At 34.2% G+C, this 133,166-nt stretch overlaps 11 protein-coding genes across 19 annotated transcripts; 5 read left to right on the top strand and 6 right to left on the bottom strand.

The window, feature by feature from the left end:
- The first annotated feature begins 13,596 nt into the window (after positions 1-13,596).
- LOC105176095 (uncharacterized) lies at positions 13,597-21,098 on the top strand. 3 transcript variants are annotated; one of them, XM_088877021.1, is made up of 4 exons: positions 13,597-14,011; positions 15,691-15,762; positions 18,717-20,870; positions 20,959-21,098. In XM_088877021.1, the coding sequence occupies exons 1-3, from the start codon at positions 14,002-14,004 to the stop codon at positions 20,849-20,851; spliced, it is 2,217 nt and encodes a 738-aa protein (XP_088733147.1). In that variant the 5' UTR covers positions 13,597-14,001; the 3' UTR covers positions 20,852-20,870; positions 20,959-21,098. The 3 variants fall into 3 exon arrangements, with proteins under 3 accessions (XP_088733147.1, XP_011097099.1, XP_011097100.1); XM_011098797.3 differs by having other exon boundaries at positions 13,598-14,011; positions 18,717-21,098; XM_011098798.3 differs by having other exon boundaries at positions 13,599-14,011; positions 18,720-21,098.
- A 2,195-nt stretch (positions 21,099-23,293) lies between these two features.
- Positions 23,294-23,677, bottom strand: LOC148784552 (secreted RxLR effector protein 161-like). The gene has a single exon (XM_088876881.1). The coding sequence runs from the start codon at positions 23,675-23,677 to the stop codon at positions 23,294-23,296; it is 384 nt and encodes a 127-aa protein (XP_088733007.1).
- A 3,401-nt stretch (positions 23,678-27,078) lies between these two features.
- LOC105176094 (myb-related protein 308) lies at positions 27,079-28,591 on the bottom strand. Its single transcript, XM_011098796.3, has 3 exons — positions 28,289-28,591; positions 28,044-28,173; positions 27,079-27,678 (listed from the first exon to the last, which is right to left on the bottom strand). The coding sequence occupies exons 1-3, from the start codon at positions 28,419-28,421 to the stop codon at positions 27,117-27,119; spliced, it is 825 nt and encodes a 274-aa protein (XP_011097098.1). The 5' UTR covers positions 28,422-28,591; the 3' UTR covers positions 27,079-27,116.
- Positions 28,592-46,641: 18,050 nt separating this feature from the next.
- Positions 46,642-51,713, top strand: LOC105176115 (serine/threonine-protein kinase SAPK7). Its single transcript, XM_011098821.3, has 9 exons — positions 46,642-46,949; positions 47,027-47,101; positions 47,258-47,359; positions 48,134-48,187; positions 48,283-48,375; positions 49,187-49,279; positions 49,757-49,861; positions 50,792-50,890; positions 51,189-51,713. The coding sequence occupies exons 1-9, from the start codon at positions 46,830-46,832 to the stop codon at positions 51,510-51,512; spliced, it is 1,065 nt and encodes a 354-aa protein (XP_011097123.1). The 5' UTR covers positions 46,642-46,829; the 3' UTR covers positions 51,513-51,713.
- Positions 51,714-53,877: 2,164 nt separating this feature from the next.
- Positions 53,878-55,133, bottom strand: LOC105176093 (uncharacterized). Its single transcript, XM_011098794.3, has 2 exons — positions 54,953-55,133; positions 53,878-54,788 (listed from the first exon to the last, which is right to left on the bottom strand). The coding sequence occupies exon 2, from the start codon at positions 54,755-54,757 to the stop codon at positions 54,176-54,178; it is 582 nt and encodes a 193-aa protein (XP_011097096.1). The 5' UTR covers positions 54,758-54,788; positions 54,953-55,133; the 3' UTR covers positions 53,878-54,175.
- Positions 55,134-56,930: 1,797 nt separating this feature from the next.
- Positions 56,931-60,606, bottom strand: LOC105176114 (putative late blight resistance protein homolog R1A-3). Its single transcript, XM_020698697.2, has 2 exons — positions 58,291-60,606; positions 56,931-58,164 (listed from the first exon to the last, which is right to left on the bottom strand). Exons 1-2 carry the CDS (start codon positions 60,450-60,452, stop codon positions 57,120-57,122), a joined length of 3,207 nt encoding a protein of 1,068 aa, XP_020554356.1. The 5' UTR covers positions 60,453-60,606; the 3' UTR covers positions 56,931-57,119.
- Positions 60,607-61,928: 1,322 nt separating this feature from the next.
- REP (Rab escort protein) lies at positions 61,929-73,518 on the top strand. The gene is made up of 9 exons (XM_011098793.3): positions 61,929-63,023; positions 63,795-63,917; positions 67,344-67,443; positions 69,996-70,034; positions 70,226-70,451; positions 70,526-70,601; positions 70,845-71,040; positions 72,357-72,437; positions 72,642-73,518. The coding sequence occupies exons 1-9, from the start codon at positions 62,347-62,349 to the stop codon at positions 72,735-72,737; spliced, it is 1,614 nt and encodes a 537-aa protein (XP_011097095.1). The 5' UTR covers positions 61,929-62,346; the 3' UTR covers positions 72,738-73,518.
- Positions 73,519-75,419: 1,901 nt separating this feature from the next.
- Positions 75,420-85,473, top strand: LOC105176090 (uncharacterized). 5 transcript variants are annotated; one of them, XM_020698709.2, is made up of 19 exons: positions 75,434-75,604; positions 77,151-77,223; positions 77,866-77,909; positions 78,525-78,567; positions 78,728-78,818; positions 78,906-78,943; positions 79,030-79,182; positions 79,973-80,044; positions 80,980-81,024; positions 81,221-81,300; positions 81,459-81,523; positions 81,603-81,669; positions 81,740-81,853; positions 82,391-82,464; positions 83,528-83,625; positions 83,703-83,762; positions 83,874-83,942; positions 84,026-84,079; positions 85,034-85,473. In XM_020698709.2, the coding sequence occupies exons 1-19, from the start codon at positions 75,510-75,512 to the stop codon at positions 85,100-85,102; spliced, it is 1,404 nt and encodes a 467-aa protein (XP_020554368.1). In that variant the 5' UTR covers positions 75,434-75,509; the 3' UTR covers positions 85,103-85,473. The 5 variants fall into 5 exon arrangements, 4 of the variants coding, with proteins under 4 accessions (XP_020554367.1, XP_020554368.1, XP_020554366.1 ...); XM_011098792.3 differs by having other exon boundaries at positions 75,436-75,604; positions 78,906-78,952; XM_020698708.2 differs by having other exon boundaries at positions 75,433-75,604; positions 78,728-78,943.
- A 7,444-nt stretch (positions 85,474-92,917) lies between these two features.
- On the top strand, positions 92,918-108,042 carry LOC105176113 (Small GTP-binding protein). 3 transcript variants are annotated; one of them, XM_088877101.1, is made up of 23 exons: positions 92,919-93,052; positions 93,160-93,353; positions 93,783-93,889; positions 94,717-94,803; positions 95,262-95,318; positions 95,561-95,626; positions 97,684-97,746; positions 98,018-98,062; positions 98,242-98,342; positions 99,159-99,255; positions 100,072-100,143; positions 100,567-100,721; positions 100,802-100,859; positions 103,452-103,532; positions 103,615-103,701; positions 104,104-104,175; positions 104,267-104,401; positions 104,511-104,584; positions 105,215-105,302; positions 105,839-105,916; positions 107,229-107,304; positions 107,536-107,576; positions 107,829-108,042. In XM_088877101.1, the coding sequence occupies exons 3-23, from the start codon at positions 93,797-93,799 to the stop codon at positions 107,922-107,924; spliced, it is 1,722 nt and encodes a 573-aa protein (XP_088733227.1). In that variant the 5' UTR covers positions 92,919-93,052; positions 93,160-93,353; positions 93,783-93,796; the 3' UTR covers positions 107,925-108,042. The 3 variants fall into 3 exon arrangements, with proteins under 3 accessions (XP_088733225.1, XP_088733227.1, XP_088733226.1); XM_088877100.1 differs by having other exon boundaries at positions 92,920-93,052; positions 93,713-93,889; XM_088877099.1 differs by having other exon boundaries at positions 92,918-93,353; positions 93,713-93,889.
- Positions 108,043-110,103: 2,061 nt separating this feature from the next.
- On the bottom strand, positions 110,104-113,518 carry LOC105176089 (beta-1,3-galactosyltransferase 7). The gene is made up of 11 exons (XM_088877180.1): positions 113,260-113,518; positions 112,854-112,950; positions 112,699-112,757; positions 112,272-112,483; positions 112,119-112,182; positions 111,648-111,720; positions 111,434-111,554; positions 111,225-111,312; positions 111,008-111,133; positions 110,719-110,828; positions 110,104-110,629 (listed from the first exon to the last, which is right to left on the bottom strand). Exons 1-11 carry the CDS (start codon positions 113,349-113,351, stop codon positions 110,481-110,483), a joined length of 1,191 nt encoding a protein of 396 aa, XP_088733306.1. The 5' UTR covers positions 113,352-113,518; the 3' UTR covers positions 110,104-110,480.
- A 3,450-nt stretch (positions 113,519-116,968) lies between these two features.
- Positions 116,969-122,727, bottom strand: LOC105176088 (ammonium transporter 3 member 3). The gene is made up of 3 exons (XM_011098789.3): positions 121,914-122,727; positions 120,569-120,854; positions 116,969-117,596 (listed from the first exon to the last, which is right to left on the bottom strand). Exons 1-3 carry the CDS (start codon positions 122,571-122,573, stop codon positions 117,073-117,075), a joined length of 1,470 nt encoding a protein of 489 aa, XP_011097091.1. The 5' UTR covers positions 122,574-122,727; the 3' UTR covers positions 116,969-117,072.
- Positions 122,728-133,166: the final 10,439 nt, after the last annotated feature.

Below are 133,166 nucleotides of genomic sequence, written 5' to 3'. Positions count from 1 at the left end.
TTTTTTATACTTTGAAAAAGGGAAAAATGCATGCTACCTCTATGTAATATAGGTAACGTGCAAAATACTTCTATAAAACAATATTAAATTATTTTTTTGTATTTTTTAAATTAAAGCAATTTATCCTTTTAAAGTGATGTGTGTAGTGCAGTCGTCTCTCTTGCTGGTGTGCATGATTTTTTCGATTATGTATTATATATCTAATTTATAATATGTACAAATATTTATCAAAAAATAAATATATTATTTTATATATAATATTTTTAGTAATATATACATTTTTATTAAAAGAAAAACAAAAGAAACTCAAAATGTTGTAGTACCTCACATAAGCGATTGGTCAAACAAACCCGTTTTTATAAAAGACATGATATCATGACTAGAGTTAGGGGTGGAAGAGGTCTTCCCCTAACTAGTCGCCAAACCTCAATCTAAGTCCTTAGCATAAAATATTTTTTCTTTTCAAGGCCCTGTAGAAGAGACACTCCCCTTCAAGAATTTACACTAATCTCTGGCTATCTTCCTAACCCAAAAAAGGGTATAAAAGGACTCAATGGAAAGAGGTAAGAAAACCCTCGAGATAAGTAAAAGAATTCAGAGTAAATTGACTAACATAAAAGACCAAACTCTTTTATAGGATTGAGGGTAGGCCTTCCTAGGATGACATTATAGGCTAAAGAGGTGTCCACCACCAGGAATTTTAATGACACGTTCTTCGAGTGGCACCAATGCCTAAGATTAGAGCGAGTGAAACTATGCCCCTAGGATGGACCGCCTCCCTGCGAATTCGTGGAGGGAGGTATTCACTTTTTTTTTAGGGGTGTCTCCCAACTGCATTTAATTGTAGCTTTCCCCGAATAGTATGTCAGCAGAACTTCCAGAATCTATGAAGATACATCTCACTTCGTAGTTGGCCAATAACGCAGTGATAACTAGAGCGTCGTTGTGGGAGCTCTTAGGACCTAAACGTTCTGCCCTTCCAAACTAGATGAGGGGGACATCCTTGATGGGTATCGAGATCACCAAAATTAATTCCTACAACACTTGTGAAAGTGGGAGTAGGGTCGATTCCACAGAGACCGGCTTTAAGTTGATTTCTTTGAGAAAAAAAAATAAAAGAGGGGAGATTTGATGATAAAAAGAAATAATTAAAACTAAATAAACTGATTGAAACTACCTGGCGAAGATACGAGAGAGAGATTTTTCGGTTAAATTTAGGATCATACTTGATTCTTGTGAATTAATCATTGATTTAAGAATAACACATTTATAAATGAATAAATCAGTTATAGTGTTGGTACGACATAACACCTTACCTTTCCTTACCTTTTCGTCAGCCAAGGTACGACCGTTGACTAGATACCTAATTAATAGACAACCCTGGGAACGTCCACAAGATTTAATCTATTAACAGCATTAAGAATTAGAAAAGTCTGATTCTAATCAACAAACTCCTACGAGGATAATTCGTTTAAACTAGATCCACATTCCCCATAACACAACTAATTACTATGATATAATTAATCATGCTACATTGCTACTAAGCATTGAACTAAATAAACAATTATACGGATTTATAAAGTCCAATTATCTAAGCAAACCTTCTTGATAATGAATAACCGATCGAGTCATCCATAAATCAGGCGTTTGTAATAAAAGCACAGGAAATAGCATGAATATTCATTTAATAAGTGTAAAAGGAGCAGATTAGATCTCACAACATATTATGAATCAAGCAATCACCATACCTTAACCAAAAAATAAGGAATTTAGCCGGACATGTTAATGGAAGAACACATGAAAAGCAAAGTAAAAAAATATCATAAAAACTAGAGAAATAGAAGAGTTCAAAAGTTGTCTCCTAAAGTGAATTACATCACCTTTATATAATAGCTAGATACCTAATTCTACTAAGATTACAAGTAGATTCCTAATTGAACTAAAAGACTTATAGAAATAGAATTATAATCCTAGTTAAACTCCTCTTTCATCAAAGGTAGTCCAAGCAACTCCAAACTCTTGCCAAAAATTGAGTTTGAGTCTTTTCTGAATTTCCATTTTGGTACTTTTTTTCGTTTTCCATTTCATTTGTCCTAATGCTGCAAAATAATATTTAATTAAGAGCATTTGGTCACAAAATAGGCTAAAATATTACATGAAATAAGCACAAAATGCAATCCTGTCAATCCTCCTTTGCATGACATCCCAGATTTCTTTTATAGTCACGCCATGCGCTTTTTTAACCTGGGTCTTTCTAGCATGATGGGAGTCCCCTCTAACTAGCCCTCCAACAATCATTCGTATGACTTCCTTTCGGGAAGATCATTGGTTTCAGTCTTTTCTCCAAATGTATTCATGCGCTCTTCATTTGGTGAAGATTCTGGAGGGAAATCTTTACTTATTTTCCTTTATTAGCTTCTTGCTTAATGTATGGCCCTGTTCCTCGGGCCTTTTCCCAGCAAATATCCATTTTGGATAAGCCTCTCAATTTCATTCTCTAGGTGCTGACATTTTTCAATTGTATGGACATAATCATTGTGAAAATGGAAGAATTTGTCGGACTTGGGACGTTTGGGTTGTTCTCTCCACAATCAAGGACGAGTTAACAAGTTTTTCCTTTAACTGCCATGAGGGCCTGGGTGATAGGCACCATTAAAGGGGTGTAGACTGCATTGATCCTCTCGAAGGGCGCCTTCTTGTGCTTGAAATCAGTACGTTGTTTCTTGAAGGGGGCATCCTCCCGAGCTTCTTTCCTCTTCTCCGGGCGACTCTCCTCTTTGGAGGTTTAGGTGGCCCCCATGTTAATGTACTTGGCCGCTCAAGCTAGGAGGGCATCAAACGTCAAAACAAGACTTTTGGCCAGGGACTTGAAGAAATCCCCATCCAAAAGTCCTTACGAGAAGCCACTAGTCTTCACCTCTTGTGTGGCCGAAGGTACCTCTAAGGCTGCAGTGTTGAATCTTTGCACGTATTCCCTTATTGTTCTTTTGGCATATGGTGAAAAGGCTAAGCTCTGTCTTTCGAAGCTTCTGACTACTGGAAAATTGGTGCAAGAAGAGGGATCTGAACTCCTGGAAGTTTTCTGTTGTTCCGGTGGGCAATTCATTAAACCATTGTTGTGCGGCCTTAGCAAAAGTGGTGACGAAGACTCGACACTTGATTCCATCCGTGTACCTGTGCAAAAGGGTTGCGTTCTAAAAACATGAAAGGTGTTCTTGAGCGTTAGACGACCCATCGTACTCAGGAATAGTAGGGGTGCAACAATTTATAGGGAGTTGTCCGCCATCACTGCGTTTGTGAAAAGGAAACCCTGTTGTTCTTCTCTTGGGATTCCCGCTATCTGGTGTTGTACATCCTGGAGACCCTTTTGAAGGCACTCCAGCTGAGCCAACCATTGTTGGGGAATCTCTTGGGGAGCTGCTTGAGGGAGCCCTTGTATCCCCGTTGGAAGGTTGTTGGTTACAACAACATTCTCTTCTGGTGGGCTTCCCTATACTCCTCCTTGAAGGATGTCTGCTTCCACCACCGGAGCTGAGCGGGCAGGTACTAGTACCGGCATTTGCTCCCGAATGGCCGCTGCAACTACCTATCGAATTTGCACCCAGCAAAGCTGGGAAAGTTCTCCTGATGTGGTGTCTGAGGAGGTGTTTTGCCTTAGAGGGTCAACCAAAGGATCCATCACCCTGTGGGTAGCATCGGAGTGGACAAAGCTGGGGTGGACTCTCCTACCGGTGCTAGGGAGGTTCCCTCCACAACCTTCAAAGACTGACTGTTGCTAGGTGCCTCTACGACCTTCTGCTTGTTAGCGGGATTACTGGGGTTTTCCATAGTAACTCACGCCTTTAACTCAATTCTCCAAATACAGCGCCCATTGATACGTTCGATTTTAGCACGGGTCCCAAGTCTTTGGATCTTGATGCTGGATTTGGACTAATTGAGTAAAAGTACTTGAGAAAAAAGACCTGCAAAACAACACGTTAGCACTCTGATGCTTAAGTTAGTCCCCTGTTTAGGAGTGAATAAATGCAAAGATAAATTATAATGAAAAACTCAAGTAGGAATAAGAATTCCATAAGTGCCCCATCTGTCTCGCACCTCCTGTTTCCCGACGACACACTAATCTTCTATCAGGCATCCCCAGAATCCTCCCTGACAGTCCAAGAGGTTCTAGACACTTATTGGGGCGCCTCCGGCCAAGAGATAAATTTCTCGAAATCTTTGGTGGCTTTCAGCAGGAACACTAAGGAGGATACGTTCTAGGCCATTACAGTTGATTTAACCATCCAACGAGAAAATAAGATGGGAGTTATACTTAGGACTCCCATCCAGCATTTCTCGTTCTAAGCGAGACCTCTTTGCTACGACCCGCGATAGCACTCTGATGCTTAAGTTAGTCCCCTGTTTAGGAGTGAATAAATGCAAAGATAAATTATAATGAAAAACTCAAGTAGGAATAAGAATTCCATAAGTGCCCCATCTGTCTCGCACCTCCTGTTTCCCGACGACACACTAATCTTCTATCAGGCATCCCCAGAATCCTCCCTGACAGTCCAAGAGGTTCTAGACACTTATTGGGGCGCCTCCGGCCAAGAGATAAATTTCTCGAAATCTTTGGTGGCTTTCAGCAGGAACACTAAGGAGGATACGTTCTAGGCCATTACAGTTGATTTAACCATCCAACGAGAAAATAAGATGGGAGTTATACTTAGGACTCCCATCCAGCGTTTCTCGTTCTAAGCGAGACCTCTTTGCTACGACCCGCGATAGCATTTGGCCCAAGATCACATGTTGGAATGAGAACCTTCTCTCTCAAATTGGAAAGGAGGTACTTATTAAGGCTGTTATACAGGCGGTGCCAACTTATGCCATGGTATATTTCAAATTACCTATCTCTCTTCGTCAAAACGAACACTCCTAGTGGCGCAAACTTTGGCAGGTTAGGCTGCCAAATAAAATCAAAGTGTTCATTTGGCGTGGTTGTCTAAATGCTCTTCCGACAGGTAAGTCTCTCTCTACTCGCATTCACGGCTTAGTTGTTTGCTGCCCTTTCTGTCAAGACTGTGTTGAAGATGTTCTGCACACCCTCATTTTCTGCCGCTTTTGCTAGATAGGTGTGGGGATGTGCCCCTCTCCACATACCTTCTGCTCAGTTAGGCTTTATGGGTTTCTTGGAGTAGTTGGTGACAGTTTCTGCTGAGTTTGATGACACTAATTTTCAGTTGTTTCTAGGCTAAATGTTGGTCCACATAGTGGTGCAGAAATGGCATAGCAACACAAAGTCACTGCCTTGATCCTCCCCAGGTAGTATGCTTTATCTGCAAGTACTTGGCTTCCTTTTGATCCCCGAATTTGGATGAAGTGGTGAGGGGCATTCCTAGTGTGGCATCTAGATGGCTAGTTCCCGCTTCGAAATATGTTAAGATAAATTTTGATGGCGCCACATTTAGCAATGGTCAGGAACTTGGTGTTGAGGTGGTTGCTCGTGGGCTTTAGGGGAGTGCCTAGCTTGGCTATCGAAACGCTTTAATAGAATGGGGGATGGGAAATGGCTGAGGCATTGGTGGCACAAGAAGCTATGCTTTCGGCAATAAGGACCGATCTTCAGTTATCTTCGAAGGGGATTGTGCTACCTTGATCCACAAGATTTTGGCTCCGGATTGTGATCTCTCGGCTATTGGTCCTATAATTGCAGACATTGGATCCTTAACTGCAAGTTTTCGCTCTATTTCTTTTCAATTTGTGAAACGCTCTTGCAAATATTGTAGCTCATATCTTATCTCATTCAGCTTGTGGCTCTAGTGAGGATGTTTCTGTTGTCCCTCCTGCAGTTGCTTCTTGTGTAATTGCAGACCAGTTATCGTAATGAAAATTTTGTTTTCGTCCAAGAAAAAATCAAATCCTTATATACTCCCAGAACTACATATATATCTATTAGGATTAAATCATTTTTTGGTTCTCTAATTTAAGTTATTTGATATTTTCGTCCTTTTATTAGAATAGCATTTTAGTTTTTTTTTTTTTAATTTTTGCAATTTCAGGTCTTTTATTCATTGGATATACCTCCACTAACGAGAAGGGTGAACTCCGACAAAAAAGGACTGAAATTGTAAAAAATTAAAAGATACAAGACTAGAATGTTGTCCTAAAAAGTTAATTCACAAAAATACTGGCAGAAATAGACCAATAGGAACAAAAGTCCCGATTTTAAAATGTCACTTGAGATGCACATATATTTTTTCCTCAAAAAATGGCAAACTCCAACGAGAAAAGGACTAAAATCATGAAAATTAAAAAGATTCAAAACTAAAATATTATTTTAAAATGTTAAAGGATGAAAACACAAAATAACCTAAATTACCAAACAAAACATGCATTTAAGACATCTATTATCACTTGTGCCCTTCTTGGAAAATTTAATGTTAGATATAATTTTGTAAAATGAACCTTTTTTGTTCTTTGTCCTCGAAAACACCTACTAATTTAAATTAATAATGAGATACCAATAATTCAACTGTACACAATTTTTTTCTTTTTCAGCTTCCATCTAAATTTTGTGTGAGTTAAAACATACATTCAAATTAATGGGAGTATTTGATCCTCATCTAACCCTTGTTTTTTTAGAGTAAATTACAACGATAGTTTTGAAATTTAACATAATTATGTATATTCCCTTATTATAAATTGCAAAATTATTAATACCCACAATTAGCTCAATTCATTAGTCTCTATTAAATTTTCATCTATTTTTTTATAGTAAACTGATCAAAATGTCATTGTGGATTAAAAATTAAAATTTTATTTATTTTTTATAATTTTTTAAATTTTTTCATCCACCCCATCCAATTTTTATAATTTTTTTTGTTAAAAAAAAAGAGAGAGATACAATAAGGGCAAGTTGATAATTTCATACCTCCATTGAAAAAGTATTCATAATTATGCTAAATTTTACAAAAAATCATCGTAATTTATCCTTTTCTTTTATAAGCTACGTATGTGAACTTTGATATGGACCGGATCAAAAATAAACCTTACATAATAGAACAGCCAACTATCTGAAATAAAAAGCCACACGCAACCTAAAATCTCAACTTACATAGAAATCTTCAAATAACTGCCACAAAGTACATAAGTGAAAATATAACCTATGAGCGTATAATTAAGCATTCAAGGAGATTCCTATGTATCATCATTACTTCTGAACCAATCGAGCATGAATTATATATACAAAACTAGCAAACGCATCAACTAACAACTTGTACTGCAGAAGCAACGGGGGCGAAGCCCTCGACATTTCCCGCCAGAGAAACCCTCAGTCTTGCAAGTTGAAGCACAACTTTCATCTCTAAAACAAGGGCCCTTCAATTTGCTGCTATACGATATACAATTTTTGGCTTCCGTACGAGGGATGGTCGTCTCTATACGTATTCAATTACGAAATAACTATTATAAAGTTATAGTAAAGAAAAAGGTGAATTGTTTATGATCTTTTGATCGTGGGGAGAGAGAGAGAATTTCTCTCTCTATACATGTATTCTTTTGTGGGCAAAATGCTCCTAATTAAATGTTGTATTGCAGCATCAGCCTATAATGGATTGTGAAAATAAAAAAGGAAAAAAGAAACTAAAATCAACATATGGACAAATTAGAAAGAAGAGATAGGCGTGCCCGCGCCTAATCCTGCGAGAATATGACTGCAAAAGCAAGGTTCAAGACACAATTTTTAAAAAGATTTGAAGATAATTGGGACACCTTTGGCTGATTGGAAACCACTATCACCTTACTTGTTCTTATTTGTGGTTGAAGTATTTAGTTGGTTATTGTAGGAAGCTGAACAAAGGAATGATATATAGGGAATTGCAGTCAGTAGAACGACACCCTGGATCTCCCATCCGCTCTTCGCTGATGACATGATAGTTTTTGGGAAACCCAAAGAGGACGTCGTTCAGGTGTTGAGATGCATATTAAAACTATATGGACAAGCCTTGGGACAATGAATTAATCTTGACAAGTCAAGTATGGTCATCAACCCGAACGTGGAAGGAATCCAGCGGGACCGAATGGCAGATATCCTTGGTGTCAAGTTGGTAGTGAAACATGATAAGTATTTGGGACTACCCAGAGTGGTCGGAAAATTACATAAAGAATTGTTCCAATCGCTAAGTGATCGTACGTGGAGTCGCATTGATGGGTGGGACTCCAAACTTCTTTCAAAAGCTGGTAATGCATGCTCATTATATCAGTATTGCAGTCAATTCCCATGTATGTTACATCATGTTTTTCAGATATCGAAGACCTTCATGCACGAGCTCAGATTAATGATGGAAAATTTCTGGTGGCATTCTACGAGGACTTGACGGATTTATTGGATAGCATGGAAAGAATTATGTCAGTTGGAGGACATAGGGGACTCGATTTCAGACAGTTAGAGTCGTTTAATAGAGCATTATTGGCGAAACAAGGTTGGAGACTGCTCACTCGACCCCATAGACTAGTTGGGCAGGTTTTTCGAGTGAGGTACTACACTTACTCAACATTCATCGACATAACGACAGGGACACGACCGTCACTCACTTGTCAAGTCCATAAAGTTATCCAAAATCAGTCCTGAACGCCTGAGTCCTGTTCTTCTTAATAAACAAGGCCTTTATACCTTGTAAATTATTCTACCATTCCCTCAACTTAATTAATTTGCAAACAACTCCTTTTGTTACATGGGCTTGACTAGGGATTGGGCCCTAATCTTAGTGCATCGCTAATCCATCGATTAATTAATGGATCCAATCAATTAATTTCTTTTTAAAGATTTTATCTAATTAAATTAAATATGTATTAATTTAATTCAATTAAATATTTTCACAAATTAGGTTATGACTTCACCTAAGAGATTAAATTGGACTAATTCATCGTGGTACTATCCATTTTTAGAATTTTACTTCATCGATCGATCTATGGAGTATTGCATTTTAATTTCGTACATCAAAGGTTAACAACTTAAATCTTTTTTTGGATTCTAAATTGGCATGTTTTAATCTATGTATAAGTTTTTTAATAAATATTGAAGAGGATTGAATTAGTTTTTCAATTTTTTTAGTATGTCAATTTGAATATTTAATTTAATTTATTAATTTATTTATTAACTTCCCCCCACACACTCTTCTAACTTTTCATTTCGTATCTTTTGCTAGTTATTTCTTTTTTATATATATACATTTTTATTAATCTAATATTAATATTATTTTATATATAATTTATTAGATAATAAATATTTTATTATAAATAATATTACAAACTTGAAAACATATAAAATTTGCCACAAATTAGTACTATATATATTTTTTTGCAATTATTATGTTGTCTTTAGAAAATCATCCAACAACCGACAAACCAAAATAACAACTTTCAGAGTTAATTATTAATACTTCATCTACACTAAACTCACTAATTTTATTATTATTTTCAGAGATAACTACATTTACACCCCTTATTTATTGTCCTATTACACAAATCACCCTTATCTTTTTAAAAATCATAAAAACCATCCCGACAACCTTTAAAATTTCAAAATGGCCCTGTTGACCTAGTCAATGTTTAATATAATTTTTTAAAAACAGAAATGCCCTCAGATGTGTTTATATAATTACCACAAGGTAGAGGGGCATCAAAGTAATGTATAAGGGGATGAGCATTATGATTCCATAAATTTTTTATTATTTATATTAAGTTTTTAATTCAAATTTAAATTATTGTATTATCTTTTTTAATTACATTTCTATTTAAAATTACACCTTTTAATAATTAAATTATTCAATTAATATATTAATAAAATTAATTACTAAATTATGAGTTTAAATTAAAAAACTATTAGACTTTTATAATTATTTAAAATTATTAAAATTAAAAAATTATTTATATCATCTATTTTTATTTATAATTAAATTTTACTAAAATTAATAAAAAATAATTCACAATAATTTATAGAGTTCACATATATCATATTAGAATTAGTGAAATAAATTATTTATTTATTAAATTGTTAAATTATTAAATTATTAAATTATTTTTTTTAAAATTATCCCCTTTTCTCAATCCTACCACCATACCCACCCTAAACTCCCCTGTGCCTTCGCCCCCACAGCCCTATTGCAGCCTACGGCCTCTCTCCACTTGTGTCCATCCTTCGCCCTCCTCTGTCTCATCCGCCATCAAATTATATATGTATAAATCTATAAATATATATAATTAAATATGTCAATTATTACATGTTTATAATATAAATATATATTCATTTATGTATAATTTATTAATTTTAGTAAAATTTAGTTATAAACAGAAATAGAAAATAAATCTTTTAATTTTAAAAATTTTAAATAATTTATACATGATAATTTCTTAATTTGAATTTATAACCTAGTAACTATTTTTTTATTAATATATTAATTGAATAATTTAATATTTCAATTATTAAAGATGTAACTTCATATAGAGATTCAATAAAAATGGTTAGTAAAATAATTTAAGTTTAAATTAAAAGTTGGTATAAATAATAAAAAAATATAGGGGGTCATATTATTTATTTTTATAAATATTACTTTGCAACCCTTCCACCTTTTAATCATTACAAAAACACCCTTGAGGCATTTCTATTATTAAAAATTTAAATTTAAATTTAATTGGGTCAATAGGGGTATTTTTGGGTTTTAAAGGCTGGCAGGGGTGGTTTCTATAATTTTTTAAAAGATAATAATAATTTGTGTAAAAAACAATAGATGAGGAAGTGTATGTAATTATCCCGTATTTTTAATTCTAAAATCAGAGTTTTTCTCTTTCTTTCTTTACTTTTTTGTTTTTGTTTTTGTTTTTGTTTTTTAGGTGATTTGTACTGAGTCTGGAAAACATCTATACTATTTATCTAAACTATTTATTAAGGGCCTCAATTCCCTGATCCCCTACGACTCAAGTCCTATATAACCTGTTCGAGCCTCCTGGTCCGAAAGTAGGCAGGTCTTCATTACTTTCGGGATCACTCAAAATCTCGCGTCACATGTTTATTCTTTGGCTTGCTATTTTAGAAAAGTTGCCCACGATAGACAAACATTGGTTATCACACCTTGGGGGATGTATCCTATGTCGGCAGGACAACATGGAGACACACTCACACTTATTTTTTCGTTGCCAATATAGTTGTCGATGCTTAACAACTATTCAGCGTGTTGTATGTTTTCTTTGGCCTAACAGAGAGTGGCTCACCGATATCAAATGGGCCACTAGGAAATTGAGAGGAAAACACATCATTAATGTGGCCTACCGTACATTACTTGATGCCTGTGTTTACCACATTTGGAGGGAGCGAAACTTGAGACGATTCGAGAACATTGAGAGATCTCCGACTATAGTCGCTAGTGTCATTATTGAGGATGTCAAATTACGTATTCTTAGTATTAACTTGCCGAGTTCTGTTAGTAGCTAGTGCGCTTTATAGATTATGGTGTATCCCTTGGCCTGTCGAGAGAGAAGCTAGCACTTGAGCACTATTGTATTATATCTTTATCCACATCTATGAAATTTACCTTTTCCCGAAAAACTATTTATTATGAAGATAACTCTAGAGTAACCATCATGATGGTCCTTAAAATATATATTTTGTCCATAAATAACCATCATTTTTTAATTAATTAACTTATTTCTGTACACATTTAAAAGTTAATTTATTTTATTAATTTTGATTGATTATTTATTTTTCAATTAATAAATTTTAAAAATTATTATGCATTTAGTTTAAGTACGCTTCTATCACTAGTCTGAATTAAAGCCATACACAGGAAAGATGTAATGATAATTCAACCAGTTAATTGCTTACCTAATTTAGTTGGTGAAGTTGAGGTTCGTGATAAAAAAGTTATGGATTTGAACCTCAGAAATATTTGGGTATAAATCTATCTTAACAGTAATGATTGGTGAACTATAATAACAGTCGTTGATTAATTACACATATTTAATATTGATAATTGACATAACTTAATTATTGATTGTTGAAACTTATAATATTTATGACCTATTCACTTAAAAATAAATAAATAATAATACCATCCCATGCCAGTAATAAATTTGACATTATTAATTTGAAGAGCAATGGTATTGATGCGTTGTGACTCGATCGATGCCGTGTTGTGATGTATTGTCCACTCTAACTTCATATGAACCTCACAGTTTTATCTTGAAAAGACGTCTGGCTAGAGAGAGTAGGTCTTGAAGCTTATAAATCGCTCTCAAGCTCTTGACATGCAATCAATGTGTGATGCTTGCTTACATCATCAACGCCCAATCAAGGAGTTTGAAACGGATACAGACCTCATACATTCCCACATACAACGCCAAATTTTAACGAAAAAATAAATTGATGACAAATAATCTTAACACATTTTGAACACATTTCAAGTCCCAGCTTAAAAAATTCTTTGACATCAATTCAACAAAAGGTCCTCTTTACAATGTTTGAGGGCTATTTATACTACTTCAAGCATTTAATTGGGGGGAGGGGTGTAAAATCATTTCTACCCCTCCATTAATTATCTACATTTGGACAATATTCTTTTAATAAGATTAATTTAATAAAATATAGGAATTTAGAAACTTGTATTCTCTTTTTCATCATTTTTTTGTTCTTTTTTTTTTTTTTTTTAAGAAAAAAAGTGGACACAAAGAGTTGAGCGCGTGGAAGAAGCCACGTATGGGGGAACATGGGCAGCATCACTTTAAGTGGGACCAACTGCAGAGGTTGAGGTGCTATAACCGGCAGTTGGGTGCAGTTCCCCACATTATTTTTTATTCCAGCTATGCCCCCCATTCCCTGTCTTTTTTGCCCGTGAACTGTACATATGTAATTTCATATGTAAATTCTAATTCCACCCTTTATCCTTTAGCAATTTGCACTTGAGCCCACTCCAATTTTCCCTTTTTCATCCTATGAAAATAATATATTACTTTGTTCTCCTAAATTCTTTGGAGTGTTGGTGTCATTAACTGTTGTTTGTATATATGGAGAGATTTTTTTTTTTATATTAGTATAGATATAGATAAAATTTGAAAAGTTGAATAAATTAGTTAAAAATCATTTTTTCAATTTTATAAAAGATTGGTACGGTGGTGTCATTTATTAGTATGGAGAGCCTTTTTCTTATTATATAGTATAGTATAGATATATCTTTTTTTTTCCTCACAATTTCTTTATAAATCTAATATTAATTTATTATTTTACTTATATTTTACTTATATAATAAAAAATTATAAATATTTTATTTCAGAGATTATCAAAGAATTACACATGTATTATATATGCCATAAATTACTACTACTTACATAACTATATGGAAATTCAAGAACGAAAAGTTGAAGCATAATGCATTTTGTGAAACTCAAGAGAAATTCTTGTGAAGTGTAAAAAGTTGAAGGGGTGGAGCTATAATTATGTGAAGTACATAATGCATTTGGCATGATGCAAGAATTCTTAATTCTCGTTTGCCAAAATGTTCTGTGGTCGCATTAACATTAACATTAATAATGGTTAAGAGTGAGAGAACAGAAAGCAGACAAAGAAGAAGAAGCATGGAAACAAAAGCAAAACCACCACCACATACATTAAAATAATGCCATAGAAACTTGTGGGAGGCACCATCAACATCATCATTCAACCCCCCCTCAACTATTCAATTCATTTCGTTTTCGTCCCTTTCAGAATCACTTCATTGCACTCATTTCCATTACCAAAGCTTGTAGCTTTTTGACACACTGTCTCTCCTTCTCCCTCTCTCTCTCTCTCTTTGCAATCCACTCCATACATTCTTGTGCCTTGTATTTTGGTCCACATTATGTCTTGGCATTATGTGAGAGGAGTTGAGTTTCAAGGGTATTCCCAGCCAAGATTCATCAGAGATTTGGAAGCTGCACTTTGAAATTCTTGCTGGGGTTGTCTTGTCTGAGATCGCCATTGGAGCGGCTTTCAAGATGAGACTAGGTGACTTGTTCATGTGCATTCTCATATACACTCTCACGCAGAGAGATGTGCTTACATTTGCTTGTTTACTTTGTTGGGTATTTTTCTTTTTTATTTTCTATTTTCATTGTTGGTTTCAAGTTCTCCACATAAGAAGATAGATTTTTCAGAGTAGTCAAATGGGCTCTCATTGAAGAAAACAAAAAAGAAAAAGAAAAGAGTAAGAAAGAAGAAGAAAATAAGGAGCAATTGTAAGAGGAGGTGATTAATGTTAACATAAATTCTTCACTTGTTGTCAGTGTTGAGAATAAGTGTTTTACTTTCACCTTCTCACTGGTAGACTTAGTCTTGAATATCACCTTAAACTGGCATGGAGGCTGAGAAATATGAAGAAGGAATGGGGTTTTCTTGTCCGTGGTTTTGATTTCTAGTCACGTTCTGGTTATAGATGATTTGCTACTACATTGGGCTCGTAATAGGAGTAGGTCAATATCTGACATCACTTGAGTCAGACCTTAAAAAGGTTTTGTTAGACTTGGACTCTTGATGTATAAATTGCTATAGGCTATGTTCATTTATTTGGAACTAGTGAAGTAACTGTGTACATTTTCAGTTTGTTTTGTTTTCCCTCTTCCCCTGGCTCTTTTCAGACTAGGAGTGAATGAAGCAGGAGATCTAGATAGAATTTTGAGAATAATACAGCTACAGTAGGATACATGTGATGTCAGCCGTTCAGATGTAAATTGTATGAGGAAAATGTATTTCTATCTTCTGACACTTGGGCAAAATTAATTTGCTTGAACTACCTTGGGCCCTTTGATGTTTCTAAGTTAACGAAAAAAAAGAGAAAAACTTTGCAAAAGTTTGGTAGAAAGAATTGATTAAATGGAAGTGGGCTCAATTCTCATGCATTGCCTAAATGTATGAAGTTTATGATAGCATCCTTATCACTCCAGCATAAATTTTCTAAAAGTTCACCTGTCAAAATGTTACATCATTTGAGTTAGAATTATTTCCAGAGGGTAAGGGTACAGTTGCTGTAGATTCAAAGTAAGAAAGACATGGAACAAATCTATGGTGCGCCAGGAATCGACTGATTACACGTCAGGAACTATGTCTCAATGATGCAACATATTATTGTATGAATTCTAATGCATGTCATGAAACAAAACCTTTCACTCATTATTAGTCCAATGGTTGTAGCTGCACTCAGTCTTGGTTTTCGAACTGAGTCAAATTTGTTAAGGTATTAATCTCAGTGGCGCTCTGAGTTCTTTGAGTTAGAAAGTGGTTATTCTGGTATTTTAAGATGCATTCTTGCCTAATTTGCTCGTAAGCTTCACTTTCCGTGCATTGCTGACAAATAATTCAGCATCTCTTAAACATGAGAATTTGATATTTGATTATCAAGTGATGAACTTCTTAAACTCATCTATGACTATGAGCTATTAAATATATATGGCAGAAATCTTGGTCTTCTTTCAGATAATGAGTATTTCTGCTATTCTCGCTTTTCAAGGAGTTCATGCTGGTCATCCTAATATTTTCTCTTGGAGTTTGAACATGATGCTGCTCTTTCATTTTGTCATTGTCCCTTATTTATTAAGCCTGCTTTCATTTACCAGTCACTTTTGCTCTTGCATGGTATTGTGAGGAACCTCGAGGTCCGATTTGTGACAGTTACCACTTCATATGAACAGGTATTCAAAAAAATGAGTCTGACTCATCCCCTGGGCCAAGTTTCGATGGGAGTTTTAGGAAGCCTGAATCTGGTATGTTCTTTGGATATCTGATACTTCGGTTCTTTGTTTTTGCTCATAGAAAATGAGAACTGGTTGCCGTTATTGATATTGGTTTTAGTTCAAGAAATAATGTCTGGTGATCAAGGCTAGCTAAATTTACTGCTCAAAACATAGGAATGATGAGATGAAAACCAGTTCTTACATCCAATATGCTTTAAGTTAAAATCTCTTTGAGATCAGAATGATTATAACATAGCAACCAATTAACAACTTAAATTGTAGTAAAGAAATAATATTCTTGCTATTCAGTGCCACCTGAAGAATATCAGTACAATACTTGGGGCTTGTTTACTTTTGGGAATGAGATAATTGAATGATACGACTGAGTGAGATTAAAATGCGTGGTGGGATTATTTTAATAAGATGTGTTCTTGTTTACTTGAATGTATTAAAAATGGGATAAAAAAGTGTGATTATCTAATATATTATTGACTTCATCGAATCATTTCAAATTGTGAGATACCTAAATTGCCATCTACTCGTAGATTTTTTTATTTAGCCAACTTGGTGACCCACTGTTCCAAGCTTTCTTATCAGGCATAGTTAGGGGTGCGTCTGTAATTTCTAGACTGGCCAAACAGCACCCCAAGAGGTGGGATTGACAATCCCAGCAATAGTCCAAACAATGTCAGGGCCTATGCTTGCTCAATTATACTGGGCTGGATCTAAAAGAGTAAATATTGGACTAGCCTGGATCCAATTCAGGCTAGTCCATCAATGTAAACATGCAAAAGATTTCCTCTGCGGACCTCATATAACTTTGTCCTAAGTTGTCATTGTTTTATCTTGGATTAGCTTCATATTTGAATGGTCTGAAACACTGGAAACTAGATAAAGCTTTTATGTTTCTTGACGAGAAAAGAAAGAAATATGCGGTTAATTCTCCAAATCTGTCTGAATCCGTTAATATGATTACACTTTAAATGTACCATCCTCCTTGGAATATGGACTTGTGCAAGGAAAACAAGAAGGAAAAATGCATTGGTTGTTTGATATAAAAGGAACATATAAACAGATAGTTCGTACATAAAATTTATGGAGCTGCGTATTGAGTTTTACATTTATTTCGTTTTCCTTTTATCTTTGGTCGTTGCTGCACGCGATTCCTGCGAGCATATAAAGAACTGTGATATGAGATGAAGCGAAAAAAAAAAATTTATGAAAAGAAACAATCGTGGTATGAGGGGATGAGAAAGAAAGAAATCCGTTAGAAAAGAACGGGTAGTTAGGTAAGAAGTGAGGTGAGAGCAAAAAAAAAATAATTGTAATTGTGGGTTTATTAAAAATATGGAAGTTTGTTAGAAAATAAAACATGGAGAAGTAAGGTGAGAACCCATAAGTAAGGTGACATAGGAACGTGGAGTAGTGGGTTCAGAGAAAAAAAGAATTGTAATCGTGAGATTATTTTAAAACATTCAAATTACTATTTTTATCAAATTTTTCTTGAAGGAAAAAATGAATTAAAGAGTAAATTTAGGTATTTAAAAGTTGTCCGGTAAAAGGTTTTATTTTATAATATTATAGATACTTAGTTACATCTAAAAAGTATTCTGAAACTAGTACTTAGTGTTATGAATGTACATTGAAGGAAAATCGAATTTTCCCTAAATCTGCAGTTTGAATCCGCTATCCGATTTTGGTTTCATCTTGTATTATACATTATAGGTGCAAGCTGAGTATACATATGCTTGCCCCCCATCCTTTTGCTCAGTTTTGTGATTTTGGAGAGAGTGTATAAGATCAAACACCAAATCTGAAGGATGGATTGATAGTTTACTGGGAGTACATAATAAATGATAATCTTCCAAACAATCTGTGAAATATTTCACTCAGATAGAAATTGAAAGAAATCTCTATTCCTTTTCTTTAAAGAAACGAAACAAAATTATGTGTCGAGATTGACAACTTTTTTGCATATACTTTGGGTTAAATTTGGATACTCTCCCAACTTATATGGGGGATTGTACTATACCCTTCAAACTATCAAATTGTGTAGACAACACTCGACTGTTGTAAAGTATTCTCCTACGCCTCCAGTTCTCATTCTGGCAGAATTTTCCGCTAGAGATTCTGAAATGCATGAGATTATGTGTCTTGTAATCTTAAAATATATACTTTTAACCCCCTAAGTTATTAAAATCTTGTGTTTCATCATCCAACTTTATTTGATTGAAAAAGTAGAATATTTACCCAAAATATGATCCTGCGCTTTTGATATACCGGCAATTTAGTTAATTTGAGTTATCTTATAGTCATAAATTATTTTTTATAATTATTTTCTTCTACTAATAGTATGTTGGATGATGAAAATTTGTTTTGTGGTAACTCTGATTGTTATGATACATAAGTATGTATGTATATGCCTAGTGAATACTATGAGTTGCTTGGGGTTGGAATTTGATAAGATAAGACAGGTAATGCTGTTTTGACATATATATATGGGCAATAACAAAAAGGATTTGATGTCATCACCATCTCTCATTCATTCCTAGATTGAGCTACAATGTTATACATTTTCTACGTGTACCATAACAAAGATGGGAGGAACAATTACGAAAATTAAAGTTTTCGATTATCTTGCTTGCATAAATGTAGAATATTCATATAGTTCATAATTATAGATGACCGTACCTGGTCGAAATATTTATATATATTAGGCAAATTGAGGGCATAGGTGAAGAATTTACAAAAGTTGGAGTGGTCTGCACAAATTGATAGTTTGAAGGGTAATGGGCAACCCCTATGGATGCATTTAACCGTAAATTGATTTCGACTTTAAGATTGAGCTGGTCGCCCAACAAAACTTGGATCATATAACTTTGTAAATGCTGCTAATATTGAATAGATTGTCTCTACTTTACATCGTCTGATTCTTCCTCTCCTTAATATATCAAATAATGACAATGTGAAAAATTCCATCACAGCAGCAGCTTCTGTTTGTACAATCTCCAGCACTTCAAGCAAATTCATCCCAACTTCAAAAAGGGTGTATAAAGTCCTCAAGGAGTATTCAACGAAAATCACTGACCTTAATATATTTGCAGAGTATCTTGAGGATTGGATAGTGGAAAATTTATATGGTAAAACTAGTAATGGGGAGCAGCATTTTAGCTCCCCCTTCTTAATTGATGAATTGCGTACCCTTGATTTTGCATTGGAGGGGGTTCTATTTCAACAGCTTCTACGAATGCCGTCCCCACCTTATTCCTCCGACAATCTTAAAGAAGATGAGTTCCTAGCACTGGAGGATTTTCTGCATACTGCTGCAGAAGGACTATGGCATGCATTTTGGCATAAGAATAAGCCATTGCCATATTTTGTAGGTTGCCCTCGTTATCCTGGATCCAGGTTTTATACCGTTGAGAAAGCAATATCTAGGGGAAGGCTTGGTGGACTCTGTGGTGCTGCTTTGATGTCAAAAAATAAGGGCAATCTACATGCTCGTTGGGACGATGTGGTCAAGTTTGTATTATTCAAGCGAAATCTTGTCAAAGGAAAAGAATCTGGATTTTCCTCTTCGGTTGTTTGTGAAGCTCTCTTCTATGCTATTCATATACTGTTCTCTAGGAGTTTGAGTAAATACAATAGGGTTACCACTGATTATGTTTTTGTATCTGTTATCGACTCTAAATTTGGAGGTGTCGTTAAACTTGGTGGTGATCTTGGCAGACTCGAAGTTGATTTAAATAACCCGTATCAGTCCATGGCAGAATGGATCACGAGCCATGCAGAAGTCAGCATTTCCCCCATAGACCGAATATGGAACAAGCTTGGAAATGTAAACTGGGGGGACTTGGGAACCATGCAGATACTTCTGGCAATGTTTTACTCCATTGTGCAGTGGAATGGCCCACCGAGGAAGTCAATGGCCTCGCTTGCAGCAAACCATAGTCTTCGCCTCCAAAAACGCAGAACGGAGACTCGGCTGGTGGAGAATGAAAACTCTCTAGTTCCTTATGAACATGGTAGCAACTATGACGGAGAAATTGTTGAACTAGATTATGAAAATAATCACAGGAAAGGACCGCGCTTGAACTTTATTCAGGGTGAAATAGTATTACTTGAAGATCAGAACCAGGGCCTAAAAAGTTTTCAAATACAAGAGTTCCTTGATGATGGGAATGGTTCTTCGTATATTGCTGTTGCTGCGGAGTGTCATTCAGAATTGTTGACGTTATATGTTGGATCACACCCATCGCTTCTGGAGCCATCATGGGAAGACATGAACCTGTGGTACCAAGTGCAAAGACAAACTAAAGTATTGAACATACTAAAGGAGCAGGGCATTTCAAGTAAACATCTGCCAGAAATAATAGCATCTGGTAGAATTGTGCACTCTGGTCCTTGCGAAAAGCAAAGTCCAAAGGGGCGCTGTGATCATCCTTGTTGTGGAACACCAATACTGGTCACTTGTCCAGTGGGGGAACCACTTTCATCCATCATTGCCCATGACGGTCCATTTTCTGCTGAAGAGGCAACCCGTTGCTGCAGAGATTGCCTAGCAGCTTTGAGGAGTGCAAAGATGGCAAATATCCTTCACGGTGATATTCGGCCGGAGAATATAATGCGCATCAGCGACAAACAAGGGCCAACATCAAATAGTATTTTTGTTCTGGTCTCATGGGGCCATGCAGTTCTGGAGGACAGAGACAGCCCTGTGCTAAATTTACAGTTCTCATCGGCCTACGCACTTCAGCATGGAAAGCTCTGTCTGTCATCAGACGTTGAGAGCCTCATTTACCTTATCTATTTTCTTTGCGGTGGATCCATGCAACAGCAGGATTCAATCGAATCAGCACTCAAGTGGAGGCAGAGATGCTGGGCAAAGCGTGTCATCCAGCAACAGCTAGGCGAGGTTTCACCTCTCTTGAAGGCATTTGTCGATTATGTAGACAGCATATGTGGGACACCGTATGCTGTCGATTACGATATTTGGTTAAAGAGACTAAACAGGGCTGTCGAAGGGTTTGGCGAGCGACGGAAAACGATTGAAGAGGGACTAAGACTGAAGGACGTTATCGAGTCACCAGGAACTTCAGGAGGCGGAAATTCTTCCTGATGCTTCAAACCAGAGCGCGGTAATTCTTTCCGTTTTTCAGGATTGAACTAGCTGATACGATTGATACTTGCACTTCATTGATTCATCTCTTTGTTGTCTTTATTCAGATCAAATCAATTGCTTTGATCATGGTTTCTGACATTTCTATTTAGCTTGCTATATCAACTCATTCCAGGATGAGGCAACCTTCAAGAAATGGGAACTTGCTTGTGTATACGAATATTAACATTTGTGGCAGTTCTCACTAGATTCAGTAAGCTCTTTGTGCAACTAAAGTATGTGGTAGCACAGCCAGGAAACTGTTTCCGGTAATATAAAAGTACAGTATAAAAAAGAAATATAACAAGTTCTATTTTCACTTCTCCTATTCAATTATTATAGGTCCCTTTTGAACTGACACAAAATTTTTAGATGAAAGGTGATATTTGTTATTTTTTATGATAAAAATATAAATTAATTTTTATTAGTATTGTAAAAAATATTATTTTGAAAATGAAAGATAAACGGTAGCAAAGTATAATACTCGTATGGTTTTTTAAATATTTACAATTTTATATGAATAAATAACTTAAATTATTTGGTTAAAATACCTATATATTTAGGGTAAATATTATAACTGGTATCTTAAGTTTGCGTTTAAAATTACTTTAGTCTAAGTTTATATTTTTGATGTTCACATCTCTGAATATAAGCTGGTAAATTAGCAATTTAGGAATGATTTTCTCACTTAAGTCTCTTGAGATTATAAAATTGTTAAATTAGTCGTTTTTTTGGATAAATTACAACGACATCCCCTGAGGTTTGGTATAATTACGGATATCCTTTGATGTTCGAAAAATTATAAAAACTCCCCTGATCTTTGATGAAATGATGTCATTCTTGGATGGAGATATAAAATTCTCAACTTTGTCTTTACTGTATTTTTTAATTTTTTTAAAAAATTATAAATTTATAAAAAAAATCAAACGGGACCGATGAAATTTTTTTAAAAATTATGAAAAAATTATCAAATTAGTCCATAACAATTTTTTTAAAAAAAAAATAAATGAAATTATAATTTTAATTCATAAAAGTATTTTGGTAATTTCACTAAAAAAATAAATGAAAATATAACGGGTTGGGTTAATTGTTAGACGGTCGGTTAAATCAGGGAGGTATTATTAATTTTTTAAATAATAAAAGAGTATTTATAAGTACGACAAACTTTAAGGGATGTTGTTGTAATTTACCTTTTTTGTTTTAAAGGAAAAGTGTTGGTCTATTAAGGTGAAAAATCTGAAGAATGATACAGAATTTTCAGAAACCACCAAAACATGTAAAGATATTTTTGGTGTTAGCTCGTGTAGTTGAGTTTGCGGCGTGGAGGGTGTAATGAGAGGTCAGAAATGCACACGTCATGTTGCATGTTAACTGATTATTATAGCAAAATATATATATGATGTAATAAAATGAATATGTTTCGGTTAAAATAATTTTTCTCCTTTAAAAATGTCTAAGTCTGCCACTTAAATAGCTAAAAAGTTCGTAAATGATGATTTTTGAGAAGAATATTAGAAGCGACACTAGGACGAAAACACGCCCTTGGAGGTGACCACAACCTAGGCGTGTTCGGTTCTGTTTGTCCGTTGAAATTCTATATTGAAAAATAGAATAGTGTAACACTTGATTTGACTGTAGAATGTGATTGTCTGGAGAAGATGCCCATGTCCGCAAAATACAGCTGGTCGTGTTTTATATTTTTTTTTTTGAAGAAAAAAGAAATACAAAATGATCAAAATTACTTGTACTATTATAAAATTCTATTTTCAATGTCCAGAGGTCTCGAGAGACCTCTTGATGTACTTATACGTTATGCATTCAAAGTCTATTCTAAGTAGAGAAGTGGCTTTGAAGACCTTCAATCCTGGATTCGTGGGAGGTTTTTAGCATAGTATGAAGGTCTCTGGTTGGGTATAAGAATAATCCCTGTTGGAATTTAGAACTTTTTTTTTTTTTTTTTTGTTATACAAAGTTAAGCAATACATTACCTATTTATAGTACTAGAATTTTGAAGGACAGCAAGAAATTTAAGAGACACTTTGACCAACACAAATAAAGAAAAATACATTCAAACTTCACATTAAAGAATCTGATTTACTCAAACGATGCCTCCCCTAAATCAAATTTGCTTTGAACTCCCAATACAGCAACATCCTTGAGAACATAGGTCCACCAAGAGGCTTTGTAAAAATATCAGCAATCTGTTCATCGCTTTGAAAATGAAACCGCAAGCATATATGCTTGGTTCTTCCATGTAAAACTGGATCTTTTGAAATTGAAATCGCTGAACTATTGTCACAATAGACAATTGTAGGATTCTTTTGTTTGAAATTCAGCTGCTCTAAGATTCCTCTTAACCACAAGGTTTGACATCCAGCTAAAGAAGTTGTGATGTACTCCGGTTCAGTGGTGGAAAGTGCCACAATTGGCTGTTTCTTGGAGTACATAAACAGATGTACTCCTTGAATCATCAATACTTCCACCAAGGTCACTATCAGTATACCCAACAAGTTTTATCGGTTCATGAGTTTTGTCGAAAATACCATAATCCACTATTCCTTTGATATATCGCAATATCCTTTTTGCAGCTTCCCAATAATTTGAATATGGTTTCTCCATAAATCTGCTGAGCAAACTTACAGCAATATCGGGTCTTGTTGCTGTGAGGTACATCAAGTTCCCAACAAGACTTTGGAACATTGTTGTATCAACTGGCTTTCCTTCACCCTTCTTGCACAACTTCAAACTTACAACATATGGAGTTGCAACTGGATTTGCATTTTTCATTTTGAATTTTCTCAACAATCCAGCAACGTATTTTTCTTGAGAAATGAAAATTCCTCTATTTGATTGTTGAATATTTATACCAAGAAAGTGGTGCAACTATTCCAAATCAGTCATCTCAAATTCATCCATCATAGATTTCTTAAAAAGCTGTTAGCATCTTCATATTATTTCCTGCGAAAACGAGATCATCAACATATAAACTCACAAACATAATATCTCCTCTGGAACCATTTTTTATGTAAAGAGTGTGCTCATATGGACACCTGTCAAAGCCATTTTTCAGAAAATGACCATTGATTCAATCATACCACGCACGGGGTGATTGCTTTAGCCCGTATAATGCCTTTTTTAGCTTGTACACCTTTTTTTATGAACCCGAGAGGTTGCTCAGATAAATTTCATCTTGAAGAAAACCATTTAAGAATATCGATTTTACATTCATTTGGAATATTTTTCAACCATTTTGAGCAGCAATTGAAATCACCAGTCGAACTATATCAAGTCTTGAAACAGGATTAAACACTTCACTGAAATGTTCTCCTTCCTTTTGTTTATATCTTTGTGCAACCAATCGAGCTTTATGTTTATTTATTGAGCCATCAAAATTGGTTTTCGTTTTGAAAACCCACTTTACACCAATGACAGATTTATGAGAAGGCAATGCAATAAGCTCCCATGTTTCATTCTTTTCTATTGAGTTGAATTTTTCCTTCATAGTATGAACCTATTTTTCATCAGATGATGTATCTTCACAAGTAACATGATTCTCTCCAACAAAGAAAGCAAAGTATACTTGATCTCCAATACTTACTTCTTCAGTTGTATCATAAATTTCCCGCAACAATCGTTCTTCTTTCCTGCGAAGCTGGAGAATTTTGCAAGTTTTCAAAAAAATATTAGAATCTTCAACAACTGTATCAGAATCCTGCTACAAAGAGTCTTCAAGTGTAAGAGTTTTCCATTCTTGCACTCCAACAGATTCTGAAAAATCATAGCAATTATTTTCATCAAAGCAAACACCCCTACTTATCACAATTTTCTTTGTTCTTGGATTGTAAAGCTTGTAAGATTTAGTTCTTTGGTTGTATCCAATAAATATGCACTTCTCGGATTTATCATCAAGCTTTGATCTTAATGCATCAGGAATGTGAGAATATGCAAGACATCCAAAAAAGTCTGTTTCCTGTCATGCGTTTGCTTGCACCACTATCTAAATACCAAATATTTTCAACATTTCCATCCGAGGCTATCAACAATGTTTCTGAACACTCACCTTTGTTTTCATGCATGAACCCCAACAACTGGTTTCTTTTCGGAATGTTTATCCCAACAATCATTTTTTTATGACTCGGCTTGTGGCAATAATTGCATTCGAAGTAAGGTTTCATACCATTATACATTCCCCGGCCTCTTCCTCTTTGAGAGTTTTGGAAGGGAGCTCTTCTTTCCTTTTTTTATTCATCATTTCTTCTAGCTTGAGAATGTCCAGCTTGTCTACCACCGCTTCCACTACGACCTCTGCCACGTCCACAATAAGAACCACGACCTCTGTTGTAGGTGAACTAAGATTTTAAAGCTTGGTCATGAGAAGAATTTATTTGAGAACTTATTTGAAAGAGTTTTAGCCTCATGAGCCTCCAATCTTCCTTGCAGACCTTCCACAGTCATTGAAAAAAAATAATTTGATTCTTCAATTGCAACCACAATGTGATCAAACTTAATCGAAAAACTCTGCAAAATTTTCTCGATGACCCTTTGAGTCTCTAAGACTTCTCCATTTGCTGCCATTTGATTTACAATGGAAGTAACACGGTTTGAAAAAATCTGAAATTTTTTCATTGTCTTTCATTTCAAGCTTTTCGAATTCTGCCCTCAACGTTTGTAATCGAACCTTGTTTACTTGATCTTGCCTAGAATACATGGTCTCCAATATTTTCCGCGCATCCTTAGCATATGATGCTTTCGAAATTCTCTCGTACACTGGAATCTCCAATGCTTGGTAAATTTGGAATAGAACCTTTCTATCCTTTTATTTTTTGTTCTTCAAAAGGTCCCGTTGTAAGGCGGTGAGTTGGGACTCGTCGTCTGATGCACCAACACCTTCTACAATAACACTCCATAAGTCTTGAGAGTCAAGACAGAGCCTCATTAGATTTCTCCAATAGTCGTACCTTTCACCGTTGAATTTAGAAACAAGGTTGTTAGCCATTTCTTTTTAACCCTGCTCTGGTACCAATTTGTTGGAATTTATAATTTTTTTATTTTTATTTTTTGTTATACAAAGCTTTGCAATACATCACCTATTTATAATACTAGAATTTTAAATGACAACAAGAAATTCTAAAAGACACTTTGACCAACATAAATAAAGAAATATACAAACTTCACATTAATGAATCTGATTTACTCCAACAATCTCTACATCAGCCGGTATAAAGCCACTATCCACGAATCTTTGAGTTTGAAAGTCGCACACTTTATAAGTGTAATCGGAAAATAAAGAAAATGATTGTCAGTATTTTGTTTGAAGAATGCTTATCTTTCTTTTTTCGCTTTTTAACTTCAATTTTTTTTTTCATTTTGCAATATAAAATTGGCCTGCTATTCAATGTCAAATTTGGCAAAACCCTACAATTTAATTATCAACAATTTTGCCACATTAGTTTATTCCAAAAAAGGAAAAATAGCAGTTTCGTCCAGTAATATAAGTTCTTTTAACTTTTAGTCCCATGAGCTAGGGGATCATTACTTTTAGGTTTTATGACATATTTTCATTCGATATTTAATAAAAAGGCTATTTGACCGTTAAGTAAATGAGACCGAGAGTGAGAATCTTGTAACCAAAGGAATCAACAGTATGAAAATCATAACGACCACGTGAAATTGCGAAAACTGTAAACTTAAGTGACTAAATTATAAAAAGAAATCAGTACAGGACCAAAAAAATTCCATATCCCATTCTTGTAGGACTAATTAATTAAAACTACAGTTTTTAACAAAATGCCACTGTATGAAGGATATGTTGAGTGATTGGCCCGGCTTGTAAAATCCCCGATTTAATCTCCCCCATCCTTTTCCAGGTAGACAATTCCGGCAAAATTAAGGGTTTTCGATAGTTCATGTCCTTATATCGTGCTAAACTAGAAGTTAGTTACTTTCATTTTCTTCACTCACATGTTACTAACATAAAAACACACATATCTTCACTAATAAATCACTCCTTACCTTTGTGTCTATTTACTAGAATAATCGTACGAGGCGAGTTTAAACTAACCGTGGTATCAACTTCTCTTTCTGGGCTTATTTGTAGATGGTTTCATTGCCTCTTATCTTCTTAAATGAAAAAGAGCAAAAAAGAAGAAAGGAATGTTGAAATTATACACAAAGCAAAAGCCACAAGCTAATAATTGAAGGCAGTTTTCCAGTATGGAAACTTATTTTATAGAGTTAAGGATCCATAAAATCTCTGCATATGGTCAGCTTTCACATTTGTCATGGATACACAGTTGCATGAACTCCTGCCTTTTTCAAACCTTATGCTATGACACAAACACGCAGATGTGGTGGCAACTGGTGGGACTGATTGGCCAAAGATCTGATACTTCAACTCCTGTTTTTCCAGCTTTGACTGACCATGGGATTGGGGCGGCCTTATGGAGAGTTCCAAGTTGATTTCTGGGGTTAATTCTTCGGACAAAACACTGCTGCTGTTGGAATTCTCTTCGCCTGAGGAATCTGCTACCTTAAAACTGATGTTGTTTGTCATCACGGGCTCGTCTCTGACTGTTTGCATGGCGAAAATTTGAGTGTTCGGTGGACATGGGCTTATGGTTACGGAATTCTGCTGGTTACTGCTTGTGGAAACGGATGAGTTCGGTACTGGTCTATGGGTTTGGGGATCAATTCCACGGCCTAGGAGTTTTCTTTTGATATGAGTGTTCCAGTAGTTCTTGATCTCATTATCTGTTCTACCCGGCAGCCGCGCAGCAATCAGAGACCATCTGAAATTCAGGCAACGCACAATCAAGAAAATTAACTAATGATCTTTTCTTTTCCTCTTGGAAACATATCAATTTCAAGAATATAGGTTTAATAAAAAGATTAAAATTCAATAATTGGGTGTAACAAGAATCTTGGCCACACAGAAAAGATTCTGTTGTGCAGAAGAAAAGTAGGTTTTGAGTAGATATGATCCAAGACTAAGAATAAAGTGCAAACGCTTTCTTTTCTTTTCTTTTCTTCTCTTTTCTCTCTTTTCTGTGTCTTACTTGAAGAATAAAATGCAAGAAATTGAAACCCTTGTTATGCTTGTGTGTGTGTTAGAGAGAGAGAGAGAGAGAGAGAGAGAGAGAGAGAGAATCATTACTTGTTTCCTAGTAAACTATGGAGATTGATGATGATTTCATCTTCTTCATCCGTAAAGTTTCCTCGCTTAAGATCAGGCCTGAGGTAGTTTATCCATCGCAGCCTGCAGCTTTTGCCGCATCTAAGCAAACCTGTGACGGAAACACACCAAAAATCAAGATTATAAGAGCAATCATAACATGCAGAAACAAAATTGAAGTACTCCAAGAAAACGATAATAGTAGAAAGGGTAAGTATGAAAAACACCTGCAGCTTTTGGAAGGGACCTCCAGCAGCCCTCACCATGTTGTTTGATATACTTGACAAGACGCTCATCCTCTTCTTTTGTCCACGCCCCTTTGTTTGTGTGCTCTTTCTCACAGCAAGGAGATCGACCCATGTGGAGAGACGGACAGAGACACACAAACACACACACAAACTCACAAAAGGGTGTGTATATGTGTGTGTACTTTTACACACACAGACTCGGAGTAAGAGAGTAAAGGCAGGTCAAAAAGTGTGTTCGTCTGTTTTCTGAGAAAAAGGGTTTGGGAGAAGTGGGAGTCGAGGGGAATTTAAATGAGGGGATGGTGGTGGGGTGGGGTGGGGTGGGGGGAGGGGCGTTTGACCAAGTTGGTAAGAAATATGAGTGGTTGGGAATGCAATTAAGTTAGTGCTGGGATTTGGTAGGTAGCTCGGCTTTTCATGTTGTTGTCGATTGTTTTGCCCTTTTCGTTCCTACCCGCATCTGATGCTCTGCTTCATGCAAATAAATTTCTTGCCTTTCCCACCCCTTCACTTCCTCCTCTTCTTCATTCTACCCCCCTATTTCTTCACATATTATAACTCTCTCCTCTTCTTTTTTCTGTCGTATGTCGTTTGAATCGATAAATTTGAAGTTACAAATTTTAAATCTAATCATAACGATTCTCTAAGTTCGATTGGAAAAACGGTGCAAAATATTTCAAATTCTTACCCATTTTTCAATTTTAACTTATATTTGGATCTACGATAACAAATCATTCAATTTATTTGGCTAATAATACATCCGAAAATTTAAATTCTTGAATTTTTATTTTGAATTATGTTTTGTGACATGGTATTAAATTTTAAATCTCTTTAATATAAGTTATTTAAAATTCTATCCCTCAAATTCCAAATTCTTCCAATCGAGTATAATATTAAAATAAGGTAATTTTGATTTTTTTTAATTTTTTTTTATCCAATTAAAGATAGATGACAGCATTGAGAGTTATCGTCTAATTTGTAGATGAGATCAAGCAAGAATTGTTGCGCTACGGCATATATATCTTGGTTCAATGTACGACTTTATGGATTAGATGGATTTTATCTCAACACTATCGGTGCATGTTGACCATATATAGTTATAAATAGGATTTTTCAAATTTTAAAAAAATACCACATTACGTCTGATGGAAAACAACCGAAAATACGGTTAATGATATACTTATTATGTAATTAATCGTTCTTTTATAATATTACATTATATAATTATTTCAAATCTAATTAAACTCGATTTGAATTTGGGGAACAGAGCCCAAATACAATGAGAATTGTAACTTGTATATGTCTGTGTCATTAACGATATTTATCTCTTTATGGGTTCCAATCATACCGTATGCATATTCGTATATATCTGCATCTATAAAGAGACATCGCAACCGTATCTCTAAAAACAAAGTGAGAGAGAAAAAAATATTATATAGTGATCTAAAATTAATTGATGATATTAAATTAATACTTGTATAATTATAAATAAAAGAGAATTTACATAAAATTGTTAGTGTATATATATATATAATAACAACACAAATTTAGTCATTTAAATGCTTTATTAATTATCCATAACAACTTTATATTCAAATCTTATGATAAAATAAAATTTACTGTCACCTAGCGTATATATATTTTTTTAATAGTAATTTTAAAATTATCACTTAACAATTTTGTGATGAATATTATTTTCTACTGAGTATATATTTCAAAGTCATATTAGAAAAAATTATATTTTTTGCTTCATAACTTAGGTCTAATACATTTTCAGTCACATTACTGCCGAATTATCAAGAATGGTTCCATAACTTGCAAAAAATTTCATTTTCAGTAGCCCTATTAACTCCCTATAGGAAATTAATATTCCGCATGGAAGTATTGTCGGAGTTATCCTCATAATAGGGAGAAAACGACCACGCTACTTGCACATATATAGTTTCGTCCATCGAAGTTCCTGACAGTATTTGATAGAAGGACTAAAAGTGAGAAAATTTTAAAGTACGAGCATATTTTAAAAAATTCTATAAATAATAAAGCAAAAATGCACCGTATGTATGGAACCAAAAATACAATTTTCCGTGTACGTACGTAGATCTATTTGTAGTTGGGATTGGAAAGTGATTGAATTTTTAGAGATGGAGTAAACTAAAAATAAAAACTTCTTGGAGAGGCATATATGCTATATCACTAACTTGTGAAGACCAAAGCTGTGGTTTGGTGGTTGCAAGCCCCATATATTCTGCAAAATTTTAAATGTCATGTCCTCCCACCAAACTTTGTTTCACTTGTAATAACTAATAAAGATATACATTTGATGATGTCCGTACCCAACTTTTCCCCTTCTATTATAAGTACTTGTGTTTTTCCTTCTGCCGATTAATAGAATTTGGTTTATTTCAAGAAAGTTATCGGGCCAGGTTTTGGTCGACCTAAACCAATCCTACTTAATTATTGTAAGATTTAAAATTCATTGGGGTCGATTTTTGAATCTGTTTTGCTCCATTATTTTTAGTTGAACTTAGTTAGAATTCGATCTGCCCGGTCTCAAGTTCGTCCCAAATTTGGTTTGCCTCTAGATCCGATGGGTCTAAATTGCATATATAATCTAATAAAATTTTGCTTTTTGAGTTATTTGATATAATTTATTTCGTAAATATGTGTTAGATAAAAATTCAAGTACAACATTATTTGTGACGGTTTTATAAAGTAAAAATTTATTTTCTGATCATTATTTAAATATACACCTATTCCATTTAAAACGGGTCCCATTCTATTCGTCCCATTTACCATCCCTAATATCGTTCAGGTGTCTATGTGTCCTCTATTACTAGTATCTTTTTCATTTCTCTGTTTTGATTTTTAATTTTTTATTGTATAAAAATGTTTCTAGAAGGATGCAACTACTTACTCCCACTTACTCTTGTCAATTTATGTATTTTGTACTAGCTACAAATCAAATCATGACGTTACAAGTGGACATCCATCCATTTCACTTTTCTATTATTTTTCCATTTTTTTATCATTGGTTGAATTTTGGAGCATTTGTGTTTAGGATTTATTTTACACTTTCTCTTCTTGTCATGCCTTGAAAACACTAATCTATCATTTTAATTCTAAAATTGTAAAATACCCCTTCTATTCGAAGTTCGATTTTCTATCTTAATTAGTCTTGTGTTATATATATATATTATTTTATTTTATATATGCCATTTAGTTCATTTAAGAAAAAATATTATTCACATTAGGAAAAAAATGACTATTGACTACAATTTAATAGTTATGGACTAAAAATCATGGTAAATAAAATTTATTGACCACGATTAAATAAAATCGATACAAAAACATAAAATTTCCACCAAGAAAGAGTTATTTTCCATGGCTAGGATTCATGGTAAAAATATTTGTCATGGCTTTCAGCTATGCCAAATATTTTAGCCACTCTCCCCATTGTATAGCCATAATCAGTGACTATTTGCTACGGCTATTTTTTTTTTTTTTATAATCATGGCTAATGAATATTGAGTTTTGTGTAGTGACATATGCAGGCCCGTTCTTGACATTTTGGTGGCCCTAGGGCGAGTAAGAAAAAAGAGGTCCCCTAACAAAAAATATATAGAATAGTTGATCCATGACTATAATTTTCTTATTATAATTTTAATTGATCAATGCCTTTAACAAAACAAGAAAGTAGCAATAAAAATAAGAATTTTGTTTTATCACAACAATGAATTTTATAGTTTTAATAGTTACTATTATTTTGCAAAACTTGTTATTAGCAAGAATTAGTGACAGAAGATGTGCATGTAGTTGTCACCTAAATACTTTTAGTAACATATATATGGTAATGGCCCAGTGACAAGGAATAATTGGTATCACTAAGTTGTTACTATAAATGTGCCATTAATTCGTTATAGTGATAATTTTGTACATAATTCTTGTTACTGATAATTATACAGTGACAAAGGCATTGTCACTTAATATATATTTTCAAGTGACAACTGTCAAATATTAGTTATTATTAATATTTTGCAACTAATATAATATTTTTTTATAGTGATCATTCACTACAAAAAAAATATATATTTTGGGACGGCTAACATTTCTCCCAATTTCTGTTGCAATTTCAAACGGAATAAAATAAATTTTTCAAACAACAAAAACATATTCCTAACAATACCAAATATTAAAGAGGTGTTTGTTGATTAAACAACTTTATCTAAGCTTTCACCTTACCATTTCGTTTATGAAGAAAATATTTCATTATGTTCCAAAGAATTTCTAGTTGCAAGAAAGCTAAGCCCCGGAGACTTCCTACACCCCACACAAATGAGCAACCATGTCACCTCAGCCCAGCACATTATAATTTGCAAAATCTAAAAGATATTTTCCGACACTTCAACGAGACACTCATATTTAATTTTAAATTACAGTTGAAGATAATTGATTTTTAAAAATTCTAAATAAAATACATGTACTAAAAGAAATGATCATTTTTTACTATAATTAATTACTATCATTAGAAATAAAAAACAATAATCGATCGATACTAATTAATTACGGTTGAGGAAACGCTATTTGTCGTTGTTTCAGCAGAACGAGGCCCAAATAATAGCTATATTTAAAACTCATGACAAACATTTTGACCATTGATAAAACCATGATAAATATTAGTTAATGATGGTCAAAATAATTTAAATTTTCGCCCACTAAATTTGTTTAACTGTTGTAAATTATATTGGTTTTTTGTCACAATTTTTAAGTTATAGTAATATATAATATAGAAAATAATTTATTTTTTTTAGTATTGATGTGGTTTATATAGTATACATTATTTATTATACATTAAAATATGATTGAAAAAACACCTCTACCACCTGCTGACTTTTGTAATACAAAACTACTAATCTTGTGGAAAAAGTTCGGTCAGGCGTAGGATAATAAATTATGTGTTGTAGTTAGGTGACCCACTTCTACTGTCTTCGCATCTCACATTTGGTAGGCAAAAAATTGTTTGTTTTCTGTTGTATGCTGCTATATGTTATAGTTTTATTTAGGAGTTTTCAGTTCGATTAATCGAAAATTCAATTTATTATTTTTAAAATTCGAACCGAACATTATTTATTCGATTCGGTTTAAACCGAACTCGGTTCGGTCTTTTTCTATTTAAAAATATAATTTTTTAATATATATATATATAAATAACTTTAGTACTTTTTAAATTTTATTCAAAAAAATACATGTACCAAAATATTAAAATTTAAAATGCATAATGAAAAGAATATTTAGAAATACAATTCAAAATTTTATATCAAAAGAAAAGATATAATATAATTAATAAAATAAAATATATATAATAATTATATAATATGTAATATATAATAATATATTTTTAATATAATATAATTAATAATATATATATAAATCGGTTTCGGTTCGATTCAGTCACCGAACAGTTACGGAAAAAATCGAACCAAAAATCAAATTAAAAAAAAAAAACCAAAAATCTAACCGAATTTTTCGGTTCGATTTTTGGTTCGAGTCAAATTTTAGGTTTGATTCGGTTCGACCGATTTAACTGAACGTGAACACCTCTAATTTTATTTGTTGCATAAGTTTAATTTCACAAATTACAGATTTTATTTTCTAATAGGGTATTGTACTTGAAGCTGTGTTTGTATACATTTTTTTCAACAAATAGATAGTGTACTTATAATTACGATTATAAATTAAAGAAGTATTTATAATTTCATAAAGAATAAGAATTATTTGTGTAATTAGATCTAACGTCGGGATTGTAAAACATGGATAAAGCACTCTAACATATATAATAATATAAAAAGAAAATTCCCTCCACACTCACAAACGGTGGTTAATGATATCGCCGTACTAATCTTTTGTTATATAAAAAATGCCCTTCACGATAGAATAACCATATTCAAATTTTCAAAATTTACATTAATTGATAAATTATTGTATTTTTCTTTATTTATTTTTATTAATGTAATATATTGATTTATATATTTTACTTTTATTTATAATATATTTTAAAATATAAAAAATTATTCCTCATATACGCAAAATAATAACGATTTGTCACAACGGCTAGTTTTAAAAAGTAAAACAGCATCTAACTTTGCATCAACTTTGCGATCTATTTTCATGTTTTGGCCTAAAATGGTCGATTTTACCTTCAATCATTGTATATAAGAGTACGAATATCCAGCTAAAATTAAGATTTATTTTCTTTCTAACCTCAACAAACCTCATTTTTTACGTGTTTGGGATTATAGAGAAAAAAAAAAAAAAAAGTTGTAGTCGAACGTCTACTAGTTCAATTGAATGTGATAATGTTAGGTGGATATAGTTGGTCCTTTTACAGCGCATACACCTCAAGATGACTATGTGCCTCAACTGCCACAACGAGATGACTGGTTTCATTCAACTCCATGCATGCCAAGTCATGCATAATTTTATTCTACACATGTTTATGTTGATATGCACCAAAATATAACGTTTCACCATTTTTATTTTCCTCATCTAGAACAACATCAAGTCGGTTGTATATTAATACCGATGATGATGATAATGAACAAAATGAGCCAACACAAAATATAGTTGAGGAAATAAGAAGACCTCAACACCAACGTCACCGTTGCTATTGTGGAACAGATAGTCATTTTTAACATTTTTATGTAATTATCGTAATATTTGTAACAGTTGACTGTATCTTTTTCAAATAAATTTTTAAAAGTTATTATTTATTATAGTTAATAAATTATTAAAATTAATAATTATAAGTAATGATAAATATAATCATTATTTATTATAATTAGTAAATTATTAATTGATTAATATTTATTAAATATTATAGAATAAATTTAAAGTTATTATTAATTACAATTTGTAAATTTAAAATTATAAATAAGTATAAGAAATCTATATAATTTATAAAAAAAATTAAACAAAAACAAGAATAAATATGAGCCTGCGACTCCAATAATTGAGAGTCCGCGACTTCAAGTTGAAATTTGAAAAAAAAAAATTAGTGGAGTTCGCGACTCCCATTGTTAATATTATATGAATTATTTTAAATATATATATTTTTTTTATAATAAAAAAATAATAATGCCCATCTTTTTGTCCCCCAAATGTTAAGGTGTCTTTTGACTTTTTTCTAGTTTTCGGTGATTATGTATTTATTTTTATATCTTATATAATATATACTTTAAAAATATTACATCAATTAGAATATATATATATATATATAAGAAATTGAATTTGACCAAATTCAATTATAGTGGACTAAAGTTTGGATTGAGGAGATGGCTTAATGGTATCGTGGAAGGTTGGATATGAAAATATGAACTTATTTGTCAATTCACCATTGCATATTGGGCCCAATTTTTGTATCTATAACCCAATTAGTCTCTATTTTTTAAATAGATTTTGTAGTCTCTCAACTTCAAATTTGACGAACACTTATAAATTTTAAGGTAAATTACAGTAACGTTCTTGAAATTTGGCATAAATACACAAATATTTCTATTTTTTAAAAAAATCAACCGGTGTGGTTCCGATCAAGCAATAAATCTTTGAAATATTGCTGGTATGAATGGTAAGAAAGTGGACCATTAGGAGAGAAAAAAACAAGGCTTGCTCCCGCGCCACCTTCCATACTAGAGCCATTGCAATACATTTTCCGTTGAGTTTCGCTCAGATGCATAACCTCTCCATCATCCTGATCAAACACCTACTTGCCGAAGCCAAATCGATGATCTATCAAAAATTTGTATCTCAATGTGCACCATTCATTCTAATTGAATGAAAACTTTTATAAGATTACGGTTGAAGTTGGGGGAGGCTGGATGGCTTTGGGGTTGAAATAGGTGTACTACAGAGATCACTGAAGCTACGGACTTGAGCTTATGAGTTAATAAGTTAGCTGTTTGAGCTCTGAGTTATGAGTTAATAGTCAGGAGTTTTATGAGTTATTGGTTAGCTTTTTTAAAAATACACCTTTTGAGGAGGTGTTAGTATAATGTATACTCCTATTTTTTCATAAAATTACAAATACACTCCTAAAGGAGTGTTAATGTAATGTATCTCATATGGTGTTTGTATACACATTTGCCACTCAAGAAGAAGTTTACTTGTAAGTACAACTATAATCTCAAGGGTATATTTTTAATTTTACATAAAAGTATGCATTTGTGTATTTGCACGTAATCTCAGTAGGTATCAATATAATTTTCATAAATTCACTATATTAATTAACCCCATCTAAAACCAAGAATGACAATGAAGCTTTTACCATCTTTTTTTTGTTTTATTTTTTTGTCCTATATTGTTCGAAAGCGTTTTTTTTTCTAATGATGCGTACCGATGTCTAGCCTTGCACAAAAATCAAAGGACCTTCATGAAAATTCTAAATTTAACGAGAACTAACCTGCAAAATAGAGGTTAGCGCTTTGATGCTTAAGACGGTAAAGGTGTACTGAAGATATGAAAGGAAAAATTTGAAATGGTATGAGAATAATGATTGAATACGATGATAAGGTGACATAATTCATGAGTAGCTTGAAAATTGAGACAGAATGAGAGTGAGAGTATAAGAGAATGTATTACCAAAATAACTATACAGAATGTCAATTTATATACATCCCTAGAGCAAGATTCGGGAAGTAGTTAGGGCAAATAATACATTGAAAGTTTTACGTGTTAGCAAAATAACAAAAAAATAGTTTACAATTTAGACAGATTTGGAAAGAGTTATGAGGGTTTGAAGAGGTCTTGCTAGGTCAATTCGAGAATCCGAAAATTGATTGACCTACTATTTAAGGAGTTGATTTCAACCGAACTATTTGGAATCAGTTGGAGACATGTCATAAGATATCAACCACCTATGTGATGTGTCATCCCTATTGTATATTGACTCATCTTACTCATTGAGCTCGTTCCTTGGGCTTGCCAAGTTAGTAAGGATAGAGCATACTATTTTCTTAATACCATGCTTATGGCATGTTGGGTTGCTCTGTGTGGCCAACTTCCTTGGCTATGGGCTTTGAGGAAAAATATTTGAGAGGGCAGTGATAGTGCAAGTATTGCAGTCGGTTACAAAGCTAGCTAGCTGAACAAGGTAATCCACTTTAGTGTTCTCAGCACGAGGGATTTGGTGGAGTTGGAAGCTTTAATCCTACTTTTAAACTCGTTAATACATTATAGGTATTCCTTCATTGTCCCCCTTGACATCATAGGTGCCTTCTACCTAGTTGGTTACTAATTGGGAATCGGAATAGGTAATCAGATTTCTTGCTCCTGCATCAAGAGTTATCTGGATACCTGCTAAGGGAGCTTCATACTTGTCCTTGTTATTTGAGGAGTTGTACCTTAACACGAACTCCACCTCATTCCCCTTTGGGCTGGTTTGCAATTCCAGCATCACTACCTGCATATGCGGAGGAGCTATCTATGTTGAATAGCCATATTCCACAATCTTTTTCAGCCTGTATTGTCTTAGATATGAATTCAGCTACTGTTTGTGCCTTAATAGACATTTTGTATTGATAGGAAATGTCATACTAGTTGAGCTCTACAACCTATTTGATCATTCTACCTAAATTCTCAGTTTTCTCCAGTGTTTTTGAAGGGGGTGTTAGTGCGTACAATAATAGAATGTGATATGAAGTATAGCAACAATTTCCTTGGAGTTCTTACTAAGGCAAATGCTAATTTTTCTACCTTAGAATAGCATATTAAGTGCTATGCAATACCTTGCTAACATAGTAAATGAGTTTTTGGGTTCCGTCCTCTTCCTTGATGACCCTAGAGCTAATGACATGTTGTTCCATAAAATAATAGAGATATAATGGTTCACTTGGTGAAGGTTTGGTAAGCAAGGATAGTTTGGCCATGTAGGCCTTTAGACCTTGAAAGGCTTGTTGGTATGTTTCATCCCAAGTGAAGTTTTGATCTTTCTCAACACCTTGAAGAAGGGCAGGCTGTGCTTTTTAGTGCTGCCATGACAAGTAACCGAATGTTCAAGCTAAATATGAAGACCACCGAGGCAAAGTGCCCAGATCTTGGATTAATGCTTCATGGATATGGCATATGAGATTCGAGCATCTCAACTTTGAAGGGCTTAAGATGCTAGGGAAAAAGAATATGGTAAGAGGAGTTCCCAAGATCAATCACCCTAATCAATTGTGTGAGACATATCTACTTGGCAAGCATGCAAGAAAAAGTTTCTCCAAGAAGTCACTTTCAAGTGCTAGCAAACCTCTACAACTTGTGCATGTGAATGTATGTTGTCTTTTCAACCACTCATTCGGTAAGAGTTCATATTTTATACTATTTATCAATGGTTATATAAGAAAGACGTGGGTTTATTTTCTTCTCAAAACCCATGTTGAGAAGAAAGTCATTTTGAACTTAAAGCTTTAAGGACCAATAGTGGTGATAAGTTTACTTCTAATGAATTCAAAGGCTTTATAAAATGCATGGAATTCAATGTCCTATGTTGTCCCAAGAACACCACAACAAAATGGCGATACAGAGAAGAATAGAACATCTAAACATAGAGAAGGCGATGTTGAAAAGTAAGACAATACCCAAAGAATTGGGCTGAAGCAGTTGCAAGTATCATTTATCTCTCAAATCGATCACCAACAAGGAGTTTGGAGAAAATAACTCCACAAGAAGCATGGAGTAGATGGAAGCCAAGCGTGAAGCACTTAAAAAGTTTAAGCTCTATTTTCTATGTTCATGTATCGGAACAACAAAGAACAAAACTTGTTGACCGGAGTAAGAAAATGGTATTTCTTGGCTATGATGAGAACTCCAAGGGGTACAAATATTTTGATCCTATTGCTAAAAAAGCTATGATTAGTAGAGATGTGAGTTCGAAGAAGACGGCTCATGGAATTGGAACACCCGAAAAGGAAAAATATATCGTTTTTATTTCATATTTAGAAGAATAAGAGATTGCTAAACAAAAAGTGTGAGGTGAGAATTCTCACCAAGTTCAATTGATCAATCTCAAAGCCACTATAGCATTAGTGACTTTTATAATGCTTCAAAAAGAATAAATGGTGACACTCTTTTTTGCTTATTTATGAATGATAACCTTTGAGTTTTGCAAAAGCCATAAAGGAGAAGAAGTGGATACAAGCCATGGAGGAAGAAATCCATTCAATAGAAAAAAATGATACTCGGAGATAGTTGTGTTATCAAGTGGTCATGAAACCGTTGGAGTCAAACAGGTGTACAAAAGAAAAGAATTGTGGAAGAAGAAGTGAAAAGTTATAAAGCGAGGCTAAGTGCGAAGGGGTATAGACAATACTCTTGAAGAAGAAGTGTATGTTAAACAACCGGATGGTTTCATGGTTAAACACCATGACAACAAGGTGTTAAAGTTGAAACAAATATTATATGGGTTCAAGTAAGCAACAAAGGCATGGTACAGTCGTCTTGACAACTATTTTCAAAAGAATATTTTTTAAGATGCCTCATGAGTATGCTCTTTATGTGAAGAAGGAGAAATGTGATATTCTATGCGTATGCATTTATATGGATGATCTTGTAGTTATAGAAAATATTCCACATATGTATAACAACTTAAAGATGGCAATGGCGCAAGAATTTGAGATGAGTGGCATGGGATTCACCATGTTATTTGGGAACAGAGTACAACCAACAAAGAGATGGAATCTTCATTTCTCGAGATGCGTAGAAATCGTAAAAAAGTTCAAGATGATGGAATGTAATCCTGTGAATCTCCAATAGAGTGTGGGAATAAAACTCTCCAAAGAGGATGGAGCAAGAAAGGTTGACTTAACTACATTTTGAACTCTTGTGGGGAGTCTACGGCAGTTGAGATGTACTAGACCTGACAAACTATTTGAAGTGGGATTAGTGAGTCGGTTCATAGTGAATCCAAGTGAAGAACACATGAATGCTACGAAGAGAATTCTTATATATTCAAAAGATATTCTTCATTATGGCATTTTCTACACCTCTTCTAATAATACTTGCTTAAAAGGATATTGTGATAGTGATTATGCGGGTAAAATTGATGATCGAAAAATCACTACAGGGCTTGTGTTTTACTTTGGGGAAAATGCAATTGCAATTGCTTAAGGAAGCAACAAATTCTGACTCTATCAATTTGTGAGTCGGAGTATTTTGGCACAACTGAGGGAACATGCCATGCAACTTGGTTACGGAGATTGCTAAGTAAACTTTATTTTGTGCAAAATGGAGCAAATAAAATCATGATGGACAATAAACCAGCTATTGGACTTGCTAAAAATCTGGTATTTCATGATTGAAGCAAGCATATAGATGCAAGGTTTCATTTTATTCGAAATTGCATTACTAACAATGAGATTGAGATGAAGTATATTAAAACTCTCGATAAGTTGTTGATACTTTCACAAAATCCCTAAAAAATATAGATTCCAACAGCTTAAAGAGATGATTGCAGTTGTAACTAAGTCAAGTTTATAGGGGAGAGTTGAGAATTTCCAAAGAATTAAACTTGTCTTCTCATTTTCAGCAGCCATAGTTTTTCAGCAGACTTAAAGATGCATATTCAAAATATAAACAGTTCTCATTTTGGGTGAATCTTATATGAAATTAATGCTCTGTGAATCTAGTTTCAAATAGTCCAAGTTTCAAGGTCATTGAAAAGTTTTGCAGAAAGTTATGACTGTTTTTCCAATGAGTGCCAAAAATAGATAATGATGTGTGGACTTCTATTTTTTGCATTTATTCTATGTACAAAATTTTATGCTTATTAGTAAATGTTTAAACCTATAAAAGGACTTGTAATCTATGTTATTCAAATAAATAGAAAGACATAATTTAAAGTAAAATTTTTAAGATATACTCTTCTTTTTCTTCAAAAGTATTATTATGCAATTGAACCCATCATAACTTTTAACCAAATATTCTACAAACCCTCGCTTTCCATTTATTGATATTAGGAGAGAGGTAGAGCGAAAAAGAGTTCTCCACCATTTGGTTCCTTGTCAGAATAGGCCCTCTTGCTACAGCCTTCAACTATGCCTTTGCTCTTGCTCTCATAGAGAAGAGTAGTACCCTTGTTTGGATGACTCTGGATACTCTTTGAACCCTTACCATGTCGAATGGGGTGCACTTAATTGTTCCTGATTCTGTTGAGTATCACTTTTGTTGCACGAAGTTTATAAGGAAGGAGAGGATATACCAGGTCAAAATCTGGTGGTTTTTTTAAAGGGATAATTGGATCAATACCCCCTGATCTCTACTGATGCAAATTAAATTATCTTTCTTTTGAAAAATGACACATGCACCCTTCACAATCATCAATATCATTTACATACATTAGTTTTAATTTCTAGAAAATTACACATATACCCCAAAAAAATCAACATTATATATTACACAAACAGCATCTACTCTCGGACTAGCATGAATGATTTTTATAATTACACAAAAGATATGGATGACTTGTGTAAATAGAGTATATATAGATCAGGGACGTAGATACAATCATCCCTTTTTAGAGGATTTTAATGCAGTTTACCTCCCCTATGATATTAAAAATGAGCAAATCATCCCCCTATGAAATAAAAACAACAACTTATCCTCCTGTACTTCTTAAAATAAAACAGTTTACCTCCCTAATACAGTGGAGTTAATTATTATATTTTAAAAAATATAAAAAAATAAATTGATATTTTTTTACAGCAAGATCATTTATTTATTTAAAATACCACAGACAAATTGTTTGAATTTTTCTCCTTTTATAAATGAACATATACATACTTTTAAGTGAAGTCATCCACAAAAAAAAAAAAAAAAAAAGATTTACCATCAATGAATAAGCTATTACCATATCAAATGAAAATCAAATACCACTTCATGGCAAGTTATAGTACATATTGAAAAGCCTATGAAAATATCACGCGAAATTCCATTGTAGCACAGCTAACATGGTTTATTGCAGTAACAGCGGCGCCTGTTAAACCCTTTGCATATTCCACTGCTGTATCCCACTTTCTGGCACTCTAAAACACAATTGTGGCCCCGTACGCACATACCCATGAACCCGTTTAGCTTCGACTCACAAACTTTTGCTTCCACATCACCAATGCTCAACTCTGCATTCAGTATAAGAGATAACTCACAAATTAATTAATAGCAATATTATGTTCTTGGTTCTATAATTTTAGGTTATTTGCACTTTTAGTTCTGCAACTTATTCTATTTATATATTTAGTTTTTTTTTTTTACGAATTTAGTTATGAATATCATATATTTGATCCTTTTTTCTTGGCAAATATAGTCCAGTATTAATAATTTTAGTTTAACGCACCATAGTTACAGGATAAAAAAATGAGATCTGTTATGATGTGAAGGGGACGAAAATTGTCAACATAGGAATAAGTTTGTCGAAAAAGTTCTAAATGTGAGATGTTGAGGACTAAATTTGTCCAAAATAAAAGGACTAAATATGTAAGTGGAGTAAATTACAAGATTAAAAATATTAATGACCCAAAATTACAGGATCAAGAATATAATTTTGTCTAAATTATTACATGATAAACAACTTTGTTCAAATTGGCAGATATTTGATTGCATCATTTTCTACAAAACTCACATGCAGTTTATAGATACGAAGAATGGATCTAAAATGCTAACTGTTAAACATAATAATAAAAGCATTTTAGTTTGCCATGCATATATACTTGAACATCATTTAACGTGAGGGTGTCCGTGATAATATTTACAACGGCTTAACTATATTTTGGTATTTGTACCATTTATGTTTTTAGGATTGAAAAATAGTCCTATAACTTTTTGATATTTTATAATTTTGATCATTTCGGTGTCGAATTTTGTAAAAGTTATCGGAATAAATCATGTGCCACTCGCGATTTCCGGATTTTCATACTTTATCTTTTCGGAGTTCCAAAAGAGTCCTATAACTTTTTGACATTTTGCAAATTTGGTCCTTCAAGTGTCAAATTTTGCAAAATTTGCCAGAATGAATCATGTGCTACGTCCTTTTTTTTTTAAAAAAATATTTTTCATTCATGTTAGCAAAAGTGAACCAATCAAAACAAAAAAGTCCAAATTTAAATGAACCACATAAGGTGCACATGATTTATTTCAATAATTTTTGCAAAATTCGGCACCAGAGGAACCAGAATACAAAATGTCATAAGTCACGAAAAGAAAGAAAGAATAAAAATATCAAATTGCCAAAATTAAAGAATCAAAAATATATTTTACCCTTTTGATGTGTGCAGACAAAAGATTGAATAGTTTTCAACTGAAAAGATTTCGTTGATACTATTTAAAATCTTGAGAACGATGTTTTGATAAAGGATTAGTCGAACTAATTAGCAGCTAAAATCAGAATCACTTACGAGCTATCCCGACAACAAGCAGAAGAAAGAAGACTGCCTTCCTCACCTCCATTATATTGATTGTTATCGACCTTTGAGTAATTGTTCAGACACTTTTTACTGTCAAAAACGTTTGCAACTCAAAGTAATAATACATGTTGCAATAAATAGACAAAAGAAAAGAGAAGGAGAGATTGATTTTTTCTGTTTTGTTTTTTTCCTTTTTTCCCGTAAAATGGTAATGACGTTCGTTTTATCAAATAAGACGCACAAGCCATTGCTTTTTTCAAGTATGTGTTTCATCACACTTGCCCAATTTGGATGTATATTTACTTGTAATATATAGACTGCAAGTTATCCCTTACCTTTTTTGAACTATAAGAAAGTAATCAAACCTTTGTAATTGAAGATTACATATATGAAAAAGGTTCAATACGTAGAAATAATCCGTAAGATGTGACCATATATAGCACATTATTTTGAGAAGAGAGTGTTAATATATATATATATATATATATAATGTGGGATTTTCCCTATATATATATGTAAATTTCCCTTCCTAAGGTGAAATGATGTGAAAATGTGATGTTAATTAGGTTGGGTTTTAACCCTTAAAGACACCAAATGTGGAATTTTTCGTGACGTATATAAGTCATTTGGATGGCTCACCTAATTGAGAGTTGTCATGGGCCAATGGCTATGGGTTTGGACTAAGAGATGCAACGAGAATTAGGATCAGAAAATAGGGTCATTAATTTGCTCCAACCACTATAACCATGTCCTAAAGTCAATATCATGTGTATGGTAATTGAAGTTTGGCTCAAGGGCATAATTCAATGCCAAGTCCATTATTGCTCCTTTAATGAATGTTGTCAACACTAAGCGGTATGTTCAAGCCAGAAGTCGCATGCGCCGATTGGACGATATAAGTTGTTACTTATTTTATTTCATATTTTAATTTCAAAATTGTAAACCTTGTGGGAAATTTGGAAATAAGCTTTAAAATTTTCTAAATTGTCAAATTATTTTCAACACTTTATTTAAACTTAATGTGATAGTTTAATTTAATATTTATTTGAGGATTATGGCTCCATTATTATAGTAATTTAATCGTGCCTTTTATGAGGTTTAATAGGAATTCAACCGTTACATTTCATATTTATGTGACCCATTTATAATTCAATTCATTATAATATTATGAGTTATTATTAGGCCATTTAATATTTATTAACGGATAAATTCTTCGCAACTATTTAAAGGGCCAGTGCCTTTCTTTATTCAGTACATGGAGAGAATCACATTCATTTGAGAAGTTTCATACGAGATTTTGAATTACTTCTTATATCCCATAAATAGTTGAGAGTTTTAAAAACGTGATTGTGGATTGGTCCATAGCCTTCTTGTGATCGTACGCATGGGATGAGACACTGTTGAGAGCTAAGGAGTCGCAGTCAGCCATGAATACCTGCAAGAAGGGAGACAATAATGAGTTTAAGACAACAAGCATCATGATTCTCCATCAATATAGCTTTTCTAATTTCCCAAGTTTTATTTCGTTACTATATATAATTGTTGATTTTATATGTGAAATCATTTTAAAATATAATTATAAACACAAATTACACAATATCACAACAAAATTTTATCACATATTGTGGGTTTGATTTTTTTATCAGGGCATATAATTGGATAAAACGTATTCTCTAACATAGATACGACCCTTACAAGCTTAATATTTAGTGACTATCAAACAACTATAACGATTCTGGCCGTCACACACAAGCAGACACAATCCTCCATGACGAGCCTGGTTTTTGGTAATTGTTGTTCAGCTAGCTGTAGAAATGTTGGCTCTCCATGGCAGCAGACACAGTGAGCTATAGATTAATAATTTGATGTTGAAGGTCAAAATTCATAGCTAGGAGTGTGTTGTCTGCCCATGGAGGCCGGCGTTCTCGGAGATCCAAACCACCTTGTGTGTGTGTGTGTAACAAATAGCAACTCCATTTATGACCCAATTAACAATTATACAATGAAACTCGGAATAAAGTAGCACTCAGCACATGCATGTGGATTCCTTTTACTTGTAATTTTCTATATTAATCCAACCATATGGACTGCCATACCGAGTTTTCAATGCCATGTGCTTCCCTTTCACACAACTAAGTCTTCACTCTCATTCTAATTTTGGTTTTACACTTTTAGGGAAAATTGTATTTTTAATTTTGGTACTATAATTTAGGTTATGTATATTTTTAATTTCATTATTTACTATATTTTTTAAACATTTTTATAATTTTTTTAAATAATTCACTTTTAGTTTTTCTATCAATTTTTCTTAGAATTGATTACGTATGGGTCATGTGGTCGTTTTCCTTCATTTTGAAAGGATAACGCTACGTGACTTATGGGTTTTTTTTTTTTATCACCAATTTTCTAATGAAAGTTGACAAGAGGATCGAGAATGAAAATTTCGTAGATTATGGGATTGTTTTCGAGAGTTCCAAAAGCAATATAATTGAAAATATAGTGAACTTAAGTTATGATACACAAACACTTTTTCTGTGATTTGTAAAATTACAGACACACCCCCTGTGGGGTGTTATTGTAATGTAACTGAGGAAAGTATTTGTATAAAAGAATTGTACTTATACAACCTCAAACAGTGCAATTGTCATTTGAAAAACACACAAAATATATATATATATATATATATATTTTGTATTTTGATCTAACCTCAATATATATATCAATGCAATTTATTCAAATATTTAACAAAAAAAAAAAAGAAAATGAAATGTTTGTGAACATAGCAAGAAGCAAAAAGAGGGTTTCAACTTGTCACTAATATATACAAGAAGAGTGAGTTATTACTATTTTATTTTATATATAACACAAAGGATAATACATTGAATCTCAACCCTATATATACATAGTTTCGTGAAGGTGCGATGATACTGACTAGTGTGTGTATGTGCGTGAATCTGAGTGTGTAGTCATAGTCTCATTACTCATATACAGCCCATACATACTCTGATCAAATACGTCTGAATACACACAGTGTACATACATATATATTACGTACATCGATCGAACTATAGATCGATACATACAGTCTAAAAATGGAGAAATACGAGCTGGTGAAGAACTTGGGAGCTGGGAATTTCGGAGTAGCAAGGCTCTTAAGGCACAAAGAAACCAAGGAGCTTGTTGCCATGAAGTACATAGAACGAGGACATAAGGTAATTCAACTTATTTAATTATTTTTTTATTTATTATAATAATAATAATTTTTTTATTTCTTTCTGGGATTATGCAGATTGATGAAAATGTGGCAAGAGAAATTATAAACCACCGATCGCTTCGACATCCGAATATAATTCGGTTTAAAGAGGTTAATTTTTTTTTTTTTTTAACTTATTATTTGTAGTTTTTGATTGAATTTTTTTTAAAATTATTTGAGTAGGTATTATTTCCTGATTTTTCACCTTTTTTTTTTTTTTTTTGTTTTGCGAAATTTGATGTTTTTTTTATACAATTTAAATGGTAGGTGGTTTTGACGCCAACACATTTGGCCATCGTGATGGAGTATGCTGCCGGAGGAGAGCTTTTTGACCGCATCTGTACTGCCGGTAGATTTAGTGAAAACGAGGTCAGATTTTTCAAGATTTTCTTTTTTTTTTATAAATTATATCGATGCTTTTTAAAATTAGATTTAAAGTTACGAACACTCTTATTATTTTTAAAATTACAAGTACGCACTCTGAGGAATGCCGAAGTGATTTTTTCTTGGGAGTGTTAATTTGTGTAAGTTTTTGGTCTTGAGGAAGTGTCGAGATGTAAAATAATTTTATAAGAGCATGAAATGTTTGTGTAATTAAAAACCTTAGGGGATCGATATAATTCATTCTTCTCTTTTAGTATATAAATATATATATATACATATATATGTTTGAAGAATTTTGATAGTATTAAATCGATTGAATCCAGAATTCTGTGTGAGTCAAATAAAGATAAGAAAAACTGCTTCTCTTTTTTCAAAATTAGTTGTCGTGGCGTGTTGCCCCAGTGTGCATATCATAAATAATTTTTCATATTTAAAATATATTATTAATAAGAGTTCTAAAATCGCAAAAAAAAAAAATATACATGCCGAGCTGAAATTCCAATAAAATACTCAGACAAGTAAATGAAATCCATCCGATTAATTAATTTAATTATTTCATTATCTAATATGAAAATTCTCGTTCGGTTCGATTCAGTTCAATTCAGTCTTATTTTATCGCACCCCCGTTACCGTTTTCCTATTCCATTTTTCATTTAAAAAAAAAAGAATAAAATTTATGTACATTTCTTCTTATTATACTATCTTTATTTTTTTTAATTATTTTTTTCTAAATATGGATTTGAATGTGTATTACTCTAGGCAAGGTACTTCTTTCAGCAGCTGATTTCTGGAGTCTCCTACTGCCACTCCATGGTAAATATATAAATATAAAAGAAATTTGATAATTCTGTGTTTGATAAACTAAATAATGGTTATCGTTGTTTGCTAATTATTTTGACACTTTGCAGCAAATATGCCACAGAGATCTGAAATTGGAAAACACGCTTTTAGATGGAAGTCCAGCGCCACGCCTTAAGATCTGCGACTTCGGCTACTCCAAGGTTTGCACTGTTTCTTGAATCTAGTTAAACCTCGGATACTGCTAATAACTGTGGAAACACTTTAAAAAAATAAATAAATAATTGTAATTTTTTAATAAAATTATCATATATGTATATATAAGTTATGTACTTCTTTTTTTTCAGAATAATAAGTTTCATACTTGTATTTAATGAAATCTCTATATTTGATAAAAGTTGTCATTAATAATTATATATTGACATACCAAAATCATTTTTTTGTATGATATACTGGACGCCGTTGTACCCAGTCCCTACAAGCATATAAAAAAGAATTTTGATTAATTTGAGATGAGAAAAATAAAGTTTGTGAACAATCATAAAGTTAGGGAATGAGAAAGAAAGAAGTCCGTAAGAAATAAAAAATGTAGAGTGAGGTAAGACGGAAAAAATAAATATGAGGGGTGTTATAAGTAATTTCTCAAACCATATGAGGTGTACGTGTAATTGCACCAAATCTGAGGGAATGAGAGTTTATTTAGTTGTTGATTTATTAAAATTACAGAAATTTGTGAGAAAAAGAGATGTAGAGAAGTAAGGTAAGATAGAAACGTAGAGTAATAAGTTGGGAGGAAAAAAATTATAATTGTGTAATTATTTAAAAACATTAAAATTACTATTTTTTGATCAATTTTTGTTAAGGGTCAAAATGAATTAAAAAATAAATTTGAGCATTCAAAAATAAATAGGATAAGAAAAAATTTATAATAGCATAGATATTTTTAACAATAATTGTAAAATTATCACTGAGTATTTCACTATTAATATAATTATGTTTTACGTGGTGATTCAGTCATCGGTGCTGCACTCAAGACCCAAGTCGACGGTGGGAACACCGGCTTATATAGCACCCGAAGTTCTCTCCCGCCGAGAATATGATGGCAAGGTAAGTTCCAATACTCTGCCCATTTTCGTTGCTTTCGAGAAGCTCTTATATTTATATATATAGAGAGAGAGAGATACAAATATAGAGAGTGAATAGCAATTTATCTTGTACTTTTTAAAATGAAGCAATTTACCTCTTTATACATGACGGTAAATGGCTTCAATTTAAAAAATATAGGGAGCATATTACCTCCCTGTAGGGGTCTTTCCGTTAATAAATAGTATAGATGGATTGATATATAAAATATTAATGTCAATTTTAATAGTATTATTATAAGTATACTATACTTTAAATTTATTATTGAGTGTGAACAAAGATGCTTGATTTCTCAGCAAATATTCAGACGTTGATAGTGTCACTTAATAGATACACAACTACACTTTGTGTTAACTCTACTCCAAACAATTATTCAATTGACATTAATTATTAAAAAGTAGGATTAATTTAATAACTTGGAGATTTCATAATTTGGAACAGTTGGCAGATGTATGGTCCTGTGGAGTTACTCTCTATGTGATGCTGGTTGGAGCTTATCCTTTTGAAGATCCAGATGACCCCAAGAACTTCAGAAAGACAATTTCAGTAAGTATACATAAATACAAATGGTTATAAATTTTGTAAAAATATAGGGTGGTAAATCGTAATATATATATATATATTTTTTATAAATAAGTAATTTACTCATTTACAATTTCACAAGGGGATTGCTTGCATTTCTCCCTTCAAAAACATATATATATATCCTTCTTATTTTAACGTCCGTCTAACAACGGGTCCATTTTGTTAGTCTAAGTTTCAATTGAATTTTTGTAGTAAACCGATTAAAATGTTGTTTTGAATTATGTCTTTTTTAGAATATTTTAAAAATATTTTTATGAACTAATATGCCCTATAAAATTTATTTATTTTATAATCCACCTTCAACTTTTTTTACATTTCTCCAAATTTTCTTTTTTTATAAAAAGAATAATTTAGTAAGGTACATGGTGTAGGAGTTATATAATTATTTTTTATTTAAGAGGATATTTATAATTTCTGAAATAATAAAAATTATTTATAATTATATCAAATATGAGAGTAGAAAGCTGTATAGTTTACCTTAAATCTATTCATTCCCAATCTCTTTCACTTCGACATGCAGCATTAATTCAAAATACTACGTCAAACATATATATATATATAGGGAAAAATGCAAGCAACCCCCTTGTGATATTACAAATGAGCAACTTACCTCCTTATAAAAAAATAAATAGGAATTTACCTCCCTGCATCTTTTAGAATACAACAATTTACCCTCCTATGATTTTTAAAATGAAGCAATTTACCTCTCTGTATAAGGAGATAAATTACTTCATTTTATAAAGTACATGGGGTAAATTGTTATATTTTTTTCATAGAGAGTAATGTGCTCAATTTAATATCACAGGAGATTAAATTGCTATTCACCCCCTCTCTCTATATATATATACACACACACTCTTCACTTATTTACTCAATTTCTTGATTCTTCAGAGAATAATGGCTGTTCAATACAAAATCCCAGACTATGTCCATATCTCTCAAGATTGCAGGCATCTTCTCTCGCGTATTTTTGTCGCCAATCCTTCCAGGGTATGCATATACGTACACATATTCTACTATATATGGTTGAATGCAACAGATATAAACTACCCTGAAAAGATTAATAGGCAAAAAATTCTCTTCAAGAAGAAAAAGGGCGACGCGATCTCCTAATTCTTTTCAAAAAAACGGCAACGCCAATCCTTGAAACGGAAGGCAGTGAGCTTCTTTTTAAAAAGTTTAGAGATCGCATTGTCGTTTTACTTGTTTAAGAGGATTTTATGCTTATTAGTATTTTTACAGGGGTTGAAATGCAAATTCGATCTTAACGTGATTAAGTTGTACACAGAGGATCAATATAAAGGAGATCAAGAGCCATCCATGGTTCTTGAAGAACTTGCCCAAGGAACTCTCGGAAGCTAATCAGGCAATGTATTACAAGAAAGATAATCCCAGCTTTTCCCTTCAGAGCATCGACGAGATTATGAAAATTGTGAGCGAAGCGAGAAATCCCCCGCCCTCGTCTAGGCCGGTGCCCGGGTTCGGGTGGGGAGGAGAAGAAGAAGAGGAAAATAAGGAAGATGAAGAAGCTGTGGAGGAAGAGGAAGAAGAAGACGAGTATGAGAAGCAAGTGAAGCAAGCTCATGCAAGTGGAGAATTCAATGTCAAATAAGCAGTATAGTTCTTGCTGCATTCTTCAACTTAACAACCCAAAATTCAGTCACTTTGATTCTTCAGTACTCTTCATAAAATAGCGTAAATCAGTATTTGATTTCTGTGTTATATATTACTTAACATGTCTAAATTTAGCTGGATTTGGTTCAACAAATGAAGCAATGTAACCCTATTTAGAAATAAAAATTGAATTGAATCATCACTTGGTGTCGCTTATGATGGAAAAGTTGAATTTACATGATATTTTCGAATAAAGATATTATCTTGTATATGATCTTGTAAGTTTGGATGTTCCTTCCGTTTCTTGCGCTTTATATGGGAAATTTGCACTTTCCACGCTCTAAATATAATACTACAAAAACAACTATTTTTTGGGATGGAATTTTGCGGCCGATATGTATAATATTGCGCTGAGGGTTGGTTTTTGGGACGGTTTTGGGACCCGACGTTTCCTATTTTTGTTAATAGTGTCGGACAAATTTTGGATGGGAGAAATATATATGTCCCAACTTTACAGCAGACTAGAGACAGATATATCTGGTGGTTGCAAATATTGTGAATTAAATTGGCAACAAATTTGTAATGACTTTTGGAACGTAGTTAGCTTACAAAATAAAAAATTAAATTGGCTTTGACACGGGACCAAAATTTTGAGATGGGTATTTCGGTTGAGCTTCATTGACTAGGGTTATTTCGGTATTTGTTGTGGCATGTTGATTTGGTAAGTTTTGACCTTAGACCTTTTTTTCTAGGAATATTGCTCTTTCCTTGTTGGCATGATTTTTCCCTTCATCAATGTAATCTGTTTCTCTTCCATCAGGCTCCTCATCTTGCTCCTCGTTATCACCAGGTTCGCCAACTGCGATTAGGTCATCGAATGGAGGCTGGGGAGGCTCGAACATGGGAGGGATATGTAAGTGTGTCATCTATGCATCATCATCCCCTCCATCCTCTCCATACGCTGCCACAGGCTGAGGGTCTCTAGATCTGTGGTCAATGATGATGCAGTGGCGCAGTCCTATATCATGTTCCAATAAAAGGCATATGCACAGCTGAACTCAAACTGAATACGCATCCCTTGTTTGGGTCACCAACTATCGTGATTCACAGCTGCTCCGTCATCTGGGCCACAAAGCTTGCTGAAGCAGTAGGAACATGCCCATCAGCGGGTGTCTGGGCCTGCTAGTCCTTCAACAACTACTGGAAGATCTCCTGAAATAAGACAAATTTAGTTAGTAAAAGTATAAATGATTATCAAAGTGTTTTCATTTTGATGTACTTACCGCAACTTTCTCTGTCCTACGCCCACTTCAATTATCGTTGGCCTTCTTCTTGTAGCATTTGGAGAAAAGTTCCATTTGCTTTGGCAGCCTGTCGAGCTGTGAATTCTGTGGGGGTGTTGCCGAATCATTCATTTCAAATTAGGCCATTAAATATAACCAAACTGATATAATTTCAGATGTGTTAAAGTTTTGGATAAATCGGGTTTACAGATGTTGAGATATTATATATGAAATGTAAGATTAATTTTTTAGATGGATGCTTCGTTCAGTCGTATTATACGATATTAAATCAGACCGTTAGATACGATCAGACTGACACTATCTTACATGTTTTGAAGTTTTGGACAAATCTAATTCAAGGATGAGGAAATGACGTATTAAGAATGTAAAATTTATTTTTTAGATGGATATTGGAACATGATATTATTTATTTTTTGTCATCTTTGTCGCATTATAATTATATATTATTATTGCATTTTATGGATAATTAAAGCTCACAAACTAAATAAAATAAAATAATTGGAATGAGTCCGGTTACAAAAATATGAAAATTCACCTGGAAAGTTAGATGACATCAACATTGAAGATCCATTTCAAATATAATTGCCCACTTCAAATTTTCCATTCCAAATCGTTTTTTTTTTTAGTGCAAGAAAAGGTGTTAGTTACTTTCCAAGATAAATTTGTTTCTTTTCCGACAAAAAATATTATCTTAGTTGAACCAATTCATGATCTGACATTACAAACTTTTAATAGTTACTTTTGTAGGCAAAAATAAGAAATATATACTAAATTTTGGTGTCAAGACAAACTAGATAATTAAAAAAAAAATTAGTTTTAATAATTAAAACACGAATTATCGTCTATGTTTATAACATGCATCACTATATTATTTTCAAAAAGGAAAAATATTCGAGTTGCTCATACAATTATATATAATGGCATTTATACATGCACACATTTAGATATAAATATGGATTTCGACTTTAATACTTTAAGGCTTTTCAACTGATTGATCAAAGGGAAGACTGATTTTGCTTTTATAATAACAACCAACCATAAAGAACATCCATTATTATTTCACTTTCTTGAATTGGTCCAAATTGGATTACATGCATGACCCATGCAATTCATCAATTTGACAACACAACTCTAATTTTCTAATGCCTTTTTAAGGTACATATAGCAATCTGCACCTTATACAAAATGCTTCAAAGAGAAAATTCTCATCGGCTTCCTCCATCGATGTGTACTTTGGTTGAAGGAAAGCAAACATCCCTTAACTTGTCCATCTTATAAAATGAGTTTAGCAATACTGTTGTAGGATAGAAATCGCACCCGACATTCAGAAAACTTCCATCTGTCGATATGATATTGTTTAAAAGATTTCTTGAGACTTGGCCACATTTTGTCTCTGGGAAGTCATTGACACAGAATAAGATCTTGATCTCGTTCTATTGAACTTACTAGCGTGTTGCTTGACCTCCAGAGGACGTTTCTCGACCACCTCGACATCCCACAACAACTTGTTGCGAGTTGTGGAACGATGGGGAATGTCGTGCGTGATACAGTTTCTCCATGGGGGAAGGCCTCCGTTAGGGCGCAAAAAGTTGCCCCAGAATGATTTCAGCCTTACTTGCATTCCATCCCTCAAGGGTTCCCATTCCGTTGCAGGATCGCAATAGGTTGGCGATGTTTGAACCACCTTTTTTCCTGTAACCCCTGGAAGTAATGGTGTGCTTGAGGCTGTTAAATACGTGTCGAAGCAGCTTTTCAACCGGATGAAGTCTTTCCCTTCCACGAATTCAACTATCCATACGGCGTTCTTGGCTGATTTTTCGCTGCTTTGGCTTATGGGCTCGGTGTCTTGGTAGATCGTTTCGCCGTCTTCTTCAGCTATAAGGTATCTGTCCTTGTGGCTTATGAGCCTGACTGATTTCGCTTGACGAAACAAATCCATTTTCTTGTCTTTTTGTTTTCTGATTCTTGTGCTGAAAGTTGAATAAATCTTGTTTAGATCAACAATCAGACCAAAGAATGATCAAAGGGTGTCCCTAATTTGTTCTAATGTGAGAAAAAGTCGAATGAAAAGTATGTGATTTGATCAGAAACAAACAATAAAGAAAGTGATTTGAGATAAATTCAAAGCCATCACCTGAAATCAATCAATGCAGAAGGCTGGACCAAACAAATGGTGTTCTTCTAGAGATTAGAAGATGGAAATATTAATACGTAAATGAGGTTAGAACCCATTTTATAAAAGGCCTTTGCCTAAGGAGAGGTTCTTCTTGCCAACATTCTTCCCAAGACCATTTTCCTATCAACAGATTCATATCAATTTGTACTTCTTTTGATTAGTTTTAACTTCAATCTCGTGTACTTTATGCGTTAGTTATAATACACACATCTTTGCCAAAGAGATATTGCCTAGAAACGAGGGTTGTCCTACAATTATCTCCTAACTAGCAACGTTCATATGCGATGCATGTATAGAAAGTTCTTTTTGACAAGTAACATTGATTTAATGAGAATTTTGTTTTATTTTTATTTGAAGTTATTTTTTATTGTTTGTTGTTAGGTTTTAGTTTTTGTAGCATTATCCCTCTCTCTATATTATATTTTTTATTACTAATAATTGAATCTTGTATTTTCAAATTCATTGATATATATATTTTGGAGGGTTAATTGCAAAGACTGGCCCGTGACTTGGGGGGGTTGCATTTTAAGAACTGTAATTTAGACCCTGGCAAAATATGTCCCGTAGCTTTAAAAAATGTGGCAAATCTTGCCCCCGTCCAGATCTGAACAAATTTAAGATAATTTTACTCGTTAACAACTTTAAAATGAGTAATTTAGTCCATTTTCAATTATTTTGCATTATAATGCATATTTTAATTTTATTTGAAAACTATTTTTTATTGTTTGTTGTTAGGTTTTAGTTTTTGTAATATTATCGCCCTGAATTATATATTTTTGTTATTATATTTGAATCTTTTATTTTCAAATTTATTGATATATATATTTTGGATGATGCTAATACTAATTAATTTTGAATCTACTAGAATGTATAGTAATATGAATATTTATATTGCAGTGTCCTATAATTATGCCAATCATATTTTACTATCAATTGTTTTAAGTACATTTTAGAATACTTGTATTCGTTCCGGTCGATATTTTTTACATTTTTCTTTAACTTCATACTTACAAATATTATTGTATACAAATTATTATTTTCTGTCTTTGTATTGTGAGTTTTCATTTCATATTTTTAATTTCCTTTCATTATGTTTTTCTTTTATATTGAAATAAATAAATATAAATATGGATATAGGTAGATAAATAATCTAGTGTATGTTTCCCACCTAAATTTTTGTGAGGCTTGGTAATGCCCATAAAAAGGTTGTGCTTGTTTCCTTTGATATTATTATTTGAAACATGTACTACTATGTTACTATTATTATTTATATTATATTTATTATTATTATATTATTAAAAAAGTATGAATGGCTCAAAAAAATTCTTGTACCTTTTTTGAATTACCCATTATAACCTTATAATTAATTAGTAGAAACACAATAAGTTATTTAATAAGGCTATAATGGGTAAGACAATTAGAATAATTATTAATTAAGTTCTTCAATAGGGTTAATTACATTTTGGGAGTATAAATGTAATTTCAAAAAACAAAATTAGGGAAAGATTAATTTCGCATTTTCAGAGGGAGTTTAAGTGTAATCAAAATCCGGCTTAAAGGCAATTTTCGTCCCACTTCAGGCCATTCTCGTTTTAGTCCCCTAAGTTACTAGGGTTCCATTTTGGTCCCGTAAAACTGAAAAAATCTCAATTTTGGTACAAATTTAGTCGGAAAGTTGAGTCACTCACCGAAAAAAGTTTGCATTGTGATTGGCTGAAAATAAACGAGAATGGAAGAAAATTGCCTTTAATCCTTAAAACCCCCTATTTCCATAAGAGAATAATTATTGATAAAGTTGTCCACCTATTAAACTTTAAATGAATATTTTATGGCTCCTCTTTTATTATGTTTTATTTGCGATATTTATATTGGGTATTATAATCATATTCCCCCAAAAAATTTAGAAATTCATATAATTAAGTTGATTTATCAGAGGTTAAGTAACTTATTATCAGTTATTTAATGCAACAGACCATTCCAACTTTATTTTTAGCAGAATTCAAACTGACCATGAGTACTGAAATAGCACAACAAAGACAAGAGGAGAAGAACATCCTAATAATACATGTTTCAAGAATCAAATTCTTAGGACTTGCAAAGAACAACTAAAGGCATGCATGCTCTTTTACCACATATCACCAGTGATGACCACCTTGAGCTCTTCATTTCCATATTCCTCTTGCTCTTCCTTAATTCTCAGAGCAGAGTTTCTCACGTAGATGCCGCAAGAATGCGCCTCAATCATCTGCAGAGTCGGAACGTTGCCGATCTGAGAAGGGATCTTCAGCAGATTGTAGCATTTATGCAGTACCAATCTCTCAAGTTTAGGGAAATGCCTGCTAGAAGCAACGTTCCATCGCGAGAACTTCATCCTATCCAGTTTCAAGAACCTAAGATTCTGAAACTCACCTTTTCTCGTCCTCCACCGTTGCCCCTCAAAGGCATCGGATGCTAATTTGAGCACCTCAAGGTTTGGCAGTTCGCCTATCACGGAGATTTTCTCCCAAGGCAGCATGATTTTAGATAGATTAAGCTTTCTGATACCTGTGGGGAAGTTGATCTCCGTGTATTCGCTTCTGAAACTACTCTGGAACTCCATTTTGAGTGATTCAAGCTGGCCAAGGAAGCGGAGATCAGGATAGCGGTAGGCTCCAGCAGTCCTGTGGACCAATAACGGTTGGCATATGCATTTGAGTTTGCGGAGATTGGGAGAATATCTCAAGATATCTTCATCTTCGAGCTTATAGATCCGAACAAAGGAAAGTGTGCGCAGGTTGCTTGTTTTTGAAACACGGCAGTCGTTGTCAAACTTTGCTTGGGCTGCAATGTGAACATATCTCAACCTTACAAATTCCAGGAGGTCAGAGGGTATAGTGACCACCGTTCCGCTTGCAATACGAAGAAATTCCAGTTTCCAAAAGCTGCTTATGGATGATGGTATGCGACCAGCTCCCAAGTACCTCAAGTCACGAAGCAGTGGAATTCTTTCCTCTTCGTATTTGTCCAACGTTCTGCTGGATACATCCAGGACCCTAACAAGTTTCATGCTCGGTAAACAGGATGGATCCGAAAGATGGCGCAGAAATTCTTCAAGGTGTAGGCCATAAGGTCTTGACAGAGATGGATATGAAGAGGGGCTGCTACGGTGCTTATCGTAGATCCATATGTCACTAAAGAAAAAGAATCAAGAACCATAACTATAAAAAGCATAACCAGAGCAACAATCACGAGAGGAATTTAAGTGTCAAGTAATTTCTCATCATCAGTGAAAACAAAGGGATTAGTCGAATACTTACTCTTTAACTTTAGCCAATTGCCGGAAGTTTTCTTCTTGAGCTTTTCTCAAGCACAATTCACGCAGTAGATCATGGATGCTGCAAGCTTTGACTCCGTTACTGGATTTACGTTTGGCAATTATTACCAGGCTTCTGTCGATCAGGTCCACCAAGTATTCTTCTGCTGTTGTCTCTGGGAGCTTCTCCTCTTCTTCCTTTATAAATCCTTCAGCAATCCATAATGAGATCAACTTCCAAGTCGGGATCTCAGCGTCTTCAGGGAATGCTCCAAAATAAAGGAAGCATGGTTTTAAGTGATCCGGAAGATGTTTGTAACTGAGTTCTAGTTTCTTCATGCGATCCTCTGGATCAGCAAAGATGTAGGAGCCTAAACTTTCTTCCACTTTTTTCCACTCGGTTTCTTCCTTCTTATTAGCGAGAATTCCAGCTATAACGACTACTATAAGAGGTAGTCCATTGCAAAGCCCAGCAATTCTCTTACCGATGTTCATCAGATTATGAGGGCAAGGCTTTCCTTTAAATGCCTTCAGCTGTAACAACTCCCAAGATTCATCATGTGACAAGAGACGAAGCGGGTGAATAACGCTATCAGGCGGAGCCACATCTTTAATCTGACTGGTGAACATTATTCTGCTTCCATTTCCATCATCTGGGAAATATCTCATCAAATCATCCCAAACAATTGGATCCCATATGTCATCCAAGACAACTAGGTACCTCCTGTTCTTTAAAGTTTTATGCAACCGTTCCCCCAGCTTTGCATCGTCCATGCTCGAGGCTGTTTCCCTGTCGACCTCTCTTAGTGAACTCAAAATGCCAGTCAACAGACTTCTCCTCTGATACGTTTGAGAAACAACACACCATGCGCATTTGTCAAAGTGGCTGTCAAGATCATTGTACAATTTTTTTGCTAGAGTTGTCTTACCAAGTCCAGGCATGCCGCAGATTGTAATAATTTGAAGGTTGTCCGTTTGTCCTATTAGTTGATCCAGAATTTCGTCTGCATCTTTCTCAAATCCCACCACGGTGCTATCATCTGTAGGACTCGTCGTGTCTTGTAATGATACTGTTGCACTAAAATCTTCAGCAACTTTAAACACTTCAACGTCACAGTTCTTCTTTGTTTCTCCAAATCCAGCCCTGATAAGGTTAATGTTCTTGACAACATCAGGGAGCCTGAGGGTGAGATACCATACAGGAAGATCTCCAGCTTTGAACGAACTAATGAGATATTCAGCTTCACAAGCCAAATCCCCGACTTGCTTCACAGCTTCTTTGGATTCTTCAACCTTTTCAGGGTTCTGCTGTTTTATATCCTTGAGGATAGATCTCAAGAACATCAAATCCTCATGGAGAATTCTAATATGATCCTTCAGGTCATCAATTAAGTCAGCTTTGGCATCCATTACTTGCTTCATATCATCAAGGACAGAATCAACAATGAAGAGAGAATCCACAGCAGTCTGCGGGGTTATGCAACTCTCCAGCTTTGAGAATTTGACGCAGTGCTCTTTAATCTCAGCATTCAAAAGCTCAATCTTTCCCAACAAAATCTGGAGCCCTGCATTCGTGCTGCTGGCTATGACTCGATCCATGACAAAAAAACTGGAAAAAACTACTTTTCCAGCTTCATCGGCCACAGCCTCAAATTCTTCCAAGAGAGTCTTGACTTCCTGAAGGTCAGAGATGAGCATCGGCCTATCACCGAGAACGGTGACAAGAAATTTCAGCTCCTGTCGAAGAGTGCCAATCAGATCGTCACCTGGGATATTCGGATCAGTTTTACAATCTAGTACTTGAAGGAGGAAGTTGACGAAGCTGATTACAAGTTCATTTCCCTGGAGACTGGTATCTGAAAACTTCGGAACCACGAAGAACTTCTGAAGATCTGGCATGATTGAAGCAACCATCTCTGAAAAATTCCTGGAAACTTCAGAGTTTGAGCCAAAGATGCAATCTGAAGCCAATTCATCCAGAGCTCTTATTTTGTGACTAAGTGCATCATGTTCAGAGTTGGAGCAGAACTTTATCACATAGCAGAAAACAGCTGAAAGCTGTGATGCGTTCCAGGGAAGATCCCCATCAACGTATTCACTTTCTTGAACCCTCATTCCACTCAGGCTTCTCAAATAGCCCGACAGATTCTTGATAGAAGGAGCCATCTCTCTCCCCTAGATGATGTGAATATAGTAAATGGAGAGGCTCCAAAGTAAAGATTGAAACGCAATGAGACACAAAGAGATGGAAAAAACTGGGAAAGCACTGTAATCAGAGTGGATGAGTTCAAATGATGAGAAGTCAACGCTTTGGTTTCAAATAGTGTTTCTTTTTTTCCTTTTTTCTTTCATTTAGGTTACAAATAGTGTTCAGATCAATATCTTTTGAAACAAAGAAGCTCGTTAGACCCTAAACCAACTCTCGTCGGACGGTTCATAACTCTCGTTGGCTCGAAGAATTTTGCACATCATAAAGTTTAAATATGATATTTTCATTAGATAGATCGAACTCACATATAAAACAACAATACGAACGTGCATGACTGCACCAACACTTTTATTTAATAGGTACCAAATTGATCATTCTTATATATTAATAACTTATTAAATAACCTCATTCATAATTATTTTTAGCTTAATATTAAGTAATTATTTTGTCCATAAAAAAAAATTAATTTGTACGACTCTCAAATGGTATTGAATAAATTTATGTTTACTTTATAAATATTGCAAAATAAAATAAATAAAGAAGGTGATAAGTATGATTGGTCAAATTGTGGTTCATTTAATTTAATAGGTACCAATTAATCATTCTTGTATACTAATAACTTATTAAATGACCTACTTAATAGGTATTTTTACAATACCTATTTACAATACTAATCTCCGAATTGTATATTGAAATGTAAGATCAAAACTGAAATGCAATGCTCCATCACAACACAACATAATATGGAAGTTTGAGGTATGGGTAGGGTGGGAAGACCACATTACAGGTGCATTGCTACCTATATTTTTATATACACAACAGTTTCCGAGGGATGGAAAGAAATTACAAGTTGAAGTTGCGTAGCCGAGAAACATTCGACTCACAACTATAAATAAACGCAATAAAGGTAAAGCAGGGTAAGGGTTGGGTAGAAGATTTTTCAAAAATCAATTTCATACACCTCCAACAGAAGATGGATGAAGTCTGTATAGAGGCTGGCAACAACAAGGAAAAGGGATCGGCTTTCTACAATGTCCAAATTCTTGCACTCCACAAGACAAATATGCAAGCCAATGTTTTAAATTGGAAGGAAAAATACTGCAATTCAACAACACCTACCGTACTACATCCGACCACCACTAATAATACATATACTTGAAAACATGCAAGGGGACTTCCACCAGGGATGAATTCACTACAAAGGTAACGAGAAAGAGCGAAAGAAGTTGGGGTCTACTAGGCAAGAAAATGTCACATCAAAATATAAATAACGGGATATTGGGCAAAAAGTAAAAACATATGAAATTAATATACATCAGTAAACGGCTTATTTAAGATTATCGAAAAACTAATCCTAACCCAACTGAACAACAGATGTATTTAAAATATTGAAGCTAATGTAGATGAAAATCCCATTTCTTGGCGAGATTATTCCTAATGTGGGTAGTAAACATGGCCTTGGGGAAAAACGAGTGCGCCATTTTGTTCCCAGTTGTAAGACTCGTGCTTTCACTTATACACTCCCAATTGTATAATGAACCATTCCACTCCCACTTTCCTCTTCTCCTTACTGTTCAAAGAAGCATTCCACCACCGCCGTCACCTGCCACTCAAAACCACTCACACACCACCTTCTGCCTCTCGTACGCGCAGACAAAGCTCTCAACCCGCCATCATTCGGAGGTATAGTAGCAGTGAGAAACCGTTATAGCGGCCGACATCTCGTTCGCTCCACTGCATCTATATGATATTGCGGCTCAACCCCAAATCCCCAACCTTCCGCCGATTTTTTAAGTGCATAAGCTTCACTTGCTATTGAGCACCGAAAGTCCATCTGTTCGCGTCTCGCCGATGGAGGAAACTACGTCTTACCCATCCATCGAGCCCTCTAATTTCGACCTAATCGTCGTCGGCACCGGCCTCCCGGAATCCATCATTGCCTCAGCTGCGTCTGCGGCGGGAAAAACCGTCCTACACCTCGATCCTAACCCATTTTATGGTACCCACTATGCATCCCTCCCCCTCAACGACCTAGTGTCTTTCCTTGAATCCCAATCCGGACCCCAATCTCAACCACCCGAAACCTCCAGTGATCATGCTTCTATCTCTCTCGTGACTCGCCCTCTCTACTCCGCGCTGGAAATCAACACATACTCATCTGAACCCATCGACAACTCCAGAAAATTCAACCTTGACTTGGCAGGTCCTCGCTTCTTCTTCTGCTCGGATTCAATCATTGATTTGATTCTCAAGACGGGAATTAATCAGTACATGGAGTTCAAGAGTGTGGATGCCAGCTATGTGAGCGACGCGGAGGGCAAATTGGAGAATGTGCCTGACAGCCGGAGTGCTATCTTTAAGCATCGGAGTCTGTCCTTATCTGAGAAAAATCAATTAATGAAGTTCTTCAAGCTCGTACAGGGGCATTTTGGGAACGAAAGTGAGGAGGATAAGATACCTGAACAGGATTTGGAGAGTCCATTTGTGGAGTTTTTGACCAAAATGGGGTTGTCGCAGAAGCTAAAATCGTACAGATCAATTCTTCACCTTTTCTCTATTTTTTTCTGTTAGTGAGGGTTCTTATTTTCTTGTTTGTTCTTTTGTTTTTGATTACTGATATTCTTTTAGTGTAAATTGCTTTGCCTCTTCAATTTTAATATACTTTTTGTTCTTTTGTAATAGCGTGTTATGCTTTGTGCAGTCTTGTATGCTTGATTAGACAATTCTCAGTTTTTAATATTCATATTTGTCCTTTTGATGTGTTCTGATTTCGTACATGGACGAATGCTGATCCTCAATTTAATTGCTTGAATTTGTTTAATCAGTTAATCGTGTAGTGTGTTTTGTATTTCTTCAATCAAAATCTGAAAACTGTGGTTTTAGATTACGTAGTTATGTTCTAGGAGTAACATTAGAATGTGTTACTCTAACTTATTATGTGAAAATTACGAACTTAGTGAGCAAATACTTGTCTCTGTATCTTGGAAATTGTTTCCTAAATTGATTACTTAGGGTCAAATTGTGTGTTTATGGTTTGAAAAACTCAAAACAAGTATTAAAATGACTTTTCTTGTGGGAAGTTTTCATTAGGATTTTCTTCAAGGGTCATGAAACGGTGAGGTTGTTTAGTTAGTTGGTTCTTTGTATGTTTTGCAGCAATCATTATGATGATTACTGATATGTTCAGGCATATGTTTGAATTTCCTAGTTGTTGGTAATTCCTAGTTGTTGGTAATTCCTGGCTGATTGGTTCCCTCTTGGGTTTGTGTTCTTCCTGACCTGAAACTTTTGTCCTCCAGGATTATTTTGTATGCGATAGCACTGGCTAATTATGATCAGGACAACTTGGAGGTTTGCAAAGATATTATCAATACTAAAAGTGGGATAAATCATTTGGCACTATATCACTCGTCCATTGGCAGGTTAGTTTTCTGTTTTCTTTTTCACATGTAAGAATGATGTAATCATAGAAGAACGTTTACATTGCCAGAACTGCTAAAATGATTTGCTGAAAAATAGAATCTAGTAATTCCACATAAACTTCAGCTTCACGTGTATGATGAAATAATTGTGACAGGCAGCAAACTACTGAAAAGGGAACATATAGAAGTATGGTCAAGCCCAACTACTAATAGACTTGATGTTCCTAGGTTTACACTCTACTCATATAGAATTTTCTCTTGGTCCACCCCACACTCAGCTCACAACATTTTGCAAGATTGGGCTTATTTTGGACAAGTTTATATTTTGGGATTTTTTTGGTTAAAAGGACAATATAAATTGTAAAATAAAATCTATTAAACTAATTCCTCCAAACATATTTCATGAAGATTTTTCCATAAAAAATATATGTTAATATTTTTCAATTTATAGCGTTTATGTATTAACTATAGTTATTCAAATAAATTTAATCTCTTAACCTTACTGTAGTTCCTAAATAACTAAACAAGCTCAGCATGCTTTGGTTTGAGCCATATGATGCTCAAACTTGGATCACAAATTGGTCGGACCTAAATGAATGGATCATGCTAGGTCCAGCTCAAATTAAAGTAAGCTTAAGTGAAATATATTGGTTTGAACAAGTAGGCTTTCAACTTGTTCATTCAATTGACAATTCTAGATAGAAGTGCATGCATGAAAGTTGTGATGTTGCATGAGGCTTCTCCCATTACAGTTTTTGGGTTGACTAGTCCTATCTAGCAACCATAACATTGACCTTGTAGTGCCCGTTCATTGTAGTCAACTGAACATATGGCCCAGGTAACAATGTGTTAACCTTACTAGTGGCTTTGGTATGCCTCTGCCTCTTACAAAGGAGTACACAATAAAAGTTAAATTGATTTTTCTTTTATGCAGGTTATTATGTTCAGTGGATTCTCTAAATAGCTATACTTATATCTATTAATAGAAAACTTCAATTGAGACCGTCTTATATCAATGCATGAAGGGTTTATTCAAAATATTTTTGCTCTTTGAAATGAAGTTGCCATCTTTAACCCACCTATGCAGAATGTTCATGTATTTGCATCTCTAGTGTGCCATTTTTATATGAACAAACCTCGTGGTTGCTTTTCGTGGTTCGGTTGTTTTCGTTTTCTTTTTTCTCCATGGCGTGGATGTGGGTAGTGGTCGAACTACAGTTTAATCTGCTATAATGTTAGTTGAGATTTAATTTTGAATTTATGATAAAATAAGTAGGAGACGTTTCCCCTAACCAAAATCATGTATCATTGTTTTAGGTGTGCATACGTGCTCCTATATTTCAGTCAACATCCAAAGGAATCTCAAATAACATGCTTGGTAAACACTATTTCCAGTATGTGCTTTTCATGTCTTTGCTGCACTCATGATATTTTAGATTGAACTCACTAGGAAATAGATTGCAGAAGGATGAGTGTGGTAGGTTTGGTGGTACTTGAACCACAGAGGTGGGTAGACTGAGTGAAACTGCAAAGCACGTAGCTGCATGCGTCATTTCAGACACATTTAGAATGAAGGAATTTTTCATCCAGGGAATGAGTTATTTCTTCCCTTGTTTTGTTTTTAATGGGTTATCTTGGGTTATTCTTGTATTTATATTTCCAATTGATCATGTAATAAGAAGTTTCCTATAGGCCAAATTATGAAGTTTAAAGGAAGCAACACGTGCTTGTTATGTTGTTGGAGGAGTTTCATGCTATAATTTAATCTCGGACATGATACTGCAGTAATTTAATTTACAACATAAGTCAGGAGCTGCTGGATGTATCTTTCAGGGTGGGAAGTAAATGCACATGGAATTTTTGGTGGCAGCTGACTGGACTTAACACTCTTGCCTTTGGCAAACTGCATTAGATCATGCACTATTCAGAGCTGTGACTGCTCTGAAAATTAAAGTTTAAATTTTAAGAGAGCTGACTGGGTTAGTTTGAATATTTATGGGAAGGGATGAACTTTATGAGTCATGGAATTATTATATAAATGAGGAATTAGAATGCTAGAATTGAAGAGTGAAGAGGAAATTGCAAAATAAGTAGTACATATTGGGATGGGAGAGAGTAAGAAGCAGAAGAGAAAGTGTTTAGCCTTGCAAGGATAAAGCATTCAATGCCACCTGCAGTATATATATCTGATAATATTCTCTAGATTGAAATACGAAGATAGGAAAATTTTATGTAGACCTTAAATTAGATGACTTGCACTAGTAAGGTAACACTTGGATTCTAACTAGCACTGACGAATTGGTTCTAATACCACCCTTGAATACCAAGCAATAAAACTTGATGACCTGCTTAATAATGATTACAAAAATGTACTGCAAAAGATCACCTAAGTACCTTTGCTCCTGAACATTATGAAACTCAGGAAAATTTGAAGAAAGGCTCTAAGATCACTGATTACATATTCCTTTAGGTCAAGATTACTTTCTTGCCAGGGAGCTTCTAACCTCAACCTTGACTTCGTAATGCCATCATTTATTTGCTTAAGATTCTTGTCCAGAAAAGGGGACCTGATTTTTTTTCTGTTGGTTAAGTCTTGTCGGGTAGCTATTAGGAGAATTCTTGTCTTCTGAAGAACTATTTTGTAAAGCAGAACTAAAAGGGCGTAATAGAAAGGTCTTAGGTATAGTGAAGGGGAGAATTGATGACTTACTGAAAGAAATTTGGGTATTTCATATATGGAGAACGAAAATGGTCTTTCAGGCTATAAATATATTTCAAAAGCAGGCGCTAAATGGGGAATCAAACAAACTTATAACCGTACGAAACACAAACAAGGGGATGTTGTACCTAAAGTCTTCACTGAACAGGCATTCCCACCTAGAGTGAATCATCTAAGGATTAGTGTATCCTGGGAAATTGTAATTACCCTTTCCAAGCCAATTAGTAGTTAAGAATTGTCGCTGCAGGCTATTGTAACATTTTCAAGAAGTGTGAGCATTGATCAAGTAGTTATAATAGAGTTATAATTCTTCTGAGTTCTCTTAAGTGACTTCGGCTCTGCAGCTGTGCATATGTGTTTATGTTTAATATGTAATTTTGTCTAGGAAGTATAAATGCTGTGGATCAGGGGTGGTAAAATGAATCCATATCATATTATGCTTTCTATGCATCTTATATCTCATCTCGTTCATTTGCTCTTTCTTCTGTATGCTCGGCAGTTCACTTGTTAACACATTAAGATCCCTCCCTTTAGTTTTAATAATTGCAGCAGACTAATCAGTATATTTTTTTATGCACTCTTAGATAATAAATATTGACAAATCATAAGGATGTTTTACAAAGCTTGTGATTATTTAAATAATTATAACTTAACTCAAAGAATGGAAGATGAGGCAGGCCTTAATTGCATTTGCTCAACCTTTTTAGGTTTCCTAATGCAAATGGTGCTATGATATACCCGATTTATGGTCAAGGGGAACTTCCTCAAGCTTTTTGTCGTCGTGCTGCCGTCAAGGGGTGCATTTATGTAAGTGTAGTTGCACATTTTGGATCATTGATTATTGTGGCCATCAATATACGTTTTGTCTTTCGCTTTCTGCCTCTGCTTGAGGTTATGATTATTTATACATGATGATACTGTCTTTCTTTTTCATAGTCTTTTTTGTTTCCCTTATGCGCATTAGCTCTTGATAATACATGCTTCTAATTTTAGGTGCAGCATTGGATATTTGGAAAATGCTTCCATCCATCCATATTGTGTTGAAAATACGGAACTTTGACCCAACACAGTGTTTGTATGTATCGAGCATACGTGTTATTTGGTTGAACTTTGACCGAGTAGTAAAGATGAAATTCGAATATATATGCTTATATACACATCTGTAATGAATATATTTACACATTTACAGTTGTTTTTGCTTTCTAATTTTCTGTTCAAGTTTTTGCGAACTGAAGTCTTTTCTGGAGTTTCTCGACATATCAGTTACTTTCTCCTATCTCTATAAGCCTACACGCAACCCTCGTTTTCTTCTTGAAAGGTCCTACCATAACATGATTCTGCTACACTGTTTATTACCATTAAATGACTCATGTCAACCACGTGTGTATTAGATTATCCACTATGATGCATAGTTGAGAAATTAATATAACCTTTAAACTTGATTCTCAAAGTTGATCTCACTGAAAGTTTGGGGAAGTTTCTGATTTATAGATGCAAATGTGGCAAAAACAATGCTTTGAGATATTTACTTGTTCTGAGTTCACTGATCTAGTGATAAAGTGAAACTTTGCCTTGATATAGGAAATTATAATCGGTGAAGTATGGGGGTTTCAAGTTGGTTCGGTGAGGAGATTGTTTTCCTAATCAGTTTATTGTCGATGACATTTTGGAACAATGAAAGTTCACTACGATTTTTTAATTCATATCGGACTGAGTAGCTTAGCCATCACTGAGGGAAGTTAACATGAATAACAACGCTCCTTTCCTAGTTATTATATATAAATTTGTGACTGCTGTTTTAACTGGCTGAGATAGACCATATCAACCTGAGATTTCGATAGCATTTGGTTATGCGAACTACTTGTTAGTTCTAAGAAATTTATAGTCTTTTTATACAATTATAGATTATAGATGTCCTTGTAATTTTATTTTTTCGCACATGATAAACTGGGTACTCCGTCATGCCTTTCTCCATGGCCCTTGGCGAAAGAAATATGATAAAACTTAAAGTGGCTGAAGAAAAGACAAGGGTGATAAATGAAAAGCTGAACAGACTATGGGTCATGATATCCTTATGTGTCCATTTGTCTTCTTCACCGATTTTACCAGCAAATGGTCCATGAATTGTTCTAAGGCTTTTTGCCAAATACAGCAAAAACATGAAAAAATCTTTCTGGCATTGCCATTTCAGAGATCAATATATTTTCTTCAATTTTAGATTCATATTATTTTTATTTTTTCATGAATGAGATCAGATGATAATAGCTACCCTCTCAGTTTTCTGTTTTATGTTTCCTTGTGTGTTTTTCCAATTAATAAGATTTGAAGCTGTGTTTTTCCAATCAATAAGATTTGAAGCAAAATGTAATCAACTGCATCCTGCCACCCAGGCATTACGTATTAGAGTAGTGTTCTATCAGACTTTGAAATTAATAATCGAATTGATCTAAAATGTCGGTTATAGTTTTATGAAGTATTAAGTTCTAGGAAAGGGATTAATTGAAGGGGATAAAGAGACTGGCTATTGGCTCTGAACCATAACTGTTTAAAGTAGTTGAATTGATCGTGAGGTGCATTCTAGTTGTACTTTATATTCTGAAAATGGTTCTGTGCAGGGATGGAGAGAATCGCTACATCCATCTGCTTGCCTCCATTATCTAATGGGTGTCGGTTAAAGTTGTGTGGTGGGGCCTTTGATATTATGTGTTAGTGGGTCTGGAACATTTGGCATTGAGTTATCAAATCGGTAATTATCAAATAAGTAATATGACAGGAGGAGCTTGCCAGAAGGTTTTTGGCTAAAAGACAGAGAGTTGCATGCAGTTAGTAATAAAGATAACCATGTGTACTTGCACAAAATGATAAATGAGACAACAGTTGTTGATGGTGGCCATGGGTGAACTTTGTTGCTGAGTAGTGCGTCAACTTTCATATAGGTCAAAGTACATAAAACAAAAATGATGGTGGGTGTTGGGCCTCATGTTGGTACTTAAACAGTTAAAGCTGAAGAACTACAAAATAGGCACCTTTCTGTGAAACCTTGTAAAGTTACACCTACTTTGGCCAATACCAATTTATTAATCTTGTAAAACTTCCTACCCCATCTCTCAACTCCATGGACTGATTCTTGGCTTCTCCTTGGAGATCATTTTTCTCTTATGGTCTCTTTCCTTAAAAGTATGGATACACCACTTTTTAATATTTGCTGATGGATTTGAAATTAATGGGCAAAGCTTTTCTGCTGTTCCCTTTACCATTAGGTTTGTACCATTTACAACCAATGCCTGATTCTGGGCCTTCTACTCTTTTTGTTCTCCTTTTCTCACTCTAACGCTCCCATTATTTAATATCTTGTACAGGTCTTGCGGATGCCCGTAGTTGCTGTGCTCATGGATAAGGTTTGAATCAACTTTGTGTCTTGTTTCTTATAAGAGAATTGTGGCTGAGGGGTGCCTAATCTGGTCATCACATGAGTGCTGGATCAAAATATGTCTTATGGCATTTCATCATCAGTTATCTTATTTGTGCATGCTTCTGATACAATGAGGACATTTATATCACTTTTCATCCCAATTTGGACTTTTCACAGGATGATGGTACGTATAAGGGTGTCAAGCTAGTCTCGGGTCAGGAGTTATTCAGCCCTCAGCTCATTGTTGCTCCGTCTTTCACGTTTCCATCAACTCTGGGTCCTTCTCCTGCACAGGTGGCAAATTCTTGTGATGCCAAAGAGAAGGTTGCTCGGGCAATATGCATTGCAAAGAAGTCTCTAAAACCAGAAGTCGCTAATTGTTTGGTTTTCATCCCTCCAAGATGTAAGCGTATTTATACATTTTTGCTGACATTTTGAAAACTAATCTTCAATTTGCTAATTATTGTTCCAATGCAGCTTTGTACCCAGAACAAATTACGTCCATCCGTGTACTCCAGTTAAGTGGAAATGTTGCAGTTTGCCCTTCTGGGATGTAAGTTTTATTCCATCTCTTTTTGTATCAATTGAAATTTGATCATATTCTTCTCTTCTATGTTTCACAAACTTTTTGTTGGAGGTTGATTCCTGGCTGAGAATTACATTCTAGCACAAAAATTCCTTTGTGATGATTCTCTGGATAATATTTTTTATTACTGACTTTATGAGAAAAGCCATTTCTTAGGTTTGTATGTGGAATATCATACAATGTGCATTACATTATCCACTTTGTTGTCAGGTTTGTGACTTATCTGTCGGCGATGTGTGGTAATGTTGAAGAGGGGAAAAAATTAATAAATGCAGCCATAAATGCACTATTCTCTCTGCCTACCCCTGGAAACTCTGAAAAGAGTGCCGCTGATAGTTTAAGTGAGCATATTGAAGAAAAACCCAGATTGCTTTGGAATGCTTTGTATATTCAAGAGCTGACTACGGTTCGTCTCTTGTCCTTCAACTTCTCTGCTATGATTTCTTTCATTTTGTTGAATTTACTGTATACCTGTATTTCCTCGCAGTGAGTATTTGAGGTAATATTTCTAAATTCTCCCCCAATCAAAATATGCTGCTGTAATATTCCCAAAATTTTTCCCATTGGCTATGTGCTTCAATTATCCTCACATGATTTTTGAAATTTGGCAAATTTGGCATATTATCAAATTCAAAACCTCTTGGCAATATGATGTTGTGTCAAATTTTATTTTTGGAATGTTCAGCCCCAAATTTGCTAATCCAAATGCTGTGAGAGTATGATTTTGATATTTCCTTTCTAAAGTGAAATTTCCTCTCTAAACCGGAAGTATCTTCCTACGTCTTACGAGCAATGGAGACTCACTTTTTTCTTGTGAATGCCACCAACTTGTCATCAGCTATCCTCTATTGGTTCAAAAATTTGTCAATGATAAACTGAAAGTCAAGCAATGATAGAACTGTCATGCTATTCTGAAGTTTGCATTTAATTGTTATAGACAGATGCATCTATCTGTTCCCTCTAAACGTAGAAGAAATTAGCAATCCAATGTGGTCATGAGTATGAGTAACAAAGATAGGACATCGGCTTTTTGGTCATTGCTATCTATTGGACAGAATCTCTTCACCGAAGAGAATGGGACAAACCATGAAAAAGTTTATTTCACTAACCCTCCTGCTACGTTTGGTGGTGAGGAAGGGTTTGTATTTCATGAATTCCAACAATTTAATGGCCTAAGTCGTGTCTTGTTGGAACTTTAAGGATCACAGATTGTTTTGATAATTAAATTATCTTTTTAGCTGCATGGTTTATGGCACCTAGCAAAGCAGGCTGTGCAAGACAGAGAGGCTTAATGCATGGTCTTAGGTATTGAGTGTTCTGTTGTATACAGAATAAATGTAAATGTCCATCGATGTGTGGATGAGATGCATGAATTTGTTTGACTTCACTGCCAAATTGCAGACCCTGGGGAAGATAGAGTGGATGGTTGTCATGAAGGGGGGGAGAGATCTAGAGATTATGATTAATGTGCGATTTTGTCCTTGATATGGATGTAGCCATTAGTTATATTTCCATGTTTTGGGTCAAGTCTAGGTGTACAAATTGGTGGATTTAAATACTCTCATCCGCCCAACTAAAAAGAAAAAAAAAAGAAAAGAAAGAAAGAAAAAGAAAAAAAAATCATATTATTAGGTCTTTATTCGACGTGTCTGTGAAGAAATCCCTACTTTTACTCTGTTAGTTTGTGATATTTATGATGTTTTACTGGTTGCTGCCTTCCAGGGTTCTTTTGACTCCATCAGCCGCACAATGATGCCAGATGAGCATCTAGACTATAATAATCTTCTGGATGCAACGGAAAAGGTAACTGTTTTCTAGTTTAGTATCTGCCAAGACTTTGTAGTCTATGTAGTTTTTCTTCATCCCACTGCGGAGTGTGAAGTCATAAGTTTCTCAATTTGAGTGTCTCCTTGCACTATGCCCAGGGTTGAATGAGGAACATGGGTGTTTTGCGAGTTCCACTCCGTTATGCATCTGTATAATGCCTGTGTGCTGTTTCTTTTGCAGCTATTTCGGGAAATATATCCTAATGCAGAATTCTTCTCTGTAACAACCTTATCTGATGAGAATCTGGATGATGGTGGTTCTGAGCTAGATCCATAGAGGAAAACTCTTGTTATTGTTTGGATATTTTAAAGCCTGTCTCCTGCTGGAGCTCTGGTACATGCTTCTGTTTCTCAGCACAGTGGAGTTTGTGAATTGCATATTTTGTCACCTCTAGTATTAATCATGGAAATGAAAGATGTGAAAGGTGTAAGTTATATTTCGGTGCAAAAGGTATAAGTTAAATTTGCCTCCATGCTTTCTCACTCATGCTTGACTGTGCACATAGTCATGGTGGAAGATGTTTTTGGCGGTTACACTGCCTTATTCAATTAGCACAGTTGTCAAATTCCATGGATTCTCTTTCCTCCAATACGAGCTTCCAGGAACTATCCTGCTATTTTCAGTTGTTTAGGCATGCGGTCTTGGATCATTGGTCTTCAGAAAGATTTCAATCCCTAGGTATATTAATTTCTTACCTTCGATGAGGCCACTTCAAGAATTTGCACTTTTTGTATTGCTGAAGCCAATGTGCAGCTGATGTTTGGTCAAGAAAACGGGCTTTAATACCAGTGTCTTTTATGACAGTAGTCTCCAATCTACTGTGAAGATCATCTTGTGTGTCAGTGGTAGTATATTGGTACTTCCTCATTTGAGCTGATCTTGTGTAAGGTTGGCTACTTGTAATGTAATTACTGTACATGTATTATCCTCGTCGAAACGTTCATGAATTTGTGAATCGAAGCAAATTTGTGTAGTTTCAAACTTCCAATCTACAGGACATTTAGAACGGTAAAAATAATAGTTGATTTAAAAATAATATCGAAGAGCTATTCACTTTGCTTGGAGTTATTTTTAAATGCTAGCCCTTATGGCACGCCATCTTTGTGTGTATATAATAAATAATTTTTTTTACGCTTTAAAATACATTATGCATAATAATGAAATATATAAATTAACATATTAGATTTCAATAAATATATAAATAAATAAATTTAACTTAAATATGTTATCGAGACAAAAAAGAAAATTGGTTTTGCGGTTGTTCCTTGCTAGATAGAAGTTCTGGCAATTTGGTATAGTCTAACTCTATTGCCAGATAGAAGTTAAACGAAGAAGAAGTAAGTCCAACAAACACTATTGATTGGTGTGTTTGGATTGTCTTGGTTCTATACTTGATTATGTCACTGCAAATTACGTCATATACATGAATTTTCATGTGAGATATAAATTTTATTCTAGATTTGAAAGTTATTCACTAAAAGGGGAACGTGCAAAAATAATATTGAATACATTAATTCTAAATATGTAATTTAAAATATTAAGAATAAAATTTACCCAATCAGTAAATAAGCCAAACAATCTTTAAATTTATTAAACTGGATAAGACACACACACACATATATATATATATATAAAATATAGCATAAATTATTATTAATTATATTAAATTATAAATATCAACTTGATCATATTTTTATGAATATCACTTCACTCACAAAAATTATTAATTTAAATGAATCCAATGCCTAATTGATTTAATAAAATTTCAATAGATAAATATAAAGTTTATAATTTAAAGAATTTGTAAATTCATTATCGTTGATATTAAATACTATAGTTCTAAGAATAATATTTTACTTATCATTGATATTAAATACTATAGTTTTTGCCATAGGATCTTTTAAACAAAACTGGCAATTAGTACGTACACCAATCTAAAAAATAATACACGAAAAAATAATTAAAAATAAAATAAAATAAAAAAGGATATAAAAGAATAATCAAAGGATAGAAACAAAGTAATTATATTTTTTTATTAAAAAAGAACTTCTCAAGAAGATAAATAAAAATATTATAGGGTATATATTAATTGATATGAGGACAAAACCTAGTTTTAAAATTTTTTATTTAAAATTACTTAAATTATAAAAGCTAATTGATGTAAAATTTGAAAGAAATTGTAAACAGTTAAAAATCAAAAGTAACTTATAATGAAAAATAATTAAGAATTTAACATAAAAAGATAAACTAAAAAAAATAAAAAATTAATGATGAGAAAGAATAATTAATAAAAGTTAATGTAATTAACTATTTAATTTATAAAAATAAATATATACGGCAAATAAGATCAAAATTAATTTTGTCCACATATGATACGTAGGGGAGAGACAGAAACATCAATTGATATATATATATATATATATATATATATTGATTTGGTAATGTTGGTTGATTTTCATTTTAAATAATACGATACAATAAAATGTGTACTTTTAAAAATTCATATTTATTCCAAATTTATGCCATGTTAGTGAACATGAGATTAAATAATGACATATTAATCTCAAATCTTGTCCAACTAAGTAAACAAAAAGGGTGAATAGCAATTTACCCCATGTGATATTAAAAATGAGTATATTACCCTCTTATAAAAAAAATATAGCAAATTATCTTCCTGTACTTTTTAAAATGAAGCAATTTACCAGGGAGGTAAATTGCTTCATTTTAAAAACCATAGAGGGATAAATTGTTGTATTTTAAAAAAAAATAGAGAGATAAATCGCTATTTATCTTTTTATAAGAATATAATTTGCTCATTTGCAATATTATAAGGGATTGTTTGCATTTTTTCTTAAACAAAAATATACTCGAATTTATCATAACTGAAATCTCACCCCACAAAGTGAATGAGGCTTACGCAGTGCAGTGTTTGAGATGAGGCCCATATTCTGATGGGCAGCTTCAACAGCCCGGCCATATATACCGACAAGACCCAGAACAAAAACAGTAACACTCCATCATTCATTATAGTTTTCCAAGGAAAAACAAATGTCGTCAATCGAAGAAGAGGAACTGCGTCGCCGGAAACTGGAAGAAGCCCTCGAAGTGAAATCCCTCCGTCGTATTATCAGCGCCTATCTCAAGTACACAGCTATTTTACGCAGTCTACTGTGTGTATAAGTCTGTAAATGTATCTGCATGCGTGTAACTTGTTTGTTTTTTTGCCTTTTCTCCCTCTAATTTTTTTGTTGATTAATTCTGTGAAATTTGCTACTTTATGTGCTTTCACCGTTACTGGACTTAAATATGTCGTTCGTCTATTCTGGTTTGTGTTTGCTACAAAAAGATCTGTCTTCGGGTTTTAGGATTGAAAGTATGTGCTAGAACTGTTTCTATTGAATATTGACACTGATTTTTGGGTGGTGTGGGGATGTGCTGCACGTGATGGCTGGCAGTTCAGTTAATGTAAATTCAAATGTAAAGGAGAGAGTTAACGGAAATAAAATGTAGAGGAGTGATTACTTATATACCAGTTTTGCTGTTAAGGAAGAATGAATGTGATGTCCAATTTTGTATCTGCTGCGGGCCTTTGAACTTTGAGGTGGAGCTTTGAAAAATGTAGCTTGTTTTGGTTAAGTTATAGCATTCAGTCCTTTGCCCACCATGTGTTGGTGGACCCACTATTAGTTTGGAGTGAGAATAATAGTAGTATGAATGATTTACCAAAATGCTAAATGGTTCAGTGAGATATGGTCAATCAAGAGAGTGCTATAAACTGGTGGACTCTTCAAGGTTTGAGTGGATGACAGGTAAGGCTGAGACGAACTCCACAGAAAGAATTTGCCCAGCCAATCATGTTTTTTTCAAATACTATTTTCTGGGTAGTAACACATATTTGATCACAGTTATTCACAAGAGAAATGGTGAATTTGTTTTCTGAATTGAACTTCAATCAAGAACTCTGTGACATTATTGCAACAATGTCATTGCATTAGCACATGAATTAATGCCTTGACTTATGTACTGAGAGATTTCTGAATAAAACATGAGAAGAGTTAATTATTGAGTTAAGAATCCATAGCTTTTCTAAGTTACATTATAGGTGTGTGGATATATTTCATCTGGCTGTTTAGCATTTCTCTCCAAGTCTCTGCCACCACACTCAAGATTGATGCATGAAAATTATATCAACCTTATCTCTATGTGGAGCAAACAAATGAAGCCAGTTGTATTTACCCGAAAAGAAGCACTTATGTCAAATTTCCAAGAAAAGGGTTTAGATATCATTGAGCATACTTGTTGGCTATGGTGGCCAATCGTAATCAAACTTGCAGTTGTTCCTCCACACCAGAGACACACACACACTGCCACCCCGAAACTTGTTCTGTAGAATGTGTTTTGGGGAGACACTTCATTCATCAATAATTGTGAATAATGAGGTAATGTTATAGTTCCATCTGCAGGTGTATAATTTTAGTGCTGATGCAGCTTTACCATTACATTATAGCAGCTTCATGTACTGTGTTTAATATAATAGAGATTCAGGTTGATATGACCATTATCTCACTATGATGTTTCATGATAGTTTATTGGTCATATTACCCAGATCACTTCTAATTTGTTCCTGTTCTAGTACTTGATGGAAAAATAATCCCTGTAACGTGAGTTTCTATCGGGTTCTCAATGCAGCTATCCTGAGGCTGCTGAGGAGGATATTAGAAGATACGAAAGATGCTTCAGGAGGCTTCCACTTGCCCACAAGGTTTTTTTCTGGTCATTCAATGTTGTTATAGAATGGCATACATAGGTTAGGGAAATTGTGGATAGTTAATTATTTTATGTTACAAGGGGTCTACACAAAATATTATGATGTATAAATCTAAAGGATAGAGTAGCCTAAAGAATCCCATTTAAATTATGTCCTCCTATATAGTTGATGCAATTTTTTAGAAGTTACTGAAATGTAAATTACCTGTTAAACTGGAAACTCCCTAAGGCAGGCTTTTGTAATGTTCACAGCTTGGAAGAATATTGTGAAGCATCTCATTTAAATAATGTTATGTTATTTTGTCAAGTTGTGAAGAAATTTACTGTTTTCTATACTTATTAACTACAAAGTTAGCTCATGAAATTTTCAAACTAATGAACATTTGTTTTGACTTTAGCAGTGAATTTGAGTTACCAAAGAGAACCTTTTTCAGATTTATTTATGATTTCTGTTTCCTGTATTCAGTTATAAGAGCTCACTTTTAATATTTAATTAAGTTTGGCAAGTCTCTTAGTTTTATTTGATGAATGTTTATTTAATTCATGTTATCTTCATGGGTTTTTAGGGTTTCAACAAGAATAAGCTTTTTGCAAATTTTAGCATTGGTTACTCTGATCTATTCTATTGACTCTGCAGGCGCTGTTGTCGCACCTTCCTCTGAAATTTCAGAAACTTAGATGGTAATTCTAATTAGCATTTCTCTATTTGATTAGTAGGAAATTTCTTAGATTGGGAGTTCCGACTAAATATTTATAGTTTTGGTGGATAAAGTATAATTCTTTTTCAAAATCTTAGTATAGAACAATAGAAGAAATGGTCAGCTATACTCTCTTTTCCTAACCAAATAAATAAATAAAGAAATAAATAGCAGAAGATAACACAGATGCAATATGATGAAATAGAGAAACAGTAGTAGAAAAAGAGCAGGTCTTGACAGGATGGTACGTTTTCCCCGTTCGGATCTGAAAGTCTTGGGTGTCAATGATGGTATAGTCTGCATTCCTTGTGGGGACACAGCTGCAAAATGTTACCCCCTCAGACCCTGGAATGGTGACAGCCATGCTGAAATACAACTTTAATACATATAAATACCTTATAACCTTAGGCAAACACCCCTCTGAAGAAATTTACTGCGGAAGCAGAATTTTCGGTTATTCCTTCTATTTTTTTTATACAACGCATTAAGAAGAGCATTGATGTATAAAGTTGCTTAAAATTACTTTTGACATGAAGCTGGGGGCCAAAGTTTTGCCCCTATAATGTCTGAACTGATTCTAGTTGTTTATTTCTTGCAGGAGTGTCTCACAGAATTCCTATTTCATATTTGAAATGCTTAAGGTAATTTGTGGATCTTTCTCTGGCCTCTCTTCTGCTTGATTCCTCATCCATTTCTCTTCCATTAACTTCCATTTTTATTAAAGGATTGTTTCCTCTAGAAGCGTAAAATTTGTATGTATAACACTGTTCTAGAAGCTGCCTTTACTGTTGATTTTGGCAGGCTTTTGATCCCCCTCTTGATATGAGTGCCGACATTCACATTTCTGAAGATCAAGTTATGGAGAATTCTTCAGATAACCATCTTTTGTCTGGTGAGAGGAACCTTCTTCCTTGTCAGTCTGGCTCAAATAGTGGCAAACTACGATTGACTAATGCTGATGAACTTGGCTGTGGGGAAGGTAGCATTGGAACAGATGGGTCTCTCAAACAAGAAACTGTCAGTGAGGTTGCAGCATATTCTATATTGCGTTGGTTTATTATTTTTTTTGTTTCTTTTTCATTATCAGAATTTGACTTCTGTAGAAAACAAAGGAGGAGAAAACTGAATCTCTGAACAACAATGTGGGGTGCTCAGGAGGCATCAATTGTAACGGAGAGATAGATGCTGTTAACAATGGTTGTGAGGACGTCAACAATTCTCTGCCATTACCTTCTACGCATGATTGTCATGGACATGTAAAGTCATCTTCCAAATATTTTCTTTTCAATGAAGACACATAATGATCATGTTCGCAAGATAATTTTTTTTATTACTTCTATGAAATGTAAGTCTAGGGGTCTTTGAGCTGGCTGAAGTATTTATACTATTAGGATGTATATGAAGTAAAAATTAATCTCTTTGAAGAGGACACTTGGGGCCCCAAATAATTACACATTCCAGGTGAAGAGTGGCAACCCGTATTTTGTAACCCCCCCCCCCCCCCCCCCTTGGTTCTTAACTTTTACTTTTAGTTGTCATTGTAAAAACTCATATCATAAGAAGGAAAGTTGTAGAAATATCTAGTCCAAACATGATTTTAGTTTAGTTATAAGCTATATCAGAGATTTTTTTCTCTTGTATTTCTCCTGTCTTTTAAACTGTCCTCTCACATATATCACTTGGTGTACTTTCTATGTTCCTTTATCATAACTGGTTTTTGTTTAAGGCGTTGAGTGTCCCCAACATGCTAGTACTTTTTATGATTATTGGCCTGTTTGGTGTTTCTGAATTGCCAATTAGTTAATTTGTTAGCCCTGTCTCTCTTTTTCCAATATTTATTTGGTTTATCCATTTATGGTGTAACTTTTAGAATATATTTTATACATTAATGGATTTTTGTTTAATATATGAGATAAGAGGTTATTGTATAAAAAAATCAATTTTATATGATTTTAAATATGTACACATGTACCTGAGTTTCCAAGCCAAACTAGTTTACTTATGTTATTTGTCCGCAACTAATGTCCGCACTGGATCTTCTTTCAGGTATCCTCATCATCACCAGATTGGTTGGACCCATCCTTACAGTTTCATGTTCCTTTAGTTGATGTGGATAAGGTGTGCTTACAAATTGAGTACATGACTAAATATACATTATGCTAAATGGATTATAGATTTTACTGAATTCTCTCGTACTCCTGCTTCTTAGATCTAAGGTTATGGCCATGTAATTGGGGAATTTGCATAATTGGTGTGTACGACAATTGCCAAGAAAATGTCAAAATCTGCAGCTGTGAAAGATGAATGCTGCTGTTTCTTTCTAGTGATCTGTTTTGTTTGGACTAGGCTTGCAATTGGGTGACTTTGAACAAGTAATTGGATGAACTTGAAAAGTTGCAGATAATCCTGCTTCTTAGAGTTTTGAGACATGATCAAGTAATTGGTTGAATTTGTATAAGTGCTACTTTTGTTGTATCAATCTGGTAAAACAATGTGAATTCTGCAGCATGTGAAGAATGAGATTCTGGTGTTTCTCGAACATGTACTTAGTGGCGACTACACTAACCAGTAGGTTGGACTTGAACATAAATAGGCTATTCTTGACTTAAGTTGGTGAAAGAGTTAAGAGCCTGCCAATATTAATCTAATAGTAGGTTGATAGTCTTAGAGCATTGGAATTCTGCAAGCAATAATGGCTGACCTTTTATGACAGATTTATTTTTAAGTCCTTATTAAAGTGAGATTCTGCTGTCGATGGATCTTATGGACAATGGCCACTCAAAATTTTCTTCCCTATCCCTTTTGTGATGCTTATGAGCCCTGTTTGTGTAATAGTATCATTGCACTTCTCCATCCACTTTTTGTTGACTGATGATGGAATAAGTAATGTAAGATGTTAATACCTTGCTGCTTGCAGTTGGCATGGTTCTGTTTGAAGGTGTAGTGTTGATCTTCTCTGCTATGTCCCATGTTCATGTCTTTGCATATTCCGAAGATTCTTGAGGCACAACTTGCAGATTTATTAATTCATTTACCTAATATTTTTTTGCAAGGTGCGGTGCATCATAAGGAACATTGTCAGGGATTGGGCCGCTGAGGTATTAATTAGATTTCTTATCATCTAGAAAAATACTAGATCTCAAGTCACATTGATTATTATTTTCAATGGTTGAGGATATAGTTTTGCCCCTCAAAATGTAAATGTAGTGAAGATAAAAATACTATAAGCAAAAAGAATAGAGATTTAAATGTTGGAAAGATTATTTTTTTTTACTGTTTTCTTGTTATGTTCAGGGTCAGCAAGAACGTGATGAGTGCTATACACCAATCCTTAAAGAACTTGAACGACTTTTTCCACATCGTTCTAGAAACAGGTGCATTTTAATTCATATATTTTATCGAGTCATAGATAGTTGGATTTACTTGGACTTGGAGATTGCATTAGCATATAATACTTGGTGTCTTAACAATGTCTTAGCGTCAATTGTTGTTTTCTCACTGTAAATGTTGGTATCCTATTCTTCTTGAACAGTCCTCCTGCATGTTTAGTTCCTGGAGCTGGACTTGGAAGGTTAGCATTAGAAATCTCATGTTTGGGTATGTTTCCAGAGCAGATACCTGTACTCTGTATTCATAATTTCTTTGCCACCAGCCTGATAGTTTTATTGCATAACAGGTTTTATAAGCCAGGGAAATGAGTTTTCTTACTATATGATGATATGCTCCAGTTTTATACTAAACCAGTAAGAGACTTACAATTTCAGTTCTTTATAAAGATTAGATTTGACTTAAAACTAATTTGTTAGTTCATAGTGCTCAAATTGCTGAGGAGTGGACCATATATCCATGGATACACAGTAATTGCAATTCACTTTCAGATGATGACCAGCTTCGCCCTGTTTCAATTCCAGATATTCATCCAGCTAGGTACTGTTTTAACTTTTTTGTCCACTTTGTATATGGACATCTTCCCATTTCTTTGCCTTTTGTCTTTCTCTAGTTCGCTATCTACCCTTTTAGTTCTTTCATCGACCTGTTTTTTTCTTTCCCCAAACATAATAGATGGTTACTCGACTTCTCTATATATTGAAACAAAAGGACTGACTAATATGTGGATGCCTCTTGAAATAAATTCCCTATTTATTTTACCGAAGTTTTTTTCGTTGTCTTGTCCTATATGAAGTAAAACTTCTTGGCGCCTCCTCCTGTCTATCCACGATGCCACTTTTGATTGACATAGTGCTATGTGCTCTCTGTCCCTGTCTCTCTCTCTCTCTTGCATGCTTGCGCAGGCCTTCTGCTCATTACAATTGTATGTTAGTTCTTAAACAGTTATGTTAGTGACTATTGTATATTATAATGGTGTGGCTCAGCAAAATAACACTTTGATCCTTTATGAAACTTCCACAAGCTATTTCCTACACTTTTCTAGAAACTAGATTGTAATGAAATCCAGTGAAACAGTGCAGGGATTACTGAAGGCTTCTCAATGTGTGGGGGTGATTTTGTTGAAGTATATAATGATCCAAGCCAAGTAGGTATGGGAAGTGCATTGCTTGTTCTCCTTTATTTATATGTTAACATGGTGAATTGATGCACAAGGCAGTAGGTAATTGATTACTAATCATTTGCATGGCGGTATTTCTCCTGCTGTGAAAATAGTAGGTGAGTTAAAGCCTCCAGCCTGGGTACACATGATTTGATCATTTCTAAATATTGTTTTGGCACAATGATTCCAGTTATTAGTTCTATATGTATCATCTGAGATAATGCACATACAGATTTTGATAAGGCAGATGGGTGTCTTTGCCTTGGCAATCTGTCAGAACTGGAACATCTAGAGTACAAAACATGGTAGTTAATGGCGCGGCCATGGCACGCACTTGGGCGCCATTTAGGCATTGCCCAGGCACGTGCCAGGCGCGCATTTATGAAGACGGGCCTGGGAGGCCTCGACACATCAATAAAAAAAAAACCTAATAAATAAGGGGATTTCAGCAGAAATAAATATTCTGCATGCATGAGTAACCTGTTCATTCCTGCCTCTTCTTTCTTCGGTTCTCTTCTTAATTTTAGACTGTTGCTGTTTTGCTTTAATTATGTCATTGTTTGTAGACTAGTATTCTATGATTATGTTATTTACTTCTTTAATTAAATATAAATATAAATCAAAATGACCTGTTTTTCATATGTTTTAACGATATAAGTATGCTATGAAATTTCAGTTTCAGACTTTCAGTAATTCAACTATAAGGTTGTATGTATTGTTTAGTTTATGAAGTTTTGTTATGTTGAATTTATTGTTTATACGTCTTATTTAACTCCTTATACATTAATCTAGTCAAAATAATACTAATTATATAAATATATAGATTATTTCTTATATTTGCGCCATCCTTCGAAAAGGCGCATGCCGCGCCGTGTGCCATGGCTCCAGGAGCCCTTGGCGCCATTGTGCGCCGTGCGCCACTGACTACTATGATACAAAATCTATTGAAGCTTAAAGCCAAGCTCTTATGCAACTTTGAAGACTTCCCTGCTAGATAGTTCTGCTTGTCTTCTTATACTCTTTTTCTTTTTAATTATTATTATTATTTTCAGGAGTCTGGGATGCAGTTGTGACATGTTTCTTTATTGATACGGCACACAACATTGTTGAATATATTGAAATTATCTCAAGAGTTCTAAAAGATGGGGGTGTAAGTTTTTTTTACTAGATATTACTTATTACTTGTACATCCTTCTTGTGCCAGTTCTTACTCCGAATGGTTGGCAGGTCTGGATAAATTTGGGGCCCTTGCTTTATCATTTTGCGGATATGTATAATCAGGAAGATGTAAGCCCTTTGGCCCAAATAGCATGAGCATGCACTTTTTTATAAGCAGTAGACTCAACTGATATTCTGGGTTTATTTTTCTTTTCTTTATGGTCAATTTGCTTCTTTAAGGAGATGTCAATTGAGCTGAGCTTGGAAGATGTTAAGAGGGTTGCCTGTCATTTTGGATTTGAGATGGAGGTAACCACGAATTTATTTCTTGACTTTTCATGTACTTACTGTAAGACAAAGTCCAACCTTGTCAATGTTTTTCTATGAAACAGAAGGAATCAACAATTGCCACAACTTACACAACAAACGCAAGATCGATGATGCAGGTAAGATTTTTATCTTCCAACTAGGTTTGATATTTAAAATAGGGTTGAATGCGGACACCCCCCAACCTTTAAAGGGTAATACACTTTGCCTCCCAAGTTTTCAATTTGTGTGGACGACATCCTAAACTTTGTAAAATGTTCAATGAAACCCCTGATTCCTTTAATCAGTGGAATATTCCGCTGGAGATTTTGAACAGTTTAGGTTATGCATATTGCCCCTTGAATTTGGAAAAGTAGATGCATTTTTAACCACCTAAACTATTTAAAATCTTAATCTTTATTTTTTTTGAAATTAATGCGATATGTCACCAAAATATTATCATGTGCTACTATTTTACTTAGTATATGGGTATCTAGTTATTTTATAGTAATAAATTATTTTTTCTTGTAACGTTCTGTTAGTTTTATATATATTAAGTAATGAAATTGTTTTAAAGTCACTCTCCAATACCATTATGACATATAAGTTCATGTTTATTTGTTTGGTGAATAATATGAGTTGTTTCGGACTTGGATTTGATATGGTTAAGATATGTAACATTGTTCTGATCTGTAGAGACAGTAGGGAAAAAAAATTGGCATCATCATATCTCTCATTTACTCCTAAGTTGAACTACAAATAATCTAATGTACATGCATTACTTACGATATCATAACATTGATTGGAGAATTAACTACAAAAGTTAACTTTTGCTGACGTTCATAAAGATAGAATAACCAAAATTAGTTTATTGACTTGCATGTTAAATCTTCTAATTTGTGACCACTTACTGCTGTTGTCATGTTATTATCATTGCCATCATCGTCGTCAACATTGTTGTTGTCATCTCATCATCATCATCATCAATACTATTACCACTGTCACTGCTGCTGCTACAACTGCTATTATATAATATGGATTGCTGTATTTTTGACAACATAATTCACAAGTTCACTGCCTATCTGTAAATGCAGAACCGATATTATGCGGCATTTTGGACCATGAGGAAGAAACCTCTTCCACAGAGAGAGAACAGGTCATGACATTATTTATTGTCTGCCATAAATTATTTAACTAGCTGAAAAATCATACGCAGTTGTGGTCAAAGGCAGTGCACATGAAAAGCTTTATTCTGAGTTTTCTCATTTTGTATTGAACTCGAACTTTTGTTTAGTATAGTTAGGAATGTGAAACTCAAGATGAATGTAACTGAACTTTTTCATTTCACTTCTGTTGGTGATTAGTTTTCATGTACTCGTATTATCTATAAGGGATAGATTGTAGTGCTGTCAAATATAGATTATTACTTTGATGCTGTGGAGTGGTTGTCATATGCATCAAATTGGATAGAGGATGACCATATGCTGTTATAATTTCAGGCAAGCCTGTGAACAATGTAGATATTGTTTCTTTCTCTGCTTGTTCCTTTGTCTTTTAAACCGCAGTAAAATGTCATTGTGTAGTCCCACACTATATAAGGCACTTTTAATAGATTTTGTGATCCCTCTAGACAATCTTCTTCCTGATGAGGCACAGCTAATGATTTTTCATTAGTCTTGCAGTTGAATCAAACTTCGAGTTAATTACAAATTAGTCCCATGCTTTTGGAAGTAGTAATTTAGTCCCACACTTTTGTATTTTTTTGCAAAACTAGTCCTGCTGTTAAACGATGTAATGGAAAGGCCAAAAAAAAGGCTAGTGTGATCGGGTGAAAGCGGGTGGACTGGTAGAGAGGGAAAGATATGGATTTCGTCCTATAATTTTGAAAATGAGTTTCGCAATTAAAAATGTGATGAAAATCCCACGTGCTTAGCATGTGATCATCACCAGAAATAAGAACAATGGAAATACTCGATCTCTTACTCTCTATCTCTCCCTCTTTTTCTTTCTAAAATCCTTATCTTTGAAAACCGCCTCTCAATAAATACTCTCTGCCTCTCTAGGTGTTTCCCTGAAAACTCTCTCTTTCTCTCACCAAAAACTCTCTATAGAGATAAGGGATTTTAGATAGAGGTTCCCAAAGAGAGGAATTTTAGAGAGAGAGAGAGAGTTGTTAGGAGTCATTTGTGAGTGTTCTTTAAAAGTGTTTTTCAGTTATTGACTTCAAAAAAGCACTTATTGTTAGAAACAATAATACTTCAAGACGGCATTTTTAAAACAAAATGTTTGAATATAAATGATTTAATATTGAAAATCGTAGTTTCTTTGAAAATAGTTCACAAACAAACACATAGAAAAAGCACTTAATTGGTATTTACAAGAAAAAATGAACAATAAATTTAGCTTGATATGATTTGTACTTAGCTTGGTATGAGTTGTGTAGTAGCAACTTGGGTACAACAACTGAGTTCAGAGCAATTTGCTTGTTTTGAAAAAATTAGATATCCTATTTCTACGTGCACTGGTGTTATGCCACTTCTTCTGGGATAAGAACGTGCATGATTGCTATGTTGCACTACGTCAAATCTTCTTGATCAATAACTCAGGCACCAGAATTGGAAAAAAGTTGAACCAAGAACTAGTAAGGGAGAGGAAGTAGAGAAAATAGTATGTATTTGCATAAGTGTGCAAGTATTGTAAAGCTTCCAGCCATTAACAATCATTCACCCAGAATTAAACCAAAAAATCCTTCTTTTTGAAAAATGTAAAAAATTTTTAGTAATTGAAAAAATGGTTTAATGTTTTAAAACTGTTAGATTTACATTTCAAATTAATTCAAACTTTCTGCATAAAATATAGATACTAGGACATTCGCCCTAACACGTTTGGTCCAATCCGATTCTAGTAGGGACAGACAGGGGGCAGCGACGTGCATATGAGGTTTTCACAAGTCCACTATAGTCTCTTGTCTACACTTCAAATGGTTTTGAGTTTTGGACTTAATATAAATGGATCCTTTAAAGTATTTTCAATGCGGGACAAGCTAAGAGTTACTTTAACTCTTAACACCATCTCTTTATATACTTGGCAAAGCACAACTCAATCCCTCAAACTTTCAATATGGGAGTATCAACACATTCCCATCCTCCTTTACCATCTAATCTATGGATTCCCCTGATTGGCATCCAACTTATTCAATTAAAATTGTATCTAATTTACATCTAATCATGCCAATTATAGCAATGCCCCAAAATTTTCATGGATTTGGGATTTGCTCAAGCTATCATAACTTGCTTTTAATAGTGGTACATTCATGTTTAAACCATTATCTAAGTTATCTAACTTTGGCTGCCACGAGGTCAAATGAAACTAAGCCTTGAATTTGAGCATGTGGTCGTGGCACCGTTTGTTATTAACAAGAAGCTACTAGTTATGCATTGATATTTAAGGTTGACATATAAACCATGTATTCTGATCATGTTTCATGAATGCTTTAAGAAACATCCATTCCCTTAGTTGCGAAAAACAACTAAATTCTCTTAGTTGGGCATATTTGGGGATGCACTGCTTGTATCTCATCTGAAAGGCTTGACCTATTTAGAGTTGTACTCTTACTTTACTAGCAGTTTACGACACCTTCTAGAATACAGGGGATAGACTCCAAAATTACAAAATATTGGATTAGTTTAGGTGCTCGGATATACTCCACGACTTATTTATATCACATTGAACCTTTTCCATATGATCTCTATTTAGAAGGTTGGTTGCCATCGCAGATATGTAATTATTAGATTTTCAGTTTCATCACCAATTTGGATTTTTTTTTTAATTAAAGACAAGTCAAGCTTTTTGTCAAACAGTCAGCTACATTGTCCTTTGTATGCACAAAGTCAATGGCCATAACTCAGTCCGGAAGAAATTCCATTATAGACTTGAGTCTAATTTAGATGTGTCTTTTGTTCTTTTGACTGAACTTATGACTCCTTATCTTTGCAATTGTGGTTTAGCTATCAAAATGCACCATAATAAGCTGAAGTTGTTTGCTTACAAAGGGGAGTTGTATCAGTAGCCCATACAACCACTCTGTCTCTATCCTAATCATGTCTAATACACATGACTTGGCTTCCAATGTAGATCAAGTTATCAAGGTTTGTTTTGAAAACTATCAGGAGACAACTCTTCCACTTAAAACGCATATCTTGTATGACCATTGCTACATGAATTTGTGGCTATCCAACTAGCATCACTATATCAATCAAGAATTGCACGGAACTTGTCATAATGTATGGACAGTGATGTTGTGCTCTTAAGGTACCTAAGCACCCTATCCAAAGCTTGTCAATGGATTATATTAGGACAACTAGTATATCCAGTAAGCCCCGGGATAGAGAAAGATATATTTAGTCTCGACCATTAGCTAAATACTGCAAACTCCTGATGATTTGAGAATACGTTAGTTGAGATACTGACACACCACTTTCATTCTTGAAAAGTGCTACAGAAAGATCATATGGTGTCGTTGCAATTCTACATTCTTTATAGCTATATTTCTCAATTATCTTCTTAACATAATGAGATTTGGAAATAACTATACCATCAGTTGACTGAATCAACTTGATGGCAGGAATCACAATTGTCACACTCACATCCTTCATTTCAAATTAATTGAAATACTTGGTTTTGGCATTTAGTTATGAGTTCGAACTTATAAGCATAATATTGTCTACGTATATGCAAAACATTATACAATGATCTCCTTTAACCTTATAGTAGATACATTTGTCACTTTTGTCAATGTTGAAGCCAAAAGAATAAATAATTTTGTCAAACTTTTTCATGCCATTATTTGGTAGTTTGTTTTAGTTCATAAAGTAACTTATGTTCTCATCGAGATCACCATATAAGAATGCAGTTTGACATCCATTTGGTGAATCGAAAGGTTATACATCGCAGCAAGTGCTATAAGCACTCAGATAGTAGTCAATCGAGCTATTGGGGAATATGTATCAAAATAATCGATTCCCTCATTTTGTTTAAACCGCTTAATAACAAGCATGGCCTTAAACTTATCTGTGGTCCCATTATATTTCAGTTTCTTCTTGAAAATCCACTTACATCCAATAGTAGTACACCCTAGAAGGAGATCGACTAGTTTTCATGTCCCATTTGAATGATGAATTTATTGATGAGAATATTGTAAATTGAGATAAAAAGATGACAAACATAATTATATAGCTAGGTACCATGACGGTAGGATACTGGGGTATTCTGAAGGAAATATCCTGTGCTAATAACTACACACTTGGGTAGTGTGGGGATGCCATGTTCGTTATGATGTCCTTATTTTTACACACTAATGGTGTTGGAAAATCACATTCAATGGGTATCATATGTGTATATATATGACATTAATTGAGATGACGCCCGACAAAATCATGGAGGATATACTCTAGTTAAGGTAAGTAGGACTTTATGAAAATAAACAATGATTTTGGATACATTTTATTGTGGGTTGATGTATGATTATGGTATGGGTGACTATGTGATTTTTTGGTAATTGCGTAACAAATATTTTTTGGTTGATATTATTGCATGAAATTATTCTAACTCTGTAAGCAAATGTGTATGTTTATGTATGTTAATTAGCTAAATCTATTAAGAAGACAACTCATTCCCTGTCATACATTTCTCAGGGAATAAAGTGACTAGTCGAATTGGATTGTAAGCCATACCACCCAACGTAGTATGTGGGTTGGCACTGACATCTTGATATAGGAATATTAGTCTTTCATTGAATTTGTATTTCAAGTTATTTAACGACTTTTACAATTGCTTAAGACACATATTATACTGATAAAAGTAGAATTTTTCTTATGGGTTTAAATAAAAGTTTCTTATAAAATGGTTTATAATTAAGTAAAGTGTATGATAATCAGTGATATTAAAGCATAGTGCCTTAGGGGGTGCTACAGTTAAAGGCTCTGTCGGGTGGTGGATTAATGCATAATGTCACTAACACCTATCATAACTGACAACAAGCTTCCGGGCATTAGCCTTCATGGTAGGCCAGAAGTAACCGGCCCACAGGGCCTGTCTTACTAAGGCCATGCTTGTACGTGGGAACCACAATATTTGTCGTGGACTTCTTTGAGGACATAGTGTCCCTCCCTTGGGATAAGCAGCGGAGGAGCGGGTGCATGAAATATTTTTTGTACAAAGCTCTTCCTACAAAGACAAATCATGCAGCCATTGCTTTAAGCTTGGATACCTCCCACCAATCCATGGGAAGGACACTCTCTTGAAGCCAGGTTGTAGTGCCTTATCTCTAGTCCCACCCAGTAGAGGTGGCATTTACCTTCAAAGGGCCTCCAAGTTGGCTACCTATTGTATAATTATTTGATGTGCCCGGAGTCTTCTACTAAATGAAAGAGCTTAGATAGACAATTCATGTTTAGGTTTTCATCTTGGAGTATTTGTAGGATTTGAAATCTCTCAAAGCCTAACTTCAATTCCTCAATCTTCTTGAGGTATTGCACCATGTTAGGCTCCTAAGCCTTATACATGCCTTCTACTTGTTTGACAACTAGTTGTGAGTTGGAATAGGCTATTAGATGTTGAGCCCTTGCATCCTAGGCTATTTTCATGCCTAGGACTAGGTCCCCATATTCTTCTTCGTTCTTCGAAGCTTTAAAGTCAAATTTAACTGAGGACTCCAAGTTCTCTCTGACATGAGAGGTAAAGACGATTCCAACATTGCTTCGACTCATTTAGCTGCTACACCTCCTTGCTAGGGGTAGAAGTAATCATCTCTGACATGAAGTTAGCTAATGTCTGGGCATGGTTGTTCGCGATTAATATGAGATGTCGTACTCGCTTAAGTTGATTGCCAATTCAACTACCTCCTTGAAATCTCTAGCTTCCCCAAGGTCTACTTGAGAAGGTAGAATTAGTTGCATGTTTAAACTTCTCATGTGTAAGTATAAATGATGTAACCTTAATGAAACATGGGGATTGGGTATTTATAGGCAATCTCCTCAGTAGTTGAGAGGAGGCCAACTTTCCTTGGACTCTGGGGGAGTAGCTATCCCCGTGCTGCCTAGATTCCCCTAGCAAGGGAAGTTTGTTGGCTTTTTTAGATTCTGTCCCTCTAATGGATAGAGTTGTTCTCCAGGATTAGGTCATTTCTTCATTTCTTTAACAGATAGGGGCATCCCCGCATTTATGCGGGTGGTATAGTTGATCCTTTGCTGACCTACTTGGTAGTGTTGGGCTGAGGTAGATGGGTGCTACTCGTGCCACGTCGGGTGAGGGAGGGTCCTCCAACAAGAGCAGTCATGCCCATTAGCCAAGTGTCGTGCAGGGATTTGCTAGATTTTGGCTTGCCCGTCGTTTGCCATTGTATTAGGTCAGGGCCTTCCTATTTGGTTGCTCGTTCTTGGGCCTAGGCATTCCCGTTCTCTGCCTCGAGCTGCACAAACCTTTGACGGGCTACTTAGTCCCCTCATTGGGCCTTTTTTTTAGGGACAACACCTCTAATAAATGTTAAGTCTAAACCGTAGATTCAATTTAAGTAAAAGTACAACATTGATCTATTAGTCAAATCTGAATTTTAGATTAAAATCAAGATCCAACAACTTTTGAATAAGGGTGTACATATTATTTTGAATTTAAAAATATAAAAATCATATGTGTAACATACGAGATGTATAAGGGGGTTTATGGTTCATTTTAAAAAAGACAATGACATAATTTGCTATTTTTTTTTTTAAATATTTCTCTTATCACATAAAGATAAATTATAGTTAACCCTTTTCAATAGCATTATAACATGGTATAATATGTATATGGCTAGTAATCCTAGATTGATGAAATTTAGACATTGGCTTGCATCTCATCCTTTTGTACCCTTGAGGCTCATATATTTGTACTTTGGAGCTTTCATTCACATGGATAGAGATTGCTGGATGAAAAATACCACTCCTTCCATCTCATTTTCATCATGCTCATCATATGTGTATGGCTCACACCAATGTGAAAACCCATGAATTGGGCAACAATAGACCAACCTCCCAGGTTTTCAATAATTTCTGACACCATAGTAGTGATTTTTCGGCGTCATTGACAATGAGCGCATTTTCTTTCCTATATTTCATACCAAGAAAGTAGGATAAATTTTTTTTTTCTAGTCCCATTAAATAAGGGTAGAATATTTTTTGGTACCAACAATAATGACAGGTGACACTTTTAGTCCCATAAAATTCAAAATCATGCCTTTTTAGTCCCAAAAAAGATGTGAGTTTGGATCTTTTTAGTCCCAAAAAAATGTGAGTTTAGAACTTTTTAGTCCCAAAAAAATGTGAGTTTGGATCTTTTTAGTCCCAAAAAAATGTGAGTTTAGATCTTTTTAGTCACAAAAAAATGTGAGCTTGGATCTTTTTAGTACCAAAATTACGACATTTTTTTGGTCCCCAAACCACAACACATGTGACTTTTTGAGATTAAAAATACGTGATTATGAAGTTTTAAGCAATTATGATAACAAAATAAATTCTCTCCTTGTTCCATGGGATAAAAAAGCATTTTGACATTCCAAACATGAATTGCTACTACCTGAGGATGTTATTTCTTGGTGCTTAATACATTTAGCTAGACAAGAAGAGGGTATAAATATGCAACATCCTACAGTCTTTAGCAATGGTCAAATTACTATTCTCCGTAATACTGACAACCTTCTATAATTTTATAATTATAAAAATACAGCCTAATGTGTAGCTCTCTTGGCTTACAAACAGACTTTTAATACCAATATAATTCATAAAAAAATTGATATAGGTGTGACCATGTCATCAGGGCATTTAGGGATTTCAAGTGTGTGTATATATGTATATATATACACACATATATTTTCTCCCAATAAGGCCTAATTCGTAATTTCTATTACACATTAACAACAAAAACATAAAGCAAAAAATATGAAGAAGATTATAACCGTTGCCCCTTGTAATCTTTTCATTTTCTTGTGGCTGAAAAACAAAGAAACAGTTGCTCCAAGATTGGCAGCAGTTGATTCATCCACAGACGCTTACGCACTCCGGGCACCTCCTCCGCCGCACGTAAATGGCGGCAGCCGCCGACTTTTGCCGCCTCAATTTGGTTTCATTCTCAAATACTCCTAACCGACTCCTTAATGCTGCTAACTTCACTCGCCCCGGTTCTCCAGGTTTAAACGAGGTCGACCTTCAATTTCATCGTAGGAGTTTCTTATCTACTAGCGAACTCGGTTTACACCAGCAGCGGCGCCGTGGTTTGAGGGTCTGCTGTCAAGCTGCTGGTGCTGGTGTTCAGCCCAAGAGCGCGCCTTTGGATACCGACCTTGAATTCGCAGCTCGTGTGGGCAAAGACCGCCTCTTGAAGGTCGCCGCTCGCCGACTTCCATCTTCTTCTTCTTCTTTTTTTTTTTATCCTTTTGGTTGCGCTGCGTCATTAATGCTATTAGCTACTGTCCAGTTGACTGAATTTTCATTTCCGAAGTTGAACTTCCTTATTTGAACAAACAAAGTGAAAGAAAAACAATGGTTGGATTTTAATGGTGCTGCAATTTGACATAAATTTCAGTTTACAGAAATCATATATGTGAAAATTCCAAAAGACGGTTTATCCATGGATTGAGGGAGAGTTTTTAAAACTCTTTTGATGGCGTACTGTTTGTTCGATATATCTACTGTAAAATGTGCTGGTCTTTTGTGTGAACGAATAGTTGTATTGATATGTAGGTGCCCTCGTCGAATATAAGGAATTTCTGCATTATAGCACATATTGATCATGGAAAATCGACGCTGGCAGATAAACTCCTGCAGATGACTGGCACAGTGGAGAGCAGAGAAATGAAGGCACAGTTTCTTGATAATATGGACTTGGAGAGAGAAAGAGGCATCACCATCAAATTACAGGTCCTCTATGTTTAAAAACAAATAGCGCAAACTTGGGGACTACTTTTGCTTAGTTCTTTCTTTAAGTAGTATACGAGTAGGCATCTGTTCTTGTTGCCAAATGTGAACATGTTAAATCTTTGAGTGGTTGAGTTACATTATTGCTAAATTCTGTTTGCTAGTATTATACATTATTTCTGCTTCTCCATTGGAATGAATTTTTTCTGCATGTAAATCTTGTTGTAACTGTAAATCATTAGCTTGTGCTGCATGTGGCGTCAGTTCACTAGATGTAGCATTGAGTTAGTTACTGTGAAGTTGCACAGGATGGAGTGTTGTATAAAATTGTTTGACATTGACTAACAAAAATATGAAAGAATTATTTAAAGTGGGCTTAAACAGGGACAATTTAACTCTTGAATAGAGCATAGTTATCTTTTCAAGGAGCAGGTTGTAACTTCAAGTAGTTGATTGATTTCAAGGTCTGTTTCAGTTTTCACAACCTAGAACTAGGGAAACTTGAAATTGATTCTCCATCTAAGAGCATTAGCTTGTTATATTCAACCTGATGATAGTTTCCTACATTGGGTTTTATTATGTGTACCTCCCTTCTCACATAATGCCCTAATATTAAAGTCTCACACTCTTGCCTTTTTGGCATATATATTCTGGACTTCTTTATGTCATTGTTGAATGACTTTAGATTCAGTTTTTCCCTTTAATATCTGTATTTTAGGTTTCAAATTCCTCTCTGATAAAGAACCCCTAGATGAGGTGTTTCTTTTATTATCAGATGCAAGCGTTACAGTTATTATTAAATATTTTAATCATTTTTGTTTTTCTCATAGGCTGCACGAATGCGTTTTATGTATAACAATGAAGCATACTGCCTGAATCTAATTGATACACCTGGCCATGTTGACTTCTCCTATGAGGTATGTTTAACCAATTCATGATATTGGTTTAAGTATTTGAAAATATACTTGTGAATGTAATATGATGTTTGAAATTTTTAAGCAACAAGAGGACACATGAATGTGTGCAGACCGAAAAAGAAAGCAAGAAAAAGATATGCCCTGTTTGTGGTAGTCGAAATTTTTTTGTTTGACTTAAATCACAAATAGTGGCTAATATAAAATTAGTTGTTGATTATATGTTGCTTGATGTTGATTAGTTTCCTGTATCTAGAACCTGCCAGCTTTGGGTAGTTAAAGAAGAAAAGAGGACTATCAGTAGTCTAGAAAAAGAGCTGCTTAGTTGCGATAATAATTCTCCTTCACTCATTTTTAACAAAGATGATATATGTTGAAAAACATAAATAACCTTCAGATTTCCGTTGAGTGTCTCATGTATTTGCTTGATATCATATCACAAATTGTGAATGAATTTTCAGGTTTCTCGCTCTCTTGCTGCCTGTGAGGGTGCTCTTCTTGTTGTAGATGCCTCCCAGGTACTTTCCGCTTTCTTTTCTGAATTCCTAAATCCGCTTTTTTCCTCTCTACCCCCTCACCCCAATCCCAACAAAAAAATAAAGAAATAAATGAAAAAGAAAGAAACAGTCATGTCATTTGTGGATGACCATCCAGTTCTATACTGTATGGCCTAATAATTGACTGGGAGATAGTTATTGTTTCAATTATATTCTTTTTCCTATAATGACTAGTGTTGTATCTGGAGCTGAACCTTTTTTAGGGAGTGGAGGCCCAAACATTGGCTAATGTGTATTTGGCCTTGGAAAACGACCTCGAGATAATTCCAGTAAGTTTGTTGTTTATCAAGTTTACATAATTTTCCAATCTTTAAAAGTTTCATATTGTTAAATTTGCAAAGTGTAGCAAGCTGCTAAGATATCTATGAAGTCCACTAATTCGTGAAACGAGGCGCTTGCTCTATAGCAGCACACATGTCAAAATGCAGGTAAATGTAAATTTAACATAGTAACCAAAAATTGATGCTTAGAAACTTTAGGAAGAAAAGGACTAATCAGAAAATGTCAAATCTTTCCAGTTATAGTAGCAAATTTTAACAGGGGCTTTAATTCCAATTGCGGTGGTGTGCAGAGCAGTTGCAGATGAAGTAGCTTTAGTGATGGTAAATTATTGAGCCAATGGTGGTCAAAAGTAGTTCTAGTAGTGGACAGACCTTGAAAATCGACAGACCTTGAAATTCAGAGTCATATTTATCTGGTGAACTTCGTGACTGCTTGCTTCCGCTTCTGCAGAAAACCCTATCTCTGGCCTTCTCTTTTCCATTTTACAAACCGGAGTTATTTGGAGAAGATGCTTTACATTTTGGTTCCACAAAAATCAATGTGAAAATATTATGCAACAATTTTACTATTATCATCACAGGAACAAAGTAATAAAATAGGAAATTTATTGGACATGTGCTCTTGTACACTTGAGGTTTAAACTTTTGAAGATCCAAAAAACAGAGCACAGTGTCCAGGCGCTGCGCCTCAAACAGAAAAGCATGTTCCAATGTGTGCTTGTAACTACTATTGATGGTCCAGAACTATTACTCTAAGCAAATATCAGATTGTAATACTTTGGGAAATATATCAGTCTATAAACACATGATTTCCTGATGTATGCAATTATACCTGGCATATCACGTATGAACCGAGGAATGAAGAGATTTTTCTTCTCAATTGGGTTGTTACAACCGATCCAATGGAGATGAATTGATAGAACATGTTGTACTGCTCATGTGCAAAGTTGGCACTTAATGGTTAGTTGGACACATCTGCCCTTGTGCCTTTTACCAGACATAAGGAGTGGTGTCAAGGAGCATCTGTATGATATCTTTTTTCTATTTTCTTTTTTTTTGGGCGGGGGTTGGGTTGGAGGGCTGGAATTAGTATGCACCAGTTGCTTAAGAGAATTTATGCCAACATTGTATAAAAAAGAATTCCTCTGAGTTTTGCTCTTTTGAAAATGACATGAAGCTTATTTTAAGAAATTAGGCCAGAAATAAATAATAGTTTGACTGATGTCAGGATGAGATGCTTACTTGTGTGAGCATTTGCACTAGTTCACGGTGCGTCTTTCTCTTTGCTTTTTGGCTTTTTTGTTTAACTATATCCTCGCATTTGACTTGCCCAGTTGATTTCTGGAGAATATGCATCAAAAGTGTAAACTTTGCCTACTTTTAGCTCCTTAGGTCTTATGATTATCTGGGGTATTTATTTGAGATAGATATCCAAAGTATCTCTAGGAAGTTGCATTGATACTAGTAACAGAATGTTTGGAGGAAGTACTCCTGAATTGCTTCTTATAAGCTTCTTAAAGTGATGTCCTGGAAATATTATCGGCTTATCGCTCATGACTACATTAGCAGAAAATCTAACTTTGTACTCAAAAAGTTCACTTGAGTGGTCTGTAAATTAGAACATTTAACATTCTCTTCTTTCTTTTAATAAATGAAATTCAGTCTTGAAGTACCTATTTTATACAGTAAACAATCCTGGATGGTTTCACCTTTAGCCCTATTTTGTTCTTTTGTTTACTCTGAGAGCACCGAACTACAGTTGATGAATATGTCTAGACCCATAAACCAGAGGTGCTTTACTTTTCCTGACATTTTCCACTGGCAATGCTTGCACTTGCATATTTGGTATTTATACTTTTGAATTATTTAGTATGTTTGTGTAATTTCATTTGGGGAGTGGTGTGGCAACTCTAACTTAGTAGATCATGTATGTTTGTTGGCTCCTGGCGAAAGATTTCTGTTTGTTTCCATGACATGACATAGCTAAGGAATTGCAATAGCTGCTAATGGGTTTTCCAGTTGTCTGAATCTTTTTCAATCCACAGGTTCTGAACAAGATAGATCTTCCAGGTGCTGAGCCAGAACGTGTTTCCCGAGAGATAGAAGAGGTTCGTTTACATGGAAATAAAATTGTGTACTTCAGTGAGGGCTTTGAATTCTTTGGTGCATCACTTATTCATTAAGATAATTCTCTATCATTGTGGTGATAATGTATTATATTGTAGTGATTAAGGTCTTTGTTTGACAAGATTCTTTTTGATTAATTAAGTTTGTTTTTAAATATGTAGTCTTCCCCTTGACTCGTGAGGTTCCAATAACAGATGTCTAAATCTGCTAAGAAATTTACTTTAAGTTATAATTTTGCTTTTATCTTGACAGGTTGTTGGTCTTGATTGTAGCGATGCAATTTACTGCTCAGCAAAGGTTGGTACTTTTTCCTCTCTTTCTCCTCGTCTGTTAATATTTTCTATAATAAATGTAAACAATCTTTGTCTTGACATAAAGTATGATTCCATGCAAGATGAAACGGACATGTGATTATGCAGAGAAGTCCATTCCAGATGTATCTCGAGAATGTAAAACATTTGCTATTATATTTGTAGGAAGGAATAGGTATTAATGAAATTCTAAGTGCGATTGTTCAGAAGATCCCGCCACCTCAGGATACTGCAGAAAGGCCCTTGAGAGCTCTCATTTTTGATAGGTATCTGATTTAGGTACAATGATCAAACTCCTTAAAGTTAAGTTTGTGTATATAGTTGCATGGGTTTTAGAGCATCAAACTCTATAAGGTGATATGGTTATATATTATTTGAATAGTTTTACTATATTTTGATCTTTTCCTTGCATGATGTCTTGTTTCCATTTGGTTTGGTATGTGTTACTTTTGATTTCTATTCTTTTCCCTTTGCAACTGAAATGAGATTGCAGGACACCATTAGATAGAGTCCACCATCTTTACCTATATGCAATTTGCTTACTCATCTTCATATTTTTACTTCTAGATGGAAGGTATTTACTTTCATGTTTTCTGAAGACTTTATTTATCTTATTTGCATATTTTATTATATTTTGATCTTTTCCTTCCACGACGTCTCTGCATTCCTTGGTTGCTGTGTTTTGCTTTCGATTTCTACTCTTTTTCCTTTGTAACTGAAAAAAGATTGCATGAAACCATCAGATAATGTCCATTATCTTTGCTTCTATGTCATTTGCTTAATCTATCTTCCTATTTTTACTTCTAGATGGACGGTATTTGCTTTCATGTTTTCCAAAGACATGTTTTGAAGTTATGACTTTTACAGGGAACTCTGTGCACCTATATTCTACTGTTATCTTTTGATCAAAGAAAATATCATTTTTCTTAAGCATATTTTCCATAATATTTCGGAAACACTGTGTAGCTCATATATCATTATACATTCTAAATGCATCTGAAACACTGACGTTTTGGGCTTGCTTTTTCATTATGAATTTGGTAGGAGCTACTGACTGCATTTTGTTTCATATTATTTTGCAGTTACTATGATGCTTACCGAGGTGTCATTGTATATTTCCGAGTTATTGATGGGACTATAAGAAAAGGTGACAGGATAATGTTTATGGCCAGCAAAAAGGTATGGCCATATGAGCTTCTAGTTGTTTGAGAAAAAACCACCTCTTGTTCATTGTTTCTCTTGAAGGAATCTATGGAGTACTTTCAGCCATTTCCAGTCTTGGTTATGCACATAAATGAATGTCTTGGAAGGAAACATATAGAGAAACACTGTTTTGTAAATTAACTTTCTATTAGCACCGAAATCACCAAAAAGGTAGCTTTGCTTTGGAAATAGATACCCTGGTAGTTTCTACAATTTGTGCTACATTATCCCCAATCCACGAAGAACCTGATGAGCACCTAGTTGAAATTGAAGGTTGAATATTTAATTCTTCTTTGCTGTGGGTGGCATTAATCAGGAGCTGCTATGGATACATATATTGCACCAAAATGTTTTTTTCTTCCCTTATTCTTTGATTTATTTGCACGAGGATGGTTGTCTCAACGTCTTTTGATTCTTGTTTTTGTGATTCAACCCCCAAATCTAATTTCAGTTGTTTTAGTTATGGAACTGTTCATTCTACAATGTTTTACATCAACATCTTTTTTCTAAATGCTATTCTAACTTTTAAGACACCTCAATATTATCTTGATCTTAATTGCTGATCAGTAATTCGCCATTAATTTAATTCTCCGCGCCCCTGCACATCCATCAGTGTTACACGTAGCTCCTCTATCATCCTTGCGACACGTACTCATAAGCAATTCCTTAGCATCATGAGTCACTAGAAGCATGTAATTGAGAAAATATCTATTGAAATATTGCTAATGTTCCTTGCTTGAAACCTAGCATGCACATAGTCCCTGTTTACTAACAGTGTTATTCAAAATGCAGGATTATTATGCTGATGAAGTTGGAGTTTTATCTCCCAGCCAGTTGCAGGTTGATCAGTTATGTGCTGGAGAGGTGAAAATCTAATCTGACCTGGTCTTCCACCAAGCACATCCTTATGATAAATGACAATTAGGGCATTACTTGTTGATTGCATTGGTTGCTTTTTAAGTCTCAAGTTTCTAATTCCAGAGCTAATTAAAATCTTTTAATAGTGTTTTTCTCAACTTTTATGCAGTTCTTAAAAAGCTATAGAGATAATTTGAAAGATGATAAATTTCCTTGATCCTCCTCTCATGATAAAAAGCATATTTAATATAGGATAGGAATTTGATGTGGAACATTAGTCGATTTATTGCCAAACCTTTTATTACTATGTTCTGAAATTTCAGTTATTGTGTTTGTGTGTGTGTGTTTATCTGTTCCTTTACCAATTCACGAACCATTTCTGTACTTCTTGTGTTAAGCTGTGGGATTTACAAGTTTAAGCCCTTTCAGGTAGGTTATCTTTCAGCATCCATAAGATCAGTGGCAGATGCTAGGGTTGGTGATACAATAACACATTACAGTAGAAAGGCAGAAGTGTCACTTCCTGGATACAAGGAGGCCACACCAATGGTTTTCTGTGGCCTGTTTCCTGTTGATGCTGACCAGTATTTATCTGTTTGATATCTTTTTATTAGATGGACTTTTGGATATGTTGAACTAAAATTTTTGTTGATCCTTGTTGTAGGTTTAACGAGTTGCGTGATGCTCTAGAGAAATTGCAGCTTAATGATGCTGCTTTAAAGGTATGGGTACTAGTAAGTGGCTATTTTTGTAATGATTGTCAACTATTACATGCCCAAAAATCACCATCAGAAAAGTTCTTGAAAGCTAATATTGTTGATGTACAGTTGGATGCAAAAATGTTGTTATGATTTACGTATGGTACTCCCTTGTTCTCATAAAATAGAGGGTATGATCCCTCGTCGAAGATTGGTTTGAGATGATTATGATAATGAGTTTACTGGACCCATATAATAGTGTGAAGTTCGTTTTTCATTAGATTTCTTTGGAAGAAGTCTTCAAGATTCTTCTATCCAACTTTAGTGCTTTTAAAGAACCTAGCTCATAGCAATAGGTATAAACAAAACTTTCATGCCCGGCCTGGCAACTCTGTTGGGCTATAAGGATTGCCTCCAAACCCACCAGAGGCACTTATAAATTGGGTTATGAACAACTTGCACAAAGAAAAGGATACCAATAACTTTCTTCTGCCATCGCTTAGAGCACCCTTAAAATAGACAATGATCAACTTGCTCAAAACAGGATATGATGAGGCACTTGAATTCTTCAGTCAAAGCTTGTAAGATATGCAATTTTTCAGTTTCTATTAGGATGGGGCTTCAGAAGAACTATTTCATAGAAACACTCTGATGAAAATTTACCAGGTGAGGAAAAAGTAGCTTTAGTAAGTTTTGAGAGTCGAAGTGTATTTTTTTGGAAGAACTCTCTAGGATTTCTATTCCACTCTGGTGCTCTAAGAAGTTGACTCGAGCAATAGTTTACACAACTCTCTGGAAAAGCTTATAAGGTGTTCCAAGTTTTCAGTGTCTACTCCATGTGAGATGCTGCATGACAACAATTGTTTCATAGAAATACTGGAAAAATTATCAGATAAGAAGGTAAACTAAATTTGGTTATAGTTTCGTGCCTGAAACAGCTGCTCTATACTGTATATATACAACACTAAATACAGGGTCTTATTCCTATGATGTAGAGATAATCATCGAAATGACATAAAGTGAGAAATTGGATATTTGGTGCATTTTTGGGTCCCTTTTCTAAGTGAATTGGTATATCTAATTCCATGGGGTCATGGACAGCATGTTCACTGTCAATAGATGAAGGGGAAGAGATAGATTCACTACCTGGTTCAGATTCATGGGTTTGCATATGTTCAGAAAATTGGCAGTAGACCTGAGTATCGAGATAGATTTCACACCAGGTTGTTGCTTTTCCATTTGAATTTCAAAATAGGTTCAGGTTCCATTTCAAGAAGAGTTGTAAGAGGAGTTTCATGACTAGCTTCAGGGGGGTTTGAAGGTTTGGGGAAACATATTTCTTTAGCAAAATTAAAGGACCACTTTTGGGCAGACTGTCAAATTCAAGAAACTCCTTTGTGTCATTATTATTCTTTTTAAAAACTTTTTCTTGTGGAAAGGATTTTGACTCGAAAATAAAGAAGTTGCACCCATAGAAGTGGAAAATTTTCGAGAAGTTGGGTGGTAAAACTTGTAACCTTTTCTGTTATTTGAGTATCCCAAAAACACACATTTTAAAGCTGTTGGATCAATTTTGCCTTTGTTGTGAGCATGAATATGAACAAATGCAGCACTAGCAAACACTTTAGGTGGTAGCATGCAACAACCATTAAAGTCAGGGTAAAAACTAGAAAGCATAGTTATAGAATTCTTAACATCCTAACACCCTAGACGGCATTCTATTTGTTAAGTATGTTGCTCTTAAAGCAGCCTCCCCCCAAAATCATTTTGCAACATTTTCCTGAAAACAGTAGTGCACTCTTGACATTGAGTAAATGCCTATATTTGCATTGCGCAACCCATTTTGTTGGGGTGTATTAACATAAGAAGGCTCATCGTTCCTTTTTAAAGAAAGATGAGAGACTTTCTTTAAACTAGTCTATTGCAGTACCAGAACTAACTCTTTTAATAGAAACTCCAAATTGTGTGTTTATCATTTTATGAAAACATGGATAAATACGAATTATTTCAGACTTTTCTTTGAGATATAACTAAGTTGTTCTTGTACAATATCAATAAAGAGACACAACCTATTTATTATCATGAAAATGGGAAGCATGGTCCTGGTCGTCAAAATTTCATGTAGTGACACAAACATATATAAACATATAAGGCAATAAACCTATTATGTTCTGATAACGACAAAAAATTAAAATAAATTTTTGTGATATTACTGGATTAACACAAAGAATCTTTATAGTTGAATGGTTTTATTATGTCATGTTTCTGCTTAAAATGTTTGCATTATTATTATGGTGAAGAGGTGAGGGAGTTGGAGGTAGTTTTTTTTTTTTCCTACAAAAACTACTCCCTCCAATTCAAATGTAATATTCGAGTTGGGTCAATCCTCATGTGTTGTTAACCCATTTTCTTATAACGGTTGAAGATGTGTAAAGTTTGTAATACCTTTTGCACTTCTGTATAGAGATACCTTTGCTATTCTCTTAAAAAATAATCCGCTGTTTCATTTCTTTTTATGAATCTTTGTCCGTGTTCCTCACTTGCGCAGATAGCTGATATATTCTTCTTTGGATGATATACTTCATTGAAATTTTCCCAACTGCAATTTTTTTACAGTTTGAGCCAGAAACCTCAAGTGCCATGGGATTTGGCTTTAGATGTGGGTTTCTTGGTCTTCTTCATATGGAAATTGTTCAGGTTAGAACTTTCCAATTTTTTGGTGCTCTGAATCTTTTATATGTCAAGCATTACCTGCATCATGATACATTCTGTTCTGCAGGAAAGGCTGGAACGTGAATACAATTTGAGTCTCATAACCACAGCACCAAGTGTGGTTTACAGGGTGAATTGTGTGGACGGTGATACTGTAATTTCTCCTCATCCTATTCTTGTTATATTACTCTAATTCTATTTCAGATTTCTTCAGCGGTGACTATCTTTTGGATGCTGATCTTTCATGCTACCAGAGATTCTTTCTGGAGTACACACAAGATTTTACACATCAGTAAAATGTGGAATTTCCTTGTTGTCAATCAGACTATAAGTAAATAGCATGGAAGTCTACCTTCTACTCAAGGAAATCTAAGAATTTGTCATTTAAGGGAAACTTGTAGAAGTTTTGTCATAATAGAGACGCTAAAAAATGTGGCATAAGTACTTTGTTTTTTCGTTCATTGGTTCAATTGTGTGCCACTGTTTTTATGGTTTCTTCCCAAATATAAGTTATTATCTGCACATCTTCTTGATATGTTGTATTCTTCTGATCTAGGTTGAGTGTTCAAATCCATCCTTACTTCCTGAACCTGGAAGCAGAAGGTCAATTGAAGAACCATTTGTTAAGGTTGTTTAAGTTAAGTTTGCTTTATTGGATCTACAGTGCAGTTCTCTTCCTGTTGCTTTTGAATGTGGTTAAACATGTTTTACTTGTTCAGATTGAAATGCTCACTCCAAAAGATTACATCGGTGCACTTATGGAGCTTGCCCAGGACCGCAGAGGAGAGTTCAAAGAAATTAAGTTCATCACTGAGATTAGAGCATCAATTATTTATGAGTTACCCCTAGCTGAGGTATCCGATTGTGAGCCTAGTAAAGAGCTTTCATTTGATATTGATGGAAGTAGTACATTCAATATAGAACTGCTGTTCATTTCTAGTACTTGTTTGGTTCGTCGTGTAGATGGTGGGAGATTTCTTTGATCAGCTGAAATCTAGGAGTAAAGGCTATGCTAGCATGGAGTATTCCTTCATTGGGTAAATCCACTTATATTCTTGCTTATGATAAAATAAAATCTTGTTTTGAGATTTTCATTTTCCTTTTCAATTGGTCATTGAAATTAGAATATTCTTGTTGATTTGGAAACATTTCATGTCAACTGATGGTTAATATATCATTTAACATTAATTTCAGATATGAAAAAATGATATTAATCTTTGTTTGTATAAAATCATAAAAAGCATCTTTTGGTAAATATGAGAGACGCGGGCATTCTTTAACCAAAAACATTGACCAACTCAATTTTTCTTTCTAAGCCCAAAAGGTGTTTCATAGAAGCTCCAGGGTCTTAAAAGAACACATTTAGGAAAAATATGCAGATCCATCCTTTTGAGCAATCTGAAATCCTCTTATTAGCACGATTCATTTGTTCATGAAGCTGACAAATATTTGTATGTCCAAATTGGCGAGTAAAGTTCCATCCTTTCCTTTTAACATTGGATTTTCACTATATCACGTATGCATGGAATGAAAAGTCGGTGTGTTTTGCTTTTGGAACTGCTATCAGTAAAACATACAACTAAGCTTGTCTGGATGATGTATGTACAGTTCTAATGAAGGTTAATTATCTATTTGGCTGTAAGTTTTTGTTTGAAATATATTGGCAGGTATAAAGAGAGTGACTTAATAAAGCTTGACATTCAAATTAATGGGGATCCAGTGGAGCCTTTATCAACTATTGTGCATAAAGACAAGGTAACCAACTCTTCCTGATTTCTTTGTCGGAGTCGTAGTTAAGATCAAAGCCTTTATTGGAGTTACTGCAATATTTCTTACAGATGTGATACTGTAGGTATTAGTTTGAGAAGGGGTCTCATTTCTCTTGCATAACATATAATAAATTGTAACATTGTAGTTGATGTTTAACTTTTAAGATGTGTTTGTGTTTATGAAGATGACTTGCTAATGATTTTCTCCACTGCATAGTTTTGCACAAAAGCAAGTTTCCCAACTATTGCACTCTCGCACCTTTTCTTAGTTATTCCCCTCGGAGTCTCTACTTGCTCATGAAGAATGTTTAACTTAGCCTTTTGTAACACATTATGAGAGGAACAACATGCAGGAGCTAACAGCATCTTCATTTCTTTTTTATTGTTGTTCTCTATACATTTGCCTTGCTGTCCAGTGAATATGTTTTTTTGGCATTTTAGGTTACCCTCTTATAGTTATTTGGGCTCAGAATCTTAATCCTTATTGTAAGTTGTACTGTAAACATATTCCATTATTGCCAGGCTTATGCGGTTGGAAGGGCTTTGACTCAAAAACTGAAGGAACTAATACCCAGACAAATGTTTAAAGTACCAATCCAGGTAACATTCACATATTCTCTACCTGTGCTGTATCAGGATACCGATCTGGATATTGTATGAAAGGCTCTTGGTGCTTTCATCTTTTCCAAACTGTGTATTCACATCATATCTAGGGATGGTAGGGTTTGGCCCGTCAAGAAATTCTTGGACCCAGAAGCAATGCGCCCTGGACTTGGGACACGGTACACCTGGTTTAATATTTTCAAAATATTAAAAAACATATTTTTTAAAAAATAATACTACCATAACCTTCAATAACATTATTGAAAGGTTAAAATTTTATCAAATTATGTGCATGTTTTTGGCTTTAAAATATTAAAAATTCTAGAATTTCTGTTTCTTATATATACATTAAAACATTTACAGTCTATTTATATCACTATTTTAATTTGTAAAGTACAGTATATATAAAATGTATAAATAAAAAATTCTTAGAAGGGTTGGGTTCCGGTAGGGTCCAGGACCAAAGTAGATAGCCTTGGGACCCGGTTAAGGCCTCAAACTCCACCTCCGGGTCTAACCACCAGACCCATTGCATCGTCCCTAAATTCATACCTTATTCTTTGGTTGCCTTCAGATCTTCAATTCTGTGTATGATCTTATGGGCTTTCCTTATATTCAGGAGGGGAAATTTTTGTGATGTTTGTTTCACATGCTGATCTATTCCTTTTATGTCATGTCATGCCTATTCTCTTTCTCCTATCCGTTACTGCTAAGTGCTAAAGTGTTGTCGAGCACATACATCTGGGTCACTTTACTGGATGCAATTGATGTACTGTTTTTGGTCTTTTAAATATCTGTAGTTCTTGAAGTGAAGGACTTATTCATGCTACAATTGTATCCAAACCATCAATTCAAAAAATGAATTACCTATTGTATTTGGTTTAGGTGTTCGGCCATCAGATAATCAATTTTGGACTCCTTTTGAGTTTGCTGCCACCCAAAAAATGCTAATCATGGTGCTGCTTGATTGTGTCTGATAAGTATCATGGGGGGTGCTTGAAGGACACTTATAGGCTTATGTAAACACCACCATTGCAATAAAATTATAATCTCTGATAGGTGCACATTCTATAATACAGTGCAACAAGCTGATCAGTTAGTTGCCTTTGCCTGTGACTGTACTTTTAACTGTATTATATGTTCTCTTGACCTCCTGTTTACTTCTCTGCACACCTCTATCATAAGATACTCCATCTTCCCTTCAGGTTCCCTAATCTTATCCAGAAGAATAGTGATCATCCATGCACACACACACACACACACCAGATGCCTAGCACTGTTTGCTTAACTGATGTATTGTACTTGGCAGGCATGCATAGGCTCCAAAGTGATTGCTAGTGAAGCTATATCTGCTATCAGGAAGGATGTTCTTGCCAAATGTTATGGTTAGATTACCTGTCCGGAATGTAGAAGATGATCACATGATTAAATTTATATTATATACTCGTACTGCATATTAAAGCATTTTAATGTTCTTGTTCCCACATTTGAAATTTTAATTAATAATTGCAAACGTCTTTTTTTCTTTTATAAGTCGTGTACTTAAACAGTATGATTACAATGTTTCATCTATTCCTTCTACATGCTCAATTCTTCTTCCTCGACTTTTCATGTAGGTGGGGACATCACACGAAAAAAGAAGCTGCTGCGTAAACAGGTTTTGTATTTGTTTGAATTCCTTCCTTTCCCATCAGACTCCGTACTCTTTCTGGGTAGTTTGTGGAAGTGGTCAATCTACTTTTAACATAAAACAATCTCGCTCTTATTTGAAAACAAAAAAACTAGCGTGCAGCATAGGCCTAAACCACGTTCCTTAAGTTACTATTTTGTGTAATTGTGGTTACTAGAAGGTGTTTGCTGTGTGAAGCCTATGATAGTAGACTAACTTGTTCCGTTGCACTTCAATCAGGCTGAGGGAAAGAAAAGAATGAAGGCAATAGGTCGGGTTGACGTACCACAAGAAGCATTTATGGCTGTGCTGAAACTTGAGAAGGAAGTTCTGTGATTTACATCTTTATGTATACTGAAAATCACAAATTATAGGAATCCAATTTTTTCTGATTTGTCTGTCTATTCTTTTCTATTCTATTTCTACTATATATAATTGATCAACACCTTTTCTATGTCTTGAATTTTCGTTTTCATTCGTTAAGGTAAATCTAGCGTGTAAACAAATGGATAATTCTAGTAATGATCTATTAAATTAAGCGAGTAAGGAATGTTCATGAGTTAGCACCAAATTGAAGATGTCGTGCATTTGTGTAAGTGATCTTGTTGATTAAGAGAAAGACACGTACATGATCCAATGAACAAAGGTGGACGAGTTGGATTCACGTGCATGGATCAACATACTTCAGCTGCATTTAGTTAATCAGTCCACATTATGTGTCGTTTTTTATGAGCTTAAACTATTGCATGCAAGATTTATATTTAGGGCTAATTACATTTTGCCATTCGAGTTATGGTCATTTTTGCACTTTGACATCTTAACTTTTTTTGTGTCAACTTACCATCTCAACTTTATAAAGTCATCTTAATCCAACAAAATGCTATTTATTATTTGCAACTTTACATAAGAGAACAAAAGAATTATAAAACATAATTTTTGAAGATAAAATAAAATAAAATATTATTTTATTTTGTTGGTACACGTACACGTGTCCAAGTGCCAATCAAATTTATATATTAAATAATGTATATATATATATATATTATATATATAAGTTCCTTCCTTTTTTTAATTATTCCTTTTATGTCGTATTTTAGATTGGATAACTCTTTATTAAGTATTTAAAACTTAAGTAGGACGTGAAATCTATATGTGCAAGCTATATGACAATCCCCCACTTAACTTGTACATATCACTTTCACTTAATATACAGATTTATGTCTATAAAAAAGTTTTTATTTTTATTTAAACTTTCAACTAGTGCAGGAGGGGCATAATCAACATGGTTGTATGTAACCCTATCGAAGGGGATTCCTCCAGCTTGAGGACGAAATATTTTGGAGGAAGTAAAATTTACACATGATGAACCTCTTGTCATTGAGATAACTAAGCATGTAGGACATAAGTTCCTTGTGGATAATGAAAGCTCTACTTAGGCCTGTCAATGGGTCTTGGTCAATGAGTCAAAATTGCACAGGTCCAGATCTATTGACCTAGACCCATATCTTTAAATTAGACCCAAACCCAAACCTATAGAATTAGATTAATTGGATTTGGTCGGGTAAAATACGTTCTTACACGTCAAGACTCAGAATCAAAGGCAATGTTTGGAATCATGTTTTTGCATTTTTGAGACAAGATAAAATACATTTAATGTTTGTTTTTGTATTTTTACACCTTATCTATGTGTTTTTTATTATTTTTTCACTTTCTATTTATAATATATAGATACATTTATATATATATATAAAATATAAAATAGACATGATTTGATAATAAACAGTAATTTTTAGCTCTAAAAAATACAATATTAAACATACAATATTAATATATATACATATTTATATATGAAAAATATATATAAAAAGAGATACGATTTGACAATGAACAATGATTTTTATGTCCCAAATCCCAACATCAAACCTACACCACTTAATTCAAGATATTTTAAATGACCTCAAAACATAAATCCAAACATACCATCTATTATCAACACACACGTATCTATCTCTATTTTTCTCTCTCTACCTCCAAAATACAAAATAAAACATTCAAAACATAAATCCAAACATAAGGAAAATTTTCCCATTTTCCCTCTTCTTCATGAACGCCATACCTCTGGATTCACCACTCTCTCTCAAGTTTCAACCAAAAGAAAATGACAATGATAATAATGACTATTTCTCTTTCTAATAACTTATATTTATAAGAAACAATCATTTAATAAAAATAATCAAGAATGGATTGATAAATATACATGCCCCAGTGATGTTACTTTTAAACAAATACATTAACAAAAGTATAGTTTATATTTTTCTTCATGCGTTTGTATAGTCTATACTAATTTGACTTGGATATGATCAATGAACACAATCATATAAATCCATCTAAATCAATACATATTTCACGAACAATATTTTCGTAAAGGGTCAAATAGTCGACAGGAGATCCTACTGCTATAAGTTATTGTCAATATGACAAATCCATCAATAATTGTTATGCCATTTGCTTGAAATTTACATTGACATGGACCTGCAAGTCCATGTCATCTTCAGGTTGAAAACATGGTGCTTTAACTACTGCACTAATTCAAATATTGGATACAACAATAGATGCTCCTGGTACATACAAGAAATTGAGAGACCAAACCTGGTCACTTGAAATTCTACACTTTTTTTTCTTGCCCTTTACTTTTCCTCAAATACAAAAGAAAAATCATTTAATTTTCCCATTGCATGCCTTTATAAGAGCAATGGATATTCCTTCTCCCTCAAGCTTCTTCCCCTCTGTTTCTATGTCAAGCATTAGGGAAATGGTGGTGAAAATAATAAATTTAAAGAGTGAGGATTATCGATACACTTAAATTAATCGATCGACTTCGGGTAATCCAAGTTAGAGAAGGGAGTTCCTAAGAGTAGTAACATCTTCACCGCACTTAACATGAACAATCTTGATTCTCTCCACAGAGTTGCAAATGCCACTGCAACTCCAATCAAATGTTGCGACACAAATGTTACCAGCTTGAGCTTTCCATTCACAGTCTGTACACATCTGGGAATTCTTAATGGTTGATTCAAGTCAAAGATTGAAAGCAGGCAACTAATGTGAAAAATGAGAATAGAAAGCTTACCAGGCGGAGTTCCACAACACATGTTGCGGTCATCAATGTGCATGACTTCAAGACCGATAAACCACGCACCAAGAGTTACGTCTTCGTTAGCATATTTGTGAAGAATAGGTCTGAAAATTCATGACAAGCACATTTTAACACTTTTAAGAAAGCTAACTTGTACTTGATCATCAACTATTAAGATCCATTACTATGCATTATTATGCAGTGTATTAAATTCACACAAGAAAGGGGCTGCACATAAAATTTTCCATTTCCTATCGAGATAAGAGTTTGGTATAATTCTTACTGATTGATAGAGATATATTTTGCTAGATCCTTTGATATGGCATATATTTGTCCAGTAGCATGTCGAAAGTATTTGTTTCCTTCCTCCCCGAACTTCCAATACTCAGGCTCATGGTATTTAACATTCCTAAAATGAAAAACAACTTGTAAGTAATAAAGAATCGATTTATTATAAAAGTGAATAAGATAGAAAACAAACAAATAAGAAAAAGCATTACTTCTGATAAAGAACTGGCCCCGACTTCATACATCCTATATAAACTCGGGGCTTGTTACGATGGCGTGCGAGAGTTGCAGCTAGCGCGCCTATATTGTACATGTTAAATAAAAAAATTATTAATTACAGAAGAGTTACAACTGGATATCATATATTTCATTATACTGTATAAGTTAGGAATGTGAAAAAATATAAAGAAATCAAATATACCCAAGTTTACATGAACATCGTCATCCACTTTGACGTAGAAATTAGCATCCCATGCTTTTACAACAGTGGAAAAGAATGATTTTGTCTTTGCTGATAATTCATGATATCCTTCAACATGATTCTAAAAAGGATATCAGTATAAAAAATTAATAACATTATACAAAAAAAAAAGCAAAAGGTAAAAAGAATATAATATGGGTGTACGATTCCATACAAGCCTAAGAAAGTCTTTGTGTAGGGCATCCTCAGAGTCAATTGCACGATCCAAAATGCTGTTAGATATTGCACTGAATAGTATAAAAATGTCAGCAATGGTTTCAAGATTTTTCTGTTAGGATAAGAAAATGAATTACTTGTAGTGTGAACCTCTCTTCACATGATTCATTCTAGAAACTTGTCTACACTCTTGTGATTCAATCATATCAACTTCTCATTTCATGTACCAGAACAATCAAGTTGTAGCCAAGGAACATGCAATGCAGTTTATAAAAAATCGGACAGAAAGTAGTCAAACCAAGTTCTTTTTATCAAGCCATCATACTATTGTTGCGTTTAATTTCTTAGACTCGGTATATGAATTCAAAATCAAGGTTAATTGAAAGGACCTAACTTTTGCAATTTGATAGCTAAATTAAAGCTAACATCATAAGTACAACCAAGCATAAAAAAGATTTTAAAAGATAACCTGTGGCCAATCATAAAACGAACCACAATACCCTTTTCTTGCTCAAGCTGAAGCAAACTTTTACCTATTAGATTTAGACCAAAAAAGTTGTAAGGAAAAATATTTGAAGATAAAACATTGCATGATGAGTACACTTTCATGGAAAAGTAGCACCTGTCGGCATCCATGTTTCTCTGATAGAATCACGTCTTTTTCTGCTACTGAATGCTGTATTTATACCTACAACCATAAATGCCTTTTTCCTTATCATGGTATCATCATTGTACGTTGGAATCGCAGTCATGTTCTCATAGTTTCCAATCTTTGGGGACTTTTTGTTTGATGGAAACTCCCATCGTAGTTTAGTAATGGAAGAGTCCAAAGATCTGACAAGCAAGCAACACAAATGGTAAGCTTAGTATAGTTTAATAACTGGAAACTTCTCATTGTCTTCTATGACCTATTCTCCATTCTTGGTCTAAATCATTTCCATCTTACAATCAATTTCAAGAGTGCAACCATTCTTCTAATGCTATTATCTTTCAGTTAAGCATCCAAAAGAATTACAACAATTATCAAGCAAAATTGACAATACACTCACTCTATAGCTTCATGAGCCTTGGTGAATTCTTTCATCACTTCCTCATCGCGAATTAGTTTCTACAACAACCAAAAATAACGAACAAATACACAACAATAGAAATCGAACACTCAATACAAAAACGTAAGTTTAGATAACTACTTTCGAAAGGGAACCTTATTTGTTACACAATCATCAGAGTTAGCTTCAAAATCTCCTAAATGTCGCCCTCTGTAGAGAATTTGATCTCTTGCTCGATGAGAAGCCAACATTCTACAACACAAGAAATCACGTAAGAACATAATATTAGTTACTCTTTAAGTGAAAATTTTCAACCATGTCAAGTATAGCATTAATGGTGAATCAACTACTGCTCCGATCAGCATTTTCAAGAAATTGTAAAACCTAATTGACATCAACTTTGATAATGGCATATACATAAAGCAATAAACACACAACACAAATACCAATGATATTGGAGCCAATGCAAAATTAGGCCTTCAATAACTTGAATGTATTGATATCAAATAAACAATCAACAATACACAAACACACGCGCACACACACACAAGGAGTGGAAACCTTTTGTTGCAAAGCATGCCGAGGACAAAGCTGGAGATACAGATGATCACAATCCATTTGATTGATACCTTCCCCCGACTTTTGTTCTTCATCCGAATTCTATATGGAATTAAAAGGGTGACAATTAATGTTTCGTCTAAACAAGATTAACCCATGAATATATATCGCTCACTAAATATATATAAAAAAATTGATTGAATACTCGATCAAATATATATATTGGGGACAAAACAAGGTGTTAATTCTCCAACTATAGTTGCCTTCATTGTTGTTTCGACGTGTTTATGGGACGTGAAAGAAGACGAATGTCAACTTGTTCCAAAGTTACATTTGTTGGTTGAACGGGATGCCTTTGCTATTTCCAAAGATTGCTCATCAAATACAAATGTACGAGGCCTGAGATCTGATATGTTTGAACCAAGAAAACTGAAAGAGTGGAACTATTCATCCATTCGGCATGGAATGTCGTGATCCATTGATTTTAATTAGAAAAAAAATAAAAAGAATCTTTTGGAAAAAAATGTATTTTTCTTAAATATTTGCTTGGCGTTCAGAAGACACCTGTCCATGTTCTTAGTGAGTATTAAGTCGTTACTTGACTCAATAAATAATTTTAAATTAAATTTTATCGAGTCTTGGAAGATTCAAGTATGTAGCTGGAGTGCCTATAGAAGATGTTATTTTAGCAATTTTCAAAATAACTTTCTAAAATATATGTCATATAATGAGTGAAAATATGAATACAAGCTACTCTTATGTATATCAATATCAATATAATGAGTGAAGATGTTATTTTAGCAATTTTCAAAATAACTTTCTAAAATATATGTCATAAAATAACTCAAATTTTAGTTGATGAACTTCGATTGATGATGTCTTAATCAGATTAAACCAAAATTCAAAAGAATAAGAATAAAAGATTCTTGATCCAAGTTGGAAGTCTTAGTTTGTGAAGAAGAGTTTTCTAAAGAACAATTTGAGGCTAGGTTAGAGGAAATTATTGGGATAGGTAAAAATATCATTACATTTTGTTAAACCATTGCGCATGATTGTCAAAAAATGTATAGGCTATTAGCAAGTGCACTAATTATCAAATAGTATAAAAATATCGTTCCCACGATAAGTTAATGAAATAAGTACCACAATTATAATTAATCCTCATTATTTGGAGGACTGAGTTTTTAAGAGATGATTAACTACTACTAAGAGAAAATAAATAAAACTTGTAGAGAAATTGAGTCGAGAAAATTGACTAATGGATGAGATGCTAAGTTATAGGTCAACCTAAATGATTAAATGAGTATCCCATTCACAACTTAATCTAACAAATATTTATTTTCATAAGTTGAAGTTTTTCCCAAATATACTTTCTCAAAATTATGCAAAAGTTTATTATATAGGAATGAGAAAAAAAATTGGATAGTCCTCTAAATCATTTTGGTTCTTTGACTTTGACAATATTAGTTTGAGTCTTGTATCTTCCCATTTCGCTTAGATTCGATCCTACAGCCCATTTTATGACCATTTTGCCCATTTTGGTAATAAAGCCTAATAGTCCATTCTAATGCTCTAAAAACGGCCCAACATGCTTCTGAAATAAATTAAGCCCACATAAATTCATACTTTTTTCCGACCTTGCTTTTGGATATTCCAAGTTCTCAGCTTTATGGACTTCCTCCAACCACACTACCGCAGCGGATGGTTCGCAGGCACTTGGCTTCTTCAGCAACAAACAACACAGCCCTATTTCGTTTTTTACCTTAGGGCATAGAAGACACTCCAATATAGGGACTTAACAAAATTTTGGATAACAAATTGAACAGAAGCCTTACTTTTATTGAAGAAATATAGAAAATATTACATAGTTATTATTTTCTCCTCTGGAGAAGACAACTATTTAGCCTCTCATATGAAAGAGGTCTGGACTCTTTGGGGAAACCGCCACAAACTAAAAGCTTAAAACTACAAAGATTTAAAAGATTCAAATTATTATACTTTGAAGAGTTTGAGAAGTTTGCTGATGATCCTCATCTGCTTCATTGCTACCTTATTTATTAGCGTCCGCGGACTTCAAATCTGGACTCCAAACTTATTTTCTGTTGACGTCACTGCGTTCATCATCGTCTTGTCTCTTTCGGATGACGTCACCGCGTTCGTCATCACCGCGTCTTTTCCAGTGGTTCGTCATAATTTTTAGAACTGTAAATGTGCAGAAATTTACCCGTTCCACTTCTCTTAGCTGGGATTCCACCATGAACTTTAGTAGAGTGTAAACGCCTCACTGCATTTCCTGGTAGTATTTGCTGAACTTGAAAATTTCTCAACCATTCTTGTTCTCTTCTGGAGTGAGAAGCCTTGGTCAATCCTCTTGAGACTGTTGTAACATTTGTCAAGAACTTCCATAAGAAATTTCCTTCTTCAGGTTGAGGTAAGAAATAATCTAAGGATAAGGTTCAATACACTTTAAATAGGGCAAATCTCTCTGATCAGAGCACACAGGTTAAAGTGAATTGATCACAATACACAAGTCTCCTCTAGATACTCTCTCCAAAATCATTCTCTCACTATATATTTTCTATCTATATTTTGCCTTTGGAGCGCACCAAAGATTCAACAAATTTGAGGTGTATAAACAAGTGGATTGCTCTGGTAATGATCCACAAAAGCAAGCAAGTTGTGTTTCTGGGTCTGCACAACAATTGAGAAAGTGTCCATCATGGTTATCTTGAAGATGATGTGCGTTTGCGTGAGTGACCTTGTTGATGAAGAGAAAGACATGTTTGTGCACGAATGAGCTAAAGGCCTGTAGACGAGCTAGATTAGAATACATGGATCGACATAGTTCCTCTAAAAAAATATTAGTGAAAAACACACCAGTAAATTATGAAGCATAACATTCGGACTTCACATAATATTTACAAGAATGGCTTCACTTATACTATTTTACTGAGATTTAACACTCTCAAGATGGAAATCGAGAAATCTTATTTCTTAGTAAGATTGAGGTTAAAATGATTCCATTTCACATGCCTATGAAAATGAACACATGAGGTAAGGAACAACTGCTAGTTCTATCACCATGGAACCTTCAAGTATGTTGCTTCACCTTTCTCATAGACACCGAGTTTGACGGCCAATCTATGGTAATCAATGTCAAGTAGGACCCATAGCTGTACGATCCAAACGTCGCACCACTTGTAGCCAACATTAAGAACCCAACTCTACAATTTCCTCCGCAAAGTGCATGTCATGACAAACACATCAAGCAGTGTAGCATCGGCATGCCAACTGCCTTTGATGAAAAGCATACAATAGGACGAAAATGACTATAAATTTATTGACTACGGTTAACTAAAATCGATTAAAAAATATAGAATTTTCACCAAGAAAAAGTTATTTATTATGGCTAAGAGCAATAGTTAAAAAAAAAAAAAAAAGTCATGGCAAACATTTTAGCCACCCTTACAGATATCACAGCCAACAACCGTTGCATGGTCATGATTAATGACTATTTGCTACGATTATTTTGTTTTAAATCATGACAATTAGTCACATGGTTAAATGCTGTAATTTTTGTTAGTGATGATTATTAAGTCCAACTCAATCTACCTATTTTTACTTGATATATGAATCAGAAAGAAAGTCTGAGTTAATTAACTTGAAACATTTTTCAAGTGAGGGTTTTAATTGGAGGGTGCAAAATGACAAGTAACTAAAAAAAGGTTCATATACACACATTAAATAAGTTTGGCAGTCTAGAGATGACAATCGCAATGCAAAGAAATGAACCACATCCGGACTACTATCCATTATTTACACAACTTGTGTAGCCCCGATGGCCGCCTTGTGATGCGGCGTCTGAACATCGGGCGTGCTGCCATGCTTGGTGTGATCATACTTCTCCCCATCACCCCAGAGAGCGTACGCCTCCTCGCCATGCACCGCGTCGTCTCCTATTAGCAACTGCTCCTCCGGCATGCGCAATGGGATAACGAAACTAATCAGAACACAAATGATCGACGTGACAACTATGTTCCAACCAATGATGAAACCGCCGCCCACAATTTGTTTGAGGAATTGCACGCCACCGACGCCGCCATAGACTCCTCCGCGTGAGTTGGTGACAGGCAGGAAGAGGGAGCAGAGGACGGGCTCGGCAAAGAGGCCCGTGAGTATGCCGCCGAGGAAGCCGGCGACGGCGTGGGTGTGGAAGACTCCGAGTGTATCGTCGATGGTCTGGAGGAGCCACCACTTCTTGTGGACTATCATCATTGTGAACCATGGAACGCTTCCAGAGAGTATTCCCATTACTATGGCTGCCCAACCTTGAACAAGGCCTGGATTTGGATTTTGAAGAGAAAAATGAATATTTATATTAAATATTAAATATAAGGAATAATTACACTTCTCTGTTGAGATTTGATGCAACTAACGTCCAATTTGTTTTATCTAACAAATAAGTCTTTATATTAGTCAAAATTAACAAAATCTGATAATATTAACAAAAAAAAATCGTATAAAAATTCATATTTACCTCCAATTAACTTATTATTAGTCAAATAAATTCTTCTATGATCCAATTACCTCATATATCTTTACAAGTTAATGCACGAGAGATATATTTTCATCATCATAAGAATGTTAAATTTGACATTGTATTTAGCATCAAATTTTTTCATAATTATTTTCTTGTAGTGAATATAGTTCAAAATGAAATTTTAAGGATTTCAATTTTTTGTGGGACAAATTTATTCAAACAAGTTTGATGATTTATTATTATAACTTTGAAATCTTTTGAATCGATCAAACCACAATATAAGGAGAAATTGACAGTAGTACATATGTATTATGTCTAGAACAAAAAATAACTATTAAATATAAAATAAAATAAAATATTTTATAAACTCTTAAAAGTATCTCATAAAATATAATTAATAATTTATATATAATAATACCATTTCACTTACTATATAAATTAATAGTAAATTTATCATCGTATTTGAAGTTGTAAATAGCTTAGTATAGTGTAATAGGTTGACTCAGAGACTTTTGAAGAAAACATACAAAATAGATAAATAATTACAATGTAAAAAGCTATCAAGATTCTATGTTGGAAATTTGCAAGGGGGCATATGTTGGAGACTTATGAATTCAGACTTACTGAAAATGAAAGCTGCGCTAAATTCAAAAGCACCCTCAATCTACTTCACACTACGTGCCTTTGTATAACTTTTTTTAAATTATTTAAAATAAAATTATGTTGATATAATTTTTTACTACTGAATTTTTAAAAATAAAAAATACTTGAAAGTATATATAAAAGTTAATATAAATATGAGATTTATAAAAAAAAAAATATGAATAATTAATAAAAGATAAAGATGTAATACTCCAGAGAGAAAAATATATAAGACAAAAAATTATTAAGATAAAGTTATGCAAGACTCTGATGGGCTAAATTGGTCGAAAATTTTGTTAATTTTTTAGTCTATTTTTGGTTAATTGATTAAAAATTATAATTTTAATTTTATAAATTAATTTTATATGATAAAAAATATCAACTCCTTCAAAGTTACAGAACTAAAATTGATTAAATTGGATCGTTTGTAAGCCACATGCAATTTTTCAACCAATTGAACTAAAATTGCCAACATTTTAAAGTAACAAAAATAAATTGCGAAAATCAATTCATCCAGAGTAAAAAAATGCTACCCATTCTAAATTACAGGGCTAAAAAATTAAAAAAGAATTTAGACTAATATTAAATTTATGGATTTAATGCAATTTACCTCCATATGATATTATAGATGAGTACATTACCCCTCTATAAAAAAAAAAAAAAAAGCAATTTACCCCGCCTTTGTTTATTAAAATAAAGTAATTTACCCCCTGTCTAGAAAGGTAAATTGCTTCATTTTAAAAAATACGAGTATTGAAATTAATTGCTATATTTTAAAAAATACAGTGAGGTAAGTTGCTAATTTTTTTTAATAGAGGATAATTTGCTCATTTACAATCTCACATAAAGTTATTTGTATTTTTCCTTGAATTTACTCACTTTCAATTATATATAGTACAATTTTTTTAATATTCCGAGTAAAATGATTGATCAACTAAATTATGTGATGTCCTTTCTAATCTAATCTAGATGGCTCATTGACTCACTCCATCTTGATCATATAGGGTGATTCTCAAACTTGACTATGTCAACCCTCACCATTGAGTAGTTACAAATAAGAACGACAATAAGCCGGGTTTTGAAGTGGATTCCTCAAAATTCAAGATATGACCCGGTAAAAGGGTTTTGGACCTGAAATACCTCCCGGTTGGATTCTCTTGGCCGATTTAAAAAATTCCTAAAATATTACAAAATGTCTTTTTTATTAGTAATGCAAAGAAAAATTTGCATTTTACGTTCAGATAAAATTGTAATTTTAATCTTAAATTTTAATTTTGTTAAATTTCTGACAGTAAGAACCTTATAATTTCCATCAAGACTCAACGGAGTTCATGTGCTGGTTCCGTTATAAATTTAATAAAATTAATATTTCGGACTAAAATTATAATTTTTTAGAATTATGGGGTGTAATATGGTTAGCTAAAAATAGTAGGACCAAAACAGCATTAGAAACTAACTTATGAGACATCAAATGCATGAATGTTTCATAATACTATTATAACTAATTTATACATACCAAAAAATAATATTTTGGAATAAGTACATTCCCCTCCCCTGAAGTTTTTTATAATTATACGTAGATTTCTTGTAGTTTGAAAAAATTACATTTAGTACCCTTAAAATCTGTTTTCATCTAACAAATGAGTCCCTTCATTAGTCAAAATTCACCCATTTTTCTGTATTAACAAAAAAATGGGATAAAAATTTATACTTACCTTCAATTGACTTATTACTGATTACAACTCAAATAGATCTTTTTATGAGCAAATTATCCCTATATATCTTCAGATGTTAATGCATGTGGGGAGGTATATTTTCACCGTTATAAGGATAATTTAGTTGGAAAAATTTATTTGATATTAGTAATAAGTTAATTAAGGATAAATATTAATTTTTATTCAATTTTTATATTAATATCAGCAAATTTAATAAATTTTAACTATCGAACAGACATATTTATTAAATGTAAACAAACCTTACGAAGGAGAAGATAATCATCCGTAAAAATTTTAGTAAATTTATATATGAGTGCTTTAGGTTTTACTTAGTTCAATTTGTATCAAACAAAAATGTGTTCAGTATTGTAGAAAAAGTAGAATAAAAATTTGTGATATAAATTTATAATATTACCTGCACCCGGGGTGATGCAAACAAGGCCAGTGATCATACCCTGGACGGCTCCGATGACGGAGGGTTTGTCGAAGAAGATGACGTCGAGCCAGGTCCAGACGAGGAGGCTGGTGGCGGCGCAGATGTTGGTGTTGAGGACGGCCATGGAGGAATCGATGTTGGCGCTGTAGGGGTCGCCGCCATTGAACCCCGCCCACCCCATCCACAGCAGCCCCGCCCCCGCCAGCATTAGCAACACGTTGTTCGGCGGAAACCTCTCCCTGTCTGCTTTTGATCTTGGCCCCACCTGCATGCCCCAACATACATCAAATGAAAATCAAAGTCGGCTTGAATTGCATTTTATCCTCTTGTAAGAGAGAAATAAATGACAGCACGAGAAGTCCACCCCAATTTCTTTGAGTTCGTCCCCGAAAATTAAATAAGTTGTTGGGATCTTTGTTGAATATTCAAAGTTGGGGATCTCTTACTCCTACCCATTTTAAACATGTAACTAGGAAAAATTGTGATTTTAGTCATTATAATAAATTTCGATCATTTGTATTCTAAATAATATTGAAGTAAATTGGCAAAATAAATTCATAACAAAATTGAAATTGTCACCCGCATTATATTTACAGGATTAAAATTATAATTTTTTTTATTTAACTACTTGCCATTAATTAATATCCAAAATATATATGTTATTAAGAATTTAAAATGCTAACTTATAAATACATCAGTTCAAAAGCAATCTGACTTTTTTTCTCTTTTCCTACCCAATGAAGCTCAAGATGATTATTTTTTTTAGTAAATCGATTACAATCAAATTATGATATCAATTATTGAAATATATAATAATCAATATCAAAAATTTATATTTAATCAATAATTACTAATAAAATAGAATAAGAATCAACATGTAGGTGGGATACGAATTCATGACTTTATAATTATGACAACTCAATTTCTTTAATTGCTAAGTTAGATCTCATTGGCTGAACTTGATCCTTTTAAAAATTCTTTCGGGAACCAAGTCACATAGATATGTAATTGGTCTATTTTCTTGATCTGTGCACACCACAAGTAAGTAAAATTTTACTTACCATATAATTGATTTAAATTTATTCAAATCGGGTCCAAACTAAAATTTCTCGATTCCTAATCATAAGGATTTAACTATTATTTTTGGGTCAAATTATTGAATTCTTTCATCTCTTGTACAAAGTGATATGTATAAAATTAATCCATGTCACTTATATATTTAATAAAATTTGTATTAGAATTTCACAAATATTAAGAAGTCACGTTTAAAGTCAACGTCAAAATAGGAGGGGTCGACGTCATTAGAGCATAGTAGCGCACTCACCCAGTAAGCAGCGGTGATGCCGGCGATCCCCGACGAGAGATGGATGACATAGCCACCGGAGTAATCAATGACGCCCCAGTGGAACAAGAAGCCGCCGCCCCACAAGCTGAAAGCCCCCACCGTGTACGAGAACGTCAGCCACAGCGGCACGAACATCATCCAAGCCTTAATGTTCATCCTCCCCAGCAACGACCCCGCCAGCAGAATCACCGTTATGGCGGCGAACACGCACTGGAACCACACCATTGACGCCATCGGATAGTATGGCGTCGCCATGGCCGTCTCCACCGTGCCGTTGTGGAAGTGGTGGACGGTGGCGGGCAGCGCCGCTTGCTTGATCAGGAACTTCTGGCCCAAGGCGGGGCCGGCTTTGCCCCAGAACGGTAGGAGCTTCTCGCCGAAGGACATCTTGTAGGCCCAGATGACCCAGCAGATGACAACGGCGGCGAAGGCGTAGAGAGCCATGAAGGCAGAGTTGACGGCCCACTTCTTCTTGACTATGCTGCCGTAGAGGATGATGAGGCCGGGGACACTCTGCAGGCCGACGAGGGTGGCGGAGGTCATCTGCCAAGCGTTGTCGCCTTTGTTCAGCCAGTCGGGCACCGCCGCCGACGTGTAGGCTTGGTAAGCCTGTGGGACGGCGGTGGCGTTGGCGGCCATGGCTGAGCTGCGATTGCAAGAGGTAATTAATTCAGCTTCTTAGTAATTTCTTGATCGCAGAATATAGATAGTCTTGTGGGAGAAATAGTGGAAGTTGAAGGGAGCAGTGGTAGTGGAAGACTTTGATATTTATATCAACGCGTTGTTCCTAGAAAAGAAGGAAAGAGAAAGGATAGAAATGCATGAATTGCGTAGACCTTGAAGAATTGTGTATCCAAAGTTTTGAGATTGCCTCTTGATCGCATATTTATTTTAAATTAGGAAAAAATGTAATTTAACCCTTCTGATATTGTAAACGTGCAAATTATCTGTTATAAAATAATTAGTAATTTATCTTTCTGTATTTTTAAAAAATATAGCAATTTATCCCCTGTATTTTTTAAAATCTAAACGGGGAGTAAATTGCTTAATTTTAAAAAATATAAGGGTAAATTATTATTTTTTTATAAAGGAGTAATTTGTTCATTTGCAATATTAGAGAGGTAAAATACATTAAACCCTTTTAAATTATATTATATTTTTTTATATATAAACATGCTGTGGGTATAATCTTTTTTACATAACATAGATGAATCATTTCTGTAGAAATAATGTGCATATATATTAATTTAAATACAATAAAAGATATATATGCATGATATAATTTGAAATAGACTTCAATTTGCTAGTTCCATATCATAATATGTCCTATTTCTAATTGACATCTTATATAGCTTTAGTTCTGAATTCAATTTTTCTATTTCATGAAATTCAATTACATTTTCTGTTTCATTTAGTATCTATACACACCCTATACAGAAATTATATTTTATTTTAAAAAAATTATACAAATAATGTGTATATGCATTGTTCTCTGCAAAAAAATACACATATGAAATAATTGACGCAAGCAAAAAATACAGTGTTCAGCCCACTTGGAACGGAAAGTGATAAAATAAGAGTTAGAAGATAAAAACGGTCAAATAAGTGAAGAAGAGAGTGTTATTACTCGATTTTGTGTACAATAAAAATATTGATACAGAATTAAAGCTCTAAGTACGAAATTACAATGCTCTTATAAGCTAACATGGTAGCAAAAGGTGAAAATTGTAGTAGGTAAGCTCATAAAGTATAATTAAAATATATAAAAAATATATGAATGTGTGAATGTATCCATCTGATCATATCCTTCTCCCGCTGGAGAGTGCTCTATTTATAGGCAACCACAAGATTGTTGAAAAAGATCACGAATTTGGGGGAGCATGTTGGATATTGCTGAATCCGCCTCAAATTTGGTGCAATGTCCCTAGTGGTTGGCTGATCCCCTCAGATTTGAGAGGTAGTTGGAGAATCCTCCCCCACATTCGAGGGACTATTGGAGCCTGTTGTGTATCTACTGGAGAATAAGGATGTTGCCTTCTTGGATTTTCAAGGAGGTAGCTGAGGAGACATCTCTCAACTGGAATCCAATCTTTTTAGGATTCACAATACTTCTCTCTAAGAGCACCATGTGTCCCTGACGGGGCTGATGATCCTTAATGATTCTATGATGGGGATCTCCAAAGGTACTATATGTAGCTGCTACATAGGTCCCCCATGAACGCCATGTGGAGGACCTTTGACTTTGGTTGGGAAACTTCAAGTTCTTAAGCTTTCTTGTGGGCCTGTAAAACTTTTTAGATTAGGGCCCTCTTAGATCTAGCTCGCCCGGACTTCTTTTGGGCAATCTATTTTTTGGGAGAAAGTGCTTGTACCCCTGGCCTCTTGGGTCTTCTCCCAAACTGGGGCTCTTGAGGGGCGGCATGGGCTTGAGTTTCTTTTTTCTTTTTGGATCACTTTGGGGTAGTCAATTTTTATGCACATCATATATATACATTAAATAAAGTAGAAAGTAAAACAGATTTAGAATGGAAAAAAGCCAATATGATCTCTAATATGGCATCAATTTACCTTTTTCTTTGTCTTTTTTAGGAAAAGAAGAAAAGGGATTTTATAGCTCAAACTAAACATCCAACAACCAAAAGAAAGCAGAAGCTGTGATAATAGAAAGAACAAGCTCAAGAGCCCGCACACTCATCCGACAACCCTCACACTTGGGATATTACTATGATATGCACTACAAACAAGCGAATAGGTCACCTCTCCCTGATGTTGTGAAGCTAAGGTACCATTGAACCAGTGTGCTTGCACAATAATCTCATCTGCTGACACCTGGATGTTCTCAAAGATCCCCATATTCCTAACGCACCATAGGAACCAAGAAATAAGGATGAAGCGCCTGAACCTTGCACACCCCACATGGTAGGAGACACCACACAGTCACTCCTTTGAGTTGTCATTATCTTGTGATATGCAACTCCATAGGAGATCGGACAAAGCCAAACTAGTCAGAGTAGGTGCATCTACCAAGTATGCTGCAAGTGCTCCTGTTTAGCCCTGCACCACACACAAGCCCCTTGTAGCTCCGTTCCCCTTCTAGCTAAGTTTGCCATCGTGGCGAGCACGTCCCTGCAAACCCTCCATACCAACAACCTAACCATGGGGGAGGGGGGGGGGACTCTCACCTTCAAAATGAAGTCCCAATTCACTGGGCCAGTCGATGGAACCCCTCTGCTACCCCTCTGTTGGACAACCTCATATCACTGATAGCGAGCTGGTAGGCACTCTTAATTGAGAACCTACTGTGCTTTTCATGGTGACACTGATGTCATTATCCACACTTGCTTCAAGGGGAATAGATAGGATACACTCTACATCTTCAAGGCTAAAGACAACCCGAGTCAACTCCTCCTTAGAACTACTCCATGCACCTAGTAAAAAGTTGTCAACATTGGCATTGGCTACGAACATGTTAAGCACAATGAGGACTCAATTATCAACCAAATATTAATCCTTCAGCCCAATCCCACCTTTCATCATGAGCCCACCATGACCAGGTCACCTCTCGCAAACATGCTGCGCTACATGAATGAGCCAGCAGAGCTGGGCTGCACTGGGAAAAAATCTGTCGATGAGAAGTAACACTGTTTTAGGATCCTACTTAGAAGGCACTTTGGATTAGTCACGATGCACCAAAGTTGTTTCTCAAGCATGGATTTGTTAAAGGAACTTAATTTCTGAAAATCAAGGCCCTCATCTTCCTTGCTCACGTAGAGTTTCTCCCAACTAATCCAATACGTTCGTCTATTATCTGATCTGTGCAACAGGAAATCTGCCATCATTCTTTCGAGCTCACAAAAAATTGAGTGAGGGAGCTGGAAGCAGCTTATCACAAAAGCGGGATCGATCTGAAGGCTAACTTGATAAGGACAACCCTTCCCAATTGTGATAGGTTCTTGTGTTTCCAACTTTGCACCTTCATCTAAATTTTGTCCTTCAGGTACTGTAAATCTGATATTTTGATCTGCCAATCGTCACTAGGAGATCAAGGTACTTGTTGTGTTTATCCTTGACCCGCACACTAAGGAGCTCTCCAAACTCCTCGGACCTCACTCGGTGAGTTGTGGCTTAAAACAATAAAAGATTTATCCAAGTTCGCCATTAATCCCAAGGCCCATTCAGAACTGAGAAAAAGTCGTTTTACACATTGCATGGTGTCGCTAGTAGCTTGACAAAAGACTAGAGTGTCGTTGGTAAAGAGAAGGCAGAAAACATGTGAAGCATGCCAACAAACCGCAACCCATGGAGCTCTCCCGAAGGCTCCTTCATGCTAATTCAGTGACTCAACGCTTCTCACCAGACAATAAGAGATACAAAGAAAGGGAGTCCCCTTGCTGGAGTCCCTTCTCTGGAAAGTATTGAAACTTTTTCTCAGATAACATAAAAGAATATGACACAAGTGATACACATGTGTCATTAAGAAAGAAAAATATAGGATGAAATCCTAATTTAGCTAACATTCTTCTATGGGAAATCCACTCCACACAGTCGTAGGCCTTGTTGAGGTCAAGCTTTAGCGTCGCGTGGACAACAGACCCTAGTACTTATGATCTAGATAGTGATTGGTTTCATAGGTTACTGGCACATTATCTGTAATTAACCGGCTGGGGACAAATTCAGATTGGGTTTGAGAGATGAGAACGTAAATGAAGGGCTTAATCCTAGTAGTGATCATTTTAGAGACAATCTTGTAAAATATATAGCATAGATCAATAGGACGAAGGTGATTCACAAACTAGGGATCTGAACTTTGGGGACCAAAACTACGTATAATTAAACTTAGGGTCAAAGTTCTAATAATTCAAAAAGTCAAGAACAAAATATATGACCTCCAGCCTTACAATACGCTAATATTTCTGAAAAAACTACAGGAGATAAACCATCAAAATCTTGGGGATTTAAGGGGTTACATTTTCAGTTTAGCAACATGTACCTCCTCTGCTATGTAAGGTTGATTCATTGACTCATTCATGTTGTCACTGACCTACATCGACAACCCCTTAAGAACCACGTCAATATCTTCCACACTCAGTTGAGAGGACCTATATATCTCTCGATAATGCTCCAAAATAATCCTATGAAGATCCTCCCTTGAAATGTTCCAATTTCCATTGCCATCCCTTAGTTGAGTGATGGTGTTCTTTTGTTGTCTAATTCTAGTGCTAGCCCTTGCGCGTTTCGATCCCCTTCCTTTAGTCACTACGCCTTGATTCTCTGTTCTCGTGATTTCCTTGCGGGTAAGAAGTTCCCCGAGCTCTCGATGCAGCACAACCACTGCCTAGCAGCCGTTATAATCGGGGTCTTAGAGGTATCATATGTTCCTCTAGCTCCTTAAAACCCTTCCTTAACTTACCAAAGCATGCCCTATCCCAATTGGGTAGACCCACTCTAACCTCTCTCATGTAGTCTACCACTAAGCCAAGTCGCCAGTGCTCCAGTGTAGTCGAATGACATCCTCACAATCTGCTGTTGTAGACCACATCAATTCGAATTTGAATAGCTTCAGTTGCTTGCCATAGTGTGGTCCGCTTCCAGTAGATAGGAGAATAATCAATAACAAATGATCCGACCCCTTGGCTTTACTGCATACCATTTGTGCATTAGGGAACAAGTCTCACCACTCCATCGTTGCCCATGTCCCGGTCCAGCCAGACTTGGACAGTCCCCGAAGCTTATCTCATATTGCACCAAGTGAATCTATTACCCCAACAACCAAGGTTTGTTAGCTGACATCTATAATGCATGGACACAGACACGACGATACACACAGTATGACACGAAAATGGCAACATGAAAGATGTAGAAAAATTAGGACATGACACGAAACTGACACGGCTATATATAATATATATTCTCAATTTCTCATAAAATTAAAATATGCAACATGAACAATATCATAATAAAATATAAAATAAGCATGTTTTATATCTGTATTTTTAACCAAATGTGGCTTCAAAAATATAGATAATCAGTTTATTTTAAAGTATGCGATAAAAAATTTTTAATATTCAAATTATTTAAATCATCATGATCATCTCCCAAATTTTTAGTAATTACTTCTCAAAACTTTTACGTGAGCTAATTTTTTTTATTTATTATTAGTCAAAATCCTTTTTTATACTGTTAATATAATTTATTTATTCAAAAAGAAAAACAACAACATATAGAACAAATTATCAACGGCTAATTTTTGTTAGTAAAGAAGTTCTGTTTGATTACTTATGACACTTTAGCAAATTAGAGTTCATACTGCAGTAAGATTTCAATGCCAAAGTTTTAAGAACTAAATCTTGAACAAATACTATACATATTATTATAGATTTTAATAGTTTGTTGCATTTTTTCACGTGATTGGTATCTCGTTGCATGATATATTATTTGCTATTTTCATATGAATTTTTTAATTTTGTTCCGAAAAAGGTACTTCGCGAGCAAAAGGAGGCCATATATAGAGCTTATAGGCTACTCATCAAGCTCCTCTTTCGTAATTGAAATGGGACTCATGCCTACATCATCAGCTCATAATCGAAGAACTTGGGATAGATTTAAATGCTAATTCGACGTTAAAAGAGATTTTTTTAAATTAAATTTCTCAATTACAAAAATACCCACTTTTAAAAGACACAAACCACATCAAGTACATTAAATGATGGGTGAAAGTGAGGATTCACCTCATTGCATTTAACGCGATTGCAATAATTACACCTCGAAGAAGGCGTATTATAAATATCAAAGATAGAATGAGAGAAGGACATCTTGGGATCTAATGTAAGTGCTATCTCGTTGTACCCAAACATTTTATAAATAATTTTGATATCTTATTTATTCAAAAATTATAAAAAATTATTTTAAAATAAAATTAAATAATTTTTTAAAAACACCCAATTAAAAATAACAACTTATAAAAAATAATAAGTCTGCCCAAACACTTTCCGATTCACGTTTCTGCTGGTTTATATATTAAAGTCGTGGACAACTGTATTTGGACAGGTCGCACTATCTGCCACCTCAAAGCCTTTCACAATCTTCCACAGGGAATCTTTCCATGAATCTGTTAATTTTCCGTGAGCTGGGGAGTTGAAGATTCTCCCACGAATCAAAATCAAGAGTTCCCTTGGAATATACGCAATATGTATACGTGGTTGACCTACAAAATAAGAATGGGAAAATAAATAAATAAAAAAGAGCTAATTGGTACTGTGCAATAATAATAAAAGGGTGAATAACAATTTATCCTCCTGTGATATTGAATATCAATAAATTATTTTTCTATGAAAAAAATATGTCGATTTACCCTCCTATACTTTTTAAAATGAAGCAATTTATCTCCTTATACAGGGAGGTAAATTGCTTCATTTTTAAAAATTATAGAGGAAAAAATTATTGTATTTTAAAAAATATAGGGAGGTAAATCGCTATTTATTTTTTTATAAGGGGGTAATTTGCTCATTTATGATATCACAAGGGGGTTCCTTGTATTTTTTTCAATAATAAAATATATATGTAATTTATTGTGTTAATTTGACTTGAGCTTTAACTATAACAACCGAAAGGGGGTGGGGAAAATTGCATAAATGTACATGCGGATAATTACACTTTTTCTTTCTTAATATTTGATATAATTATACGTAAATTTTTTATGATTTGTATAATTAGATCTAATATTTTTAAGGTTTCCTTTTGTGTAACAAATAAGTCTTCCCATTAATCAAAATTTATCAAATTTTGCCGATATTAATGAAAAAGGGGATAGTGTATATTTACCTTCGATTGACTTATTATTGATTTATTATAAAGTAAATAATTTTTTTTATGATCAAATTATCCCTTATATTTTCAGATATTAATTCATGTGAGGAGCTATGTTTTCACTATTGTAAGAGTAGTTTAGTGAGGGGCACATGTCAAATTCCAGCCAAGTTTGCAAGTTTTAGCAGATTATGTCTGCCAATATTCTTTTTTTAATTGCAGGATTAACTATCAAAATTAATTCCAACATGACTAAAATTGCCATAATCCTATAGTTGGATTATAATTACAAAATTCATATATATATATATATATATATTAGTTGTTGTTGTACGTGGTGCACCCGAGCATACAAAAAAAAATCATTGCGTAATATGAAGAGAAATTATTAAAATTGTGTGAGATTAAAAAATATGGTGTACGTGGATAAAGAAAAAATAAATTGTGGGGATTTATTAAAAGTATGAAAATTTTCAGTAAAAAAATACAGAGACGGTGAGAAAAAAAATAAATTGTAATTATAGATTTTTTAAAGATATGAAAGTTTGTGAGGAGAAAAAAATATGAAAAATGTAGAGAGAAAGATGAAGTAGTGATTTGAGAAAAATATATAAAATTACGCGATCGTTAATAAATATTGATATTATTTTGACCAAAAAAAATTCAATGGAAGAAATGAATAAAAGGATAAATTTGAGTGTTCAAAATTGGTACGATAAAAAAGATTCTTTTATAATAATATAGATATAATATATATATATATATATATATATATTGAGTTGCCGCACATCTGACGTTGACTATACAGAGGAGCGTATAAATGACTTATAAGTTTCAAAACAACATTCATAAACGAGACAATATTCTAAATAAAACCATATGACTTATGTGAAATTGCAGCATACAAAACTTTGGGCATCAAAAGATCAATCACATTACACATCACATATATATATATATATATATACCACCACACTGTTGTAATTGAATAGTTCAAAACTTTGTTAAAATAAGTCCGGGTCCAAAAACTTAAAATAAGATTCATTTCCTCTTTCCACATTAATGCAATTGGTATTTTATAGCCAATTGGCAATGGAGGAGAGAGAGGGAGAGAGACCTATTCTCATTGTCCCACTTCAAATAGCCGAACGGCAATCCTCCTAAAAGACAAAAATGTCACCTTAATTATTTGTCAATGAGCAATGGAATAAAATTAGGTTCATATTGATGTGGAGAACCCCAATTTTCGGGTAGAATATAAAAAATGGCATTAATGAAGGGCATTTTTGTTATTTGGAAGCTTAGGATCCGTGCCTCGATGAAAGTGGGTCGAATGAACCAGTTTTATAACTGAAGACCCGACCCAGGGAGGGCCGTCCGATCGAAGACGCTCATTACCCTGATGGTGACACGTGGCTCAAGCAACAATATTCACATGGGCCTATAAATACCCCGACACATTACTTTTTTAGGTAACCGACATTTACTATTTTCGACCTACATTTTCCGATTCGCATATTTTTACCTCGACCAATAACTTGAGCATCGGAGGGTCATTACCCGCGACGAACCCGGCGAGCCTCACGTTCGTGTTTTATCTTCAAGACCCAATCACTCGATCTTGGGGGGTACGTGGCCATGATCGATCCAACCAGTCGAGGTCGCATATTTCGAGTAAGAGCACATATATATACATCTTCCGGCTTCCATGGCCTCATCAAGGCCAAACATTTTCACACAAGGACAGTTTTTAGTAAAAAAAATCTTATTTTTTATAATGGCTAATTAATATAATTAAAAGGGAAAAAATATTATTTTAGTCCGCTAAGTATGCCTAATTTTAATTTAGTCCGATAACTATGTCCATTTTTGTTTAGGTCCAGTAACTTACGAAATTGCTTGCTTTTAGTCCTCTGACAGATTCTCGAATAATTTTACCCCTATGCAACTTTTGAAAGGCAGTTTTAGTCCATATGAACTCATAGGGGTAAAATTGTCCGAAAATCTGTCAGATGACTAAAAGTAAGCAATTTCGTAAGTTACTAGACCTAAACAAAAATGGACATAGTTATTGGACTAAAATTAAAATTAGGCATACTTAGTGGACTAAAATAATACTTTTTCCTAATTAAAAGTAAAAAAAGTGTGACAAATATTAATTAATTATAACTGAGCAACAACTAATTTATAACCGAATGTCAAAACATTAGTTATGGCTAAAAATCATAACAAATATTTTGGCTATAATTAAAACCATGACAAATATTCATTATCTATTGTACATACTTAATTTTTTGTATCGATTTTGTTTGACTGTTCTGAATAACGTTGATATACAATGATTTTTAAGTCATGGTTATTACGATGTAAGAATAATTCATTTTTCTTGCAATGCCACTACAAGAAAATAGTTCAATAGTAATGGAAAAAATTAGCATCGAGCTAATTAGCAAGTAGTATTCTCGTTGCTAGTATAGATTATATAATATAAGAAATTTACTTGCTAAAAAATTTAGCAACGAAAATTTACTTTCTAACGAATTTAGCAATAAATTATTTAAAGTATATATTAAATAATATAGATTAGTAACGAAAGTTTTGCTTGCTAATTAGTTCCACTCTTATTTTAACATTAATTTTTTTCGTTACTATTGAGCCATTTTTTTGTAGTGTGTTCATTACCATGTTCGTCGCTGGTTGTGGTGGTGCCTTAATTTCCAACAAAAATGGTCAAATCATCTTTCGGCCAATTCCAACCACTTCAAAATACTAGTTATCGTTGCACACAATTCTCATGAGCATATAAGAAGATTTTTGGCGTGAGATGATGAGAGAAATAATTATTAGCAGAACAAATTATAATTATAAATTATTATAAATATGCAGAAGTAAGGTGGGAAAAAAATGTAGAGTTGTGGGTAGTTAAAAGGAAAAAAAATATATAATTGTGAGATTATTAAAAAAATATTGAAATTACTAATATAACCAAATTTTTTTAAAGAAATAAATAAAATAAATATAAATTTGAGTATTCGAAAATTAGTACGATAAAAAAATTTATTTTATAAGAGCACAAACAAATATCGATCTCAAATGGAAAAAAATATGGTTAATTTATGGAATGTGAGGTGTAGTTCGTACGTAAATGTCTAAAAATTGACATGTACATAAAACAATAAACAGAAAAAACTGTTTGATTGCATCTACATCTCACGATCAGAATACATCACATCAATACATTAATGTTTATTTAATTTTTAGGATTATAATAATCACATGAAATTGAATGTCAACACCAAAATGATTGGAACCAGCAACTTTTATTTAATTTTTGTTCATTCCTTTTACTCATATAATTAATTAGTATGATAATAAATCATTGTTCTAATCCACGGGTGGTAATATGAGTGAAAATCCATAGTTCCA

This window comes from Sesamum indicum, linkage group LG13 (genome assembly GCF_026168435.1).
Source record: "Sesamum indicum cultivar Baizhima isolate 11 linkage group LG13, ASM2616843v1, whole genome shotgun sequence".
NCBI lineage: Eukaryota > Viridiplantae > Streptophyta > Magnoliopsida > Lamiales > Pedaliaceae > Sesamum > Sesamum indicum.
Note: the sequence above shows the minus strand (reverse complement) of the source record. Positions and strands in the feature narration are given on the sequence as shown.

Bases quoted from the DNA above. Each gene is read 5' to 3' on its own strand.
- LOC105176095 (XM_088877021.1), top strand. The intron at 15,763-18,716 runs GTATGTTCTTTG...ATTCCATCACAG, and splicing joins TTTTAGGAAGCCTGAATCTG to CAGCAGCTTCTGTTTGTACA.
- LOC148784552 (XM_088876881.1), bottom strand. From the start codon at position 23,677: ATGAAAAATGCAAATCCAGTTGCAACTCCATATGTTGTAAGTTTGAAG.
- LOC105176094 (XM_011098796.3), bottom strand. From the start codon at position 28,421: ATGGGTCGATCTCCTTGCTGTGAGAAAGAGCACACAAACAAAGGGGCG. The intron at 28,174-28,288 runs GTGTTTTTCATA...TTTCCGTCACAG, and splicing joins GTCCCTTCCAAAAGCTGCAG to GTTTGCTTAGATGCGGCAAA. The intron at 27,679-28,043 runs GTAATGATTCTC...CCTGAATTTCAG, and splicing joins CATAGTTTACTAGGAAACAA to ATGGTCTCTGATTGCTGCGC.
- LOC105176115 (XM_011098821.3), top strand. From the start codon at position 46,830: ATGGAGAAATACGAGCTGGTGAAGAACTTGGGAGCTGGGAATTTCGGA. The intron at 47,102-47,257 runs GTTAATTTTTTT...TTTAAATGGTAG, and splicing joins ATATAATTCGGTTTAAAGAG to GTGGTTTTGACGCCAACACA. The intron at 49,280-49,756 runs GTAAGTTCCAAT...AATTTGGAACAG, and splicing joins GCCGAGAATATGATGGCAAG to TTGGCAGATGTATGGTCCTG.
- LOC105176093 (XM_011098794.3), bottom strand. From the start codon at position 54,757: ATGGATTTGTTTCGTCAAGCGAAATCAGTCAGGCTCATAAGCCACAAG.
- LOC105176114 (XM_020698697.2), bottom strand. From the start codon at position 60,452: ATGGCTCCTTCTATCAAGAATCTGTCGGGCTATTTGAGAAGCCTGAGT. The intron at 58,165-58,290 runs GTAAGTATTCGA...CTTTTTCTTTAG, and splicing joins CAATTGGCTAAAGTTAAAGA to TGACATATGGATCTACGATA.
- REP (XM_011098793.3), top strand. From the start codon at position 62,347: ATGGAGGAAACTACGTCTTACCCATCCATCGAGCCCTCTAATTTCGAC. The intron at 63,918-67,343 runs GTTAGTTTTCTG...CAACCTTTTTAG, and splicing joins TATCACTCGTCCATTGGCAG to GTTTCCTAATGCAAATGGTG. The intron at 71,041-72,356 runs GTTCGTCTCTTG...GCTGCCTTCCAG, and splicing joins ATATTCAAGAGCTGACTACG to GGTTCTTTTGACTCCATCAG.
- LOC105176090 (XM_020698707.2), top strand. From the start codon at position 75,510: ATGTCGTCAATCGAAGAAGAGGAACTGCGTCGCCGGAAACTGGAAGAA. The intron at 77,910-78,524 runs GTAATTCTAATT...TATTTCTTGCAG, and splicing joins AAATTTCAGAAACTTAGATG to GAGTGTCTCACAGAATTCCT. The intron at 78,953-79,029 runs GTTGCAGCATAT...TGACTTCTGTAG, and splicing joins AACAAGAAACTGTCAGTGAG to AAAACAAAGGAGGAGAAAAC.
- LOC105176113 (XM_088877099.1), top strand. From the start codon at position 93,057: ATGGCGGCAGCCGCCGACTTTTGCCGCCTCAATTTGGTTTCATTCTCA. The intron at 98,063-98,241 runs GTTGGTACTTTT...TTATATTTGTAG, and splicing joins CAATTTACTGCTCAGCAAAG to GAAGGAATAGGTATTAATGA. The intron at 104,402-104,510 runs GTATCCGATTGT...TTCGTCGTGTAG, and splicing joins ATGAGTTACCCCTAGCTGAG to ATGGTGGGAGATTTCTTTGA.
- LOC105176089 (XM_088877180.1), bottom strand. From the start codon at position 113,351: ATGAAGAACAAAAGTCGGGGGAAGGTATCAATCAAATGGATTGTGATC. The intron at 111,721-112,118 runs GTTATCTTTTAA...TATACTATTCAG, and splicing joins CGTTTTATGATTGGCCACAG to TGCAATATCTAACAGCATTT. The intron at 111,134-111,224 runs GTAATGCTTTTT...TTTTCATTTTAG, and splicing joins GGGCCAGTTCTTTATCAGAA to GAATGTTAAATACCATGAGC.
- LOC105176088 (XM_011098789.3), bottom strand. From the start codon at position 122,573: ATGGCCGCCAACGCCACCGCCGTCCCACAGGCTTACCAAGCCTACACG. The intron at 120,855-121,913 runs GTGAGTGCGCTA...TGGGGCATGCAG, and splicing joins GCATCACCGCTGCTTACTGG to GTGGGGCCAAGATCAAAAGC. The intron at 117,597-120,568 runs GTAATATTATAA...ATCCAAATCCAG, and splicing joins TTGCATCACCCCGGGTGCAG to GCCTTGTTCAAGGTTGGGCA.